This window comes from Rattus norvegicus, chromosome 8 (assembly GCF_021556685.1).
Source record: "Rattus norvegicus strain SHRSP/BbbUtx chromosome 8, alternate assembly SHRSP_T2T, whole genome shotgun sequence".
NCBI classification, from domain to species: domain Eukaryota; kingdom Metazoa; phylum Chordata; class Mammalia; order Rodentia; family Muridae; genus Rattus; species Rattus norvegicus.
In genome coordinates this window covers 110,929,881-111,073,663 of record NC_141541.1, presented here as the reverse complement: position 1 = coordinate 111,073,663, position 143,783 = coordinate 110,929,881, and the positions used below count along the sequence as shown (strand labels likewise).

At 44.9% G+C, this 143,783-nt stretch overlaps 2 protein-coding genes, 2 long non-coding RNA genes and 1 pseudogene across 57 annotated transcripts; 2 read left to right on the top strand and 3 right to left on the bottom strand.

Annotated features, from left to right (window-relative positions):
* Positions 1-53,737: 53,737 nt before the first annotated feature.
* On the bottom strand, positions 53,738-56,497 carry LOC148004321 (uncharacterized). Its single transcript, XR_015628009.1, has 2 exons — positions 55,353-56,497; positions 53,738-54,594 (listed from the first exon to the last, which is right to left on the bottom strand). It is a non-coding gene; the product is annotated as an uncharacterized LOC148004321 (long non-coding RNA).
* Positions 56,498-57,352: 855 nt separating this feature from the next.
* LOC134480096 (uncharacterized) lies at positions 57,353-57,950 on the top strand. Its single transcript, XR_015628008.1, has 2 exons — positions 57,353-57,574; positions 57,739-57,950. It is a non-coding gene; the product is annotated as an uncharacterized LOC134480096 (long non-coding RNA).
* Positions 57,951-69,672: 11,722 nt separating this feature from the next.
* Positions 69,673-121,141, top strand: Cep63 (centrosomal protein 63). 52 transcript variants are annotated; one of them, XR_015626504.1, is made up of 18 exons: positions 78,429-78,701; positions 79,056-79,218; positions 80,565-80,602; positions 82,326-82,358; positions 84,267-84,335; positions 85,201-85,378; positions 91,037-91,132; positions 93,634-93,756; positions 100,477-100,590; positions 105,126-105,359; positions 105,642-105,772; positions 106,852-106,985; positions 109,920-110,034; positions 112,089-112,286; positions 113,767-113,853; positions 117,841-118,046; positions 118,751-119,030; positions 120,709-121,141. XR_015626504.1 is itself a non-coding variant. In XM_087561305.1 (18 exons), the coding sequence occupies exons 3-18, from the start codon at positions 80,574-80,576 to the stop codon at positions 120,865-120,867; spliced, it is 2,190 nt and encodes a 729-aa protein (XP_087417431.1). In that variant the 5' UTR covers positions 78,429-78,701; positions 79,056-79,218; positions 80,565-80,573; the 3' UTR covers positions 120,868-121,141.
* On the bottom strand, positions 69,913-78,327 carry Anapc13 (anaphase promoting complex subunit 13). Of its 3 annotated transcripts, none has more exons than NM_001173983.3 (3): positions 78,275-78,327; positions 74,548-74,673; positions 69,913-70,349 (listed from the first exon to the last, which is right to left on the bottom strand). In NM_001173983.3, exons 2-3 carry the CDS (start codon positions 74,644-74,646, stop codon positions 70,224-70,226), a joined length of 225 nt encoding a protein of 74 aa, NP_001167454.1. In that variant the 5' UTR covers positions 74,647-74,673; positions 78,275-78,327; the 3' UTR covers positions 69,913-70,223. The 3 variants fall into 3 exon arrangements, with proteins under 3 accessions (NP_001167454.1, XP_087419861.1, XP_087419862.1); XM_087563735.1 differs by having other exon boundaries at positions 69,952-70,349; positions 77,919-78,318; XM_087563736.1 differs by lacking the exon at positions 78,275-78,327 and adding an exon at positions 77,582-77,690 and having other exon boundaries at positions 69,952-70,349.
* Positions 121,142-142,718: 21,577 nt separating the features above from the next.
* Positions 142,719-143,122, bottom strand: Rpl27-ps3 (ribosomal protein L27, pseudogene 3; annotated as a pseudogene).
* Positions 143,123-143,783: the final 661 nt, after the last annotated feature.

Here is a 143,783-nt window from a genome sequence, read left to right as displayed (position 1 = left end):
AAATGCACACACACATGCACATACACACACATATGCATGCACATACACACATCTTCTGTACCAAACCTTACTAATTTCAGATGTAGTATGCTTCCAGTGTCAGCAAATTTGGTAGTGGTTCCATAAATGAATATGTGCCTAATCCAATTATTTAGCAAAAAGGATGACAGTTACTGGTGGTTTTAGTTCATCTAATTAACAATGCACCATAATTGCAAAATGCCTCTCTCTTTTCCAGTCCTCTAGTTTTGGTCAGATGGCTTTTCTTTTCAGCTTGCTTTTTCATCATTACAAGTTGGCCACTACTGCTCCAGACAACACATTTCTTTAAGGCAGGAAGATAGACTGAATGGAGCAGAAGCTTTCTTAGAATACTCTGGCATCACCAACAGAATGACTTTAGCTCACATTATCCAAAATAGGGTGACATAGCCACACCTAGCTGCAAGGGAGTCTGATTAATCAACCAAGGCTGGACACATTCTCCTTCTACAGAAGCCCAGGTCCTATGATCGAAGAAGTCATGGAGAGTGGGTGTTGCGACAGACACCGGAAAGAGAAAGAATGTTAACATTGTTGTGAAGATCAAATGTGATGAAGTGTAGATGGTGCTAAGACTGCCTGACCCAGTTAGATGCTGAAAAGATACAATAAATTGTTTTTCTTCCAATCAGTGTCTTCCTTGACAAGGTCCAAGGAAATAGCTCCATTGTCTAAAAAGCCTATGCAGTGCACAGTAAAATTAGTTCTGTCTACTTAGGCATCAACCCTTCCCCAGTCGCTCTGTTCCTCTCCTACCCCATGAGATAACCCTCAGCTTACACTCACATTACAGCACGCCTTGCGTTCTAGGCGGTATTGTTGAATTAAGAACAAGGCCACAAGTAGTAATAACCAAATAAATGGAAAGAGAGGTCATTTAAGTCAGTGACCAGTACCGTTCAGGAAGTGAACGGGTTGAAAGACTGCAGCACCTTACAGAAGCCTCCTGAGTAGGATGGCCTGGGGGGGGGGTGTCTTGATGAAGTGGCCCTCCTGGGACTGAGTTTCATAGGAGAACTAGAGCCTCTTAGGAAAACCAAGCCAGAAGCAGCAACTGCAAAGACTAGAGGGTTGGAGTGAGCAGGTGGCCAGAGGCTAGAGGGGGTCAGGCCTTGCAGAATTCAGTGAGCTGTGCAGGAAAGTATGATGAGACTCTTCTGGGAGGGACCAGATGAGGCAGCCTCCAGAGGCAGAGGCAGGCTCCAAAGGCAGACGGATGCTGGGAGCCCGGATTTTGGTTAAGAAAGATGTGGAGCCACTCATTGATGCATTAATGAAAGATAGAAAGAAAGAAAGAAAAGAAGAAAGAAAGAAAGAGGAAGGAAGGAAAGAAGGAAGAAGAAAGAAAAGATTGATTTAATTTTTATTTTATTTCTGAGACAGGGTCTCATTATACAGATCTTGGCTGACTGGTCTGGGATAGACAAGGTTGGCTTCAAACTCATAGAGATCTGCCTGCCTCTATTTAAAGTCAGGTTTATTTGAGTGCGTGTGTGTGATGGGGGATGGGAGGGAGAGAGGAAGGGGGAGGGGACAGGGAAAAAGGGAGGGAGAGAAAGAGAGACTGACAGAGAGACAGAGAGACAGAGAGAGGTGAGTTCCTTGAAGCTGGAGTTTTATTAGTTTTGGGTAGCCTTGTGTAGGCACTGAGAACCAAACTTGGGCCCTCTGGATGAGCAGCAGTTTTTGGTTTCAACTGCTGAACCATTTCTCAAGACCTCCAACGCCGATTTTACCAAAACAGTGATATTATCACATTTAAAATTTTAAATAATCACTCCAATTATTCATTCATCCATTCATTTCATTTCTATTTATTGGGGACCAGGCACTGCACTAAGTCACCAGGGGGTAGATATAGAGGGGTGTACAAATTACAGGAAAATCTACTAGCCCTATTCTCCAGGTAATCGCCTTGCTCAGACCATCCTGTAAAGATGGTTGTTATGCATGGGGCAGGCACACCTTATCCTCACTGAAGGCCAAAAACAAGCAAAACAAACTGAAAACCATTTCATATATCTGGTGGGAGAAGAGATGGGGAATGGAGGTTTGGGTTAGGTTAAGCTTTGGATGAGGCATCTCTGGAAAGTTCTTCTGAGATAGTGAGGCAAGTCTCTTGCATTGCACATGTGTGGAGACGAGCTAGTTCTCTAGGGAGTGGGTGCGGTTCATGCAAAGGCCCTGACAACAGCCCATTATCCCCAGAATTTGCAGATGTCAATATAAAGTGCGGTTCTCACCACAAAGGGAATAAGAGGGAGTTTATCCTGAGCCAAATGTGAGTGGCTGTAGCCTGGTAACACAGATACAGGTCCCCTGAAAACCATGTGCCAACAGGTAAGTAGTGATGTTTCCATTAGGGTTTCCATTACTGTGAACAGACACCACGACCAAGGCAACTTTTATAAAGGCATTTAATTGGGGCTGGCTTACAGGCCATTGACATCAAGCAGGAAGCCTGATGGCTCTCAGGCAGATAGGGCGCTAGAGGAGCTCCATCTATTCCAAAGGGAATCAGGAGAAGGCTGTCTCATGGGGCAGCTAGGAGGAGGGTCTTAAAAGCCCATCCCCACAGTGACACACTTCCTCCAACAGGCCACACATCCTAATAGTGCCATCCCCTGAGGGCCAAACATATTCAAACCACTACAAGTAACATGAAGTTATGGTCAGAGAACAGAAGGAAGCCATGAATCAAAGTATTTAACAAACTTTTGATAGGGAGCACAAATTACAAAGCAGAGAAGTCTTGGCTGTACATCTCAGATGCTCTTTAGCATAGACCGAAGACTTCACTCAGGGTTAGTACAAGCTTGTGGCTTGCTAAGTTGATATAGTCCAAAGGTTTTCCCTAATACCTGAAATAATGTTGGTTAGATACAAATGGGAAGCATTAAATGGGCCTGATGGCTTGAATGAGAAATGTCCCCCTTGGGCTCCCATAGTTGAACAGTTGGTTCCCAGTTGGAGGCGCTGTTTGGGGAGGTCGTGGAACCTTTGGGAGGACCGGTTGCACTGGGGGAAGTAGATCACTATGGGGATGGGCTTTGAGAGTCCATAGTCTTGCCCCACTTCCAGCTCACTTTCTCTGCTTCCTGCTTGCATTTAAAGATGTGATTTCTCAGCTTCCTGCCTCTGTTGCCATGCTTCCTGCCACACTCCCCTATCATGATAGATTCTGACTCCTCTGGAACCGTAAAACCAAATAATCTTCCCTCTGTTAGTTCACTTGGCCATAGGGTGGTGGTGGTGGTGGTGGTGGTGGTGGTGGTGGTGGTGGTGGTGGTGGTGTGTGTGTGTGTGTGTGTATGTGTGTGTGTGTGTGTGTTTATGTGTGTGTTTTGATCACGTAAGAGCAAAGTAACACATGCAATGGTTTATTAAGGAAGGCTAAGCCCCAAGTGGTTTTGGCTCCAGTTCTGCACATTTAGGAAGCTCAAATCAGACAATCAACCTTGTAGCTTCTTTAACACAGGTGTAGCTCTTTTCTGGGAACTTCCATTCATGGTGGGGAGGGCATTGTGGCTGGAACAGAATCTGAGGGCCAGGTAGCAGGGAATGAGAGAGGTGTGTAGCTTCTTGGAAGCTTCACTTTTCTCTGAAATAGGGCTCACACAGGGGTTACATAATCTGACCTTTAGCTCATGAGCCTCCTCTTACTATGTTGAGAAGACACAGAAGGAATGCAGTAGGGCTATAAACATACAGCGTTATCCGGGGGAGAGATCCTACCTGGAGTTTAGTCCAGGGAGATCTTCAAGGAGAGGTGTCTGAGACATTCAAGTGGAGACACTGGGAGAGGGTATGGAGTGGGAACTGTAGGATGTTGGGGTTACTTGGAGCTCAGACTGGAATGTTAAGTTAGGAAATCTTCAGTGAATACATGTGCTAGTCATCCTACCACCACTGTAACAAAACATCTGAGCCAGTGAACGTATAAAGAGAAAAGGTTTACTTTGGCTCATGGTTTTGGAGGGTCCAGTCCATGGTTAAGCAGATCCTCCACTTTCAGGCTTTAACGAGACAGGAGTGTGTGGTGAAGTTCAGTTCATCACCAGAAAGCAAAAGAGAGCCTGAGGATATGTGGGCTTAGATTTTTCAAACCCTACTTTAATAAGGTTCTCAAACACTTTGAGCCCCCTTCTAGCCCACGATCCAAAGGTAGAGGAGAAAAGATGGTTCCAATCTCCAATTGTCAGGATACAGGCAGTCCAGTTCAAAAGTGTCAGGACACCAACAGTCCAGTTCAAAAATGTCACCAAACATGAATCAGCAACATTGCACTGTCCAGCAGAAACCATCAGGTCTCCGCCAGATAGGCAGGAGTCAGTGGGAGCAACTAGGACCAGCCAGAATGCTAGGAGTTCTCTGCCATGCCTTTCTCAATGAAGTAAGGATCAGCTTAGATGTAAGCCCAACAAAGACTTGCACATCTGGCTATGCAAGCATCTGGTCACTGTCTGTTGAGTCCTGCTTATACTCTCTCCAAACATCATGTGTCCTCTCTGGGTCTTGCCTCAGCAAAACATCATGTGGATCTGTATCACATGACACAACCAGAAATTTCCACTTCACAGAGGCACTAGTGTTCCACAATCCCCTTGAAGTATATACATCCAGTGACCCAAGGACCTGGCACTAGGCTCGTCCTCCACAAGATTCCACCACCTAGGGCAAGGGCAGTAGCTTAGTTGGTAGAGAGCTCTCCTAGCACACAGGAAGTTCAGTTCCTTAGTGTTGAATAAACCAGGTGTGTTGAATCTCACTTGTAATGTCAGCATGCCAAGGCAGAAGCAGGAAGATCAGAGGTTAAAGGTCAGCCAAGTCCCCACAGTTTGAGGCCAAACTACATCATAGTATTTAGGACCCAGGGGTGGGTGTCATCATCTCAGAAGAGGATGCAGAGAAGACACAGAAATACTGGTTCTTTGCTTCCCGGGAGGGTTCACCTTACCATTGCTTCACGGCAGGTGGAGTGAACAGTACCCCGTTGACTTTGGGTTGGGCTATGTGGAGGTCACCCTTCCTCTTGTGTCAACCACAGTTAGAACAATCTAAACTTGCCTGGCTCATGGTTTCACAGGTTTTATACGGTTGGCAGGCTCTGTTGCTTTGGATAAGGGGTGAAGTGAACATTGTACCAGCTCAACCAAGAAGCAGACAAAGAGATAGGGCTAGGGACAATTCCCTCCCCCAGCTCCCACACCTGCCCATAAGAAACCCCTTGTGATCTACTTCCTTGAATTGGGCCCTGTCCCTCTAGAGTGAGGTCAAGTTCTGAACCCTCGCAGAGAATTAACCCTTTGCTTACATCCAAGTCCTATGATCCAGTCATCACTCCAGAGCCCCGTCAGTCAGGCCCTTAATACACAACTCTTTGGCAGGGAGCATTTTATATGTAAACCATGACACTGGCCATGTGACTTAACCTGAGCAGTAATGCTAACAGATTTTGTGCCTGTGTGGGTTGAGCAATCTCATGCTTCTGCTAGAGCATCCTCATGGGAGGTGGGCCTTCTTCCAGGGACCAGATACAGGCACGAGCAGTGCGCCAGCTGTCTTACAAATCCCCAGTCTGAGGCAGCTGCAATGCAGAACAAGAAAGAGGCCTTTAGTCAGGTGCTGTGCTCAAGCCTGTAATCCCTGCATTTGGGAAGCTGATGCAGGGGGATTCATAGCCAGCTGGGGCTAAGCAGTGAGTCTGTCTCAAAAACAAAACAAAACAAAAATGGCAGGAAGATAGCAGACGGAAAGAAAAGGAAAAATGCCTCTTTCTCGTTGTTGTTCATGGTGGACCACTAACCCTGCCCCTCAGTAACCCAGACAAGGTGGGGAATTGGGTCTCGCCTTCAGCAGGTCAGTGGTCCTCAGGAGTGGTTCATGCTTACCAGGCCTGGCACCTTCTCATCTGCTCCTAAATCTTTCTACAGTAAAGTATTGTCCCTGCTGCTTTCCTAAGGAGGAAGGCCAGGTTTAGAGAGATGGTGAGTGAGTCTGAGTGGGAAGTGTTGCCCTTCTTGGGGATGCCAGGCAGTGAAGGAGGGCAAACACTGCCATCTGGAAATGTGTGAGACAGAGACGTGTGTGTGTGTGTGTGTGTGTGTGTGTGTGTGTGTTCTAACCACATGGCTTGTGGTCACCACACCAGGTGTACCTGTTATCTGTGCGCATTTAAAGCGCATGCGCACATGTGGTGTGGGCACCATGCTTGTGGAGAGAACACCCATCTGTGAAAGGGACTCAGTTCTGTCCGAGAGGAAAGTCAACATGATACCAGGCATCTGCATTCCCAATATTTCCCAGTCTGATTTCCTGTTCTCCCCCAGTACCCTGTTTGTACAAGAATTATTGATGGCAACCCTAGAAGAGGATTTAGTGTCAAATAAGGCAAAAAAAAAAAAAAAAAGTTACCTTACAACAATTAGATTCCGATTGCTTGGAGCCTTGGTCCAATTAACGCCTTAAACAACTACAGCCTCTCTCAGAATGGCCTGAGGCACCTCACCCCCAAACTTGCCTCAGGTAGGACAAAGGGCGTCATAAAATAACAGGTCTCCTTCTTATCTATGCAAATACTAACCCCACACAAATGGCTCTCTGGATAAAACAGGGTGAGACTTCTCTGTTATCAAAGGGCCCCATTGGCTCTTCACTCTTTCTGCCCTGACTCCCTCTGAGAACTTGACAGCTGTGTTTCTCTCTCCCACAGTGTACACTCTTTATTAAAACCTTTATATGCATTCTGGTCTGGTAAATAATTTACCCCCAATCTTTGGGCAGGGTCTTTCCGGGGTTCCAGCCTGACAGAGCAGGCCCCATTTGCTCCAGTAGAGACAGCTGGAGTCATGCAAGTGACTGGGGACCTGGCACTCAGGAGTGCATACTCTCCTTTCTTGGTGCAGAGTAAAGAGACTCCTAGGAAGGGAGTAGTAACTCCCGTTGAGGTGTCTGCCTGGAAACACCAGCCCCAAAGGCCCCCTTGATCCCCCTCGTTCCCTATGCACGAAGTGCTGGCTACTAATAGCGATCCAAATTGAGCAGTGAACACCATGGGTCTTTTGTGCAAAGAGGTGAAAGTTCACATCTGTCCACACTATCGCCTGTCTTTGGGGCTTTGTTTTCCCATCTAGGGAAAAAGTTGATGGACTGGATGGTAGTGAAAAGTGTGTGTGTGTGTGTGTGTGTGTGTGTGTGTGTGTGTGTGTGTTCTGTAACGTCCCTATGCCGGGATGGGGAGGTGCCTAGGTGTGAGCACAGAGGTTTAGAAAGGTGAACTCAGCATGACTTTAGTGTCTGCAACTTTGGTTTGCTTGAGATTGTTTCCCTTTCAGTCGGAATACAGGGAAATGTTTGAAATTTCCTCTACGGGTAAGGCAGAATGGAAGGTGGTAAACAAATACGGGTGAATTACATCAGGCGAGCAGCAAGCAGCTAGTGGGACTAGAAAGGGCTGCACCTGTGAGGGCAGAAAAGACAGGCTCTTCTTTCAACTCCGCTTCCCCAGAGGCTGCGACAATTGGGGTAAACCCGAGGGTCAAACTCGCAGGCAGACAAAGAGAACATCTGCATTTGAAATGGGTTCCCACCCGGGGCTCAACTGCGAGGCTCACTGCGAGATCTGCCTGCTGAGTAGCTCCTCCAGGAGAGAAAAGCTTCTCCGAAAGCCCAGTTGTGTAGCCTCAATCCCCAGATCCAGGAGAGGCCCCCAATGAAACCCCTTGGAAAAACCAGCAGACGGGAGAACAAGACCCCCAACCCCCACTCCCAGCGCAGACTTGTCTATTTTGCTCAAGGTCACTTCCAAACGGGACTGGAATAAACCCTCCTTGTTTGCTTCTCTCCCGGCCTTAAGCCCCGGGTCCCCTTGGGTGTCGTCCAGGACGCCAGGCGTGGCTGCTGACAATGGCGTTCAGACGACAGATGGCGGGCGGGAGGGCGGGGGCGCAGGGCAGGTGCGCCGGGAGCGGCGGAGCGCGGGACGCCCGGCTGCCAGGGTGAAAAGATCTCCAGCCGTGGGGGGCCGCTGAGTCTGGGAACAATGAGACAATTCTCCACTGCGACCGAACGCACCCCCCCCTGGGGGGTGGTACTCGGCCACGCGCCAGCGGAGGAGAGCGGATTACTGGTGCGGTGTTGGTCCCCCGCAGCGCCCTGTGTGTCCCTGTCCCCCTCCCGGAGCTCTGGGCTCCTGGGCACATTCATGCATATGCTCAGCACACTCCGAGGGCCAAGAGGAGGGCACAGACAGGGCAGACTCCTGCAGAAGCCTGTGTCGTTTTGTTTTTATGGCGCTGAGGACTGCACCCCGCTCCCCCGCCCACGACCTCGCAACCATTTGGCTTTGGGCGAAATGTTCAGCCGGCATCTTAAGCCGTCAGAGACTGGATGTCTCGGACAGGGCAGAAACTGAGAGCCCTGAATTAGACTGAGGAGGGTTACGCTCCGCCATGGCTCTGCCATTTGAGGGAGGGGAAGAATGTATGCTAGATTGATTGGCTTCTTTATTAAGCTTACCCCTCTGCTCTGTGCTGTATCTTAAATCCCAAACGGACACGGGAGGTAGCAGAAGGTCCTCTGACCATCTCTTGAGACTGGGACTTCCACAGAGCTAGGTGTTAGCATTTCCTCTAGGCTCTGCCCAGCAGTACCAAGCGACAGCCAGGTACGAGCCTGGCTCACAGATAAATGGACTCTCCATCTCCTCTCTCTCTCTCTGTCTTCCTCCTTCCCTCCTTCCATCTTTCTCCTGACCTGATACCCGGAGGCCTCTTCCCTCTTTCTCCTCTCTCCTTTTGTCCTTCTCTGTCCCCTTTCTTTCTCTTCCTTCCCCAGAACCCTTCCCACGTCCCAAACAAACTTCCTTTTATACTACATATGATATCTGGTGTGTGTGTGTGTGAGAGAGAAAGAGAGAGAGAGAGAGAGAGAGAGAGAGAGAGACCTCAGCATGGGCCTGCTAAGGCATCCTTCCTCCTGTCACATCATACTACATTTTATAGAACATATCAATCACTAGGAAGGCCTTTTGACGAGTCAATTGTCACGAATGGAGTCCTCTGGAGACACTGAACCATGGGTCAGGTCCTTTGCAGCTGCCATAGTCAGGGCAGAGACTGCCCCTTTCACCACAGCCATTCCTTAGGGGGTGCTCCTGTGCTCAGGCCTGGGCCTCAGTGAGTTTAGAGAGTAAGAGGGTGTCTGGGGTGGGGGAATGTTAGTGACAGGAAGCTTCTAAAAGAGGCAGATGACAAATGAAACTATGGGGCGTGGTGGGGGGTGTGCCTGCAGGTATTTATATGGAGTAAGAATACTGAACTAGAAAAGCGATTTTCCAACTGTACAGCTCATCAGATGAGTTGGAAGAGAAAATAGTCATTGCTATGCTGTTCAGTAGCAAAGATAACCTGGAGCGACCATCAAGTTACCCTGAAATCACAGCACCAAACCAATGACACAGACCAAAATGATGTTCATCGTAGGAAGGTGGAGCTGGGTTACCAACATGGGAATAAGAGCTGCAGAAGAGGGCCCATGGGGGGAGCCCGCTGGGACCCGCCGCATCCTTTTGATGCCCGGATTCGCAAGGGAGTTACCAAAATAGGAAGTATGGTTGGTACCGAGTGGCTACCGCTTTCAACCAGAATCAAATCATCAAGGGCTTGGTCCATTCATTTAGTCATAACCTTAATAATCTAATCACATCTGGAAAATAGCATCACAGATGCATCCACAGGTGTGTTTCACCATCCTCCTGGGCATTTCTTAACACACTCGAGGTGCTAATCAGTATGAACGATCACAGGGGCCGAAAGTATTCAGGTCAGCTCTGGGTTGGTTGGGTTTGGTTAGATTGACTGAAGGATATGGGATGGGGGTCGTTCTATTTTACGCGTGCCATGGTTTGGATCTTGAGTGTCCTGTTTGTCTGTTTGTTTGCTTGTTCGTTTGTCGGTTTTCAAGACAGGGTTTCTTTGTATAGCTCTGGCTGTCCAGGGACCTCCTTTGTAGATCATGCTGGCCTTGAATTCAAAGAGATCTGCCTGCCTCTGTTTCCCGACCCCAACCAATGCTGGGATGAAAGGTGTAGAGATGATATCTTGTTCTGAATGGAAGTGTCACCTGTCAATAAAAGGCTGATTGGCCAGGGAGCTGAGGCAGGATTAGAAGAAGGCGGGTCATCCGGCAGAGGGGGGGGGGGCTGTTTCTGGGATTGAGTTAGGGGGAAAGATTTGCCCCCAACACAGAAGAAGATGGTCCATGAAACGGAGGACCAGGTAACCAGCCCCATGGCAGAACTTAGAATAGAATAAGAGGACAATTAAGTTATAATCCAGTCAGGGAACGATTCAAGGCTTTTGGCCTAAGCATTTATTCATATATAAGAATTCGCAGAGTCGTTATTTTGGGGAACAAAGAGACCAGGTTAGAAAACCCCACAAGATGACAGATGGCTTCAACAACAAAAGGCATGTGCCACAACTGCCTGGCAGGTTGAATGTTCTTTAAAGCCCCCCCCCCCCAACCCCCACGTTAAAGCATTGTTCCCCATCTTATTTTATAGTTGGGAGGTGACAGAACTTTCTAGAAGTGGAGCCTATTGGAAGATCAGTTAATGGATCAATCTCTAGAAGGGGATATTGAAAGCCTGAGACTTCTGTATATCTTTCATTGCTTCTTGGGTATCATGAGGGAAAAAGATATCTTCTCTCATATGCTTCTCTTGCAGTCAACTATGCCCACCAAATACCCAAAGGCTTTAGGATGCAGTGACCTCAAACTGGAACTTCTAAAACCATGAGCCAAAATAAACTTTTCCTTCTTATAATTTGTTTGTCTCAGGTATTTTGTCATAGTGACAGACTAGAACAAGTTGCCTCCAGGGATGTGGGGAACACTGGAAGAGGGTGGCAAAGAAATCACAACAAACCATTGGCAGAAGTGTTTGGTCCAAAGGAAACTCCAGTTCTCCAAGCTCCAGAAGGCAGTTCCAATACCCTGAAATGGGCTCAACCTGGACTATAGGAGGATTTCTGGTGATTAGATAAAAATCATCATTCCTCAGGAACATGAGAACCTGTTTTCCTCCTTCCAGAGGGAATCATTTCCCTTACCTGTGGCAGAAGGGACAAATGGCTACCTGTGATGCCTATTAGTAAACCAGAGTGCATGTGGCCTCCAGGCTCCCTCAGTATCACAAGCACCTATTACACATTTCAAAGTCTGTGCTAGCATCCTGGCCCTTCTCACCTCCTCCCCTATTCAAAACCCCTTTAGCTCACAGGCTTCTGTCCCCACAGCTATTCATGTGCCCTGAAGCCAGTGAGATCCGGAATGTATTCTCCATCCTCAGAAAGGCCATAGAAAAGCCAGGGGTGGGGTGTGGGAAAATGAGCAGATTATAACTGTGCACAGATATGCTCATTTGTTAACCTCTGTGACTTGAATATCAAACTTCACTATTTAATGTAAACACACACACACACACACACACACACACACACACACACACACACACAAAACCTGAAACAAAACATTAGCAAATGTGCTGGTTAGTTTTGGTAACTTGAATAACCTGGGAAGAGAGTCTCAATTAGGTTAGTCTGTGGGCTTGTCTATGAGGGCCTTGCCTTAAGTGAATTGATGTGGGATTATCTAGTCCACTGTGGGCAGCACCAATCCCTAGGCAGATGGCTCTGAACTGTATAAGGGTAGACAATCCAGCTGATCCAACATGTAAGTGAACACAGATGCCCTCACTGCTCTCTGCTCTTGACTGTGGATGTTGTATGACCAGCTGCTTTAAGTTCCTGTCATTTTTTTTTTTACCCCCACACTGATCAACTGTAACTTGAGTTGTGAGCCAAATAGAGCCTTTCACTTTTTGTCAGAGTATTTTCTCACAGCAACAGAAATAGGACTCAAACAGCAAACAGTAGAATCATCCTCCTTTTTGTTTACATGTTTCTTATGTAAATTCACTTAGAATTTGTTTTCTTTTCTTTAAGTGTTCTTAAGTAGAAAAAGCTAAAACTATATATACAATAGAGAATGAAATGGAAAGCCAGGTGTGGATGGCACAGGCATTTAATCCTAGAACTTGGGAGACAGAAGCAAGCAGATCTCTGTGAGTTCAATGACAGCCTGATCTACACAGGGATTTCCAGGAGAGTCAGAGCTATGTAATGAGGCCCTATCTCAAAAAACAACAAACAAACAAACAAACAACACCGAACAAGAAATAAATAGCTTGATGTTGAAAATCACTGAATTTAATATATATAACATGCATACACATAAATAATATATAATGTTATTAATAATATATATAAATTAATTATAAATTATATTATATTATTAATAATATATAAATAATATATAATAATATATGATATATATTATTTATGTGTATGCATGTTATATATATATTATATATATAATATATATAGTTATTTTATGTGTATGCATGTTTTGCCTGCAAGCATGTGTGTATATAATGTGTGATCCTGGTTCTCATGAAGGCCAGAAGGGTCTGCAGGAGCCACAGACTCAACATCTATAACTCACTACACACTTATAACTGACACTTATAAGAGAGTAATTAAGTTACTAAACGCAACAAGCAAATAGATCTGAGCAAAACATTTTTTTGTAAATTAACTTTTTTGAGGATTTTATACATGGGTACTCTACTTATTCCTATCTGTCCTTCTTGTCTTTCCAACTTCTCCCACCTCTCCTTAATTTCTCCAATGACCCCTTTTACCACGGTTATGTCACATACATGGTATACACAGCGCAGTAAGTCCATTTATTGTTGCTTGTAGGCTAGTGCTGACTGCTAGCAACAGGATAATCTATTTGGGGGTGGTTATCACTGAAGAAAACTGATCCTGTCTCTTTTAATATCCATTATTTTGCTGCAGCTTTTTATCTAGGAGTGGGGTTTGATGAAATGTCCCCTACCCATGGTGGGACATCAGTTGGTGCTCTCACATGGGTCTCGTTCATTCAGCCATGTTGTTGAGATTCACAGATGTAGCTTCCCGGTCTTACATGGGAAACACTGTCTCCCGTAGACGTTTCAGTCCTCTGGTTCTTGAGATATTTCTCTCCTCTCTTCCACCATGTTCCCTGAGCCTTAGGGTTAGAATTTTCAATCTAGCAAACTCTAGAATCTATCAAAAATATTTTGAATCAACTAGACCCTTTTTGGGAATCAATTTCTGGAACTTTTTAACATATTTTATTACATGACTGGTCATAGGAGATCGTGTGATCAGATTAAAAGATTTCTGTGGTTTGATGTACTCTTAAAAGGTCATGGTTAGGGATTGGGGATTTAGCTCAGTGGTAGAGCGCTTGCCTAGCAAGCGGAAGGCCCTGGGTTTGGTCCCCAGCTCCGAAAAGAAGAAGGAGGAGGAGGAGGAGGAGGAGGAGGAGGAGGAGGAGGAGGAGGAGGAGGAGGAAGAGGAAGAGGAGGAGGAGGAAGAAGAAGAAGAAGAAGAAGAAGAAGAAGAAGAAGAAGAAGAAGAAGAAGAAGAAGAAGAAGAAGAGTGGGTTAATATGGATTGATTATCAAAGCAAGTGAAGCCTTTGGTTCTCTCTCTCTCCTTTCTCTCTTCCACATATGTGCCAATGAAAAATGTCTTATTTATTAATATTGATTGATTGATTGATTGTGTGTGTGTGCATGTGTGCTAGTGTGCGGTTGCACTAGGCTGTGTAGGTGCACACTGAGGTCAGAGGTCAACATGACATGTCTTCCTCAATCTCTTACCAGCTTGTTTTATTTTTAAATAAATGAATCCCATTTTATTAAAGTATGAATGATTTTTAAAAAAATCTAGTGCCTAGAGAGATGGCTCAGGAGTTAAGAGCATTGGCTGTTTTTCTGGAGGACCTGGGCTCAATTTCCCAGCATCCACAAGGTGACTCACAACTGTCAGTAACTCCAGTTCCAGGGTGTCTGACACCCTCTCCAGCACAGCTAACTGTACTTAAAAAGTGAATCTATATCCTATGCCTCTCCCTCAGTGAGCAGATGGACCTGCTGTCTTCGAGGTTCTGAGACTTGGCTGGCTGGCAAAGTTAGGGCAACAGGACTGTCTGTCTACACCTGTCCAGAGCTGGGGTGCAGTCACGTGCTGCTGCATCTTGCTTTTATGTGGGTGCTGGGGATCTGAACTCGGGTCTTCCTGCTTGCAGAGTAAGCACAACCTACTGACCATCTCCCCAGTCTCCCATGTGCCAATGTGAAGAAGTAGCACAAGGCCCTCATGGAACCAAACGATTTCTGGTATGTGTTCTTGGATTTCCCAGCCTCTAGAACCAAAAACAAAGCTTTTTTGTGCGTGATAAATGACCAGGTTTTGGGTATTTTGTTATAGCATACCAAAACGGGCTTAAACAGATACTACAAACCTTGTTAAAATGTAATAACTACTATAAATAATAATAGAATAATAAAATAAAAATAACAAAAATAGAAGGAAAACTACTTAAAAACTTGAAAAGACTATTTGCCAATAGGAAAAAATTATTCTAAAATGTGAGACATTAAAATAAATTTAAGGGGAGGGAGAGCTGAACCTTCAGAGAGGCAGACACGCCTGGGAAACCAGAAGAGACTGCACTCTGTGCACATCCAGACGCCAGAGGAAAACACCGAACGTCATCTGGAACCCTGGTGCACGGAGGCTCCCGGAAAGAGCGGCGCAGATCTTCCCGGTTGCTGCCGCCGCGGAGAGGACTTAGGCAGTACCCCACGAGCAAACTTGAGCCTTGGAACCACAGGTAGGACCAACTTTTCCCCTGCAAGAAACCTGCCTGGTAAACTCAAGACACAGGCCCACAGGAACAGCTGAGGACCTGTAGAGAGGAAAAACTACACGCCCGAAAGCAGAACACTCTGTCCCCATAACTGGCTGAAAGAAAACAGGAAAACAGGTCTACAGCACTCCTGACACACAGGCTTATAGGACAGTCTAGCCACGGTCAGAAATAGCAGAACAAAGTAACACTAGAGATAATCTGATGGCGAGAGGCAAGCGCAGGAACCCAAGCAACAGAAACCAAGACTACATGGCATCATCGGAGCCCAATTCTCCCACCAAAGCAAACACGGAATATCCAAACACACCAGAAAAGCAAGATCTAGTTTCAAAATCATATTTGATCATGATGCTGGAGGACTTCAAGAAAGACATAAAGAACTCCCTTAGAGAACAAGTAGAAGCCTACAGAGAGGAATCGCAAAAATGCCTGAAAGAATTCCAGGAAAACACAATCAAACAGTTGAAGGAATTAAAAATGGAAATAGAAGCAATCAAGAAAGAACACATGGAAACAACCCTGAACATAGAAAATCAAAAGAAAAGACAAGGAGCTGTAGATACAAGCTTCACCAACAGAATACAGGAGATGGAAGAGAGAATCTCAGGAGCAGAAGATTCCATAGAAATCATCGGCTCAACTGTCAAAGATAATGTAAAGCAGTAAAAGCTAATGGTCCAAAACATACAGGAAATCCAGGACTCAATGAGAAGATCAAACCTAAGGATAATAGGGATAGAAGAGAGTGAAGACTCCCAGCTCAAAGGACCAGTAAATATCTTCAACAAAATCATAGAAGAAAACTTCCCTAACCTAAAAAAAGAGATACCCATATGCATACAAGAAGCCTACAGAACTCCAAATAGATTGGACCTGAAAAGAAACACCTCCCGTCACATAATAGTCAAAACACCAAACGCACAAAATAAAGAAAGAATATTAAAAGCAGTAAGGGAAAAAGGTCAAGTAACATATAAAGGCAGACCTATCAGAATCACACCAGACTTTTCGCCAGAAACTATGAAGGCCAGAAGATCCTGGACAGATGTCATACAGACCCTAAGAGAACACAAATGCCAGCCCAGGTTACTGTATCCTGCAAAACTCTCAATTAACATAGATGGAGAAACCAAGATATTCCATGACAAAACCAAATTTACACAATATCTTTCTACAAATCCAGCACTACAAAGGATAATAAAGGGTAAAGCCCAACATAAGGAGGCAAGCTATACCCTAGAAGAAGCAAGAAACTAATCATCTTGGCAACAAAACAAAGAGAAGAAAAGCACACAAACATAACCTCACATCCAAATATGAATATAACAGGAAGCAATAATCACTATTCCTTAATATCTCTCAACATCAATGGCCTCAACTCCCCAATAAAATGACATAGATTAACAAACTGGATACGCAATGAGGACCCTGCATTCTGCTGCCTACAGGAAACACACCTCAGAGACAAAGACAGACACTACCACAGAGTGAAAGGCTGGAAAACAACTTTCCAAGCAAATGGTCAGAAGAAGCAAGCTGGAGTAGCCATTCTAATATCAAATAAAATCAATTTTCAATTAAAAGTCATCAAAAAAGATAAGGAAGGACACTTCATATTCATCAAAGGAAAAATCCACCAAGATGAACTCTCAATCCTCATCTTCGGTTGGTTTATATACAAGTGTGCAATTTCTAGGCTTGAAAGTAAAATGATGCTATCTGGTGCTGGATAGAGGAGCCTTATTTTTTATTATGGCAGCTTGCTATTTTTGTAACATGGTGATTTGGTTGAACACAATAAAGTACAGTAGTAACTGAAAAAAAATAAATTTAAATTCAATTAAAATTAGTCAACTATTAGGATTCCTGTTGTCACCACAGCTATCTGACTTCATATTGGGGGCCCTCTTTTTTGTTTGTTTGTTTATTGCTTTGTCTTTCTTTTGTCTCAGGATGTAATGGGCTTTGAACTTGCTATGCGTTTGAGGACAACCATGAATCCTAACCTTCCTCTTTTCCCTTCTACGTGCTGAGGCCGCAGGCGTGTGCCGCCATGCTAGATTGGACGGTACAGCTAATGCAATAACACTGCTTGTGTTATAGTTCACCCAGAATAGCCAGAAGACTCTAGGGCTGCTGGCATGAAGAACATAGTTTGGAGCCAGGTGTGGTGGCAGCCAGGTGTGGTGGCAGCCAGGTGTGGTGGCAGCCAGGTGTGGTGGCGCAAGCCTTTCATCCCAGCATGTAAGAGACAGATGCAGGTAGATCTCTGTGAGTTCAAGGCCAGCCTCGTCTACAAAGTGAGTCCCAGGACAGACAGGGCTACACAGAAAAACCCTGTCTCAAAAAAAAAAAAAAAAAACCAAACCAAACCAACAAACGACAAAAAAAAACCCAAACGAAACATAGGACGCTGCTTTGATAGATAATACGGTTACCTAAATATTCCTCCTTATTTTGGCAATAAGCACCTAGAAATGAAAGCAGGGAAACATTTTCTTTATAAAGCTAGCAAACTTACACAGTGCCTAGAATAAATATAGCACAAAGAAATGTTCTCTTTGTAGAGAACTATGAAATCCTTTTTAAAGAAATAATTTTTGGGGGGGATACAATATCATAGACAACAATTTGTTTCTAAACTCATATGTACACGTGATGGATTATATGTAGGAATATTTAATAAATTAAAACAGTGGCAATGATTCTAAGGAATAATAAATAACCCCCAAATTTAGACTACATCTAAAATAAAAATAGGTTAGGTGTGGGGGTGCACACCTTTAATCCTAGCATTAGGGAGACAGAAGCAAATAGATCTCCAGGACTTCAAGAACAGCCTGGTGTATGCAGACTGTAGAGAGTTCTAGAACATTTATGTCTATTAAGTACCTGTCTAAAAAGAAAAGAGAAGCCTAGGTGAAGAATAACAGGAGTCTGTCTTCAACAGATACCAAAGCAATACCAGTTCACCCAAATCAAGTCGCTATGATACTGACAGAGGCAGAAACAGAAAATTGTAAACAGATTAGATAATCTGTAAATAGATTTCAGATCCTGTGAGCGCTCATTATGATTAAATAGGCTTATCATTAATCCAGTGGCATATGGGATACGTTATTGATAGCACAGGCCATGTTCCAGGAAATCTGATACAGGGCCTATACTATCAGGTGGTTGTGAGCTAGATGGGGATTGGACCTGGGTCCTTCGGAAGATCACCCAGTGCTCTTAATTTCTGAGCTATCTCTTAACCCCGAAGATAGACATATTTACTATAAAAAAGCACGAAGAGTTTGAATGGCTAAATACACTTCAAATAACAGATTATACCAGTATATGCGTAAAAATCTAAAATATTATCATGTGTTTACCAAAGAGTTAATGTTACAATATACAAATATGCTAAATTAATAATGATTGCTCAATAGTGGGCACGGTGATCCAGGCCTGTAGTCCTAGCACTTGGGAGGGACAGGAGGAACATTAAGGGGTCAAGGTCTGGGTCTAGAGCACTGGCTATTTTCCCAAAGGACCTGGATTCCCAGTACCTACCAGGTGGCTCACAACAGTCTGTAATCCAGTTTCAGGGGATTCAACATCCTCTTCTGGCCTCTCCGAGAAACAGGTGTGCAAGTGATATGCAGGCGTATATGCATGACAGAATACATATAAACATATAATAAAAATTTTTAAATTTAAATTAAAAAAAATGACTTCAAGGACATTCTCAACTACATAGCAAATTGGACGTCAGCCTGAGCACGGGACTGTGCCCTCAATGAGTGAATAAATGAATGAATGAATGAATGAATGAATATATAAATATACAAATAAATAAGGAGGGGGAGGAGGAGGAAGAGAAGAAGGAGAAAGAGCCAGAGGAGGAGAAAGAAAAGGAGGAGAAAGAGGAAGAAGAGGAGGAAGAAGAAGGGGAGGAGGAGGAAGAGGAGGAGCCCTAAGCCAAAAGCCTGACAAACTGAGTTTGATTCCCAGAACCAAGAAAGACCTGGCTCTGATTTCCTCTGCCCTCCACACTGGTGGCTCAGCCCACGCCCTCACCCACTGGTCATGAACAGGCACATGCGCAAAAGCAAATGACCGCTAAACAACAAGGGATAGTAGCGGACTTAGAAGGGCTTCTCAGAAGTATTTTGGAATGAATATAGCAAAAATCGGGATAGCAGGTTCAGAAACCGATACCATTTTTGTGGGGGAAACAGTACTAGAGCCTATATATGTATGTATGCATGTATGTATGTATATATGTATGTATGCAATGATTTAAAAAGGGAGTAAGTCCGTCGCCGTTTCTCAAGTAATCAGGAGCAGAAATGATCCTATGCGTGTGGTCTGTTCCAACCTGTATCCAGATGGATAACAAAGCAGCTTATTGCAGCCATTTATCAACACACGCTCAACTCCACTTCTACCCAGCAGCCTTTGCAGGTATCTGAGGGTTCCTTGCCCCGGTCTTTCTACATTCCTGGAAATGTTAGTCAGATGGGCTCCTCCTCCTCCTCCTCCTCCTCCTCCTCCTCCTCCTCCTCCTCCTCCTCCTCCTGACTCCAATGTAAGAAAGAAAACATAGAAACTAGCAGAACGATAAACAGATAAACAAACCCCCCATTTTCACCATAAATAGAAAAGGAATTATACATGAAATAAGTAGAAAGGGGAGAAAATTTAACGGGCTGGTGAGATGGCTCAGTTGATTAAGGGGCTTTCTGTCAAGCCGGACAGCCTGCCTTTGATGTCTGGGACCTACAAGGAAGAAGGAGAGATTCAACTACTGCACGTTGTCATCTGACTTCCACAAGTAGATGTACACATCCATCCACCCACAATAAGTAAATATAATTTAAAAAATGTTTTCAATTCTCCTTGGTCTGATATGAAAGCTCCTTCACCCTTTGTGATTCTAAGGACCAAGAGATGTTTGCAAAGGGAGTAGCTGTTTCGCCGTCTTCTTCAAGGTTGTTTGATGCTCTGTAAGGTGCCACCTGACAACAGCAGCACCAAATCAAATACCAATTTAGTCTAAACCTTATTTCTCCATCTGGTCTACCAGCTCCAGGGAAGGTGTGGTCCCTCCTGCCAGTCGATGATGCTGTGTTCCTTAAACTACTACTCCAGGCTGGCTCCTCTGGACTGGAAAATGACTCTGCTCCCTTCCTTTCCTCACTTAGAAGAATGATCTCATGTGTGGAGGAGCTAAAGTAGATGTTGAAAAGACAGCTCTGGGTAGGCAAAGGTCCTTGGAAGGGAAAAGGGCTCATCAGGAGGCCATTTAAAGCATCCTGTCTCATTTCTCAAGGTTGGGAAGGATGGTAAGAATAGAACTGGAGGAAGCCTAGCTTCCAAGAGGAAGAGTGGTGGCAGGTAATTATAAAGTGATGTTTATCTGTGATTCCCTCAGGAAGTGTGCAAATTACATAGTATAGGTCCCATCCCGAGTTCCTCCTGAGAAAAACAATAGAAGCATTTGACACCTGGACACACCTGGACTCCCCCTTCGTAGGCTTTGTCTGGGGGTCTCCTTCAGTAGACCTCAGCTGTCTACTGAGAGGTTGAAGTTAGTCACCTATCCCTCCTTCCCTGACCCTCTCTGGCGAAGGCTGCTGTTCATCGGTCCCACTCTGCCTTCTCTGCGGCTCCAGAGCAATGAAATGGCAAGAAAGTCAACCCAGATGAGGTCATGGAAAGCAGATGCTGGGCCCATGCTCGTGCTCGCTGTTCACACAAGGCAGCTTTTCATTTCTTTGGAAAATCCCACCTCAGGGCCGCCATGGAGAAATGGTCGCCCCCAGGACTCCTGTTTACTTAGCGCCGGCCTGGGAGGCCTGGGCTGGCTGACACAAGCACCACCCTTTTTAAAGCCACACTGACCTCAAGTTGGCAGAGTACAGAAATAAGAGTTTGTGCGAGGGGCTCCTACAAGGGAAGCCTGTGGAATTTTCCTGCAGCCATTTTGACTGCACTGGGAGCAGCTGTTTGGCTTACAGATGTTTTGATGTGGAGACATTGTGACTCAACCCAAACCCAACTGTAAACTTCAACCTTTACCAAAAAAAAATGTAAGAGCATAGATAACTTTATCCCCCTTTTGAGCCTCACCCTTAATGATCTTTAGGTTTAAATAATATCCCGTAATAATATGCCACAATTTCTTCGTTCATCCATTGACAGGCACCCAGGCTATCACGAGTAGTGTCACAATAAATGTAAATATTCAGAAACCTCTAAAGTAAGGATCTGACTTGGACCATCCCAGTTATGGCATAGTTGGATTATGTAGTCTGTCTGTCTGTCTGTCTGTCTGTCTGTCTGTCTGTCTCCCTTTCCATCCCTCCCTCCCCCCCTCCCTCCCTATTCCTCTCTTCTTTCTTCCTTTCTTTCTTTCTTTCTTTCTTTCTTTCTTTCTTTCTTTCTTTCTTTCTTTCTTTCTTTCTGAGGAACCCTATACTGATCCCCATAGTGAATGGATTAATTCACTTTTCTTTGTTTTTGTTTTTGTTTTGTTTTGTTTTTTTTTTGGTTCTTTTTTTCTGAGCTGGGGACCGAACCCAGGGCCTTGCGCTTCCTAGGCAAGCGCTCTACCAACCCCAACCCCGTTAATTCACTTTTCAACCAGCAGCTTCTTCTTTAAGTGTTCTTTTTAAAAAATTATTTATTTTATGTATGTGAGTCCACTGTCACTGTCTTCAGACACACCAGAAGAGGGCATCCGATCCTACTCCAGATGGTCGTGAACCACCATGTGGTTGCTGGGAATTGAACTCCTGATCCTTGGAAGAGCAGTCAGTGCTCCTAACCGCTGAGCCATCTCTCCAGCCCATATACAAGCTTCTTAGTCTCATCAGCACCCCACACCTTTGATAGCAGCCATTCTGACATTGGCAGTCTTGGTTTGCTTTTCCCCGATAATTAAATACACAGGTTTTCCCATGTGTTTATTGGCTATTTTTGTTTCCTTTGGTAAGTGTTCAGTTCATTCTTACACATGTCGCTTGGGTTACTTGTTCTTTTGCTGTTCAAGTTTAGTTCTTTTATTTTACCTACTTATTAATATTCCAAATAGTAAGCCCCTGGAGGATGGGTAGCTGGCGAAGATTATGTAGCTCAAACTGTCCTTGAGCTTTTGACCTAGTTTACCGGGGCTTTGGGTCCTCAGTCTTCAGGCCTCGGCTTCCTGAAGTGCCAGCGTTACAGACACGCATCACCACACCTAGCTCTGTTTTTTTTTTTTTTTTTAATCTAAGCAGCTCGTGGCTAAAGCTTCCTTAAGAATGGCTTTTGCTTAACCCACCGCTTCTGATAGGCTGTAATTCTGTTTTCATTCAATCTACAGATCTTCACGTTTTTCCTCTCTTCCACAAGGTACATCGCCCATTGTTCGGTCCCCACACGCGTGGCTGGTTTCTGTTGCTCGGATTTCTAGTGACTTACAATGATCTAATAAGACGTAGTGTGTGAGTTCATCCTCCGTCCTGTTTAAGTCTTGCCTTAAAATAGCAGCGGCTTTGGAGAGAATTCCATGGGCTGCTGAGGAGAATGTGCAGTTGTTGAAGAGAAGACCGACATGTTCTGTAGAGTTCATTGAGTACATTTGGTCTGTAGGATGATGGCTTACTGTCACTCTGAAGTGTCTCTGTTGATTCTGGGGGGGAGGGTTCCGGTGCTCTATGGATTGATGTCAGTGCGGTACTGAAGTCACTCGTTATTATCCAGTATTGGGACATAGTTGTCCCTATATATCCCATAGTGTTTGTTTTGTACACTCGGTGTGCAGCTTATAGGCTGTTGTTATATTTATTAGTATGTGGTGACCTTCTTGTCTCTTCTGACTGGTTTTGGCTTACTTTCTTCAGCTTTGTCATATCTGAGCACAGCTGTCCCTTCCTGCTTCTTGGCTACACTTTCTCGGAATAGTAATGCCCATCCTTTGACTTTCAGTCTGTGTGTATCTTTGCCAGAGAATGAGGTGGACATTTTGCAGAGAACAAACACCTTAGTATCTTTTTAATTTAAGCACCAAGTCTCTGTCTGTTACATAGAGAAGTAAGACCATTGCATTCAGGGATATAATTGAAAGGTAGGACACATTTTGGTCGGTTAGTTCCTTTGTTCCTTTGCTTTGTGTTTTGTTTTGCTTTGCTTTGCTTTGTTTTGTTTGAGACAAGGTTTCTCTGTGTAGCCCTGGCTGTCCCTGAACTCATTCTGTAGACCAGGCTAGCCTCAAACTCAGAGATCTTCCTGCCTCCCCCTCCCGAGTGCTGATTAAAGGTGTGTGTGTGTGTGTGTGTGTGTGTGTGTGTGTGTGTGTGTGTGTGTGCGTGCTGTCATTTAGTTTAATGTTTAATGCTTTCCTAATTTTCATTGGCTTGGCTACTCTTTCAGTGAAATTGATTACTTCCTTTGCTCTTGTGCTTCTGTTTATCTTCCTCTTCTGGGAGTAGGATTCCTTTAAGTGTCTTCCTCAGGGCTGGCTTAATGATCAAGACACCTTTACTGCAGGCTTGTCTTAGAAGGCCTTTATTTCTAACTTGATCTGGAAGGATAGTGTTGATAAAGCTAGTAAACGAGACCGACAGTTATGCTCTTTCAGAGCTTGAGAGACAATCTGTAATTTCTCGGCCGTCAGGTTTTCTGCTGAGAAACCTGATGCTGTTCTGCTGGGTCTGTCTTTGCATGCGAGTTGGCACTTCTCCCTTGAATCTTTGTGTATTCTCTCTGTTTTCACCACAGTGTGGCATAGGGAGGTGCTTTTCTGATCATGTCACTTTGGGGTTCTACATACTTTCTGTACCTAATGCCAATGATCTATATTGGATATTAATATATGTCATGTTAATACGTCAGTGTTCACATATTAACTGCAAGTTTTTGCTTTGACATAACAAAGTGCAGTTGTACTTCGTGAGAACAAACTTGGTCTCGGCAGCCGATCAAAATGTGAAATCCTTTCTCACTATTGTAACCGACATAAAAATGAATTCCTGGCCATAGACAGGCCTACCCATAGGTGCGATTATGATAATAATAATTTCTCATAGTCTCATATAATTACCTCATAACCTTAAAATAATCCAAATTTCATAGGTAACTATCAACATAATTTACATTAAATGGGAAGAAGAGCACACACACACACACACACACACACACACACACACACACAGAGATACACATGCACATACATACTGTGATGGTTTGTATATGCTCAGCCCAGAGAGTGGCACTATTAGAAGGTGTGTCCTTGTTGGAGTAGTGTGTCACTGTGGGTGTGGGCTTTAAGACCCTCCTAACTCCCTGGAAGTCAGTATTCTGCTAGCAGCCTTCATATGAAGATGTAGAACTCTCAGCTCCTCCCATACCACGCCTGCCTAGATGATACCATGCTCCCACCCTGATGATAATGGACAGAACCTCTGAAACTGTAAGCCAGCCCTAATGAAATGTTGTCCTTATAAGAGTTGCCTTGGTCATAGTGTCTTTTCACAGCAGTAAAAGCCTAAGACACATACATACAGATATACACATACACACACACATACATGCACACACACACACAAATGTACACACACAAACAGATATAGACACACATGTGCATACACATGTAAACACACATGTGTGCACACATGCATGCACACACACAATACACACATATGTACACAGACAGTTACAGAAACATGCATATACACACATGTACACACATATGTACACACATAGACAGTTACAGAAACATGCATATACACACATGTACACACACACACACACACACACACACACACACACACAGAGGGTGCTATTGTTCTGTTCTTCACGGGCAGCCACAACTGGACATGAGGTTCTGAAAGAGTTCTGTAAGCAGAAGGTATCTTTTGCTTCTTCCTCCTCCTTCTCATGCAGTGTTCTCAAACAGCAGTAGTTCCTGACCTGGAGAGCTGACTCAACCTTTGTCCTGGGTCAACTAATGTCAGTAACTCTTACTTTTTTCTGTTTGTTCTTTCACTGTGCACAAAACATAGTGCTCCTTGCAACCGCTGGGTAGCAAGGCCCCAACTTCCCCTTGGTTGTTAAATCCAGCCATCCTGCCTACAGAGCAAGCCTTATCCATATTGTGCTTGCTATCCCAGTGGCACAAAGATTCACAAATGGCCAGATGGCAGTCTGATGCCTCATTCTGATGAAATTGGGATAGTCCCTTTTCTGGGGACAAAGGCCTCCAAACCAACACAAGTTAAATTGGTGTGGAAAACAGAAGCTCTGTGTAGGTTATTCAGAGTGAGACTAAGAGAAACCAGTCCTCCATTCCCAGACCCAGGCTGAGGGTTATGGGATTCCTGGCTACAGATACATTATATCACATCACATCACATCACATCACATCATATCATATCATATCATTTGCTGAGTCAAAGCCTGTGCTACATCTTGTAGTGCACAGCCTGCATTCTGGGTATTGGCTCCCTTTTGGAACCATAGCAGAGTCCCCAGCAGGCCTTTCCATAGCTCATCAGCTGGATGCTTCAGATTGACAGAATGTGTGGTAGACCAGTGAATCCTATTCTCAGTGTCACTGCCGAATTTCCTTAGCTGCAGAAGGAGTTCCCCAGAAGATGGAACAGAAAGGCCGGAGGGAGGGGTGGTTGCCAAGAGGCTGTACTCCACTTCTGACAAGAAAATGTCTACCTCCTTGGCCTCACCTAAAGATCTATTCCTTCCCCTTCCTATAGGCCAACTTTTCCAGCCCTGGCTACTTTCCCCTGTACTACTTAACATCAATACAGACAGACAGACATAAAGACAGACATACAGATGGATGGATGACACACACGCACGCGCACGTACACACACACATGCTCCCACTGCCTCCCTCTGCTGACTCATCTTCTTTTAAAGTCCCTTCCCAGCTTGCTCTGCTCCCCTCCTCTAAGCCAGCATATGCAGGGCTCTGCCTATACAGACCAGCCAATGTTTCTCCTCTCTCTTCCAAGCTTCTGCAGTCCTGACCTGTCCTTTCCTCTTGGGACCATATTGAGCTGAGATACCTCCTGGGGAGCCTACACATCTGGTCGCATCAACCCCCAGCCCACGCATGGCTCAACAGACAAAGGCATTTACACTTGCTGAATGCACCTGATGATCTGAGTTCTGTCCCTAGAACCCATGTAAAGGTGGAAGGACAGAACTGACACCACAAAGCTGTCCCTTGATCTCCACATGTGAGTCATAGCATGCTGCTGCACCTCCCTCCCACAGCATACACATAAAATGCTAACAACAACAGCAACAGCAACAACAACAGCAACAACAACAGCAGCAACAGCAACAGCAACAGCAACAACAACAGCAACAGCAACAACAACAGCAGCAACAGCAACAGCAACAGCAACAGCAACAACAACAGCAACAGCAACAGCAACAGCAACAACAACAGCCGCAACAGCAACAGCAACAGCAACAGCAACAACAACAGCAACAGCAACAACAACAGCAACAGCAACAGCAACAACAACAGCAACAACAACAGCAACAACAGCAACAACAGCAACAACAACAGCAACAGCAACAGCAACAACAGCAACAATAACAGCAACAGCAACAGCAACAACAGCAACAACAACAGCAACAGCAACAACAACAACAGCAACAACAACAGCAACAGCAACAACAACAGCAACAGCAACAGCAACAGCAGCAACAGCAACAACAACAACAACAGCAACAGCAACAGCAGCAACAGCAACAACAACAGCAACAACAACAACAGCAACAGCAACAGCAACAGCAGCAACAATAACAGCAACAGCAACAGCAACAACAACAACAGCAACAACAACAGCAACAACAACAACAGCAACAACAACAGCAACAGCAACAACAACAACAGCAACAGCAACAACAACAACAGCAACAGCAACAGCAACAATAGATGAAAATCCCTTTTGATCTGTGACACAGTTGGCTATGTGCTAACTCTGTGTGTGTGTGTGTGTGTGTGTGTGTGTGTGTGTGTGTGTTGCCACATCTGTCTCTGTTGGATATGAAATCTGCTTGTAGGTCTGGGAGTTTGCCTCCATAAAGGTTGCCATGTGTCCACTAATTTAAAAGTAAGGGCTATCGGGGTTGGGGATTTAGCTCAGTGATAGAGCGCTTACCTAGGAAGCGCAAGGCCCTGGGTTCGGTCCCCAGCTCCGAAAAAAAGAACCAAAAAAAAAAAAAGTAAGGGCTATCAACACATCAGGTCTAGAGAAATATCTGGTCCTTAGTAGGGTGATGAATGACAGATTGTAGCCACGATGAGGCCATCAGTTCAGCACCCGTGGACCTTTAGAGCACAAGCCAGGCAACTGGGCTTGTAGGGAAGACCAAAGTTCATCAAAGTGGTGTAGATGAGGTGAGCTGGGGCTCCATGGGATGAGTACATCCTGATGTGAGGCGAGTGAAGATGTTGCCTTACCCTCATGGGCGCTGTCTTAGGCTTTTAGTGTTATGAAGAGACAACATAACCATGCAACGTTTGTAAAGGAGTTAGTATTGTGAATTTTAACTGGGGCTGGCTTACAGTTTTGGAGGTTTAGTCCATTATCATCATGGCAGCGAGAAGCATAGCATCATGCAGGCAGATCCGATGCTGGAGGAGCTGAGAATTCTACATCTTAATCCGAAGGCAGCAGGAGATTGTGTTCTACACTGGGCGTAGCTTGAACATATGAGAACTCAAAGCCCACTCCCATGGTGACACACTTCCTAAACAAGGCCATGCATACTCCAACAAGGCCACACCTCCTAATAGTGCCATCCACTATGGGCCAAGCATCCATGTACATGAGTCTATAGGGGTGAAACCTATTCAAACCACCACAGACAGTCTTCCATACCCTTCATTGAACTGGATACTGGCCTTGGCTACCAGGCTCTTGCTGAAGAAACACACTTACCCCAAGGACTGCCCAAAGGGAAGAGTATCAGCAGGGACCATTAACAGAGAAGGAAACCACATGACAAAGAGGGGGGGACTTGAAAGAAACTATGGCAATTTTAAAAGTAAGAAAAACAAAGGAGTGTTCTCAGTTCCAGTTTCAGTCCACTGAAGCTGCGTGACTGGAAGGGAGGGATAGAGGGAAGAAGAGGGGCAGAGCCACCTGGAGGGACTTTAACGCAAACCATCAACAGAGGATGGACAGATGGTGGATGGCTAGGTAGGCGGTAAGTAGGCACGTGGGTGATATACAGATGCTTATTAGACAAGTGATAGGTTTATAGAGAGCATTTAAGAAGATGCTTTGTCTAGCCCGAGTTGTTTGCCTCATCTGTTGAGGGCTGAAGGCTGGGAATGTGCCGATCAGCTCCCGCATGGAGTTTTGGGGAACATCTCTTGTCTACACAGCCATCCCGCCACGGCAAAACCTCCTCCACTCTCTCCTCCTTTCCCTCCCAAATCCCATCTTAGCCCACTCTGGTGCAGGTACTGGTGTATGCAGCTGCTTCCTGCCAGTGGAAACATCCCCTCTTGGGACAAAGATCAAGGCTCACAAGAACCAGGACATAAAGAAACTTAGGAGAACCACAGGTTCTAATCCCAAGGTTACATGAGCAGAAGAAGCTGCTGGAGAGGGAAGATCCTTCACGAGGCAGGGCTGCCTTGAAAGCTGTGTGGAAAGCTCTGGGCATGCAGCCTTCATCGTCATGCTGCGGTGAGCTTTTCGCCAATGCATATGAATCATCCATATTCCCATAAGAAACCCCTCACCCACACTTCTCCAAGCAACCCCAATACACTCTTAATGGTTCAGTAAGTTAGACTAAGGGTGAAATGGTTTCTTTGATCTGTCATGGTGCAAATAGATGTTTGTTCATATTTCCCCAGGACAAGTCAAATAACACGTGTCATAACTGGTCGCAGAGTGAAGTTGAATGGCGTCACCCAAGGTCACTCAGGCAGCTCATAGGGAGAGCTCCCATCTTGGGCTTACAAATCCTGCTTTAAGGTTTAGCTTGCTCTTCTACCGCCTATAGAGACCAGGTCTTAGTTTTCCCCGTTGTAAATGAGAGGCTGGCCTGCATCCCCCCGGTTATTTTCCAGAGACCTGGTCAGCTCTGTGTGATGCTCTGAGGCACTTTGATAAATGAGACTGGGAGCTGAAGATGGACATAGGACATGTAGAGAAGCCCAGAGGCTATGCATGCTAACCTGAAGCTGGCTGCTCACCCCGATGGGTCCCATGACCTTGTCCTGTAGGCATTTCTTAGGAGAGGAAGCTGTGGGTTTCTAGAAGCAAATTGGAGCAATATAGGATAGGATAAGAAGAATGCCATCCAGGAATAGGAAAGATAGTGAATTCTCTCTGACTTGAGAGCTATGATCACATCCCTGCCTACACTGGGCATCATCAGCCACTTCAGCTGGACCACAAAGGCTGGCATTAACCAAACAAAGCCTTCTGGACACAGTCACACCAAGCCATCTTCAGTGCTGAGCAAGCAGCTATCTCTTCATCCCGGTCTCTCTGAGCCCTTCCAAACTTTTCTCAAGAGCTCCTGGCCATTGACATTCAGGATGTTTCATAGTGACAGGTTGGCCTGCCTGGCTCTCAGAATCAGAAAAAACGGAGGCAGTTAGAGTGCACAGGATAAGCCCTGCTGGGTCTCCTCTCTCTGGGCAAGAGCGCTTGTCTAGCATTCATGAAGGCTGGGGTTTGATACCCGGCACTAGATAAACCCAATGTGGTAATAGAGGTTTATGACCCAGGCACTTGGAATGCAGAGGCAAGAAGATCAGAAATTCAAGGTTCCCTTTGGGTACATAGCAACTTGGAGGCCATCCTGGGATACACTAGATGCTCTCAGAAAGAGGCGGGAGGGGCCAGGTACAGCACCACACACCTACTTCCAACTACCTGGGAGACTGAGGCCGGAGAATTGACTGAGGACTGTGATGCAAGCCTGGGCAGCATTTCCAGACCTTTTTCTCAAAACAAACAAAACGAGGCAGTTAAAAACAAGTGGCAAATTATCCATCTTTGGTGAAGGAGGAAACAGTCCCCCAGTGACTGAGAGCGGAGTCAGGACTTAGACACTCACGGAGACAGTAAGCCCAGCCCTTGCCGGTTGCCGAATTGGGGCTTTGGGGCCCAGCTGGCACAGCCACAGGCCACTGCAGGAGGTCTGGATAGAGTGTGCCCTGAGTCATCCCAGGCATCCAAGGCCAGGGGAGTCATGCCTGGGAATGATGAACACCTTGGTTAAGAGCAATGTCAGTCCTCTGTCTGGAAGGTGAGTCAGGGCCCCCAGAAAGAGGCCTTCGAATTCCTGGAGTTGGCTTTGTCTTACTGTGTTTGCTTCCCAAGGTAACCTCGGTGCAACAACAGCTTTCCAGTTCACAGTTCTACAGTGAAAACGTCTGGCCTGTGCCTTAGTCCCCAGGCACTGCACAGCTTGAAAGCCAAACTCCCGTGGGATTTAAAGGGTCCTAAGCCTTCTAAGTCTCTCTTCTGTCCAGACCACAGGCATCTCTCCAGCATTTATGGAGTCACTACTATGTATCAGGCCCTGTGTCCTAGCCCACAGCAATTCCAAAGACACATCATCCCCGCCCCACCTCCCTGCCTCCCACTCTTCTGCTTTCTATAGTCTAGGGCTGGAAGACTTTAAACAGCAAGGCAAGCCAGACTTTGTTTTCTGTGGCAGGGTCTCACTAGGCAGCTCTAGCTGACCTGGGTCTTATTAAGTAGACCAGTATAATAGCGAACTTACAGAGAGGAACCTGCCTCTGTCTCCCAAGAGCTGGGATCAAAGACATGGGCCACTCTTGCAATTTGCTACAAACTATGAGTTAGTTGAGGGTTGGGAGAGCAACAACAGAGGGGAATAGAAGGAAACAAGGACAGAGGATGCCCTTGTGTGCCCGACTTTGCTTTGAGACTAAGTCTTAGGCAAGGGGGTTGCAGCCTTCCTGGCAGGAGTAAAGAGATTCTAAAAATAGCCACTGGTGCCCCTCCTTTCAGCTGTCAGACTATTGAAGCAAGACACCTCAAAGAAGGAAAATGTCTCCAGGAATCCCATGTTGTGGGAAGGAAAAGGCTGATGCCTGGCACCATCCCAGGAAAGAACCCACCTCACAGAAAGAAACTTCTTCACTCAGTTCAGACAACTTCCCAGACTACTTTTCTGGATAGACCAGAGTCAGGACAATGATGGGTCAGGGATGGGTGTGACCCCTTGTTGTCTGATGAAACCCAAAGCTTGTGTCAGGACCTCCAGTGGCCAATTGGAGGATCCCTTGGCCTCTTTTGTGTTTCTCTTTCTGCTGTGGCCACATTAAAGAAGTCTCTTTTCTCTCTCTTTCATTATTACATGTTTCTTTCATTGATGTATTGGGGGCAGGTGGCCAAGCCTAGTTTGCTAGGGTTTTGGGGCCCAGGATGTGACTCTAACATCTCTGGTAACACCCTTTCAAGTGGTGGGGCTCAGTTTGTGGAGCGTTTGGGTTCCAGTGTCCCAACTATCAGCCAGACTATGTGTTGGGAGGCTGAGGACCAGGACATTCTGATCAGGATTGATGGCCAGGGGTTGCCTCACTTCATCCTGCTATCACAATGGATGTGTGCCTCTGTTTCCTAGTGTAAATGGGTCCAAAGGTGCTGAGTACCTCTACTAAGTCCTAGGTGGGAGTGTCTGTCAGTAAGTTATATGGATGGAGAGAGCTATTTGCTCTTTCAATGGACTGTCCAGGCCTAGATCAGGCCCTGATCCTGCTAAGACATCCGGCCCAGAAGCAGACTTTTCTCTATAGTCTCACATTAGGCAGGGGAGCACAAAACCCCTAAGGACATAGTCAATAGGCCACAGATGCTTAGGGCTTTGTAGAAAGATAAACTTGAACTTTCACTCTGAACCTGCCACTAACTGTGTGGTCTATGACAAATTGATTAACGACTCTGAAACTCATTCGCACATCTGTCATAACAGCACGATTGTTAGCAAGCTACACTTAGTTGTTTGAGGGATTAGACAGTGTTTGAAAAATGATTAGCACAGCAGAAGACATGTTCAAACCACCCTAGAGAGAAGGCCTTCTTCACTTCCCAATGAAGAGGGCCCATCTGCCATCAGGGTTGATCAGTCGGCCTTTGTTGCTAGGAAGTCCTATCTTGTGTATACGCTGAATGGAGCCCATTGCCCTTTCTCAGACGTAAGTGGAGCCTGGCAGGAGGGAGTGAGGGGCCAAGAGCTGAATCACCATCAGGGCTGCCCACGTGCTTCCCTGTAAGAGCCCCCAGAAGATATAGGACCGTGGTCTTTTTGAGTAACAGAAAAGCTGCTTGGATTAAAGCAATACAGAGCCCCATGCTTTACCTTCGTAGACACTGAACCTTCTCAGATCCAGAATAGGGGAGACCATGCCTGGAGGGTGCAAGGGCAGGGTTAGGAATATTGCAATAGGTGTGTGAGGGTCTCCAAAACCAGCTTCCTCAGACCCTTGCTGTGTGGGGAAACAACTTAGTTTTTCTGTCTTTCAGGTCTGCTATCTGTAAAACCATGGGAAGTCCCCCTGCCCCCACCACTGAGCACACACGCACAGGCATACACACACACACACACACACACACACACACACACACCCCAGATACTTAGAACATGACCTGGTCCATAATGTAACAGTCCTGACAGGAGTGAAGATGTTTTACTGGATCAATAGACCCCAATAATAGAATTCCCCAGAACTCTCATGTTGGGGAAAGAAGAGGGCTATTACCAGCCGAAGGGGAACTTGTTTCCTGAAAGAGATTTCACATAGCTCAGACCCTTTGCAAGGAGATGGTGAAAGGCTGGACCTTACCTTCACTGAGACTGTATTGGGTCCCTGGGAAGATGGCCTGTCAGGGAAGGGTATGGTGGTGATGGTGGTGGTGCAGCCTAACGTTTAATCACCAACTCTCATTGTTCTTCTTTCCAATGTGATCACAATGAGTATGTCTCCTCTCTCTGCTTTTCACTGGTCTTCGTTTAATTGACCTGCTGAGGACTGGTAGCTGAGCCTAGCATGTTAGTGCTGGAAGGATCCAGGCTCTGTCCCTAACACCCATGGTGACATGAAGACTGTGTTTTAGCCACTTGGTACAGGGTCTGACCGTCATGGACCCCCATGATCATGATGGCAGCTAGAGAGCCTACAGGACACAGACATACAGATACCCTTGTGCACTTCTTCAGCACATTCCTGCCCGAATCTGACAGTGGCAACCTACAGGGACATCTTGAAGACAGACCAGGTCACACAGTGCCACCTTGGCTCCCTAAGTCAGGGCAGCAGCCAAGGAAATGAATTGCTCTGCAATTTCTAATGGACAGGAATTTTAGGTGACATCTGGAGAGAGTGATGGGACTGGGTTAAAGGGCATAAATCGTGTGTGTGTGTGTGTGTGTGTGTGTGTGTGTGTGTGTGTGAGAGAGAGAGAGAGAGAGAGAGAGAGAGAGAGAGAGAGAGAGAGACTGACATGCCACAGCAAATAAGCAGAAGTCAGCGAACAACTTTTGGGAGTTGATTCTTGTCATCACCTTGTTTTAGATCGGTGTCTCTTGTTTCTGCCTCTGTAGTATATAAGTATATACTCTAGGCTAGCTGATCAATGAGTAAACTTTCAGGTAATTCCCCTGTCTTCCTCCCGTCTCACTGTAAGAACGCAAGAACTACAGCTTTGTAGGACTGTATCTGTTTTCTAATGTGGGTTTCAGTGATCTGAACTCAGGTCATCAGGTTTGAACACTTTTACGCACTGAGCCATCTCCATCCCACCTTAAGCCTCGTTCCAGGTAGCCAGCCATATTTAAATTTTCTACTGGCTGCCCCAGTGAGGGTGTGTTACCCCCAAAACCTGACCCTAGCACTGAGCATCCCAGGTATTTGAGATGTTTAAAGATGGGGCTGAGTTCTCTGCTGGTTATGCTCAGAGGCCAGAGGCAGGGGTGTGGAATGCAGTGGGAACAGGAAGAGGGACCAAGCTGGCAGGAAGGTCGGGGAAGCACCTGAGGCCTTCCAAGATAGAATCTTGGACAGGCGGCTTACCCTGGTCTGATCATTACACCTTGTAAACATGTATCAAAGTGTTGTTCTGAACTCCGTCAATACAGGCAGTTATGAGCCATTGAGAAAACAAATAAGTGGGCTGGAGAGATGGCTCAGTGGTTAAGAGCACTGACTGCTCTTCCAGAGGTCCTGAGTTCAATTCCCAGCAACCACATGGTGACTCACGACCATCTGTAATGGGGGTCTGACACACTCCTCTGGTGTGTCTGAAGACAGATACAGTGCACTCATATACATAAAATTAATAAATTTAAAAAACCCAAATATTCTGAGAGACACAGCCAGAATACAGCAAATACATAGGCGAATGCCAGCAGCAAACCACTGAACTGAGAACGGGACCCCCGTTGAAGGAATCATAGAAAGGACTGAAAGAGCTTGAAGGGGCTTGAGACCCTATATGAACAACAATGCCAACCAACCAGAGCTTCCAGGGACTAAGCCACTATCAAAGACTATACATGGACTGACCCTGGGCTCCAACCTCATAGGTAGCAATGAATAGCCTAGTAAGAGCACCAGTGGAAGGGGAAGCCCTTTGTCCTGCCAAGACTGAACCCTCAGTGAACTCGATTGTTGGGGGGAGGGCAGTAATGGGAGAAGGATGGGGAGGGGAACACCGGTAGAGAAAGGGAGGGGAAGGGGTTAGGGGGATGTTGGCCTGGAAACTGGGAAAGGGAATAAAAATCGAAATGTAAATAAGAAATACCCAAGTTAATAAAGATGAAAAAAAAAAGAAAAAAACCCAAATAAACAAAAGATGATGTCCTCTCTCCCCAAGGCTCAAGGATCATCACAGGAGGCAGAAAGATTGTAAGAACCAGAGGCTATGGATGTCTAAAACAAAATGGTGTTTTGGGCCCCAACAGGGCAGTTCCCTGTAAGAACTAAGTTTTATGTCAACCTCCAAAAGACCTGGCAAGATCAAGCCAGACAAAAGGAAGTCCTGCCCCTAGCTAGGGAGCCCTTGGCAATTGGTGGCTCTTAGAGGGAGAGCTAATTTTCTTTAAGGTTGTGACCCACCGATAGGCCAGTCACACCCAGGGGTAGCATTTGGGCAGTATAAACAGGATTCGGTGGGTTTTAAAAGAAGAGGACATGAAGTTGGGTGGGCAGGATGATGATGTTGGATCTGGGAAGAGACGGCCGAGGGGGAGTGAATATGCTTTTAAGATGGTATGAAATTCTCAAAGAACCAATAAGATCATTATTATTTGAAAAATGTTGTTCTGAAGATGGGCATAGGAGCTGCAAAAAAATGACTGGAGGGTTCAGGAACAGCCAAACTGCCCCACTTTGTGAAATAAAGACCACATCTGTCCAGCCTACACTAAAGCATTCTTGCTGAGTGTCACGAGAATGGGAGGAATCAATCCCGTGTGCTTAATCACAGAAGACTTGGTGGCAAACGGGAGTCAGGGGAAGAAGAGCCCCACTTGCCTGGTGGTTCACACGGAGGAGATGAGGTGAAAGCTTGGGCGGGGCCTCGAGGAGCTTTCTCTACAACACCTCCAGAAATCTGCTGACTACTTCGAAGAGGTAATCAGTGTTCGGCCATTATTTTTCTTTCCAGTTCTGAGCTGCCTCTAACTCTGTGCTTCAAGCGCGGGGAGGTCAGGGAAGATTAAAGGAGTGGGAGGAGGGCCTGGGGACCAGAAGCTTTGGAAGAGAAGATGAACATCTGGAGAGGCAGGTGTGAGGTGGTCCAGCCCAGATGGTGGCAGGTGGCCTGGCTCGTAGAAAGCTGACAGTTGGGCAGGTGTCGGGTTGCTGTGAAAGGGATTTGTTCAGGTAAAAGCAAGATTGGTTTCCAGTGTTTCATCTCTGTCGGTAGCTGCCGTTCAAGCTGTGCCGCACAGGCAGTAGGAATCTCTTAAAGGCAGAGCTTGGGAAACAGCTAGAGACACAGAAAGGAGAGCAGGAAGAGGCAAGGCAGACCCCCATCTCTTCTCTGCAGTGCCCTAAGGGAGAATGGCTCCGAGAGCCACTTCTGAAACCCTCCCTTCGTTCCATCTGCTGACAGGAGGTGGCCTGAAGCTCTTTGTCTCTCACATTTTCCCTTATGAGTCTAACCTTTAACAGCTGAGCCATCTCTCCAGCCCTCTCTCTCCGTATCTCTCAGCCTCTCGGTTACATGTGACATCAGAGTACTACCCAGACTCCACAGGGGTTCTGTGAATATCGTCTCTCTGACACTTACTGTCCTGGATCTGAGATTTAGTTGGCCCCTGAGGTCTGCGGCTGATGCCTTCAGAGACAGATAAAAAGGAGCTCTGGGTGAGCTGCCGGGTGGATGGTTAGTGCGGGTGGTTAGTGTGGATGGTTAGGTGCTGCAGAGAAAAAAAGACGGCGGTTCCCAAGGGCCCATGTTGGGGGCAGAGTAGCATCCTTGCTCATGTGAAATTAACAAAGAAGCCCTTAGGACAGCTACTCTCCTAGACTGCTTTGCAGCAGTGCTAACAGTGAAAATGTTTGCTGTTTTTGTTTTTGTTTTGTTTTGTTTTGAAACAAAGTCTATCTAGCTTTTTAACCCTGGCTCACCTGGCCTTAAACTTGTAGAGATCTTTTTGTCTCTGCCTCCTGAGTACCATGCCCAAGAGCCCCCCCACCCAATATACACATGCTTTTGGGGACTAGGTAACAGGTAAGTACTCTTACCAACTGAGCTATAGCCTCAGGCTTCAGTAAAACATTCTCTCTCTCTCTCTCTCTCTCTCTCTCTCTCTCTCTCTCTCTCTCTCTAAAATGAATTTTTTAAATTTACATTTTAAATATTATCCCCTTTCCGGGTTTCCCCTCCAGAAACCAGCTATCCCATTCCCCCACCCTCCCTAACCCACCCACCATCAGTAAAACATTCTTAAGTGGTAATATTTGGGAAACTAATTGTTCAGTTAAGTCCAGCCACAAGGCTCTTCCTTTTAAATGTGTTTTGGAAGTCTGTGGTGTGGTTTGCTGTCCCTGGGTGCTGATTCTCTCCTTCAAAAGGGTCTCAATCTGAAGGATCCCTGTGGGATAGTCCTCTGGGGAAGGCTGAGGTAGGAGGGAGCCAAGAGCAGTCTGTTTTTCCCATTCTGCCCGCCCAGTCACTCGACTTCACAAGCCGGGCAGCCAGGGCCAGGAGAGCATCTGAGGCACCAAGACTTCACCAGGTAAGAGACACAGCTGGAGAAATGAGGAACGTGAGAAGGGCTGAGTGGGCTCCGAGCTTCAGAGTAACCAGAGAAAGGCTAAGTAAGGAAAGAGACACCTCAAAGGAACATCTACTGAAAGAGCGGAGCTTAATCCTGCCAAAATCACGAGGGAACTCTGGGTGACTTACATTGCTAATAGTGGCTTTGCCGAGATTCACAGATGGTTTTCTATTGACTTTTTTTTTTCTCACCAAGAGTGGGAGACCTTAAATGAAACCCCAGATCACTGATCTTGAGGGAGCGATCATGACTATTCACTTACAACCATTCCCCATAATGAAAAATGTAGAAGAACGTACAAGGGTCTCCCACGCAGAGGATCTCTCACACACGGGTATCCCACACAGACAGCCCCCCACACACAGGGTTCTCCTCCTCAGACGGTCTTCCACACACAGGGTCTCCCACACAGACGCCCCCCCCCCACACACACAGGGTTCTCCTCCTCAGATGGCCTCCACCACACAGGGTTCTCCTCCTCAGACGGTCTCCCCCACACAGGGTCTCCCACACACACAGCGTCTCCCACACAGACTATCTCCCACACTGACGGTCTTCCACACAGATGGCCTCCCCAGACAGGGTCTCTCACATGGAGGAAGCCCCACACAGAGGGTCTCCTCTATAAAGAGTCCACATAGTGTTCTGTGTAGCTCTTTTACATAGAGGGTCTTCTACATAGGGCGTATGAAGAGATATTAATGGAGTGGTGCCAGCCTGGGAAACATGAGGCTCTGAATCCATAAAACAAAGAAGGGGTGTGTGGGGGGAGGGAGGGGAAAGGGAGGGAGGAGAAAGGAGAACGAGAGGACTTTCCTGTCTTCAGACCTGGTTCATGCAGTGCTGGTGTTTGAACTCAGGGCTACGCATGCCACGCACACAAGCAGTCTACCCACTGAGCTACACCCAGCTTGTTCTTTCAAGTTTTGACAAACGTACACCAAGTGCAAAACATTTCTATCACCACAAAGAATTCTCTTATGCCCAGGTTGGTTTCACAGGGTGCGTGCTTATACAGGCCTGGTGCTTGCTTTAGGGCTGGCCTGTAGCCCTCAAACTCATCATCCTCCTGTGTATATGTGTGTGTGTGTGTGTGTGTGTGTGTGTGTATGTGTGAAGTGTGTGTGTGTATGCGTGTGTGTGTGTATAGTGTGTGTGTATGAGTAGTGTGTGTGCACTTTTTTTTTCAGAGCTGGGGACTGAACTCAGGGCCTTGCGCTTGCTAGGCAAGCGCCCTACCACTGAGCTAAATCCCCAACCCTGTGTGTGCACTTTTAATTGCTAAGTTGCAGCCCATCATATTGGACATGGCACAATCAATTCATGTATTCATTTGGTGATGGGCATTCGAGTTGTTAGTGGTGTTTGTCTACTGTAAATTAAACTTTTCATTTCTTTTTGTGTAGATACTTATGCAAGGTTCCTAAATTTTAGAATAAGTGTATTTTTAACTTGTCAAAAGCTGTCAGTTGTTTTTATTGTTTAACGTTTCTATCGACAGTATTTGAGGGTTCTGGTTGTCCCCAATTTTTGCCAGCACTTTGCACCATGAGTTAGCCATTCTGACTCTGTGTTTGTGAGTGTGTGTTTTTGAGGGTGGTCGTGTATGTGGGTGTGTTTTGTGAGTGTGTGGGTGTATGAGTGAGTGTATGTGTGAGTATGAGGGGGTATGTTCATGAGTGTGAGTGAATGTGTTTGTGAGTGTGTGTTTGTGAGTATATTGTGTGTTTGAATGAGTGTGTATATGTGTGTGAGTGTGTGTGAAAGTGAGTGTGTGTATGTGTGTGTGTGTGTGTGTGTGTGTGTGTTATGGCTTTACTTTTACTTTGCATTTCCGAGCGGCTAAAGATGTTGGGCATCATTTCATGAGGTTGGTGATTATTCGCATGTCTTCTTTGGAGGTGTTTTAAAGAAGGAAGGGTTGTCCCGGGTCTTCAGTTCAGGAGGGTTACAGACCATGATGGCCAAGCAAAGGGACGGTAGCAAGCACAGGGCGGAGAGCTCATATCTTGAGCCACAAACTGCAAATAGAGAGAGCCCACTCACTAGGAGCACTTGGGAACAGTGCATGGCTTTTGAAACGTCAAGGCCTGTCCCTCAGTGACACAATCCCTCCAGCAGAGCCAAACCTCTTTTTTTTTTTTTTTTTTGGTTCTTTTTTTCGGAGCTGGGGACCGAACCCAGGGCCTTGCGCTTCCTAGGTAAGCGCTCTACCACTGAGCTAAATCCCCAGCCCCAGAGCCAAACCTCTTAAGCCTCCTGAAACATGCTACCAACTGGGACCAAGTATTCAAATACCCGAGTCTTATGGGAGAAGTCTCATCCAAACAACTACGCTGTGTTTTACTCAGTCCTTGCACACAAATGAAGCCCTTTCTAGGGTCTCATTGAGTTCAATGGTGTTGGATGGCACCTCTCCTCTCTGGCTGCATTTCCACTTCCTCATAGCCTGTGTAAGCTCTGAGGATTGTGCCACAGGCAGAGTCCCAGTTGGTCTTGTGGGGTTTCACGCTGCTCTTTCATAGTTGGTTTTTAGTTACATCCTCAAGGAGACTCCCCTAGCCCCAGGCTCTGCCTGCTTACCCCAGCAAGGTCACAATGTTGTACCTGTGCTTTTTTCCTGTACTGTGACAGTGACCCTCTGCAGAGAGTCAGGGCGAGCCTGGGTATCTGCTCATTTTCCAGTTCTCCTGCATCACAGTTCTGCACCACATGTGCAGTATCCAGAAATGGTTTTCTCATCTTAATTTAATTCCCTCGCTATTGTCTAACAGGAGAACAAACCTAGCATCACTAATAGGGGAAGAAGGGCTTGATGACCAGGTTTAAAGATTTGTTTTTATTTCCTGTGCATGAATGTTTGCCCGTGTGTGTGTGTGTGTGTGTGTGTGTGTGTGTGTGTGTGTGTGTCCCACCATGTGCATGCAGTGCCAGTGGAGGCCACCGTGTGGGTCCTGGCAACAGAACCTGCAATGTTTGAGAGCAGCAAGTTCTCTCGACCATCCAGGCATCTCTCCAGCCCCATGGATAGCAGTGGCAACTTTCAACCTTTCTTTTTAACTTTTGAACTCCACAGCATATGATATGGCAACCAGAAAGGACACGGGGGAATCTGAGGTCTGCAGATCTGACAGTGGCAGTGGGGGCTTTGGATACTGGGGAAGCAATTCTAACAAGGAGCCTGATAGCTCTGTGGTGGGACCAGGGGGTTTGTGGGGTGCAAGCATGAATAGTGGGGGGAAGAAGAATTTGATAGCCTCAAAAAAAAGTCGTTTACTTGTATCTGTTAATTAATTTTGCTACTGAGATAGCTCACAGGTAGCCCTGGGACACACCACCACCCTAAGTTAGATTCTTTTTTGTTTAGAAGTAGAAAACCTAGTATACAGCAAACAAAGGTTTCTTCGGAGACGCGAATCTCAACCTTGATTAGAATCAACAGTTTAAAATTCTGACATATAATCTGCAAATGAATTAAAAAATGTCTGTGGTGTGACTCCACATGTCTATATTTAAAGGAAAATTCTCAAAGGAACTATCGTCTTTAAAAAAAGTTTTAAACATTTTTTAAAAATTTCATTAGTATGGGCATTGTGTCTGCATGTATGTATGTGACCATGTGTGTGTAGTACCTGTGGAGGCCAGAAGAGGGCGCTGGATCGCCCTGGAACTGGAATTTCAGACAATTACAGTCACGATTACACTTGTAAGTTTCCATGTGGGTGCTGGGCATTGAACCCCAATCTCTGGAAGAGCAGGCAGTGCTCTTAACCACTGAGCCATCTCCCCAGCCCCCATGTTTGTATTTTTTCTGGGTCATGCCTGTGTGCTCCTGACGCTGGGGACACTGAGGTTGTCTAGCAGTTGTGCTGGCAGCACAGAACTTTCTCCCTGGGCATCTCTAGCAGAGGCTCCATGTCTTTCTTCCCTTCTGTGATCTCAGAAGGGAACCCAGGAGATGAGACAAGGAGGAAGGCAAGCACAGTGGGTAAGAGTGAATGCACCTGCCACCATAGCCAGGGCCCCATTGCCTCTGGCCCTTCCCTTGATCCTGAACTCCCTTCTACCACAAACACATCTGAAGCTAGAGACACTCTGTTGATGACTGTCCCAGGTCTCCTGCCCACACTTTGTCCCTCCTTCGGACTGATAAAAAGGCCCTGGAAGTTCCTTCCTATTCATCATGGATGTGTGGGCTTGTCTCCTGAGAGCCGAGCACACAGTTTCTCTGTGATGGAAAGTGCCACAGGCCTGGGCCCTGTTGTTGACTTGAGGCCTGACCTTGGGTCAGTTTGTTCCTCCACCTGTAAACCCAGAGGGTTGATTTCGTGCTTTCTACAAGGTCTCTGACGTGTGTGCAAGCAGCCTATGCCCGAGGAAGGCCTCAGTAGTTAGCTTCAAGGACTTTTTCCTGACCAGATGTATGTGACATCTGGTAGGGGTTGACTGTGTCCTTGACAGTGCCCAACTCTGACAGAAGTGGCAGCAGGGATAGTGCCTGAGAGGATGGTGGTGGGAACGTGGATGTGTACCAGCTGGTTGTGGGAAGTGGCTCTTTATGTAGCCTTTTCCTTTCTTCTTTAAATGTTATTTGTGTATGTATGTATGTGTGTGTATATGTATGTGTGTATATATATATACATATATATGTGTGTGTGTGTGTGTGTGTATGTATGTATCCTTCCCCCTTGCTTTCTCTCTCTCCCTCCTCTGTGAGCGTGTGTGCACATGCACACACGTGTCTGCCACAGCCAACATGTGGCAGTTGGAGTCCAACTTGCTGGAACCGGTTCTCTCCTTTCACCGTGCAGATCCTAGGGATCAGACTGAGGTCATCATCAGGCTTAGCAACAAGCATCTTTACTTGCTGAGATATCTTGCTGGTTTATTTGTCTTTTTTCCCCTTCTCTCTCTTCAATCCAAGGATGCTTGGATACCTTTTTATTTAAGATAGTCATACCCCATAAGAAGAACAGCAGTGTCAACCAACCAGACTCCCACCCCACCCTCAGAGCTCGCAGGGACTAAACCACCATCCCAAGAGTACACTTGGAGGAACCCATGGCTCCAGCCTCATATGTAGCAGAGATGGCCTTGTCGGGCATCAGTGGGAGGGAAGCGCTTGGTCCTGTGAAGGCTGGATGCCCCAGTGTCGGAGAATGCCAGGGTAGGGAGGGTGGAGTGAGTGAGTGATGGGTGGGTGAGGGAGCACCCTTGTAGAAGCAGGGGGAGGGGAGATGGGATAGTGGGTTTCTGGAGGGGAAACTGGGAAAGGGGATAACATAAAAAGATAACCGTGATCCAAATGTTAGTCTTCAATTTCTTTTCCTGAAAATCCTGCAGGCAGCATTCAGATAGGTTACAAAGAAAATGACATTAGGTCATCATGGCCCCTTCACTGTGCACATAATAGGTACAGCATGTGAATATCTTGTACATTGATAGAACAATTTGGGATGAGACTGGTTTTAAGGAGACATATTCAACCCATTTCTTTTCAGGGAGAGCAATTCTTTCCAAAGTCTCATGTGGGACACATGAGTGTTCGGTTTGAAAGATAGCATTCAACATATCCCTGTTGCTACAGGAGGAGACATGTTTGTCCTTTGTGGACTCCGGAGTGTGGCCGGAGGCTCCAGAAGACTGGGCGTGGTGAACACGGCCAACGAGACAAAGAGTGTGGGAGGGGAGCCTTGGGAGATGTCCAGGCTCTGGCTGGAAGCCAGTAGAATGGGTCTTTCCCAGGGGGTCTCTAGGAAAGACTTCAGGAGCATCCGTGCTACATCCAAGAAGGACACCAGGTCTCATACTGAGCCCTGGAGCAGTATTCTGAGAAAGCCTAGTCAAAGTCAGCAGCTGAGGGGTCCTCACAAGGACACTGGACAGAAAAGACACCCATGTGGTGATGTGGTTGGCCTCTAAGAACCACTAGAAACATCAACAGAGCAGACTCTGGGAAAGCTAATCCCCTGAACTGGGGGTGGGGGGGTGGGGATGAGAACAGCGAGATGCAGGTTCCTTCTCCACAGGTAGGGGCTCAGAGCTGGTGCCTGTGCTGTCGCCCTCAGAGATGCACACACACCACTGACATCGCCCAGATCTAGGCGAACCGCCCACCCAAGAGTGCAAGAGTGTAAGCCTTAGTGGCTCTGGGCTTGTTTACAGAGCAAGGCTCTGAACTTCAGAATGTTTTCATGAACTGTGGCCTGCTTCCCATTGATCCCTGTGTTGACATCTGCTTTGTAACCAAGGTGCTACTGCCCAGGTCTCTCCTGGGCATTCGTGGGGCTCGGGCCAAGAATGCGAGTAGAAGCCTATATTTGGTTTTTCTTTTCTTTTCTTTTCTCTTCTTTTCTCTTCTTTTCTTCTCTTTTCTTTTTGTTTGTAAGACAAGGTCTCAGGTAGCCCAGGCTGGCCTCTAAGTCTCCATGTAGCCTAGGCTGACTTTGAACTTCCAATCCCCCTGCCTCTCCCTCCTGAATGCTGGGTTTATAGACACACGCCACCCTTCCCAATGAGACACAGACTCTTAAAGCATGGGAGATTAAGCTTATGATAAAATTGAAGAACAACGTATAGGACTTATGACTTCAGACTTCTCCATAGCTAGTCCATCCAACTGTTGTGGATACAGCATTAATTAATTAATGAGAGCACCTCAAAGCAAAAATGGAAACAGAAAGAGAAACAAGAAGGTAGCCGCTCAGTGGGGCTGGAAAGAACTCCTCTGCTCTGTAGCGTTACGTAGCGTTTTGTTCAGGGTGTTTGCGGGGTGCAGGTAGGCACCTGGCCTTCTCTTGGTCTTGAACTAGAAACGATGAACCATTTTCATCATACCTTCGAGAACGCAAAACCCATATACCACGAGGCAGGCTTTCCTTTTCTGTGACGTTGTTAACGGAAAGAACTCATACTTCGACTTCATACGTCTTCAGCCTGTGAAGTGTTGAGAGCATGGGACCCTTCTCTCTGTCGGTTTATGGACCTTAGGTACAGAAACTCCAGTTCAGAGTTTTGTGGACGCGAGGCAGGAGTGCACATGTTCCCCGGGTGCTGTCCACTTTATTTTTTGAGGCAGGGTCTCTCACTGGCAACAAGACTCACTAAATGGGCTAGGCTGGCCAGGATCTCCAGGGAGTCTCCTGCCTCTACCTCCCAATCCTGGGATAACGAGGCCATGTCACCATTCCTGGCTTTAATTATTATTATTAATTTTTTTGTAAACATGGAGCCATCTCATATCTTTGGCTTTCTGAAGGGAAGGACTGGGTGAGCCAATGGTCTTCCCATGTGGTCTCTGTTAGCATTCTGTCTAAGCTCCACCCCCCACAGTTACCTGGCAACAGCCAGGTATGCCTGACGCTATAAAAGGGGCTGCTTGCCCCCTCCTCACTCTCTTCTCTCTCTCTCTCTCTCTCTCTCTCTCTCTCTCTCTCTCTCTCTCTCCCCCCTCTCCTTCCTCTCTTACCCCCCTTTTCTTCACCATTCCAATAAACCTCCACATGCGACCGTGTTGGCCTGGTGTGGTTTGTCGGCACCCGAGCCACGATTTCCACACTAACAGTCCCTTCTGCACATACTTCCACTACACCGTCTCCCACAAGGCTCTAACCAGAGCTGGACAAAAGCTGTCTATGCTCTTGAGCCTCCAGAGCTACCCAGCTTCCGGTGTTTTGTTATATAGCAACAGAAAACTGGCTAAGACAGGATGCTAGACTGTGTGCAGAGCTACCTGTGATCGGAGGATGGGGGCAGCTTTGGCTTAGTGGAATCTCTCACACTGGTTCATTCACCGGGGTGGTCTGTGACACTGATCCCCTTTCGGTCTCCTTGGGCAGCACTCTCTGGGTAGGGCTTGCTGTCTCTAGTTGCTGTTTTCCTGCCCTTACTGGTCCATTGAGCCACAATAACTGGGACTGCTTAACAATGTTCCTGACATCTTCCCAACTCAAGGAGCCTGCCCAAGTCCTGCTGTGTCTTATCTTTATTTTCCTTACTGTCTCTACTGGGGGACCCAGGCTGTTCTGTTGGAGGTATTCACCTTGGCTCGGGAACCATGGCAACAAGGGAAGATGTGAAGAAGAGTTTCCACAAGAGTATTGGGAGGGAAGTCGGCTGGGGAAGCGTTTACTGCTCCCCTTCAAGAGGAGCCTGGCAGTGTGACTGATTCCCTCAGTAGGTTAGAATGGATGATAGTAACAATAACAACCCCATGGATTCATTCCCTGCACGGACCAATTTTACCCTTTAATCCCAGTGTGGTGGCTTTTAATCCCAGCATTCAGGAGGCAGAGGCAGGCAGGTGCAGGCAGCCTGGTCTACAGAGTGCGTTCCAGGCCAACCATTGCTATACAGTGAGGCTCTGTCCCAAAAGCAAAAACCAAAACAGAGTCCACATTGCCCGGTACCGGAGACGGTATCTAAAACACAAGTAATCAAACCTACTGGTCGGTGAGTAACTGAGAAGTGAGGGAGGGGTGAACCACAGTCTGTTTTTTCCAGCAACTGTAAAAACAAACCAAGAAATAAATGCCATCCCCTCAGATTCAGTATTCTAGCCCGAAGCGAATGACCCACGACCCTCTTTTGAAAGGGCAGGGTCCAAGTGGCCCTGACCCTGAGATCTTCTTCCTGTAAACCAGGTGCTTTTCTTTTCTCCCCGTGGGAAGCTGGTTGCCACATCTCCTGCACACAGATTTCCCCAAGAGGCTGAGGCCAGCTGTAGCCACTTAAGCAACATATTTAGGGCGCTTGAGATTACACCTAACTCCAGGAAAGCCTGTGAGGCGGCATTCCAGAGAGTTCCTCCCTGCCTTCTTTCATTGAAATAATGTCAGGTCTCTTCCTGCTAGGTTCAGAAAGAACTAGCTCCCCCAGGGGGCAAAGTCCTCTGGAGGGTGGTTCAAACCCAGCTTTAATGACGTGCACTCATAACTTAAAAACCATCTTCTGGCAATTATCTCAGACACCAGGCAAGCTGGCCAGTCACGATTTGTCAATAGTGGGAAGAGAAACAATGGACATACCAGAGAGTCAAGTTCGACTCAAGAATTGCTAGCTTTTCACAGAGCTGGAAGAGGGAGGTTTTTCTGCGTCGGTTTTTCAGTCTTCACCCAGACAGACTGAACTGGTGAGGCACCAGGCTCCCCATGCTAGGTTATTGCCCAATAAAAATAAGGGTGGCTGGCATTTGCAGACTGTGCTAGGGGTCCTCACGAAGGGGGCTGGGCCATGAATGAAGCTTCTGTGTTCCACTTCTGTTGGTTATCCCTGGTCAATTTTAATTGACCCCGAGTCTATTAAAAGGCACGTTCTATATGAGGGATAAGTGTTTTAAACAAGAGTACCTACCTCTGAATTTCATTTGTTTACACATTTACAGGAAATAGAGTAGAGGAATGTCTCTAAGGTCAAGGCAGAAAGAGTCTATTTAGTCATTCATTGATTTAACAATCACTCATGATTATGTGCCCCACGTGCCAGTGATTCTGCTAAGTAGAAGGTGGCAGAGTAGAACAGATATATATGGTCTCTGCTTTTAGAGTGTTTTAATGGAGTCAGTGGGGGGGGGGGGTAGGGAGTGGGGGGGCGTTAAATAGACAGTACTCCTAGTCAGAAGTTCCACGAAATGAATGGATCATACTCTGACAGACTAGAGGAGGTACTCCTTGGGCTAAAACACAGCTTGCTTATATGGCTTGGCAGTCAGGTGAGACCTCATTTAGGAGATATAACCCCTTTTAATAGCTGGACAACCTCAGGAAGCCAGTTGTAAGTGGTGGTGGTGGTGGTGGTGGTGGTGGTGGTGGTGGTGGTGGTGTGTGTGTGTGTGTGTGTGTGTGTGTAGTGCATGTGTATGTGTGTGAGGTGTTTTCCTGGTACATAGGAGCACAAGAGTTACCAGGAATGAGCAAGGTGTCTTTGAGGAAAAGGTCACCGAGTGACCAAAGTATGGTAAACTGAGGTGTGGGGTGAGGTGGGGGACGGACAGACGATGAAGAAGAAAGGCGGGGGATGTGGAGAATAACCAGGCTGCTAATGAAAATGTTCTGTGGCGTCTCAGCCTTGCAGTGCCTAATCTAGTTGCTTGTCTGTGAGGAACACTCAGTACTGATGGGCTGTGAGACCTGAAAGGACCTTAGTCCCAGTCTCATAAACATGCAGGTATAGCTAGAATCCCTCACCTGCCTCCGCAGTTCACCCTCATATTAGCCAAGTGAACGGGACAGGAGCGGCTTTATAACTGGAGAATGATCGCCAAACAGCTCTGTTATGTGGAAGCTGAGTGTAGACACTTCCCTGACATGCCTTGGACTTCGATGTGAATGTTACTGAGCAGTGCAAGTGGTGACCAAGTCAGATTCCAAGAACTAACATCGCCTCTTTTCATTGGTTAAACTGAGGCCCTCTAGAGTGTCACAAGCCCGCCCCACTCATTTCCCCTTGGAATCGTCTCCTCTACTTTCTGTTGCCGGTTACAGTAAAAGGCACTGTTTGCCATCCGCATGCTCCACCCAGTTAAGGAACCTCCGTGCCAACATCCTCGTCAGGAGCTCATCCAGTCTTGCCTGCATTATCTCACTGAGGAGATATTCCTCTCCTGAAGAAGGTTGTTCGTCTGCAGGACAGCTTTAGTGTTAAGAAAGCCCATTTCTCTTCATCGAAATTACGTTTGAAGAGAATCTTACAGCTCTCTCTTAGGACAGCATCACCGGTGACATTTCCAGATTCTTAAAAGTCTCTCAGAAACTCCTGTTAAGGTCCAATCAAATTGGTTTGAGCCACTAGGGGAATTCTTGGCTCATGCTGTTGAAAAGACAGGGAATACTGCAGTCCGGTCCACAGGACGACTTCTCCCTGTCTTTGGCTCAGTCTCCCTATATAGAGTTTAATCTAGCCCTGAGGCTCCACACTTCAGAATCTAACTGTGACACTGACTGGCTGATCTGCTCGCATTCCTGCTGGTGGAATGGGGGTGGGGTGAGGTGGGGGTGGGGGACATCATTTGGATCAGCTACAGGTGTTCTGAGCATAGAGCTTTGATTGCCAAGAATGGAAATGTACCAGACACCTGGAAAGGGAAAAGAATAAGAGAATAAAAGCTTTGGGGCTAAAGAATAGCATTCTAATTCAACCACAGATTTGAAAGCAACCAGTTTAGCATTGTTCAATAGTACGGGGTCCAATTAAGGTCAAATTTCTCCATTTAGTGTCCTAACTAACGGCCTCAAGCCCCTAGACTGGACGCATCTTTCTCATCTTCCTGGTTCCACTGTGCCTGGATGAACCAAGAAGTGTTCAGATGTTAACATGTGTGGCATCTTTGGTAGAAACACCACACGATGCTTGGGGTGGGGTTAGAATTCAGACCTATTCAGGAACGTTTCCAGAGCACGTGTCACTTTTGTCCTCACAGCAGAGGGGACCCATTTGAACCCGGGCCTCTTGTGAAGGGTGTGGCCTCCGACAGAGACAGAGGTTTCCTTGGTTAGGATAGAGGTTAGTTTTCTGTCTTTTTCCTTCCTATATCTTGGTGCTATGGAGTCCAGAGACCTTGGTCACTAGAGTCCTCAAAATGTCCAGCTGCTGTTCCAAGCAAGTTTAAGCCTTTTACGACTGAGGGCTTTTGAGGATGGAGGTGGATTGCTATTCTTGTTCTCTATTTAATGATTTACTCACTAATATTCTGAATTTATCAAAGATCCGTGTTCTGCTAACTGAAAAGTTTCCTTATTTATCTGCACATTCATGTAATAGTTACACCGTTAATAACTGAAACTTACTTAAATCTTCAATTGCTTTCCCTTCGATTGAAAACTGACATCCTATAATTACAATCTGGCCAATGGAATTGTCTTCCATTCCTTAAGCAGTTCACAAAACAAAGCCTCCCAGATAGCACAGTGTCTGTAAGGCTGATTATTAAACTCATATTAAAGCCATTCGAGAAAGTGCTGGTTGGAGCTGGAATGGTGGCTCAGTGGTTAAGAACACTGGCAGCTCTTCCAGAGGACCTGGGTTAGGTTCCCAGCAATCACATGGCAGCTCACATCTCTAGGTAACTCTAGGTCCAGGGGATCTGAGCCCTCTTCTGGTCTCCACGGGTACTGCAGGCATGTGGTGCACAGACACACATGCAGGCAAACACTAATACATAGAAAATAAAATTTAAGGGTTTGAGAAAGTATTAGTACTTGAACTCATCTGTTCTCATTCTTACTTTCATTTTGCTATAGGACTTAAGTACTCTTTCTAGAATTTCAATCTCTTGGAATGGCCGAGATTGAAGTGGGAATGGGCCTTTAATCCTGGCATTCAGGAGGCACGGGCAGAGGGATTCCTGTGAGTTCAAGGCCAGGCTGGTTTACAAAGTAAGTTCAAGGACAGCCGGGGCTATATAGAGAGTCCCTGTCTTAAAAAGACAGACAGACAGACAGACAGACAGAAAGACAGAAAGACAAAATGGCCAAGATTGCAGATGTGAGCTGTGAGTTCTTCAACAGGATAAGGAATTTAACCTCCACACTCACCTAAAGAGAGTTGATTTGAATCTCTTTGACAGTTTACTTTCCCTTTTAGTTTACTAGAATTGCTGTATATTTAAAACATTAAACTAGTTAATGTTGTGTGAATGTGGAGGTCAGAGGTCAGCTCTCAGGAGTTGATTTTGTCCTTTTACCTGGTCGAGGCAGGGTCTCTCTTACGGTTTCTCCCAATCTTTGAACTCCAGGTTACCCAGGTTCCCAGCTTCCTGGAGATTCTCCCATCTCTGGCACCCATCTCCTATAGAAGGAAGTGCTGGGATCACAGATGTGAGGCCCTCTATCTGGACTTCTGCGTATTCCTGGGATCAAACTCAGCTGGTCAGGTAGGTTTGTGTGGGAAGTGCTTTCACTGCCGAGGCTCGCTGGCCATGGCATATGCTTTCAACTTCCAAAGCTGGGGAGTCTCTTTCCAGAAATGGTGCAATCTTTGCGCTTCGGCTCACCTAACCCTCTGGCTTGCCATAGTAGTTGCCTGACCTGGTTAGGGTCCTCATAGAAACATCTCTGTGGGTAGTGTAGCAGGGTGGGCACCGAGGTTTCTTCTGCCAAGGAGCGGGAGGTCGAGTCTGGGGAGCGAGCATTGTCTTGGGGACATTTCATTCCTGAGTGATGCTGGAGTCCACAACAGGCTTCTTTGTAAGTGCGCACTGGACGGCCATGCCTGGCAGATCTTCTGCTCTCCCCTCTGCTTGCTGTATGGACCTCGAGTCTTTATGAGCCTATGTCTGCATTTGACATAGCAGCTCCTTCTCGCCTGCGAGCTTACTTGACTTACGTCTCAGCTGGTACGTTTTTAAAATTCATACTTGGGGTTCATAGTCTTTACTTTATGGGCGTATATTTAATAAAGAAATGCAGTAACTTTGAGTGAGTAGGTGCGTCTATGTATAGATTCTTCTCCTCCCTCCTCTCCATACCTCTTAAATCATGATGAGGGGTTGGGGATTTAGCTCAGTGGTAGAGCGCTTGCCTAGCAAGCGCAAGGTCCTGGGTTCGGTCCTCAGCTCCGGGGGAAAAAAATCATGAATAGGGCTCACTGTATTGTTTTCCTCCTCTTCCTCCTCCTCCTCTCTCCTCCTCATTTTCTTCTCCTTCTCCTCCTTTCCTCCTCTTCTTCCACCTCCTCCTCCCTCCTCCTTCTCCTCCTCCTTTTCCTCTTCTCCCCGATTCTTTCTTCCCTCACTTCCTTTTATCCCTTCTTCCTCTTTCTCCTCCTCCTCCATGCTGGGGGATTAAACCCAGGGTCTATAATTTCTACCGTTTATGTTTGTGTGTTGTTGGAACCCTTAAATGAAGCATTAGCTTTTTTTGTAATAAGCACAATTTAAAGTTCTTCCAGTAATAAAAACTAATGCCAACTTCCCACAGTAAACACTGTTGGTACTTTCTGTGCTAACATGTTTGGCCTGTCTCCCCCACCCCCACCCCCTCAGCCTGCAAGCTTGTGTTTCCTTTTGTGTCCTTAGAGCCGTAGGCCACACTTAGTATTTGCCTCTTATTTTTCATTTAAACTCCCACCGTGTGTTCTCACATTGTCAAGTGTTCTTGGGAAACAGGGCTCATAGCAGCTGCATGATATTCTGTCAGGAGGATGCCCCATAATTTATTCAGCTCTCCTGTTTTTGGCAGAGAATTCCTTGAATCTGGAGAGTACACAGATGATCATTTTCAGATGAAGAAGCTAAGGTCCAGGGAAGCCGATCGTTGACTGGAGTATGGCCAGCTGGTTAGAGAGCCTCGGCTCCCAAGGCCTGGATCTCAGCTCCTGCTTCTGTCCCATGGTACCTCTGAGTCCCTTCAGGGCACTTCTGTAACTTAACTGTAGGGAAGTGCCTACATTCTTTCTAAATTACCTTTTACAGTTTGGGGCGCATCCCTCTTGTCTGCCAGGATCTTTTTTTAAAGCCATCTGTCACATAAGCTAATGAAGGATAGTGTGGCAAACAACAGAACTTGTGGCTTTCCCCCTCTATTGAGAGGTGTGTCCCAAGTCATCCCTACGCTCAGGAAGAGAAGTGGCGTAGCTCTGATCAGATAATTCCACTAGTCAGGGCAATTACAGGGGAGAGCACTCATTAGCCATCCCTGTTTGCGTTTCTCAGGGATCCCCTGGGTTCAGACATTCTGCGATCAGCATTCCAGGATGCCTGGACTCTGCCCAAGGGCCTGGCACTTACAGGATGGGAGAGGGGTAATTACTGGGTGGGGAAAGGAAAGGAGGGATCTCACACTTGCAGATGACACTGCTCCTGGCACAGGATCCGGAGGCATGAGTGACAGAACTTGGCAGGCAGAGACACTGAAGGATAGGAATGGATGAATCTGGGGACAGGAAGCAGATCAGGGGCTCTTTCTTTCATTCATTTGAGAGCATCGTCTCATCCTGGGTTATGAAACACCAAGCAGTCGGAGCAGGATTCTCAGACACAGGCGATGGCCCTTGATGGCGTGGATCTCATTCCTTTCCTTCACATTTTATGTGACACATGTTACCCACACTTTACAAATGAGTCTTTGACATCAGCATCTGTCATCGCTAAAGTCACTTTTTTGAATCATCTAATATAGCGTTTTTTTCCCTGAGTATGTCACGCCCCCCCCCCCCCCCACCTACGTGCTTTGGAGCACAACCCCTTTAAGATGTCCTTGTGAAATACGGTGGTTCTGGTTCATTCGGTGTCAACAATGTTCACCTACGGCCTTTCAGAAAACATTTAATTCAGAGGGATGTGACTGGCAGGCGTCAGAGAGTATTTACGATTAATGTTAATCCCCTGGCCATATGGCAGTGTGAATTTCTAGTACAAATTCCATCTGCATGAGGCTACGGCTCATTCTTGGACGCCTATAATTGTGTAATTTATCAATGTGAAAAATGGACTTTGAAATGCAATAATCCAGAGCTAATGTGGCGAGTGCCACAGGGGAATTGAGTGTGTTTAGAAAAAGCTCTGTTTCCATGGGAACAGAGTCCTGCGAGAAAGGCCTGGCATCCCCTGGGCTACATGAATCATCCACTCAGGTGTCAAGACTTGGTCCTAGGTCCAGCTCTGGCACCGATCGTCAGGTGCGATGAACAGGTCCTTGACCTCCTTGGGACTTAGTGTTAACTAAGGAGTTGAAGGAGTCTGATTGATCCACTGCTTACTAGAGATAAATGACTGATAAAGCATTAAAAAAAATTTAAAAACTTGGAATAATTTGAGATTCACAGAGAAGGTACAAAACCAGGCGTCTTTCTCTAATGTTAGCCTCTCTTCAGCTTCCTTTATGTCTTTAATATCATTGTGTGTGTGCGTGTGTGTGTGTGTGTTCACTCATGTATGTGCGTGCACATGTGTGGAAACCAGAGTTCAACCTTGGGTATCATGTCTCAGGAGCCATCCACATTGGTTTGGTTGTTTGGTTCTGGCTTTGTTCTTCTGGAGACAGGGTCTCTCACTGGCCTTGTTCTCTGATCTGACTAGAGTGGCTGGCCAGTGAGCCCCAAGGATCCTCATTTCTCTGCGATTCCAAGGTCAAGATTCCAGATCTGATATTCCAAGCATGTGCCACCACGTCCAACTTTTGTGGGTTCAAGGGATCAAACTCAGGCCCTCACGATTCCATGGAAAACACTTTCCCATCTGAGCCGGTCTGACTTTCACATCTCATATAAAGCTCGGTGTGGTTGTCAGAAGACAGAAATGAACACAGATGCAGTACTGTAAACTGGACCATGTATTTGAATTCCACTACTCCCCTCCCCAGGTTTCATTTTCTACCCTAGGAATGGCCCAGGATATCTGTTCACATGTAGTGACCCAGTTTGCTTATCTTGTGATCCATGCCTCATCTTTCTTAGGAAATCACAACCTCGATAGTTCTGAGGAGGAGTCACCACAGTGGCCAGGGAGAAGGCTCGGCAGGTAAAGATGTTTGCTGCCAAGGCTGATGACCTGAGTTCGAACCCTGGACTCCACATGGAAAAAGGAGAGAAACAGCTCCAAAAAGTTCTCAAACAATCTCTACCTGGGTATTGAAGCTTAGGATCGACGGGTTTTTATTCTGACAAATGAGGCCCAGGAGCAGAGATACGAGTGACAGGCAACCAAGCTGAAGAGGAAGCTTTTGGATCACGAAAGAAGCTTAACTTTTTTCCAAACAGTTCAGCCCTTCTTAGATAAGCCATCACAACACAGTCACGAGATGGCTGCCTGAGGTCCACAAGGCTAAGTCCTCAACAGCCCAGATCTGGCCATCTGCTTGTAGGTGAACCACAGGGAAAAGATAGGACCCTTTCTGTTCCGAGGTGACCAGAGCTTGCCCAGAGCTGTGAACAGCATCCTATAACCATGACTGGAACAAACGAAGAATTCTGGACAGTGGTGGCACACATCTTTAATCCCAGCTCTTGGGAGGCAGAGGCAGGTGAATCTCTGAGTTTGAGGCTAGCCTGATCTATAGAGCTAGTTCCTGTATAGCCAGGGCTACACAGGGAAACCCTGTCCCAAAAAACCAAATCAAACCAAACCAATTAATCAAAACAAAACAGTCCCCGAAGCCAAACCAACCAACCAAAACAAAACAGCCCCCCAAAGCAATAAAAACAACATCAAACCAAACCAAACCAAAAATCCTTAAAGTCAGACAAGGACCTCTTGAGATGTCATTTAGGTGCTGGATTAACCAGTCCTAGAGCTGGGTAGATCATATGAAATGGCAATCCCCTGTAGTGTTTAAGTCACCAACCAAAGCAAAAGGTGCAATGGCATTCCATCTCCCCATCTCCTGGACACTGGCTTCTTTGTTGATCGTCTGTCATTGATGACCCACTGCCGAGTGGAGCTCAGCTTTGGAACTTTCATCAGAGATGACAGAAACTCTGGCCTCGAGTAGGCATCTGGGTGGGAACGGAAATGAGGCTTACTAACCTCACTCAGGAAAGCTGGAGGAGAGCCATGGGTACCCGACAGTGATGGCAGGATGGAGGGGTCTGGTGTGTGATCATGACTTACAGACAGCATGTCTGCACTCAAACATTTGCTCATCCAAGAAACGGTTTGGAATTGACCGGAAAGGGCAGCTTGGCACGGAGACCTCATGACAATCATGTGGGCACACTGGGCACCACAGTTCCCTCTCAGTCAGACTGGCATGACAGGAGTGCGGCGTACAGACGTGGAGCCCACCGGCGGTGGGAACCTCTCTCCCGGTACAGGTTACCATCAGTTCACAGTTTCTCATCAGGGAACACTGCCTTGAAGCAGTGGTTCTCAATCGATGGGTCATGACCCCTTCGGGGTTCAAATGATATTTTCACGGGGGTCACCCAAGACCATTGGAAAACACAGATATTTACATTAAGAGTCACAATAGTAGCGAAGTCACACAAGTAGCACTGAAAATAATTTTCCGGTGGAGGGGGTCACCACAACGTGAAACTGTATTTAGGGGCGGCAGCGTTAGGAAGGCTGAGAGGATGAAAGGAATGGCCCTTGAAACACGGGCTTTCTTCCCCCTTTGTGCCCTGCGTTCTTGCTTCTTTGATGATGCCTATCAGTAGGTTTTGCTTACCCTCCTGGCTTTTTAAAATGAAAGCAGTTTCTACTCCAGCCTTCCCTCCCACGCACACTTTCTCACGAGCAGATACACACTTACCAGAGCACTCCTAGACGTCTTGCAGATCCACATATTTTGAGCATGTACATAAAACCATTTATAGGAGTTTAATCCGTGAATCATAGACGGAAGATTCCCATCAGGAGCGAACAGTGGCCTCCAAAGGCTTGTGAAGTCCTCGTGGCATCTGAAGGGAGAAAACTCAGCCCTCGGTGGGAGACTCGTGGGCTCACAGTCCATTCTGTATTTTAATATCAGAAACTCAGTTACAGCCTTTAGCCCAAGAAACAATAATCTGATAGCACATTAGCACCTTGTTTAGGGGTTGGCATAGTTAAAAATACTTGTTGAGCTGGTGAGATAGCTTGGCAGGTAAAGACACACTGACTCTAAGCTTGACAACTTGAGTTCACTCCTCAGATCCATGCGGAAGAAGGAGAAAACCGATTCTCCCAAGTGGCCCTCTGAGGGAATGCCCACACATATACACAGCAATAAATATGCAATATAAATTTAGAAATATGTTTGCTGAGAGGATGGGGAGATAGCTCAGTTGGTACAGTACATGTCAGGCAAGCGTGAAGACCTGGGTTTGATCTCTGGCATTCACATGAAAACCCAGGAATGGCTGCATATGTGCTCACAACTCTGGCACTGTGAGGGGCGGAGAGAGGAGGAAGGGTGTGGGAGTTTCCTGTCTCTCCCTAGCAGCCTAACTCCAGGCTCAGTGGGAGACGCAGTCTCAAGGGGAAAAAAGTAGAGGACACAGGATATATTCCTCTAGCCTCCATGCACAAACAAGGCCACATGCGCTGGTGCATTCATACATATATACTCCATTTCAATGGCTTCCTACCACACACAAGCCAGGAACTTTTAATCCCAGAACTAGGGAGATGGAGAAAGGAGAATCCCTGGAGCATGTCTGTCGACTACCCTAGACTGATCAGCAAGCCTCAAGTCCCAGTGAGAGACACCCTGTCTCTAAGAACAAGGTGGACAGATTCTGAGAGAAATGCCTGGGGCTAACATATGGCATAGGCATGTGCGTGTGTGTGGTACACACACACACACACACACACACACACACACACACACACGCACTCACGCACATATTCACACATGCACACCCTCCCCCACATAGGCAAACACACAAATAGTCAGGACTGGAGTGCCACACCCTCCAGGGGGTTTTCAGGATACAATTTTACAAAGCAGAGCCTTAGAGAAAATCAATTATTTCAGGATAAATCTCAAGCATTCCAGAATTGCCAAGCGCTAAAGCAATCTTTAAATTTTTTCACAGTTAAACTTCAACAGGGCCGTGGACAATCTCCTGCAGACTGGATGCATTTTGGTAAAGGTTTGCCTTTAATGTGTAACATCGGCTCCACACGGAGAGCCTGGAGGGCTGGCCAGCACTGCCTCGCTGAGCGTCTCACACTGGCCCTTTTGCTCTCAAGTTAGTTTTACTGAAACACTATCTTTATGTGGGTCAGGGCTTCCTTTTTCCTTCAACACTTTTTTTTATTTAAAAAAACAAAAACAAACAAAAAAAAAAAAAACAAAAAACAACCAACCAACAAAACCCCACTCTCTCATTTCCAGAAATTTCTGTACTTCTTACTTCCTGCTGGCTTACTCAGGAGCCCCTCCCCACCAGTGAAGCTGCAAGTTTCTCAAAACTGGTTAAGGTTTTGTGACTTTGCTGACTTAGGCTGATCTTTGTTAAATCCTTAGCTGGACAGTGGCTAGCTCCTTCCTGGCTCCTGATGAGGAATTTGAATGGATTTTAAACCGCACTGATGAGTCTTGAGGAATGCCTGCCCACTCTGTCCTGCTTCCTCTTTTGACCCCAGACTCGGCCCTCACTTCTGCGGAGTAGTTACCACTCCCCATTTTGACCTGGACTTCATCTGACTTCATCCAGCCCAGTCATGCCCCAAGGCACGGACTCCATTGTTTCTAGACTCATGCCTCATACTAGAAACCAACCCGGAACCTCGGAAGCCAGAAGTCTGAGTTGAAAGTTCTGATTGAGCCTTGCTCTCTCCATCTGGAAGACAAGGATCCATTTACTAACAGGTCTAAATAGACCTTGGCTATTCTGCTCCTGTTAAGACTGAGAGAGGATTGCAGAATTTATGGTCTTTTCTTTCACTTTACTGTTCAGTAACTCTAAACTTTCCCCAATTTCCACCCCATATATTTTCCCTCAGCCATCCTGAGGCCATATCCTTGAGGCGAGAGCATGTGTCACTGTAAGCTGCTTTATTCTCCTTCATAAAATTTGGCTGCCATATTATTAATTTTCTTTTCTCAGAATAAAGATTGTCAGATGACAGCATGTGGGGTTTGGGCCTAGGCAGCTGGCCTCTGATTTCCGGGTGATTTTGGCTCTGAGTTTTCTTTACCCCATCTGTAGGGCAGAGACCCTACCATCTGGTCTACAGGGCTGTGGTGAGGATGAACTGAGAAGCTACACTGAAGTCCCCAAGGAGGATGGCGGTGCTTATGATGGCCTGCCACCTGTTCGACAGTGGACGGAGACTACCTCAAGAGTGGCTTTAGTGGCCACAGAATACCTGATCAGATGCAACAGGTTAAGAATAAAAGAAAAGTAAAGTGAAAAGGTGATACTTGTGGAGAATTTTTTGCTTATGGTCCTTCTGTTAGGGTGCTGGGGCAAGGAGTGGGCTGTCTGCTTGTGCCTCTCCTCTTTCCCCGAAAGAGAGAGAGAGAGAGAGAGAGAGAGAGAGAGAGAGAGAGAGAGAGAGAGAGAGAGAGAGAGAGAGGAGGAAAGCAGAAAGGAATGGAAAGGAAAAGAGAGGAGAAAAAGAAAGGAGCAGAACTTTCCCGAACTTTCCCGTTCCTCCCTACCCTGGCTGTAAAGCCTGAAATTCCATCCGTGTTTGTTGTCATCCTCAGCCCGTTTCCATAGTTACCCAGATTCCAGGGACTGGCCCTGGGCCCACCACAACCCATCCCTCAAAGTCTCCCTGGCAGAAATGAAGCATTCCTTCTCCCTGCAGCCACATCAGAGCCAAGAGACACCGCTGATCCCCTCAAAGCCCCCACCCTACCCCACTCGGGGGTGACCTGCCTGGTCCCAGCAGCGCTGTTTGGCACCATTTTGAGGGTAAACACAATGTAATGATCTCTTCCACTTCTCCCTTCTTCCTTTGAGCCGAGGAATTACTTTCTTGTCCCAAACATTATGCTCTTGGAAACCACTCCAGATGGTTCTCATTAAAATTCCGGTCCCCTCATCCCCCCCTTTTGCAATTCCCTACCCCCACCCCACCCCCACCTCCACACACCATTCTTCTCAAACTGCTATCTCAAAAATAAACAGCAGGTTAAGGAGCAACATCCAATGAATAGGGTCTTTTCAGAGCCCTCTGGTTGGTTATGAAGGGGGCCTCCAAGTCATCCTAACAGTGCCACCTGGCTCTTCCGGGGGCTGCTAGGAGCAGTCATGTTTTCTTTTGACAATCGTTCTCCGTACTGTCACCAGCTAGAGTCCAGATACACCTGGGAGACTCGTGTCAATTAAAAGGGTCAGAAAGAGGGAATAGAAGGTCACCTTGGCCTCTGCTCCCCAGCAGGGCCTAGCCTGCAGTGGGACTGTCCACCCAGTCCTTGTACATGGTGGCCTCTGCAAGGCACCGGCCACAGTGGGAGGACATGCTTACTCTTGAGCAGCTGGGGTGGGGGAGGGAGAAGAGGAATACCAATAACTCTTGGCCATAATTACAGCTGAGCAAGCCGCAGGCTTTGCTTCCACATCTGGAAAAATCTGCTTATGCAGGAGAACGATGTGTGTCCAAGGATTTTTACTTAATGTGCACCTATTCTATGTTACGAAAAGAATTCAGGTCCTAAGAAGAGACCACTGAACATTCTGGTCCTTCAGGAAGATTCAGGAAGTGCTGTGTTCTGTCCTGCCTCCCCTTTCTCTGGGCTTCCTCTAGGAAACCACAAGTGTCTTTTCCTCAGACACTGGAAAATTCGATCTTGCTCCGTAGAGAGTTGAGCCATATACTTATGGGTCATATGAGTATAATCTCAGAAAACACCCAAACAGGAGAGTTTAAGACTCTAGAGAAAATACAAGCGAAAGCCACACGTGGGTTCTTCCGCCATTGTCACCAGCTCCCGGGCAGCTTTGCTGGTGTCCTCTCCCACCTTTCTCCATGTTTAGGCAAACGTGTTCAGAGGAAAGTGCATGTTTTCAATCACGAATAAGGTCACGCTCTGCACACCAATAAGTTACTTCATACTTGCAGGGACGTTCCCCTCGCTCACGTAGGCAGCTCTGTCTTGTTCCTTGACCCCTGGGAAAGGAATGATTATGCAGTAATTCTTCAGGCAGTCCACTGTTGATGGGGGCTTCAGCTTTCCCTTATCGTTTTTCCGTTCCTCGCAGTGACGAGATTGAGAACCCTGGGAAGTGTTTCTGGAAGGACGTGTGCCCTGTTTCTCTTTGACAATCCTTCAGGTTTGTTCCTTGATGGGATGAATTGGTTACATCTAGGGGCATGCTACCAAGCTGTGTTTGAAAATGGCTGCTCTAGGGGTTGGGGATTTAGCAAGGCCCTGGGTTTGGTCCCCAGCTCCGGAAAAAAAAAATGGCTGCTCCAAGACATAACTTCTGGGAAGGACAGTCAGTGTGGGGCTCTCTGCTAATCTCCTAAAGGGTGGACACCTGATGAAGCACCATTGATAATCTGTATTTCTTTCTTTATTAATTAAATTATTAATTAATTAATTTAATTATTAGTAAAGCTCAGCTTCAGATGATAGAAGCCACTTCAGGTAGTACATGGGGAAAGAGATTTACTATTGAAAAACCAGTCCATTAAAATTACGTCCAATCTGGTGGACTAGAAGGTTCCAGGTTGAGATTCCATGTCTGAACCTTAGCTATAGACTGACCCATAGATCTAACTTCTCCTTCTGCCATGAGCTGGAAGCTGGGGACTTGGGAACCTAGGACCTAATCACAGACCTGGCACTCTGGAAACCAGGAAGCCTCAGGGATACCTGATCTCCAGGACCATGCCCTCTAAGTAATAGAATGGATACCTACTTCCTGTCTGGGAAACCCATGGATCTGGAGACTGCATATAGAAGCAGAATAAAACACACACACACACACACACACACACACACACACACACACACACACACACACACACACACCTTGTTTGAGAGCGGAGCTGGTGGCTTTTAATGGACACACCATGCCATATGCAAAAGCTCAGCTCTAAGGAGGCTGGAAGCGGAAACCTTTGCTGTCCACATTCCAGTGTGTAGGAAGGTAAGCTTCAGGATGGGGAGCATGGGCTGAGCTAGTGTGCAATCCGTGATATAATCATGCTTTTGTGTTTTGTATCTTTTTTTTCCCCATGGATTGCTCAATTATACCCCTTGCCTACTTTGCTAACTGGGTTATGTTTTTCTACTGGATTTGCTGATGTTTTTGTGTGTTACTTGGGGGATAATTTCAGCTGTTATACATGCAACAATCATCTGTTTATTTAATTTCATATCCCTTCTCATGTAGGCATTTTATGTTCATCTGCCTTCCTAGTTTCTAGTTCTTAGGCTAGCTTAAGAAGACACCTCTACCTCAGAGTTTTTAAAGATTTATTATATGTGAGTGCACTGTAGCTGTCTTCAGACACACCAGAAGAGGGCATCAGATCCCATTACAGATGGTTGCTGGGAACTGAACTCAGGACCTCTGTAAGAGCAATCAGTGATCTTAACCACTGAGCCATCTTCCAGCCTAGAATTTTTAAAGGACACGGCTACATTTTATATTTCGTTTTACTTTAGGAATGACGATGCCAATGATCTGGTGGTGTGTATAGGTCACATGCTCTTGAGTGCTAAGGTACAATGATAACTTTCAGAAGTCAATTCTCCCCTTCCACAGTGGGTTCTGGGAAGTGTACTCACTTCATCAGGCTTAGTGGTAAGCATCTGTACCCTCTGAGCCATCTTGTCAGCCCTCAAAATGCCTTGATAGACAATTTTTGTTTAATTCTTAAAACTATCTCTACTGTGAGGTGTTATCTCATCTCAGCCTTTTGAAATGATCAAGTGTAATATGAGGAGATTCAGGAATCTAGATGAACACTGCCCCCATCCCCACCAATGGAAAACTAATTGTTCTAGCTAGCTTAACTTGGATGATTTGATGAATAATTTGTTCCCCCCCCCAAACAAAAAACCCATAGTTTAAATCTGGAAAAGGTTTTTAAAACTGGGACCACTTCTTTCCCTTTTCTCAAGCCTTTTCCCCTGTTGATAAAGCTTAACAGTAATTAATTTTGATGACTTCACACTTTTTGGTTATCCAAATGCCTTAATAGGGGCTGGAGAGATGGCTCAGTGGTTAAGAGCACTGAGTGTTCTTCCAGAGGTCCTGAGTTCAATTCCCAACAACCACATGGTGGCTCATAACCATGTGTAATAGGATCCAATGCCCTCTTCTGGTGTGTCTGAAGACAGCTACAGTGAACTTGTGGGATGATGTCACAGGTGAGGCAGGTACAAGATAGAAGGAGGCCTGTCATTGGATAAGAAGGAAGGATAGGTGGGAGAAAAGTGTGAAGGAAGAGGAGGAGATTAGAACAGAAAGGAGGAAGAGACAGGAGGGAGAGAGAGAGAACTGTGGCTGGACAATATGGCAGGTGACATTAAGATTCTGCTCTGTGTATTTACAGGTTGTTACAAATGTTTTTAATCGATGAATGTGTATTGGGCTTGGTATGTTTAGGTGGGCAATTATATCTTATCATCTGGGCCAAAGGTTATTGTGTTGTGTGTTCTTTCATGTAGCGATTTAAGTGTGAGAAAGTGTGCAGCGGCTGATCTGGGCCGCCACAGAGTTGGGATGTGTGTTTCTGGCATGGAAACCTGCCTTGGGAACTAGATAGGTAGAGATTGCTGCCAGGCTCAGAGAGAGGCCTTTGGCAGTGTGATATGGGATGGAGCAGAGCAGGTGAGAGGTTTTGCTGACTGAGATGAAGATATTCAGCAGATATCTTGGGGCACTAAGGCGCTGGACCTAGAGCGGGTAAAAGACTGCCTTTTATTTTTTATATTTTTATAACAACATGAACTCACATAAATAAAATAAGTAAATCTTTTTTTAAAAAGATTTTATTTATTTATTTTATGTATATGAATACACTGTAAGTAATTCTTTAAAAAAAAAGATTTTATTTATTTTGTTACAAGAGTACACTGTAGGTGTCTTCAGATACACCAGAAGAGGGCGTCAGATCCCATTACAGATGGTTGTGAGCCACCATGTGGTTGCTGGGAATTGAACTCAGGACCTCTGGAAGAGCAGTCAGTGCTCTTAACCACTGAACTATCTCTCCAGCACCCAATAATTCTTAAAAAAAAAAAAAAAAAAGGTGGGTTTGGCATCCCCAAATAGATGGGTTTGGCATCCTCAAAGAATAGATGTGATAGATCACCCTCCTATTCAGAAGGCTTGATTGGGCCCCTCTTCCTTAACATTAAAGGTTTAATCTGTTGACCAGTCCTGCATTTGCCTATCAGGTCCCCATTCCCTACCAGTCATCTTTGCAATTGTATTCCCCTACTCAACTCCCCTGCTCATGTGTGTAGGAGAGAGGACATGTCACATGAGTAGGCTGACCAAAGTAAAAAACTGGTGCCAATATTCATGTCTCGGTAGTTCGGGTTTTATTGCTGTAAAGAGACACCATGACCAAGGCAACTCTAGGGACATTTAGTTGGGCCTGGCTTACAGTTTCAGAGGTTCAGTCCCTTATTATCTTTGTGGGAAGCATGGCTGTGGGCAGGCAGACGTGCTACTTGTTGGTCCAGAGATAGTCAGGAGAGGACTCTCTTCCTCCCTGGACGTAGCTTAAGCATAGATCTTAAAGCTGCCCCCACAGTGATGCCCTTCCAACGAGGCCACACCTCCTAACAGTGCCACTTCCCACGGGCCAAGCATTTTCACACCACCATGCCACACCAGCAACTTCTTTACATCATTGGGCATCTGTTAGGATGCTCCCCTCACCTACTGCTGTTTCTGCCTGTGGTCACCATTAGAAGTGGGATAGTAGAACTGGAGAGATGGCCCAAGAGGTAAGACCACCGGCTGCTTTTCCGGAGGTCCCGAGTTTCATTCCCAATACTCACTCGGTTGCACACAACCATCTATAACAGTAGTCCCATGGGATCCAGTGCTCTCTTCTGGTATGCAGATGTACATGCCTACAAAATACTCTCACACATAAAATACATAAAGAAAAAAAAAGAGTTAGAAGCATGAGAAGGATCACACGCTTGAAGTCAGCCTGGTGGATACAGTGAGTTCCCGTCAGGGCTATAACGTTAAACCCTATCTCAGTGGGGGAGGTAGGGAATAAGGAGAAGGAGGAGAAGGAGGAGGAAGAGGAGAAGGAGGAGGAGGAAGAAGGGAAAAGGGGGAGGAGGAAGGGGAAGAAGAGAAAGAAAAAGAAGTTGGCTAGAACAGTTCTTTGTTGCAATGTACTTAACAGTACTTAACACCTCACTAAATGTATTAGTACTCCCTATACCTTTATACTCCCTATGCAAGGATGATAGGACAATCTAAAAAAAAAAAAGTCTCACATGCCTCCAAACACACCTAGATAAAAAGGAGGAGAGAGGGAGGGAAAGAGACTTCATCAGAAATAATCAGAATGCCATTACTGTAAGGCATCTTCTCAACCCCTTCCAAAGTCCAGGTGTCTACAGCCAGCCTCTCAAAGGTCAGCTCTTACACCCGCTTTCCTAAGTGCCTTCAACAGCCAGAGGCCTTCGTCTCTCCATCTTTCCTCTTGCATGCTTTCCATGTGTGTACCCGTCCTCCTATATATCCATCCACAGGTCTACCCAGGAATCCATGCATCTGATGTGTCCGCGCATACAGATCCAGCAGTCCATTGGTCCAGTAGATATGTGTTGAGCATTAACTGTGCACTGGGTATGTTTCACATTGTGCTCTTGTACATGAGTGTCTTATGTGGCCTTACACACTATCAGACAGGAACCCAACTTCAGATCTATACTTGCATTTCCCAGAGTGCTTTGAGTAGATCTGTGGCTTTCTTGGAAGTTACTCAGTACAGATAAGAGTTTTGACCCATGTCCCAGATCCTCTTTCAAAAGCAGTGAGAAGAGGTTTTTGGTTTTGTTTTCATGAACATAAACAATACTTTTCTAAGTTTTGCAGCCTTCATATGATTATCTGAAAAAAATTATCCAAAGAGCCACCACTTTTTCAGAATGCTAGCTGTGGAATTTCCTTTCTCAGCCTGTCAACTCTTATCCCTGGATGTGACCCTTGCCCATAGGCTTGTTGTCTTTCCTTCCAGACTGCTTAAAACACATTTATGTAAATTCATAGTCAGCCACGCACACACAAACATATCAACAGCACCCACACCAAGAGCTGTTGAAACATCAATTTGAGAAAAAATGTATGCAGGAAATGAAGTCTGGATGCTTAACTTAAATGATTATCATTCTTTAAGCTACCGTGGAGTGTTGAATGCATTTTTACTCTTTGATTCCAGAAGGCCGAGAAAAGTTGACAGACTCCTCCTGGTCCCAAGATCAGCAAGGGGTCAACTAGATCTTAAAACCAGAGTCAGGCAGGGGCTGGAGCTCAGGGGTAGAGTGCTTCCTGAGCAAAATGGAAGGTCCTGGGTTCAAACCCCAGTGTAGTTCCCTTAAGAGAGAACTCCCACCCAGGTCTTCTGCCTTCTGAGTTATTGCTGCTTAACCTTGACATCTCTAAAGGCCACGAGATATATTTGGACTCCACAGTTTAATATAGGATGCCTTTGAAATGCCTATCGCATTATATTGATAACAAGCGACAGGTCAGGTTTCAGGTGTTTGTCCTGGGTCCCAATCTGCTCAAATACATCACCTGCACTGCCTCATTTAACCTGAGAAGTGCGTGATGTAGGTGTACTGTCAATCTTGGTTTCAAGGAGACCTGGGTTTAGTGAGGTAATAACCTGTGAGGGGTTGTACAGCTGGAGTGTTGCCTGGCTTTGGTTTTTGAGCCGAAGTCGTCTTGTTTCAAGGTCTGTGCTCTTAATTACTGTACACACATTTTATGCATACAGAATGTTAGATAAGTAACTATTTTTTAAAAAAGATTTATTTTTTTTTATATAAGAGTACACTGTAGTTGTCTTCAGACACACCAGAAGAGGGCTCGGATCCCATCACAGATGGTTGTGAGCCACCATGTGGTTGCTGGGAATTGAACTCGGGACCTCTGGAAGAGCAGTCAGTGCTCTTAACCACTGAGCCATCGCTCCAGCCCTAGATAAGCAACTATTAAAGGGAAACAAATGAGCTGTGGATCTGACATGAAAGGTATTTCAGAGACTTTGCAAAATGAAAGCAGGGAGGGAAAGAAGTTAAATGCTTTTAGATAAGAAGATAAATGCTAGAGTTACAGTAACATAATAAAAAAAGCAAGTGACAGAAAAAAAAAAAAAACCCAAACAAATATTATGGGAAGATGGCTGACGGACTGAGAGAAAGATACAGGGTGAGAAAAGCCCGTGGGGAAACAAGGACCAGCTTCTGCCATGAGTGTCCTGAGCCCAGTGTAGGGCTCTGATGCCTGGAGCCTGTATTCCCAAGACTCCCAAGAGTCCCTTTACCTCCCCAGATCCGGGACAGCTTGGGTGAGAGCAGGGTGTGTGGAGAGGTAGGTACATCTCCTAAAATCACCACGGCTGTGGGAATAGAGCCTGGAAGGAGAGAGGCTGGGAATGCAAGAGCCTTGAAAGAAGACGGATCAGACCACAAGGGGTCTCAGTCAAGGGCAGGCCTTACGGCAAACTCACTGGTGGTTTGGCAGAAAGTCCGCCAGTTACCAGCATGGCTGCCACTTAGTGAGTAGCATTTAGAAGGCAGGTGGCATGGAATCTGGGGGCAGAACGTCCGGAAGAGCGAAGGCAAGACCAGAGTATGGGTGGAGGAAAGTCTTTTTTGCCCTTGGGTGATGGCATCTCCATAAAGGGGGTCTGAGTCACCAGGGAAGACGTGGATGACAGGGACGGGCTTTTCACATCACCCTCTCTCATTTCCTCTCCAGTCATTTGGTATTTTTGAGCTCTCTACCCTTTGTCCCCTTTTCCTGCCCCCAGCAAACCCAGCTAATGAGTGTGTGTGCGAGCATGTTTTTCTGCCCAGGCACAATCACCTCTCAGAGCGGTATTAGCCGAAAACAAAGGAAACGGCTATGATTAGTCCAAATTTGAGCCACAGAAATAGTTCTTGCATATATTTAACCAACTGAGTAAAACAATCTAAAGAAAAACAGGCATAAAGTCTTCATACTACTGAGCAGCAGTAATGGACGGAGGAGTTGAGCACTGTCCCCAGCTGTCATTGTACTTTTCATACCTTATTTGGGTCAAAGGGTCTACTCTGAGACAGGGCTAGAGAAGGTTACATAGTCATTGGCTAAGAGCCAAGGGAAACTGCAGTTAGGACATGCCCCGGAGTCACATGATTACCTTGCCTCAAGTGCTCTTAGCTGTCCGAGCACCTGTCCTGCTCAGCTTACAGAATCTTACCTGCCCCTTATCCCATGGTCACTCAGGCAAGCCTTCCAGAATTCAATCTGCAACCGCCTTGGGAGACCTTGAGAGGGCCCTGAAGTCCCTTGTATGCGGCCCCGGGCGGTCGCTAAGGAGCTCGCCCTAGTTCTCTGCTCTGCTTCTCTGGGATCTGCCTGCTTTTCTAGTGCTTTAAAGTCTGCTGATACGGAACCTTGAATGCTCGCCCTCCCAATGTAGTGACGTTTGGGTTACTCCTCTCTAGTCAACATGGAACCCTGACTGATGGCTGCTGTGGATTAGCTAGCTACATAACGTTCGGAATCCATTGCAAGATGAAAACGCTTTAACAAGCGCTTGAAAGGTTCAGGATAAGAAAGGTGAAGCGTTAGTCTAAATGCATGCTTCTGAGAGTGCAGAGCTGGCTGGCTCAGGGGCAGAGGCAGACTAGAAGTGTCCATCATCTGAGTCCCAGCTGCCCTTCTGGGCCAGCCCCCTCAGGACTTGCTGCTTCCACTGGGTTCACTGAGGGACTTTGGTACAGGAAGGCATTAGGAACCAGACACAAAATTTTAAAAAGGAGTCGAGCGGCCCCTGCTGGGTACAAAGGGGCACTGACGACAAACTCAAAAAAAAAAAAAAAAAAAAAGACAAACCAAAAAAATAAAGGGGGGGGGGCAACCAACCCCCTCCCCCCCAACCGAATGAGACCATCTTTTTTTTTTTTGGTTGCAATTATATTTTGGTAATTTAACAGGACTATTTACTGTTTCATATATCTAAGGTCCCCTAATAAGACTTTTCAGTTCTGTCTCTGTTCACAGGAAAATTCTGAGAATTTTGATGGGATTTTCTAGGGCACTGATGTGGCTTTTGGCAAGGACATAGGGTTTGAGATGTGACAGTCTAGGTTGTAAGGCACTTACTATTTGGTGGCTTTTATAAGTCTTTTAACCTGCAACAAGCTAACTTTAACTTGGAATGACATTAAATTTTAAGCCGTCATCTCCTTTTCAAAGGACAGTGACATCTAGCTAAAAAGAAAAGGCAGGGCTCAAACCATTGAAGTGTTCCCTCCATCCCAGCTGCCCTTGTTACGATACCATGCAGGGGTGGGTCTAGGACGGGCTTCAGATGGCGGGCAGCTCCGGGCCTCTGGCTGTTTCTCAGGACAGAGGCTGTGTCTGCAGGCCCGAGTCCGGCTCAGAGAATTCAGTTCTGGGTTATAAGATAAGGCTCACACTGCTTGTGAGTCTCTTTAGAAGCGTACAGCCACAGTCCAGGGTTCTCACTGCCAGGAATACTGTGCAGTGGGCAAGCCTGGACCAGTCCACCCGGAAGAGCTATCCACAACTCCTCTACTTCCACCTCCACAGTCCAAGCCACCACCATCTTATTCAGTTCAGAGCTCTTTTGTCTTTGCACTTCCTGTCTTAACTGAAATCCATCTACTGGGGTGACTTGCATTAAACAAACAAACAACAACAACAATAACAACAACAACTCAAAGCCCAGTGGTGGTGTCTCACACCTTTAATCCCAGCACTTGGGAGGCAAACGCAGGAGCTCTGAGTTCCAGGCCAGCCAGGGTTTAGACAAAGAAAGTCTGTCTTGAAACCAAACCAAGCAAAATGAAACAAAAAGACAAAACCAAAAGGATCAGGCAGTCCCCAGCTCGGATTAAACCTTTCAATGACTCAGGAAATGTGGAGAAGCCTGTAGCCCACCCGGGTCCCTCGCTGGCAACACTGGTTCCACTTTGAGGCTTTGTGTTGTCTCTTGCTCTATGGTCAGCATTCACCCCTCATGGTTTTCCTGGGCCACTCACACGTCAGGTGTTGGTTCAGAAAGTCAGGGCAGGTACATTTTCTTTAAAGTGAATGAAATCTACTGGGATCTACTACGCTGTGCTTCATGAATATTCCTTTTCCTGTTTTTTTTTTTCCACCCATTCTCTAGCCACTGTGTCTCTGTATATTGGCTGCCAAAGGTACCCAGCTTGTGTCCTCTGGAGCGCTGTGTTTATACTGTCTCCAGGAGACGGCTGGAAGGGAGAGCCAATAACTGACATTTCACAGCAGTACATCTATCCCCAAGGCTTGATGCCATGGGTTCTTCTTATAGAAAAAGATTTATTCTTATGAGCGCCTTGCCTATTATGTGTACATACTCATCTCATGTGTGCAGTCCCCTCAGAGGCCAGAAGAAGGTAAGGAACCTCCCCGAAATGGGGTCACAGACAGGTATGAGCTGGCATGTGGGTGCCAGGAACAGAACCCAAGTCCTCTGCAAGAGCAGTAAGTGCTCTTAACCTCTTGAGTAATTTCTCCACCCCTGACAAATTTTTGTATAAATGTAGTACTAACTACTGGCTCGACAGTGTTTTATATTTGAAGGGGTTCTGAGGTATGAGATGCCATTATTACTCTGAATAGGAGTACTCCATTCAGGCAGAGAACCTCTCCGGTGGTACAAGGCCATGGCCATAGATAGAGAACAGAGGTAGCTGGCAGCTAACTGGGATTACAATACAAGCACATACCACCATGCCACAAAGTCCAGTTTTTACCGGAGTTGGGATCAAACTTAGGTACTGACTAAGCCATCCCCTAATTCTTCAGAGGTAACTTTTTAATCCGTACATTTATGCAGTGACTTAAAAACAGCCTGGGAATCTTAAGAATGCCAGTTATCAGTGAGTGGGGTATCTGCTCAGGGCACACCCACCTACAGGCTAAGTTCACTCAGAACACCTCCCAGGCATGGGAGTACGAGTCTGTGGTTCTCTTCATGTCTGGTTTCTTCTGTCTTTCCTGCTTGTATTTTCAACAACCTGTGCTGAAGGACACACGTAAGTAGTTGGGAAGTATTAAAATTTGACAGGAGCAAAACTGGAGCTGAGGGGTTGGGGATTTAGCTCAGTGGTAGAACGCTTGCCTAGCAAGCGCAAGGCCCTGGGTTCGGTCCCCAGCTCCGAAAAAAAAACCAAAAAAAAAAAAAAAAAAAAACCAAAAAAACAAAAAAACTGGAGCTGAAGGCAAACGTTTAATCAACTATGTTCAAACACAAGTGCCTGAATGACTGGCTAGTCATAGGCCTCAAGAGCCACATAGTCTGCATTCCTGAGAAGTCTCAGTTTCTCATTCAGAATATTTTCACGCTGTTGTTGGTAAAAAACCAAGTGGGTGGTATGTTTTTTTGAGTGTTGATTTATTACTAAAGATCTGAGTTTGGAGACAGAGAAAACATTTTTATCCGTGTATTTTTGAAAACCCCATCTGTGGGAAGGAGCCCAGCATCAGTTTCCAGTGGGTGGGACGTTCTCGTGGAGGCCCTGCAAGGCCAGGTCTGTCCACTTCATCTCCTGTTCTTTCACAGACTCTGTGGTGCCGCCGTTGTCTTGCTCAGGCTCAGGAAGCTCACTCTGGAAGGGAAGCATCCCCATAACAGCCATCAGGAAGTGTCCTTTCTATATACTTTTGAGATGGGTCTCATGTAGCCTAGGCTGGCCCCAAACTCACTATGTCATCCTGAACTGTGTTTCTGCACTGCTGGGGACTGAGCTCGGGGCCTGTCAAGTCACGCTACACTCTATCCCTGAGCCACACTCTCAGCCGATCACTCCCAAGTCTCTTTCCTATCCCCCTTAGAGGTGTGGACCTGGCCTTGCAGTTACTTCTGAAAACAGGAGTGCATTAGGAATTCAAGCCTGTGAGGGCCTAAGAACAGTCAGCATAGCTGATATGCATGTTCTAAAGAAAGAGTCAAAACAACAGATGTATGGAAGATATCAGAGGTTCTGTTCAGTGTGGCTTGCTTCCCCTTGCGGCATGGAATGCTAGGCCCTATGACTCTGGTTTTCGTACAAAAGGCAGTGGGGCAGGAGGGCTTAGGGCTGGCTTATTTGGGTGATGAGGTAACTCAAACCCTTGGTGGGGGATGCTTTGTTTCCACTCTCAAAAATTGGAGAAAGAAATGAGCTCTTTTTCATGTCTCTGCCTTGGGGGAAGATAGAGAGAAGACATTTATGTCTAGTGCATACTGTGTACGATGCTCAGTACTCCAGGGCACGCTGAGAACACTGACCAGAGTCAATGCTACTCTAGGGCACACTGAGAACACAGACCAGAGTCAATGCTACTCTAGGGCACACTGACCAGAGTCAATGCTACTCTAGGGCACGCTGAGAACACAGACCAGAGTCAATGCTACTCTAGGGCACGCTGAGAACACTGACCAGAGTCAATGCAGAGCCTACTGAAAATGCTTTAAGGGCCAATCTCACTTGCTGATATGTTTTCAAATACAGAAATTATATCAAGAAAAAAATGCTGCACCCAAAACACTTTAGTGACAATATAGGCTGGATAAGGGACAGTGACAATGTATCAGATGTGAGCTCCCCCTAGTGGGAAATCGCAGTAAAGACTAACTCCAAGCCCAAGAGCCATTTTCTTACCTAGATAAGCCGTGTGGCCACACTAGACCCACGCATGGCTCCAGAGTTCACGGATACCATGTATTTCTGTGCAATTCCCTCAACTTACACTCTGTGTTAGCAAACTACTGCTTAATATTCAGAATTAGGGTTTCCCACTTATATGATATGGAGGTAGTTTTCTTTTTAAAATTATGTTCAACAAACAGAACATGATATTTAGCTACAAGATGTATTTGAACCAGGTCCAGTAAAATGGTTCAGTGGGTAATGGCACTTGCTGCCAAGGCTGAGTTCTACACGCGTGTCATGGCACACAGGCACACACATACAAGAAAAACCCAAATGTGTTTGCGTCACATGCACCTGCTTTAAAAACGTAAAATGAGAGTCAACATTCTGTAAACGGATCCAGAGGTTTGTCATTCTCTAGTCCATTTAGAAACCTGACCTTAGTAATTATCTACAGGTCACAAAAAAGAAACAGGCCTTCGATTAAGAACTACTTTATCCAAAGGTACTGGTTTAATTTCATGCCCTCTAAGGGCACGCCAGGCTTCCTCAATTGATGTATCCTTTGGTTGGTGACTATTAATTCTTGTGATGAATACTACCATGTCAAACTAGTTGAAACATGCCCACCTAACACAAGTACCGTGAGCACAACATTCACGGGGGACTTCACCAACAGCTGCAGTTGTCTCAGCTGCTCCTGCCAAGCCAGAGTCTGTCCCTGAGGGTGCCTGTGGATTGGCCACAGACTTGCTCTCCTCAGAAGAAGGCAGATATGGGGAGTTCTAGGCCTGAACTCTCAGGCTCTGCACTTCCCTTCGGTATCGCTGTTGAACCTGAAGCCCAGGTCCTGAAGCCCTGCTTGGTGATGTGTACCGAGACCCAGCCATCCTGTTCCTGGAGACATCCTGTTACCTGCCAGACATGTGAGCCGTCCTGCACCGCCCAGCTCCAGCTAGTCTGCTGGCTGACAGGGCAGTGCCAGCAAGCCTGGCCTTAGATGGCTGAACTGGTGTGGACCAGAGTTCCCCACTGAGTTATAACACCATGACCAAGCAGTTGTTATTGTAAGCCACTAAGTTTCAGGATGGTTTGTTAATGCAGCAAAAGTTTAACAGTTAGACGCATTCCTTTAGAATCACAAAATTGTATGGATGAGCAACAGGACCAGGCTGCCACCAGGAAGTCAGCAGAGGGATGTCCCTCTTCATTCCCAACCACATTCCTTAAACCTTGCTGTGCGGAGCAGTAAGTCACTGCCCTTTTCTTGGTGCTGTTCTGGCTTTCCTCCCATGCCTAGGCTGCTGCATTGCAGAAGCATCCTACTTGGTGCCCCCTGGCCCTTTCTTCTGTCAGGCTGTCTCTGCAACGCTACAAATCCTTTCTGAAAGACACATGTGAGATGGCACCTTCGCTCCACGGACCTTTCATCCCTAGATCCCAGAGAAGGAGGCCTAAGTGGGGCACAAACACCTTCTCAAAAACTATGCCCAACTTTTTGCCTCCTAACTACAAAGGTAATTACAGCCCACTGCTTCACCATCTCCCATCGTGCTTTAAAATCTCCGCCTGCTACACTCTCCGCTACAGTACCCTGTGTAGCACACTACACTCCTGGTTCTTCCGTGAGCCTTACGACTTCTCTGAAGCATTTCTACTGCATACCAGGCCTCTAGCCATTCCCCACTTGGCTACTCATTCCCTCTGCTTGGTAGTGTCATTAGGTAGCAACCTGCCTCTCTCTCTCGATCCCTGGCCCCCAACAGGAACTTTATCTTATAACCTTATATAACCTTAGGGCACACAGTAGATGTTGGAGAAGATGGATGGACGGACGGACGGACGGACAGAAGCTTACAGACTTTGAGCTTTGCAGACTGAGACATGAAATCTGACCTACTAGTCACTAGTCTTGAGGTAAATGCGCCTCTCTTTTCCTACTTTTTTCTTGCCAAATGGAGATACCCCTGCCTCCCCTGTAACTGTCTTCAGGATTACAGATAATGCCAGCCTTGAAACTGGTAATACATGGTGGCTACAATTCTTACTATTTTATTGTCCTGAACTGTGACTAAGCCGTGATTGACTGGCCACTGAACGCATTCCCACCTCATTCCCACCTCCTACTCTAGAAAGAGAGTGCAGGTGAGCTGAGTATTTTCTTTGTAAAGTAGCAGCAGCAGGCAGTGTTCCTGGAAGTTATGCACTGTTCAGAGAAAGTCCCCAGACTCTGTTTTCCTTGTCTTTTGTTAGGCCTTTGTAACATCAATAAGAGTTTAAAAAAAAAAAATCTACATAAGCAAAAGCTCAACCTTTTAAGGGAGTTTCCCAGAGATCAGCAAAGAAAAGGTGTCATGAGAGCTTGTATGTCAGAAGGCCGAAGGGGAGAGGCAAGGCAGACTCTAGGCAGCTAGTTGCCAGTGTTTCAGAAACGCCAAGGGAGGGGCTGAGAGGCGGCTCAGAGGTTAAGGGCTCCACTGCTTTTGCAGAGGACACTGTTTGGTTTTTGGCACTCACTTTGGGTGGTTCACACCTGCCTTTAACTCTAGCTCCAAGGGATCCAACACCCTCTTCCCGCCTCTGAGGGCACCTGCACTTACACACTCCCTCACTGTACCCCAGACACTCACATCACACACACTCACACAGACACAAATGGAAATAAACCCTAAGGGCTGGGGGGTGGCTCAGTGGTAAGATCACCTACTGCTCTTCTAGAGGCTCCAAGCTTTGTTCTCAGCACCTATGCCAAGTGACCTCTAACTACCTGTACGTCCAGCTCCAGGGATTTGACGCCTTCTTCTGTCCCTCTCCCCACCTGCACATGGTGGCAGACATTCTCACATACATATATACATATAAATAAAAACAAATAAACCTTAAAACAAGAACAAAAAAGACTGATAAGCCAGCATGCTCCTTGCTCCTGGGTGTGATGTGCTAAACTCACACTTGGCCTCCCTCGGGCTTTGGCCTTCCTGGGCTTTGGCCTCCCTCTGGGCTTTTGTGGCTCCAAGTATCTGGGCTCCAGTCCTGATGTGATCTCTAATGAAGTTGGTTACACCAGCCAGTTGGGTTCCTGGGCCCTAAGCTTTCACTTCCCACCAACCCCCACTGAGTCTCCCCACATTCTCTCTCAGACTCCTTTTCCTGAGCCCCAATTACAACCCACCAGTGGAATCGCTACATCCTCATATGGCAGCTTGTCCTCCCGCCAAGCGTCGTCAATAAGATCCAAGATCCTTCCATCTCGCTGTACCTCACTGTCCATCCTCCTGCAGCTTTGATCTTGTCAGGTCTGTAAGCCAAAGAGGTAATTTTTTTTAACACTATGAAGGTACAGTATAATCCAGTACCAGGATTGCTTTTAGCTTGAAACTGGTTTTGTTACTGTATTTAACATCACCCCAGGAGAGTCCCATCTTGTGTCAGATGACATCAAGGCCACAGTTCTCACCTCTGCTGACAGGTGCTTGATGGATTAGGCTGCCGTGTAACCAGAGGGCAAACTTGTCTTCTGAATAAGGTCCTTTCTTTTATCTTTATGATCTTACAGAATCACCCTTCCCTGCTTGTGATGTCTTCGATGAGTCTCTGACTTGACTCAGACTGGCTTGGTCTGAGTGTCATCTCCTGCTCCTTAAGCCCTCCCCCACTATTTGGCACAAGTCTCCACCTGTCTTATTCAAACACTGGCATTTTTAAGGCACAGGAGCTAAGGGAACATGCTGGGTGACACTGAACTGGGAATCATAAGGTGACCAACCATAGGCCAGCTGCTAATCCTTAGCGCAGGAACAATGTGGGCAGTTAGGCTTACCCAGGGAACCACTTCCTTTCTTAAAGAGCATCCAGACTGAACTCAACAGTAAAAGTTTAAGATCAACGGTGGCAGTTCCAGGTTCTTTGTCCCCTTGGGCTTCCTCCTTTTTGTTTTTTGAGAGTCTCAAATTCTCTGTAACCGAAAGCAGCCTTAAGCTCCTAATCCTCCTGCCTCTACCAATGGGATTACAGGCCTGTGCCACCGTCTCTGCTTTGTGAGGTATTGGGAACAGACCCAGGGCTTTGTGTATACAGGTTAAGCACGCTGACAACTGACTTACATCCCCAGCTGAGGGGGATCCTGCAGGAGTCCAGGGAGGTGAGGATGAAGTGAAATTTCACCAGTCTGGCTTAGACTTGGGGAGTTTGATGCCAGGAGGTTTATTTCTAACGGACTTAAACTGGTATGATTTGAAAAAGAGTTTCCTGGTATAACAATTTCTGGTGCACAAGAAAGTGTAATTACATTAAAACTGCACTTAGGGTCCACGACATTCCTTCCAAGAAGGCGGGTTCTAGAGATAGGTACTGGGGTCCAAGGAAGGTCTCAGTCATACAGCAAGAGAGTTCACCTGGGCTATCAGCGACCTTCGCCCTGGCTGTAGGAGCCTGATGTGGTCTGGCCCAACAGATCACTCAGATTACAGGACTGTTAATCACTTCCAATTCCCAGCTCTTTGGATAGAAGAACAGGTTTTACATCTTACCATTGGAAAAACAATCCTGCACGTTTAACATTTTCCCTGGATATTTGTGGGTGCAGGGATCTTTGTGCTGCGATCCCAACATCCAGCCTTCATCCTTCTTGAAAAAAAAAAAAAAAAACCCTGTTTATTTGTGTATGTACATGTGGAAGTCAAAGGACAACGTGGCGATTTTGGTTCTCTTCTTCCATCAAGTGGGTCCCAGAGATTGAACTCAGGTTGCCTGTAAGCCACTAGGCCGTCTTGTTGGCTTTCCTCAGTGTCTGTTCCAAAGGCTCAGGATGCTTGCTTAGGCCCCTGACCACAGACTGCTTCACATGTTTCTCCTCAAACTGTTGCAGTCTAACTCAAAAGACTGGTCGTCAAGCAGTGCTTTTTGGGTTTCTGGCTTCCAAGTTTGTTCCTTATCACAGACACAGCCTATTGTGCTTCTTGCCACAAAGTGGCAACCCAAGGAAAGGTCCTAAGGGTTAGCACCAGTAGCTCTCTCAGGAACTGCTGTTTCTGAGAGAAGGGAGACTCAAGCAAGAAACAAACTTTGCCATACGGCTATGTGCTTGTCTCCAATGGTGTAAAGGCAAAGCTAGCACTATCTACCGAGTCTGCAGGAGGGAAAGGGCTTTCACTTTAAAAAATTAAACAAGATGGGGCCCAGAAGGAGGTTCAGTGGACTGAAGTGCTTGCTGTGCAAACAAGGGACCTGACTTCAGATTGCTGGCACCCACGTAAAAAGCCTGGCACGATGGCACACACTTGTGTCCTCCGGGAGGCTGCCAGGCAGTCTAGTTGAATCAGAAAGTTCCAGGTTTAGTTTAAGATTCAAAGTAATAAAGGAAGACACAGACGTTGACCTCTGACCTCTACACTCATCTACGACTCCACCTGTAGGCAGAAACCACACCTTTTTTGTCTGCTCATGCACACAGACACACCACACACCCGCATACAAACACTGAAGCCAAAGGTGGTCAGCTCCTCCTGCTGAGTGAAAACCAGGTGATGGCTTAGCAGTTTTCCTCAGACTTAACCAGACCCTAGCTAGTGGATAATGCAAAGCTAGCTGAAGAGCCACTTCTAGTCACTCCTCTAGGGCTTGACAAGTTTCCTCCCCTTTCCTGTCAATCTTTTGTTTTTATAGCTGTGTCTTGGGCTACATTTCATTCTTTCCTGTACTGATTTTCCCAGTCCTATACAGACTGCATCCTTTTCTAAAGTGTTCTGACTTCCTTCCAGTTTTTTAGCAGGCTCTTTGTCCTTGAATGCTTTGTTGCTCACATTAAATGATCTATGAAACAAGTTAGGTCAGCTTTGTGATTGACTGGCAGAGTCCTACTGTCTCCAGTGGTAATGCGGTGATTCCCAATCTTTCAACAAGCTGGCCTCAATGTTTGTTTGTTTGTTTTTTAATTATTTATTATGTATATATCATACAGCTCTCTGCCTGCATGTATGCCTGCAGACCAGAAGAGGGCACCAGATCTCATTACAGATGGTTGTGAGCCACCATGTGGTTGCTGGGAATTGAACTCAGGACCTCTAGAAGAGTAGACAGTGTTTTTAACCCCTGAGCCATCTCTCTGAGCCTGGCCTCATGATTTTTTAACTCCCTGAGCCCGGCCTCAATGTTTTTTAACACGACCCTCTCCCACATGCCTACAAACCGGCTTGCTTTTTACCCACCCACTGTACTTCATCAGTTATGCTTGCTCGTCCTTCTAAACAACAGGAACCGCGGCAGGGCTTTGGAGTCTACATCTATTTTCCTGGGTCAGGTGATCGGGTGCTCCCCCTGGGAAAAGCAAGCACAGGCAATGCCCCAAACCCTTACGACACAGCATAACCTCTCTAGGTTTCTTAAACTTTTTGTACTCTTCTCTTACTATGCCCGGTCCTCCAGATAAATTCTCAGCTCTCAGATTGTCTTGATCTCTGAGCACAATATGTGACAACAGGAGTTTTTTTGTCCAGACATCTCTTTCTAGATATTAGATGCGTACGTCCTATGAGACATACTCACGTTTTATGTATTTTCACAATCACAGCTTTGTAAATGTATTTCTAAGCTAAAAGCACGGGGGCCGATACTAAAATTGGCCTTCGCAGGCCACCATCTTGGGTCACTAGACGCAGAACCACCCGCTGCAGCCGTTTCCGGTTCGAGTGCTGGAGCTACTACGTGCGGAAGTGCAAGGGGGAGGTCGAGCGTCGCCATGGGTGCTCCGTTCCACTCCGCACAGCGTGCAGTAAAGAAGTGGCTCTGAAGGTCGGTTGAGAGTACCGGCCTGCGCTTCTGGAAGCGCTGAACGACTGAAGTCGAGGGCGAACGCTTGGCTACTCTCAGAAACCCGGGCGGCGGGCGCGAAAAACCCTTACCCACAGAGCGCGCGTCGGCTTCCTCCGGGCCCCGCCCTTCTTCCGGGTCACGTGACGCACGGCGCTCTCATACCCCGTATGTAGGTGAGTCCATTCGCTGCTGTAGGGGGCGGGACGAACGTCGATTTATTGTGACGTGCGCGCGTTCCCGGTCAGAGGAACGGCGGGCAGGCCCCGGGGCGCGCTCTGCCGGGGGCGCGCTCCGTAACCGACCGCATGCCCCTAAGACGGGCGAGCTGCGGCTTGTTGTGCGTTTGCGGCCCTGGCCACCGTGGTGCCGCTAACCTTCTGGCCGCATGGCCCGGGGCCGCAGTTCGTTGCGGCCCACCTACCGCGGGGGCCTCCACTGCACGCCCACTGCTGTCCGGCCGCTGCGTCCCTGGGTTCCTCCGTCTCCTCCCTATGGGGCTCTGAGCTGACCGGCCAGGTGCTACGGCCAGCGGGAGGGCGGGTTGCTTCGCTCCCGGGGAGGAACCCTGCTGCTACGGGTGTAGGACCAGGCCTTAGCATTAGCCACTCAGCGTGAAGTCCGCAGGGTTCCCTCGTAATGTTCGTAGGAAAGGTGCGGGAACCCCTGATGCAGGCGAATTGCGGAACGCTTTCAAGTCGAGTGAAAGTTTTGAAAGAGCAGTTCGATAACAACGCTTTACGCGGAGACACTTGACCGTGAATGGATTGATTGGAAAGGGCTTTTGTACTTCACAGAATCGTGGGGTTACAGAGTTTTCATTTATAAACTGTACACTTATTGCTCAAAGCGATCCCCTTTCTCTCCAACTAGCACCGGCTCTCCTTTGTTGCTCTGGTCGACCAGGCTGGCCTCATTGTAGATGGACCTACCTCTGCCTGCTAGTTAAGGATCTGCACCACCTCGCCTGGCTTTTTGAGTTCTCTTTCTTGAGGCCAATTTAGAGTTTTAAAATGTATTACTTTATTAAAGCAGGGTAGGTGCTCTTTGTACAATTCTTCGAACATTTGCATTTATTTTGTATTTATATTTTGTAAGTCAAAGATCAATGGCTTTAATTATCTAACTATTTACACCTACTCTTAAAGGCTGTAGCTTAGTGATACGATGAAACGAATTATCTTCGTTTCATTCATGAATTATATTCATTCATTGGAATGCAGCGCCATTTTTAGGTAATTTTTGTCCCTGCTTCTTGTCTTTCACTGTGCCGTCCTCAGCGATCAGTTAAGGAGGTTGTCAAACTAAAATGGGTTAGAGATTTATAAACAGATGCATGTCCCTTTAGAATGTGTATCTGCTGATGCTGTTTCCTCCTGTGGGGAGGTAGGGGACAGTTCCTTAGGCCTTCCTGTCCTGTGTAGTGGCTGATGGTGACAGCATTAGTCCACACTATCATAGCTAACATAGTTAAGGTACTCTCCATGCCAAAGGCTAGATTTGCTTTTTTAAGTTTTACAAAATCACGGTGCTATCTTTATATCAGTACAAATTTATAACAAATACACAATATCAATATCCAATGGGTTCAGGGTTTTTCAGCTACTCCATATGTGCTTGAAATTGAAATACTGTGCTTGGACCAGATTTCCTGCAGAGAACTGTCTGTTGCCTTCGATTGCTAGGCCTTTAAAGCCCTCTAATCTATAGCATTTTCTTACCTCCATTTATCATTCAGATTTAACTGATTGTATATATTTTTGACTATGTTCCTCTACTCTTCTATGACCTCTCCTCCACTGGCTAAATCTTGAATTACACTGTCCAGTGTGGCAGTCATCAGCCAGTCCTGATATTTTAAATGAAATAAAAGTTTGGTTCCTCAATTGCGTTAGCCACATTTGATATACCCAGCGTTCACAGGTTGCCTAGTGGCTACTGTTTGATCAATACAGATAAAATGTTTCCATAATTACAGAAAGTTCTGTTGAAATACAATGATCTTTTGAAATAGTGTTAGATTCAACCTTGATTTTTGATTGGAGGTATAAGAAAAACGTAATAGTTATAGGCTTTATATTATGAAAATTATCGGTTGCATTCATTATCAGGGAGACTTGTAATGTCTGAGTCATCCCACTTGGGATGTTGAGATTAAGCTGTGTATGTAGTGGTTCCTATGCTGTCTGCTCAGTTGATCCACCATGAAATTGCCCAGGAGCCCTTTGGTCAATAGAGAGATTTAACATGGCTAATAGTGCCCAGGTCTGTTACTGCAGGACAGCCACGGTCATGCGCCCAGTGCACTCTTATCTGACTATCCTGAATACAGCTTATCCAGGAATAGCAAGAAAATGCTTAACTCTGTTCCTTTCCTTTCAGACTACAGCAATGAATTGGTGGCCTAGCAACCTCCAAAGGTAACCCAAGGGCTCTACCTTAAAACAGATAAACTTGAATGTGTTTAAATCTGTAGTTTAGCAACCTCCAAAAGTAACCCAAGGGCGTTACCTTAAAAACAAACCAACAAACCAACAAACCAATAGACTTTAATGTGTTTAAATTGTTTGAACATATAACAATTTTTTTTTAAAAAGGATTATTTATTTTAGGTGAGTATATCGTAGTTGTCTTCAGACACACCAGAAGAGGGCAGATGGTTGTGAGCCACCATGTGGTTGCTGGGAATTGAACTCAGGACATCTGCAAGAGCAGTCAGTGCTCTTTACCACTGAGCCATCTCTCCAGCCCAACAATTTCCGGTATTTTTTTGATACTGGAAATTGTTTTGTTTCTAGCTAATAGGTACCCTTCAAGACCAACAGTTGTGATAATTTCCTCCGAGGTTTGCTTTGGCGGGGTTTTGGAGTCAGGCTGTCCTTGATCTTACTATGTAGCCAAGGATGATCTTGAATGTGATCTTCCTGCTTCCACTTCCCATGTGCTAGGGTTCCAGGTGTGGGCATCATGCCCAGGCTGGTGCTGCTGCTGCTGCTTTCCCTTTCTGAGCAGTAGGTATAAAATGCTGTCATAGCCCCTACGAAACCCCAAGCCCAGGCTGTGCTGTAGATGCCTCCACCTGATTACTTCCCTGCATAGGCTCAGTTTGTTCCTCAGCAAATACACACCCAAAGGCAAACACGCTTCTTTTTATTGCTATGTAGCTTGCTGTTTTCACCTTATCTCAGGCCCTCCATAGAAGTGTGTGGTGATTGTTACCTCTTTTTACAGCGTCACAGAGCTCTATGTTAGTATTTGACGCTGGTGGTCAGGGGTGGCAGATCGTCAACGAGTTTTTGCTTAAGTCTGTATTGAATATTAGGAACACAGAATACTCAGCCACAGTCACGTGGCACCACCAAAGAGGAAACAGGTGACTTGTTGAGTAAATGCAGGCCATGTTGGCTAGGGACAGAGTCAGTGATTGGCTGTGAGAAACCAAATATCTGCAGGAAATCTCAGTCCTCCCTGTGTATCTGATCCTAGAGAAGGGTAGGGTGTTGTTAAAGAAACACACTTCACATTAGCAGACGTTGTTCAGGGCACGTTGCTGGTCATCTCTGCCTGTTTTAGACTAGAATTCCTCTGTCTCAATCCTAGGATTTAAGTTTTGACCTGGTGGCTTTTCCTGTATTTGAGCAGTTTTATCACAGTGCTGCTGCCACCTAGTGGCCATTAGGCAATATGCTTCAGTTTTATTTTGTTGCCCACTGAGAAGGCAGTGATGTAAAAGATGGCCCACTGCTTGGGACTGGGGGGGGGGGGGGGGTCACATCACCTGGATTTGAACTTAAGGAATATAACCTATAGCTTTACATAGTTAAACCGTTCTCCCTGTTTCATCAAAGTGGTAGCACCTGCCTTTTACAAGGAAGATAGAAAGTATAAGAGGCAGGTAAAGGGAACACTCGCTAAAGTTTAGCATATATTACACACATTGTTAATACTCATAGCATATATTACACACATTGTTAATATTCATACACGAATGCCAAAATTATATATTATTAAATAGATTATTGTTTAAGAATGGCATGACCAAAAGAGGTATATTTTTAGTAGGAGTAATTTTGAGAGATAATTATAAAAAAAAGGATGAAATGAAGACCTTGGCAGTCACTGTTCATACCCTTCATTTTACAGATGGAAAAACCGAAGTTCGACGACACAAAGCTGGTTAGTTGCAGAGCAGAATTGCTTTCTGGGCCTCTGTCTAGTGTTGACTCTACAGCCTCCCAGTGGTGGAGCAGAGCAAAGGCTGGGTCTGGGCGGCTCTGCACTTTGACTCTTACTGTGGTTTAGAAGAAAGTGGAATAAAGTGTGGAGGCCTCTCCTGTAGGGCTGTACTTTGGGTCTTGGTGGACTATATCAAGAACACTGGTTGGAGGGAAGAGCCCACAGTCCTCGTGAGGACATGTAGAGATGGGTGCAGATACGCACACTAGTTGTACATCTGGTCTCCTCCTCCATGTCTGTGTCTCTAGAATCATCTGCGTGTCTTCTGTCTGTGCATTCATCACCCGGGGATGCTGACATTTTGTTTCTTTTTTCATCCCACATTGGGATATTTCTTGGGAAGGGGCATGTCTTTTATTTTTACGTAGAGAGGTATTTGTACAACCCGAACTGTTTGTTCTCTGAGAAGCAGATTATATCTGGAAAGGCTTCTGGAAAAGCATTAGGACAGAGGGACCAAATATCTACACCCTAACCTCTTGCCTTGTCTGTAATTCAGGGTTGACTCGAAACTTTGAAAACTGAGGGAAAGGGACTTTCTTTTTTCTTTTTAAGTTTTATTTTATGTACATGAGAGTTTTGCCTGCTTGCTTATCTCAACACTATGCACATACTTGGTAATGCCTTGAAACTAAGTTTGTGGAGAGTTATGAGCTGCCATGTGGGTGCTGGAAATCAAACCTGGGTCCTCTGCGAGAATAACGTGCTTTCTTTCTAGCCCTTTGTTCAGAATGAAAGATGGTCTGCTAAAGACCCTCTGAGGATTTCTGAAGAAGAGAAACTTACCACACAACTCATGATACTTCTGAGTTTAGGGTTATTCTTTCTTCATGGTGTGAATTTCTCTTTTCAGACCATCTTTTCTGTCTGCTCTCGTTTTCCTTTGAGGTCCTTCTTGGCAGTCCTGCAGCTGTGAGCAGTTTGCTTAAGGGGAGATGCAGGTTCCTAAGGCAAGCAGCAATGCCATGTTAAAATACAGGTCTCAACTCTGGGCCTCAGAGATGAGTAACATTGGTTTTCTGTCACCGAGAAACCAGTAGTTTAGAAAGAAGGAGGGATGTGCTAAACCTTTATTTTCAAATTCTATGTAATTTGGCATGAAGAGTGGGGGACATATGTCAGAAACAGTAATTGTTATGTTAGTGAAAACCACTGCTTTCCTTTCATCAGTGGTCCTGGTTTATTCCTCTCATTTTGTGGAGGGGTTTGTATTAATGCGCCTTGAGAGAAAATAACTTTACCCTAACATTCTTTAAGAATGAGGCATAGATGGGTTAGAAGGAGGGCTCAGCAGTTAAGAGGACCAGAATTTGGTTCACAGATGTAGATCTGGAGCTCCAATGCCTCTGGCTTCCAAGGACACATGTCCATACACCCATGCATAAGCACATAGTTAAAAATAAGTCTTGACTACAACAATAGAAAGTCAGGCCTGGTGGCTAACACCTTAAATTCTATCACTCAGAAGGCAGCTGGATCTCTCGGAGTTCAAAGCCAGCTTGGTTGGTCTACATGCATAGCTGGTTCTAGGCCAGCCAGGGCTACATAGACCTGAGACGGTATCTCAAAAATTAAGGTTAAACAGTAAAAAAAAGGCTTAGAGTAATGTGGTGTTTCATTGACTTTGTAGGCTAGTTTCAGCAGCAGTTAGGATTTTATTTGCTTTTAGGATGTATTTGGTGCTAGCATTTCTAAATGATACTCCTTGCTTCTGTAGCCATCCTAGGCTGCTTCGTATTTTCTCACTATGATTGCTTTTGCTTACCTAACTTAAGTTTCCCAACTTGTTGGAATTCAGAACAGAGATTGATTTTTCTCACTCTTCTTTTCCTTTTCTTTTTTTCCTAGTTGCCAAAACAAAGGGGATTTGGCGATGGAGGCCTTGTTGGAAGGAATACAAACTCGGGGGCATAGTGGGTAAGTTTGCCTTTGACTGTGAGCTCATTGCAGTTTACAAACTTGTCTGGCTTCTGTTAGACCAAAGGTAAGCTGAGCTGTGGCACGTTTGTGGACAGCATCCCACCTGTATCATTGCCTTCTCTCAGCAGTACTAGGGAGCACTGGCTTCTATCCTCGCTTGAGTTCCCCTGCAGCTCAGAAGGGCATCCGTGGCTTGAGCAGTGAGGTAGGCTGCTGTGTGTTCCAAGCAACAGTTGGAATTAACAGCAGTAGATCTTGCTCATTTTTTAAAAGAGGTTTATTTATTTTATGTATAAACTGTCGCTGTCTTCAGAGACCCCAAAGAGGGCATCACATCCCATTACAGATGGTTGTGAGCCACCATGTGGTTGCTGGGAATTGAACTCAGGACCTCTGGAAGTACAGTTGGTGCTCTTAACCACTGAGCCATCTCTCCAGCCCAAGGATGAGTGTCTCGAAACAGCTCTTTTTCTGCATTTTAGCCTGTTTGCTACCAGTGCTGTTCATTTTGGCTGAAAGAGATTCGACATAGGCTTGCCTAGATCTTCCCAAAAGAATCCCCTAAATATCCCAGAAGACCTGGTTAGTAGCTCTGCAGGGCTCACTTTGCAGATGTAAATCATCCATCTGTGTTTCACCAAGTGAGCTCGGTTTTAGGTTACTCATTAGAGGAGGGCAAAATACTGTGTGGAGTTAAGCAGCACAGCATATGACAGCATGAGAAGCGAGGGCCCAGGCACCCTGGGCTTTGCTTCTGTAATGTTTTAGCTCTTCAGACAGGTTTCGTCTGTGATATTTTTTATCTGTGAAATATGAGAAACCACTTGGGCATGAATTGTGTCTGGTCTGTTGGTGTTTGTAGGGGATTTTTGACATCCTGTGAAGCAGAATTGCAAGAGCTCATGAAACAGATCGATATAATGGTGGCTCATAAGAAATCTGAGTGGGAGGGGCAGACACATGCTCTGGAGACTTGTTTGGACATGCGCGATCGGGAGCTGAAGGCTCTGAGGAGTCAGCTGGACATGAAGCACAAAGAGGTAGAGTGGCTCCTTCCCTTCCCTTGTTATCTTGACTCTGGCTTCTAAATTATACATGGTCCAGTAAACCCATGTGCATGCATGTATGTAATACACCCATGTGCATGCATGTATGTAATACACCCATGTGCATGCATGTATGTAATACACCCATGTGCATGCATGTATGTAATACACCCATGTGCATGCATGTATGTAATACACCCATGTGCATGCATGTATGTAATACACCCATGTGCATGCATGTATGTAATACACCCATGTGCATGCATGTATGTAATACACCCATGTGCATGCATGTATGTAATACACCCATGTGCATGCATGTATGTAATACACCCATGTGCATGCATGTATGTAATACACCCATGTGCATGCATGTATGTAATACACCCATGTGCATGCATGTATGTAATACACCCATGTGCATGCATGTATGTAATACACCCATGTGCATGCATGTATGTAATACACTGGAGCAACCCACGCCCAGACCCTGGATTCATCTTTGTGGTAGTTTAACCTTTTATGCCAAACATGTTTCTTTTTTTTTTTTTTTTTTTTTTCAAACTCTAGATCTTTTATTTTGTTGTTCTATATGAAGATTAGGAAGAAAAGAACCAAAGAAGTTGATGTAGATGAGCCTGGGGTAGCAGCCTGCTCTGAGCAAATCAAAGGTGTTATCAGCTTCCTTGTTGAGTTTTACCGTATTGGTGTCTCTGTGGGTGGCCAGTAGCACTCCTTAAGTGACAGTTTGCTGTTTGCTCGCTTGCTTGCTTCTTTGGCCAAACATGTTTCTTAAGTGCTTTTTATTTTATTAAACAAAAAAAGCATTTGTTTACCAAGTTAGATTTGTTTGTTTGGTGTTTTTTTTGTTGTTGTTGTTGTTGCTGTTGTTGTTGTTTTTGTTTTTTCAAGACAGGGTTTCTCTGTGTAGCTCTGGCTGTTCTGGTTCTAGCTCTGTAGACTAGGCTAGTGTGGAACTCAGAGATCTGCCTGCCTCTGCCTCCTGAGTGCTCAGATTAAAGGTGTGTGCACCACCACCCAACCTTATTCTAATTCTTATGTTTTCTTTTTTTGTTTGTTTGTTTTTTTAAGATTTATTTTACGTGTATGAGTATTTTGCCTGCATGCACATATATGTGTACCATATGTATGCCTGATGCCACAGATTCTCTAGAACTGGAGTTACAGACGTTGTGAGCTGCCATGTGGGATACTGGGAATTCAACCTGGGTCCCTTAGAGGAGCAGCCAGTGCTTCTAACCACTGAGCCATTTCTCTAGTCCCCTTACAGTGTTTTAGAAGGCAATTCATTATGAAAGTGTAAAAATATTAGTATTTGTTTCAAGGACCATTATACTTTTGGAAACATAGAATGCATACTTTATTTAAGAAAATGTCAGTGGAGACTAGGCTCTTGCTTTGTTGGTCAAGTGCTTACTGTACAACTCTAAGACCCTAGGTTTGCATCCCCAGAGGTCTTGTAATATAGCCAAGCATGGTGGTGTACATCTGCAACCCTAGCACACAAGAGTAATGGGAGAAGGCTTACATACTCTTTGTATAGCTTTCGTCATCTTTCATGTCCGCGTTAGCATCATAGGGGTTGGTTCTGGCTTCCCTTGTGAAGTCAGGTGAAAGCAAAGTTGATGACATAGGGGTATGGGTCAGCACTAGAGTGCTTGCCTAGCATGCCGGAAGTCTTAGGTCCAGTTCCAGCACTACTCTACCACCCCCCCAACCCCTCCCCACACAAATGTAAGGTAGTCCTTGTTTTATTGTTTGCCTCTTTTGCCAGAGTTAAACCAATGAGAGCTGGAGAGGCAGCTCAGTGATGGGGTGTGCTTAGCATGCGCAGTCCTGGCCAGCATCCTCAGCATTGTAAGCTAAGTTAGGGAGACCCACTGCAGATGGACCTTTCTTAAACTAAGGGAGAAGGAAGAAAAAAAGTCATTTCCAGTCCCACCATCCACTAATGTTGGAAGTGTTGTGGGAGGTTTAAGAAATTTCCTGGCTTACTCCTTAACTTAGCTGTACAGTAGGAGAACACTGGATACTGGAAGGGAAGCAGGAAGCAGTGAGGAGGAAGCATTGTCTCTGAGTTTCCATATAGATTAGTCTGGACAGGATAAGAGCTGTGTGGGTAAATGCTAACCCCAAGGCTCACACTCGTCCGCCAGACTGGCCTGCATGGCGTTTGCCCTCCTGAAGGCTGGTATTCTACCAGGGCAGACAACACAAAATTGTGATTTGGTTGATGATACTGTATACATGTGTGAAATTTTCAAAGAATTAAAAAGTTATCACCCAGTGGTTGGCCATTTGTACTCAGAGTCAAATAACACTTTAGTAATATGGGCTGTATTAATTTAGATTTCTGCACATGGTATTTGCTAGAGTTTATTTTAAAGTTTAGGCAATTATTTATTTTATTTTTTTAAATTTATCTATTTTATGTATGTGAGTATACTCTTGCTGTTTTTAGACATACGAGAAGAAGGCATTAGATCTCAATTCAGATGGTTGTGAGCTACCATGTGGTTATTGGGAATTGAACTCAGGACCTTGGGAAGAATAGTCAGTGCTCCTAACCACTGAGCCATCCCTTCAGCCCCTAGGCAAATCTTTGAAGGTTACACATAGACAGGAAGGTGATGAGAAAGCACAGCAAATGGCAGTCTCACTGGATTGCAGAGACAAAGCAATTTGGTGGGCGAGAGAAATAGGTCAGTGGTTAAAAGTACTGGCTGCTTTTTCAGAGGATCCAGGTTCGATTCCTCAGAGCATCCATGTTTGATTCCTAACACCAATACACCAGTGTGATGGCTAACAGTTGTCTGTAGTTCAGTCCCATAAGATCAGACACCTTCCTCTGACCTCCATGGCACCAGGCATGTGATGTGGTACACAGATAGATACATGCAGGCAAAACACCCATATGGCTCTCTCTGTCCTCCCATTCCACTGCACTTGCTTCTCTCAGGACCCTGTGAACTGCTCACACCACGTCTGGACATGTTGCTAGTTAACTTTCCCAGGGCAAACCTCAGCAGGGTGAGGATGGCTAAAGTAGTAGCTTCCTGTTGCTCACAGAGACAGAAACACATCTGTCTGCTTCCTTAGTAGGTCCCCAGTGACACAGCTCTGGCTACTGACTGCCATACTGCCCAGGAGTAGGCCATTGTGTCTCTTCTTTCCTGTCTCGTCACTGTGCTTTCCACAGTCACTCTAGTTATCCACCCAGAAGTCTACTTCTCAGATCGCACTTGAGAAAAACTCAAAATAAGACCAAACAATAGAGTAAGCTAGTTTAACCTTCCTTATATGTATGTAAACAGTACCAGGACTGTCAGTAGGAAGTGATGAAGCCCCAGTCCTGCTTGAGAGTTTTAACACATTTTTCTTAGTAACTAATGGAGAACATTCATAAAGATAGAGATTTGAACAGCATGATCAGCAAACTTGACCCAGTTTATAACTGTAGAACACAACCCAAGAGAACTGCAGAGAACTGCATTTCTTTTGCAGCACAAACTGAATGATTACCAAAATTGACTCTATCCTGGGCCATGAACAGAGTCTTGAAATCATAGATAAACTTTTTTTTTTTTTTGGTTGAACTCTCTTAACATAGCAGAAACAAGTTAAAAAAATAACCTTGAAAAATTAAAGTTATGAATGACCTAGAGAAGTCATAATAGAAATGAAAAATAGTTTGTATAGTCCCAGACTTCAGCTCTGGAAGTCTAATAATCCAACTGTAAGTAGTTAATAACAGCCTTAATGTGTACATAGCAGCACAGGCAAGAGGTAGGGAGAAATTATGTCCATGGAATCTACAGAAGAAGCAACACAGCTCTCCCGTTATTGATAGAAGAAGCACATGGAAAGGCCAGTCAGGGTGGAGAGTTGATCAGAATCAACCTGACCTAGTTAATCTTAAGCGTGTTCTTCTTAAGTGACTGAAACATTTTGCTTTAGTCAGGTAGCTCTCACCATAATCAGCAGATTAAGTTGTATATTTTTATAACAAAGTAGATTTAAGCTTAAACAACACAATGAAAGACAACTTTTCAAGTACTTGGAAATTAAGCAACATACTTCTTGATGACCTTCCAAGTACTTGGAAAATCAATGCACTTCTAAATGGTCTTTAGTTTTAGATTTGTTTATTTTATTTTTGGATATAAATGCTATACCTATGCGTATTTATGTTCACCACATGCGTGTCTGGTACCCATGGAGATCAAAGGAGGGTATTGGATTCCCTGGGACTGGAATTATAGAGGATTGTGAACTGCCATGTGGATTCTGGGAATTGAACTCAGGTCCTCTGGAAGAGTGGTCAGTGCTCTTAACAGCTGAGCCAGTTCTTCAGCCTCCCAAGTGTCTTACGTCATGAAGAAGTCACAGTGCAAGTAGAATATGCTTTGATAGTGAGTAACGATGAACTTGCCGTGGACCACCATTTGTGGGGTTGTATGAATGGCTAGTGGCAGGGCATGTGCTTACACACGCAAAGGCCTGGGTTCAGTCTCCTGTGGATCACCATTTGTGGGGCAGGATGAGTGGCAGAATGTCCACTTCTATATACAGAGGCCCTGAGGTTAATCCCAGCACAGAATCGAACCAAACAGAAAACAACACAGGATGCACCTCATGTGCTTCCTAATGGGAATTTTACCTATTTGTATCTCCAGCTATGTTTCAATAGGAAGACTGAAAATCAGTCATTTAAATATCATGTTTTAAGAAATTAGAAAAAGCTTGAAAGATGGCTTAGTATGTAAATTGCTTGTCACACAAGCATGAGGATCTGAGTTTAATCCTCAGCACCATGTCAACTACAAATACTGCATACGTCTGTAATCAGCGCCAGGGGAATAGAGACAGGAGGATCCCTAGAGCTTGCTGGCCAGCCAGTCTAGCTGAACAGATGAACTCTTGAGCTCAATAAGAGATCTTATTGAAGAAGACACCCAACATCTATGTCTGGTGTCTACAAGCATGTTATACACATGTATGCGCACCTATATACACATAGGAACACACATACACACACCAACACACCCCAACAGAGATGAATGTCTAGGTTCCTGTGTTTCCTGTGTGTACTGGTTAAATTCTAACTAGTTGTCAGGAGAATACTGCTAGATACTTAAGGATTGAGGACTAGTATGAGAGATTGCTGACACTGGGACCGAATCACTGAAGACTGGATTAGGATCACTTCGGAATCTGTCTCTGGTGTCATTGACCCATGCTTTACTTGCAGAAATTACTGTTTAAGTTTTACAGGTCTCTAAAAATGAAATATATTTGGTTATCAAAAATTTTCAATTTTTTATCTATTTTTATGAGCATTTATTATTTTAAGAAAGAGGATTGGGGAGAATAAATCAGACGGGAGTGTGAGTCTTGAACTAACTTTAAATTTGTAAAAGAGTTGTTCCAGTTTTTAGCTGCTGTGTAGACTGCTGACTCAGCATTTACTAGCCTGGCTGGGAAGAAGGCTAACCGAGTATTTACACCTGAGAGCGTTAGTTTGTGAGTGAGTGAAAGGGTTATTCTTGTGAAAGGGTTATTCTTGTTGCTGTGCTGCAGGGATATCATTTCAATGCTAATACTGAACGGTACATCCCTTCCTGCTTTTAGGTTGGAATATTGCATCAGCAGATAGAAGAACAAGAAAAAACCAAGCAAGAAATGGCCCTGGAGTACAAGGAGGAGTTAATGAAGCTGCAGGAGGAAGTGAGCATTTTGTTCTGTGCAGCTATGTGTAGTCGTTCTTTCTCTGTAACCCTTGACTGTTGTGTTGAGAACTTGTCTCTAATTTCAGTGGTAAGAGATGCATATCCTGTGTGATAGTCTGTGGGAAGTATGTAGTAGAAATACGTTTTTCTGATCTTGGATCTAGGTAAAGTATCTTGCCTAGCATGTTTGATATTACCTAGGCCAGCAGTTGGCCAAGCACGGGAAGGAAAAACAGAGTTATGTTTATATGATACTGAAATCTTGATGCCAGAACATTTAATACTTTAATCTCTAAGTTTGTATTAGAAGATACAGTGCACTTAGAAATATTTTAGGCGCTGTGAGGCGCTGGTGCACACCTTTAATCCCAGGACTTGGGAGGCAGAGGCAGGTGGATCTCTGTGAGTTAGAAGCCAGCCTGCTTTACAAAGCAAGTTCTAGAACACCCAGGACTATACAGAGAAACCGTGTCTCTGAAAACCAAGAAGGAAGGAAGGAAGGAAGGAAGGAAGGAAGGAAGGAAGGAAGGAAGGAAGGAAGGAAAAAAGAAAAAACTGTGATTAAGAAAAGCAGAGTTGGGGGTTGGGGATTTAGCTCAGTGGTAGAGCGCTTGCCTAGCAAGTGCAAGGCCCTGGGTTCGGTCCCCAGCTCCGAAAAAAAGAAAAAAGAAAAAAGAAAAAAGAAATAAATTTAAAAAAAAAAAAAAAAAGCAGAGTTGTGGAGCTGGAGGGATGGCTCAGTGGTTAAGAGCACTGACTGCTCTTCCAGAGGTCCTGAGTTCAATTCCCAGCAACCACATGGTGGCTCACCACCATCTGTAATGGGATCTGATGCCCTCTTCTGGTGTCTGAAGACAGCTACAGTGCACTTACATATATAAAATAAGTAAATCTTAAAAAATAAAAAAGAAAAAAAAAAAAGAAAAAGAAAAGCAGGGTTCTAAGATGGCTCATTGGGTAGAGGCACCTGCCACCAAGCTTCATGACATGAATTTGATCCCAGGAATTTGATCTCAGGAACCCATATGGTGGAAGGAGAGAACCAGCTCCTACAAACTCCTCTTGACTTCCTCTTGGCGGGCTGAGGTGTATACATATCTCCCCTCCTCTCCCCCTACCTCCAATAAAAAAATTAAAAAAATGTTTTCAAAACTTTATTTTTTATTTATTTTTTTTTAAAAGATTTTATTTACTTTATATAAGTGAGTATCCTGTCACTCTCCTTAGACACACCAGGAGAGGGCATCAGATTCCATTACAGATGGTTGCAAGCCACCATGTGGTTGCTGGGATTTGAACTCAGGACCTCAGGAAGTGCAGTCAGTGCTCTTAACCACTGAGCCATCTCTCCAGCCCTCAAAACTTTTTTTAAAGCAAGAAAATTGGGAAGCAAAAGATAGGTCAGCAGTTGAGAGTGTACTGTTCTCGGTGAGGAGCCCAGGTCATTCCCAGCACCATGTTAGGAGCTCATAACACCCATCATTCCAGCTGGAGGGATTTGCCACCCTCTCTGGCCTTCATAGGCGTCTGTCTGTACCTGCATGCACATTCCCACACAGAGATAAATGCACCTAATTAGAAATTAAAAATAAAATCTTTAGGGGCTGGGGATTTAGCTCAGTGGTAGAGCGCTTACCTAGGAGGCGCAAGGCCCTGGGTTCGGTCCCCAGCTCCGAAAAAAAGAACCAAAAAAAAAAATAAATAAATAAAATCTTTAAAAAGAAGACAATTCTATTTTATATTCGATTTTATCTTTTTTTTTTTTTTTTTTTCTGTAGCTGAGGACCGAACCCAGGGCCTTGCGCTTGCTAGGCAAGCGCTCTACCACTGAGCTAAATCCCCAACCCCTGATTTGAATTTTAATATTAGGGAAAATTACTTTTGTTTTGGTTTAAGTCAAAGTCTCCTATTACTGTGTATCATCAGTGCCCTCGGGAGTGTGTGTGGAGAACCACTGGCCCAGAGGGGAACAGTCACTGCTTCCTTTCTTCTGTGGAGTGGGTCGTGGGGGTGTGTCTATGAATGCATGGCAATTGTAATAAAACTAAATTTTCTTTTTTCTTTTTTTGAACTGGAAATCTCATTACTTTTATAAGTCTCATGTATTTCTCTCTCACACACACATGTAAGCAGGCACATACACTTTGGGATAAGGTAGCCCAGGCTGGCCTCAGGGTCTGTATGTGGTTGAAGATGACCTTGCCCTTCTGTTTCTCCTACCTTCTCTTAATGCTTTGATTCCAGCATCTGCTCCCACAGCCAGTTTATGTGGTGCTGGGATCCAGCCCAGGGCCAGTGCTTTCTAGGGCAGCACTGTACCAGCTGAGCTGTATCCCAGCCCTGTCATTTCTAGGCCTTCTTTTATTTTGCTTTGCAGCTCTAGCATGCTGCCAATTTGTTTTCAATATAGCATTGCTCTTGTTTTATAATCCCAATTTGTCTGACCACCACAATTTGCTAACTCTTAAATTTTAAGTAAATAAATAACTGTTTTGACAGTTAAGCAGACTGAAGAGAAGCTATGAAAAACTGCAGAAAAAGCAACTAAGAGAATTTAGAGGAAATACCAAAAGTCTGCGAGAGGATCGGTCTGAGATTGAGAGGCTGACTGGAAAAATAGAGGTATGTCCACAGCTACAGTCCCAGCTAATATGGCAGTCTCCATGTAGGGAAACACCATTTCTAATGAATGTTCCCTGGAGCCAGTTCATGCTATCTCGGGGGCTGACCCTGAACAATTCAGTGTGGGCGGGTGGTCCACATTGCATGCTCCCCTGTGGCTGATAGGGTTCCGAGCCATCAATCTCAAGAGTGTAGATCTTCCATACAGGGCACTTGGAAATATATGGAGACTTTGTTTTGTTTGTTTTTTGTTATTATTGTTAAAATGATGGAGCATGAAATTGGCATTTATAGTACAGGGAGCAGGGACAGCCAACATGTCTGGGAAAGTATCCTGGTGAAGATCCTAATACGAGTGCCTCCCATTCTGAGACACACTGACCATCGGTTGGTGGCAGTGTCCTACCTATCACTCTGCTCCACAGCTGACCCTGTAGTCTTAGTGAACATGGGGAGTGCTGGGCTTGGAGCGTGTTCTGCTCACAGGTGGCTTACTTTCAGTTTCCGTTTAGGTAGAGCCTGAGTTTCAAAGGATGTGCCTCCCTGTCTGTTTAGTTTTTGTTCCATAACTCCGTGATGACTGATAGGAGGCAGTGAGTCCCCTCTTTTCTCCAGTGCATTGTAACAGTCACCTGGGGTATTTTCAGACTTCAGAGTCTGATCCAGTAGGAGGCATGGGACCTAGGAATCTGTACTTTACCCAATTGAGAAACACTGTTCAACATCATTGTGTGACTGCTTAAAAATGTTCCCTGAGTGATCTGTCAAATAGAAATGCTAGTTTATATACTTGCTTTACTTAGGGTTTTACTGCTGTGACGAGATACCATGACCAAAGCAACTCTTATAAAGGGTAACATTGGGGCTGGGGATTTAGCTCAGTGGTAGAGCGCTTACCTAGGAAGCGCAAGGCCCTGGGTTCGGTCCCCAGCTCCGAAAAAAAGAACCAAAAAAAAAAAAAAAAAAAAGGGTAACATTTGTGGGGGCTGACTTATGGGTTTAGAGATTTTAGTCCCTTATCATCATGGTAGAAAGCATGGCGGCATGCAGGCAGACATGGTGCTGGAGGAGCTGAGAGTTCTACATCTTGATCTGCAGGAAGCAGGATACTGGATGGAGCCTGAGCATAGGACTTCAAAGCCTACTCCCACAGTGACACACTTCTTCCGACAAAGCCACACCTACCCCAACAAGGCTGCATCTCCTAATAGTGCTACTCTGCCTAGGCCAATCATTCAAACATGAATCTTTGGGGTCCAAACCTAGTCAAACAATTACAATACTTTACTGTCTGGAATTGTAATTTGTATGTTTTGCTTTTTATATTTCAATATTTTTATAGATTTAGAACTTAGAATTAGACGACCATATGAATACTGCTTCCCCTCCAGCCTTCTCTACTGCTACCATTTCTTCCAGCTTCGCACATTCTTATCACTGTCTGTACTGCCAACCATGAGCACAGAACCTCGCTAGCCACCCTCTGGTCCAGGTTACTTCACTGCCTCTGGATTCAGCTTCAGATCCTCATTATCTTTAAAATTGTTGTCATTATAACCTTTGAGGGCTTCGTCAACAGACCTAGTGCTGACCACACTCTGGCCTTGGAGTTTCCTAGAGTCCTTTCCTCATAGCTATTTTGATCCCCTTGTCTCATCTACCTACTCTTATTGGCATTCCTCATTCTTTATGGAATTGTTTCAGTAAGATAGTCATAGTCATGTTTACACCATTTCTGCCGATCCATGAGCGTGACAGACCTTTCCGTCCACGGTGTCGTCTTACATTTCTTCTTTGGTGTTTTACATTTTTCTTTGAAGAGATCGTTTACTTCACTGGTTATGTTATTCCCCGTGTGTGTGTGTGTGTGTGTGTGTGTGTGTGTGTGTGTGTGTGTGTGTGTGTGTATGTATGTATTTAATTCTCTGGTATTTTAAAGTTGTTGTGAATGAGATTGCTCTCCTGAGTTCTTTCTCAGAGTGTCTGTTATTGGTTATGGAGAAGCTATGTGGACTTTATATCTTGCTCCTTTTCTGAAGGTGCGTATCAGTTCTGGAAGCTGTTGGCTGATGGTATTAGGAGTCTCATGTACAGGAGCATTTTGTGTAAAGAAAGGATCATTTGGCTTCTTTCTTCACTTGTATCCCTTTTCTTTCCTTTGCCTTTTGGCTCTAAAACTCGGAAGCCTTGAATAACAGTGGAAGAAGTGTGTGCCTTCCTGTTATTTCCTTTAGTGGCGGTGCTTGGGCTCTCCCCACTGGGTGTGTTGGTCATAGGTTTGCACATGTGTCCTTCATTATGTTGAGCTACAGTTCTTTGTTTTGTTTGTTATTTTTTCCTTTTCTTTTTCTTTTTTTTTGTAGCTCCTACCTGTCCTGGAACTTACTCTGTAGACCAGGTTGGCCTTGAACTTAGAGATCTACCTGCCTCTGCCTCCTAAGTGCTGGGATTAAAGATGATCACTACTGCCACATGATTGAGCTACAGCCTTTTTAAAATTGATTCTTCGTTAACTTCACATCATGTATCCCAATTGCAATCATCTCCCCATCCTTGCCTTCTGCCCTTGCAACCTTTCTTCGACCTCCACAAGGGGAAACAAAAAAAAAATAAAACCAACAAAACAACCCTCGACCTCTCCCCATAGAAGTGGCAGTGTATCATATAGTATCCCCCTTTCTCCACACTTGCACACAGCTACACTTGCAAATGTTCACTGGAGTAATTTCTATGTTTAATATTCTTTTTTTTATATTTTAATATTTTTATAGATTTAGAACTTAGAATTAGAGGACCACACAAATACTGCTTCCCCTCCAGCCTTCTGTACTGCTTCTCGACTGGTCTGGTTTACACTATCAATACTGGATTGTTAATTGGACTTGTCTCAGATATCCTGTTGTTACCCTGGGTCAGATCCTCCAGCTTTGAATCTGTAGAACTCGGCCTGTTCATGGGTTCCAACAGTGCACAGATGGGATAGATGTTGGGGTTGGCCAACTCAGAGCCTTGGATCTGGGCCTGGTAGATGGTCAGCCTGCCAGCTCTTCTGTGCTCATACCCCCAGGGCTAGCTCTCCTGCTCTGCTCAGGTGAGGGGTGGGGCCAGCTCTCTTGCCTATGGCAGCTGGCAAGGGGTGGGATTGGCTCTCCCACTCATGCCATTGGAATCCACACCCATGCCACCAGGGTTGGCAGCTCTCCAGCATTGTCCTGTAAGGGCAGAGCCATGAGCTATAGATCTTTATTGTTAGTTTTTTCAAGGCTGTTGGATTATGTCAGAAGTTTCCTGCATTAAGAGGACCATGTGATTTCTGTTCTCAAATCTATTAATTTGATAACTGATATTTGCTAATATATATAGTATATATCATGATTTGCTAACATATTAATATGTATGTTGAATCATCCTTGTGTCATTGTAATGATAGGTTCTTGGTCATAGTGAATGATCTATTCTTTTCCTCTAAGGTAATATTTGTCTTTGCCAGTAGGGTATGTTTCTTGCAGATAACAAATAGATCAATCCTATTTGGTTTTTTGTTTTTGGTTAAGAATTATTTATTAATTTTATATATGTGAGTACACTGTAGCTGTCTTCAGACACACCAGAAGTGGGCATCAGATCCCATTACAGACAGTTGTGAACCACCACGTGGTTGTTGAGAATTGAACTCAGGAAGAGCAGTCAGTGCTCTTAACCACTGAACCATCTCATCAGCCCCTGATCCTGTTTTTAATCCAGTCAAACTAGTCTATGGAGAGAGAGACAGACAGAGACAGAGACAGATAGAGAGACAGAGACAGAGACAGAGAGACAGAGACAGAGAGACAAAGAGACAGAGACAGAGAAGAGAGACAGAGACAGAGAGACAGAGACAGAGAGACAGACAGAGACAGAGAGAGGAGGTGTGGAGTTGTAGGTGCACATGTCTACATATGCCCATATGAGTATATGTGGAGGCTAGAGGAAGAAGTTGTATGGCTTCTATAAGTCTCCAGTTTACATTTTGAGACAAGGTCTTCAGTAAATCTGGAGCTTGCTGGCTAGCAAAGTTCTTGGATCCTTCTGTCTCCTTCCCAAAACACTGGAGTTACAGGAACACATGGCCATCCTCAACTTTTTATATGGGACTCCTGCTTTCTCAACACGCTCTCTTACCCACCGAGCCACTTCCCTAGCTATAGTTTGTGTGTTTTGGTTGGAGAGTTGGGACCATGACTACTGTTCAGAGGTATTAGTGGATGGTATACGTTCATTTCTGTCGTTTGGTATCTCTGCAGTCCTTACTTGTTTATTTACTGTGGTAGCGAGGTGTATTCTTTCCTGTTGCACCCTGGATGTTTGTCTTTCTCTTCAGTATGTAGAGTACATCAGTATTACTGCAATGAGGTCAAGAATTTCTTTAGTTTATGTTATCAAGGAAATTTTTCTCTCTCTTTCTGTTCTGAAGAAGTGTATTTGTAGTATTCTGTTGCTGTGGTAAAACACTATGTATGACCAAAACCATTGTGGGGAGAAAAGGGTTTATTTCAGTTTCCAGCTTATAGTCTGTCAATAAGGAGGCCAGGACAGGCGCTCAAGGCGGAATCTGCAGAGAGACACTGGAGGAGTGCTGCCTTTTCTGGTTTGCTTGCCTCACTGGCTCAAGTGCCTCTCTCACACAGTCCAGGCCCATCTGCCCAGGGATGGCAGCTCCCATAACAGTCACTGATGAAGGAAGTCAGTACCCCACAGACATGCCCAGAGGCCAGTCTGGTGGAGACCATTCTTCAGTTGAGATTCCCTCTTCTCATGTATGTCTGTGTTGTGACAAAGTCATAAAAACTGACCAGCACAGATAGTTCTGGCTATAATAATTTGGGTTGGCAGTATTGTCTTTCAGAGCTGGAGTTCCATTGTTTCATGCCTTCTTGGCTTTTAGTTTTGTTCAGAAATCTACACAAAGGTAAATTTTGATGGGCAGCTTTAGTATTGTTTGTTTTGTATGTTTAGTGTTTTAACTATAATATGATATGGAAATATTCTTTTCTGGTCTTGATATTCTAAATGATTTTTGTGTCTTGATAGCTCTGTCCCTTTATTTGGGGGATTCTCAGCAGTGACTGAAAATGTATTTTCTTCCTCTATATCTTGAACTTCTCACTCTTCTATGCTAATGAATCAGATTTATTTGATCTTTGTGTATATGTGTGTACACACGTGTATGAGCATGCATGCATATATGTGCATGCTTGTGTGGAGACTTGAGGTCAGTGTAGTTACTCTCTACCTTACTTTTAAGACAGAGTCTCTCACTGCATCTGGTACTCACTGACTGAGCGAGCCTGGCTGCCGTAGGCCTAGGGATTCTCTGTCAACACCTCTCAGCACTGGAATTTGAGATGTGCACTGCCATGCCCAGTGTTGTCTGGTGAGTGCTAGCCTACATCTTCACATGACAAGCGTGTTCACATGCATTGTCTAGTGAGTGCTGCCTGTACACTCACATGACAAGCGTGTTCACATACCGAGACATCTTAACAGCTCTTATATTGGGTCTTTTAACGATGTCCTGTGGATTTTGTACATTTCCCTTCATATTTTCTTATTATTTTTGCCATTGTCTTAATGTTCTAATTTGTATATATACCTAGTCTTCAGGCCCTGAAACTCTGTTGTCTACTTAGAGAGGCTTTCCATTGAGCTTTTATTTGACTCAATGAAATTTTTATTTACAAAATTTCTGTTTGACTTTTTTCAGTATTTCTGTCTCTGTTGAGTTCCTCATTCATGTCCTGCATTGACTTTATTTCATTCAGATGGTTGGTTGCTTCCTTTTTGAATTCCTTCAAAAGTTTGCTTATGCTGTCCTACTTCATTGAACATTCTTACTTATTCATTCATTTGGTGTGCATGTCATGTCTGTCACCCTCCAGTTGAATGGGGCTGGGTTTTGGTTTATTTTTATTAAATGCTATTCCTAACTCAGTGCTGGCACATGTGGTAGAATGTCATATAGACAGATTGTGAATGAACAGAACATCAGAAAGCTGACGTATAACACTTACTCTAAGGAACAATCCAAAGCTGGAGCTCCACCGAGGACAAGGATGGGAAGATGGAGGATCTTTCCCTTGGATTTGCCTTATTTTCAGAAATGTTGGGCCCATTTTCATGACATAGAATTTGAAATTACTGTTGATCAACCATTACTTTTGAACTATTTGGCTCTGGGTTAAAAATACCTATTAAAATATGATGCCTATTTTCCATGTTATTCAAGCTTTTGCAATTCTTCTATGAAATAAAAAATTTGACTATAAAATACTGCTATTGGCAGAATATGAAGTGAGAATCGGGCTACTGAGTTACTGATTTAGAAATCTGTTCATATCTATTCAGTTTCTGGGACTGAATGTTAGAAATTTAGATGGCAAAAGGAATATTATTATTTTAGCATCTCTTTTCTGAAAAATTTAAAATGGTAACAGCCCTTAGGTGGCAGCAGATCTGTGACAATGCTCATGAGCCACTGTCATGGCCTGTTTCTTCCTCTTCACCATTAAGGTGTTAAATTTAGAAAGACAGACATCCAGAGGCACAGTGTGAGCAGAATTCAGTACTGCTTCTAAGTGAGTAATGGGGCTCCTGCTGAGGAGAGGGTGGCACTGTAAGCCAAGGGCAAAGCCCTCCCGCCTGGACGCACTCAGATGTTAAGTACCTTACTTGCCTCCCCAGGAATTCCGACAGAAGTCTTTGGACTGGGAGAAGCAGCGTCTGATTTATCAGCAACAGGTATCTTCTCTGGAAGCACAGAGGAAGGCTCTAGCTGAGCAGTCAGAGATAATCCAGGTAGGCTTGAGCCATCGAATGCATGGGTCTTGACTGAATCTGACTTAACACCATGCTCCTTCTGATGGACGCTATTGTCTTACTTAGCTTCTCTCTGCTAGTCTTTGTGTGCTCAGCCTCTACTTGTGGCTTAGCCTCTTCAGCATCTAAAACACTCAAATTCCTCATCTCCTCCTGTCACCCTTCTAGTCCATCTTCACTCTCCCAGTCTTGGTCCCCACCCTACTCTCCCCTCATCTTTGTCCTCTGTCTCCCTTTTTTCCCATTTCTTTCTGCCTCTGTCATTTGTTTTTCTGACTCTGCTTCTGTCTGAGCTTTGCTCATCGCCATGGCAGCTTGAGTGCTTTGGCTAAGGAGCCTCAGCCAGGGAGCACAGCTAGTTTGCCTGGAAAGACTCTCACTGCATTGGTAAGTGTCATAACGGAAAGTAGTGTCTTGGTGGCTACAGAAGGGCTTTTTTTTTAGTTAGTGGTAAGAATTTATAAAAACTAATGATTCCAGCAAAAACTAAATGGACACTGAATTTAGGATATGTGTTCTTGGGAGATAGCCAGCTCCTTCACCTCTTCGTTAAAATCAAGAATATAAGGAGGAATGGACAGAGGGTGGTGAGTATATATAGCCACCCTCTTTTGTCTGCTGCTGGATGCTTATCGGGTGTGTATGTTATTTGTCGTATAACAATCCATCCGCACTGGTACTTATCTCATTTCTAGGATGCCAGAACAGTCGGGGTAAGTTCAGAGAGCTAGAGGATGATGTTTGGCTTTTAATTTATTTTATGTATATGAGTACACTGTCACTTCCTTCAGACACACCGGAAGAGGGCACCAGATCCCATTTCAGATGGTTGTGAGCCACCATGTGGTTGCTGGGAATTGAACTTAGGTCCTCTGGAAGAGCAGTCAGTGCTCTTAACCGCTGAGCCATCTCTCCAGACTGAGCCTTCATTTTTAAACCTTCATTTTATTTTCTTTTTAAAGCATTGGCATCTTCTTTGTCCCTAAAATGCCAGATGTCTGGTACACTATTGTGTATAAAACAACTCAGCTACACCCCACAGAGTGAAGATCTGTTTCGTTATCTGCAAGAAGCTACTGACCAAAGTAGGACACTGGAGCCTTCTGGGGGCTTGGGGTAGGACTGGAATCAGGGTCTAACGTGATTGAGAAAGTTCTGTGTTCTTAAGAGGCTATGATACACTGCTGTAACCTAATTACACCGTTAGACTAGGAAAGAACAAATTGGGTTTTTGTTCTTTCAATCCTCATTTTACTCATGTTTATTGATTATATAATCTTTAAGTCACTGATAACAAATTGCTATTGTGATTAATTCCATATAATGCAAACTTCACTGTTAGTAAAAGTGGAGTTTTTATTTAGCAGTCACTCAGCTAGAGCTAGAATAAGATAGCTTTAAAGAGCTGACATCTATGTGCCCACTAAGGATATTTGAATTCTTCTCATAGTTTTATTTTACATAAAGTTATCTGATTAGTTAAAAGTATTACTTATGAATGTATTTCTCTTTCTCCTTGGTAAACTCAACAAGAATTAAAGCTTCCTGTGACTCAGTTTGTGTCAATCAATGCTGTATGCTTATCTTTAATAAATATTTAATTAAATCTCTGTTACTTAGTGTTAATAATTGTTATCATCTTGCCAATCTTGTATGTAAATGAGCATTAGAAGTTTATAACAGAGATTGTACCTAATTTTCTTTTCAGTGTGATATTGAATGCAGGGCTTCACTCAGCCTTGGCAAGCAGTGTACCAGTGAGCTAAATCCCAGGCCATCCTGACTGGCTTTCTGAGTGCATTAGTGTTAACAACATGCTTTCTTTTTTTTGTGCAGCTGTTCTTTGAGACTTCCTCCTTTTTTGTTTTAAAGAGGGACATGGCATTAAAAAAAGATTGATTTTCTTTTATATACATGTATTGGTATTTTGCCTGGATGCATATATGTGACCATTGTTGTACAGTGCCACAGTGCCAGAGCAGGGCATTGGATTCCTGGACTGGAGGCATAGATCATTGTGAACTACAGTGTGAATGCTGGGAACTGAACCCAGGTCCTCTGGAAGAGCATCCCATGGCGCTCTTATCCAAGGAGCCACCTCTCCAGCCCAGTTCTTTCACCTTAGAAAGCTGAAACTGGGTACACTTTTACTCTTATTAAACTGTTACAAAGCAAATCATGGCATCAACTCATTTTCGAACAGGTAAGGACTTAAAATCCCTATAATATGACAGGATAACATCAATGGGATAAAGTGACATAACGTAGTACTCAGTCTGTGCAGTTTTATCCAGCTGTCTAAAAACTGCTCTTTCACATGTGGCTGTTTGAGACAGAATCCAGTTGAGCTTGACTCATTGTATTTAATTGATATACAGGACAGCAGAAACTCTGAGAATCTGAGTAAATGTTATGAGAAAGAAGTGAAAAAAATTCCTATTTTTAACATTGAAGAAGATTCAAAACCAGCTTCACACACTTTGAGTCATATATTTGTTTGGGTTCATCTATGCAGCTCTTAAAGTTTTATACTCCATGCTTGTTTTAGAAAAAAAAAAAAAAGATGAGTGTTCTCTGTCTTGGCCCTTTTTTTTTTTTTTTTTTTTTTTTTTTTAAAGTAGTTTTGGAGCTTCAAAGAAGCCATTGTTACAAACACATTGCTTAAGAACAGTGGGGTTTGAGGCAGCAAAGGGCTTTGATTTTTCCATTGCAGCACCAGGTCCTTAATTGTCTATCAGGGTCGCACTCAGATGTGTCCACACAGGCCATAGAATACCTGTAGGCAGCAGCCTGAAGAGCCTACAGGACTCTGAGTTCAATGCGCACCATGCCCCTGTTGTATCTACTGCCTGGCATACTTTGGCAGAAGTGCTTTCTGTCTCCCTAACGCAAATTGCCTTAATGATTTCCTTACTTTCACTGACATTTTGTGTAGATGAGATAACCCCACCCTTCATTCAGTAAAACAGTGCTGAATGCTTAGCCAATAAGGGAGATTTCTGCTCTCTTGAAAGAGAATACATTTGTGCATGAAAATATATATTTCAAATATGTCTACCTGTAAATATATCTAAAGCTAGCCAGTTAAGAGGAAGAATTTTAGGAGTTGTTTCTGTGATTTTCTGACTTGGCTTAAGGTTAAAAGAGGTATTTCTGGGATTAGTGCCCCTGTAGGAATGAGTGAGTTACACAATTTACTATCTTGTGTAGTTAGATTAAAAAGGTAAAAAGAAATGTAAGATTAATTTTAATATATTTTATTTAACCCAGTATGTCAAAATATTATCAGTTCAAAATTTACATTCTTTTTAATAAGTCGTAGACACTCCACTGTGTGTTTCATAGTTAGAACATTCTTCAAGTCAGACTAGCCAAAGCTCAGTGCTTAGTCCCCTTATGGGCGTAGTAGACAGTAGAACTGGGGTATCCTTTCTAGTCCATGAAAATACTGTCTTTTTGCACGAGTGAAATAGTAGATCAATAAAAGAAGACTGTTGATTTTCTAAACTGAGGCTAATTCTAAGTAACCAATGGAGACTGACTGGTTACACTGTTAACACGGCTAAAGCTCAGTGCTGAATTCAGATGACAGTGCCGTACAGTGTCAGTGTTGAGGTCTCAGCTTATGTGTTGTCTGTCCTCCTGAACAGCTCCAGGACTGGTGGACAGGTTAGGGGTGGGGTGAGCTGAGGTGCAGCAAAGGACCACAGCCATTTTCTCCTTCCTGCCTTCAACCAATATTTACATTTACTTATTCCGCAGAGGGTTCTGTGTAAGGCTTCCTCTTGGGAAGAAGAAGGTCGGATTGATTTTGAGTCTTTTGCCAATTGCTTGCATAGTGGCTCATATTGAACCTGTTCTGAGTCTTCTTTCCCATGTCATTCTAGGGATCTGGTGGAAAACAAACTGCTTCCACCCTGAGGCCTTGAGCTTGAATTTACATAAAATTATTTGTCTGTGTCTTTGCCTCTCCCTTTTCAGGTATTTTTTTTTTTTTTTTTTGCATCTACTTTGTGTCACCGTATTGTAAGGCACAAGAGTTTAATCCTCAGTTATGTACAATAGGATCTTTAAATCTGTAGCAGATGGATTTTACAGAGATATTTCTGTTTGAATTTCTAAAATAAAAGTGGGTGCCTTTCTTTTAGGAGATGTTTAAAATAAGAGAAGTTTAACTTTATAAATGATTTATGTCCATTTCTGATGTATAGATGAAAAACCAGTCTAGATACTGAATTAAAACTTGAAAAAAACAGAATGTGAGAAGCCAAAAATACTTCGGCTGCCATGCAGAGCCAAAAGGTTAGGCACCGTACACCACAGGTTGTGAGACGGCTGCTGAAGAGGTCTTATTTGAGCAGAGTTCAGTAGGATAGGCCACTAAAAGGAAACGTCGAAACCTGCTGATAGCCAAGCCTGCCTAGGAGTGACTCTTTTCTTTCCTCAGTGATTATAATTATTGATTATTCTTCTGTTATCTCTCTTTTCCCTATTAATAATCTGTATGTTTTTAGGCTCAGCTTGCCAACCGGAAACAGAAATTAGAGTCTGTGGAACTGTCTAGCCAGTCAGAAATTCAGCACCTGAGCAGTAAGCTTGAGCGGGCTAAGGACACCATCTGTGCCAATGAGCTGGAAATAGAGCGCCTTAATATAAGGGTCAAGGACCTGATGGGAACCAACGTGACTATCCTGCAGGAGCAGCGGCAAAAGGAGGAGAAACTGAGGGAGTCTGAAAAGTTACTAGAGGTGTGTGTTAGATTGAGTAGGTTAGGGGTATGTCCTAAAGCGAGGCCCCAGAATGCTCAGCTTCCTCCTTGGGCTGAGGCTGATGGCTCAGCTCTCGATAGCTGTATTAATACTGTCCTTGTCATACAACTTATAGTCAGCCTCCCTAGTTGATTTTCTCATGAAGTAGAAACATTGCAATATTATCTGACTTTTTTTCTGGAGTGTTTTGCAGGCTCTGCAGGAAAAAGAGCTAAAGGAAAGTTGTAATAGTATCTTTCTTTTTTCTTGAGTGTTTTGCAGGCTCTGCAGGAAGAACAGAAAGAGTTGAAGGCAAGTCTTCAAGCTCAAGAAAGCTTCATTCTTGATGCAAAAATGCAGGAGAAACTGCAAACGAAACTAAAGGCAGTTGACACTAAGCACTCAGTAGAAAGGTCTGTCTGACCCTTAAATGTTATTCTGCTGGTCCATTTGATGGTTTGACATTGAATGCTGATTTTAATATAGAATATTTTCCTTTTTGTGTTTGATCATCTTGCCTTATTTGATTTTAATTTTTGAGTTAGATTTTTATTGTCATAAACTTTGCATAGATGATTTTGTCTCCTTTTCATTTAAGTCTCTAAGATTCTGAGGATCATAAGATTGGAAAATCCTTATTCTCTCCTTGTTGAGTCTTGGAGGGCCTCCCTGCCTTAGGAGACTAAGGGATGGTGAAAAGTAACTGCTTGTCACCAGCCTGAGCTAGCTAACCTTTGAAAAGTGACTTTAGGACTGGAGAGATGGCTCAGCCGTTAAAGGCTAAGCTCACAACTAAAAATATAAGAGAAGTGACTTTATTATTATTATTATTATTATTATTATTATTATTATTATTGCATTACTACTACTACTACAACATTTTGAAATAGGATCTCATGTATTATCCCAAGGTATCTTCAAAATTATTATGCAGTTGAAGATGACCTTGAATTCCTGATCCTCCTGCCTTTACCTCCTAAGTGCTGGGATTACCAGTGTTGTTACCCCACCCAGTCTCAGGGCTTCAGTAATGCCCTGGGAGTTCTCTACCAACTAAGCTATAGCTCCAGCCTGGGGTTTATTTTTATATATTCATCATAGCTAGGGCAGGTTTATAATAAAAAATAATAGAGAAAATGAGCTTCCTTTTGTATAAGTCAGATATGCTTCTGTTCTTGCCAGACTGTATTGTAAAGTTTCTTTGATAAGGAATTAAGTGAAAAAAAAAAAAAAGGAATCAAGTGTCAACAAAATGGCTTTGCTATTTTATGCAGCTTTTCCCCTTGAAACACATGCTAAATCCTAGTAAAGATTAAATTGCTGATGACCGTGATTGTTCTCCTGGTATTTTCCCCCCTACAAAACAGACTACATACCAAAGAATTCTAAGGAGATTAATTATAAGAATAGTTGGGGCAACAGGCTGGCTTTGCATTGTTCGTTTGCCAGGATGAGAGAGCGACCTCTTTCCTCCTCCTCCTTCTGTTCTCAGGTCTCTGGAGGACTGTCAGGTGGAGAGGAAGTACAGCTCTTCAGGGCAGGGAGTCTTGGATAATGTGCTCTCCCAGTTGGACATAAGCCACAGCAGTGAAGAACTCCTACAGGCAGAGGTGACTCGTCTTGAAGGCAGGTAGATAATTAGCTACACATTTAAAACTTGAAGTTGGGGTTGGGGATTTAGCTCAGTGGTCCTCAGCTCTGGAAAAAAAAATAAAACTTGAAGTTGTTAGGGTAAACTTTGATCTTTACATTGACTTAGTAAAACAGTGCAGTAGTGAAAATGAAGTTGTTTTCTCTCTAGCATTCACAAATGGCCTGACTCTCTAGTTCACTGAGAATACAGAAGAGACTGTCCTATCCTTCTGCCAGCTGCCTGCATCTGGGCCTGTGCTCTGTGGAAGTATTTGAGACTGACTTGCTCCTGCCGTGACTTTCTCTCTAGGGCTTTCTTCAGTGGTTTATATGGACAGAAAGTATTCTGTAAGCTTTTTCCATTTTGAAAACAATCCCCTTTACGTCTCTAACTCCATCAGAATGTTTCCTCTTTCTCTGTTCTTCAGAACCACATTCTTGAAGACTTGTGTATTCTGACTGTTCCCACTTCACCCTTTACCTCTTAGGTCCCATTCAGTTTAGCTTTCCTTTCCACTCCCTCACTGAAACTGTTCTTGGAGGAGACACAGTGGGCATGTCTTTCTTCCTTCTTTCTCGTTTGTGGTGTGATTTAGATTTGCTTGGCTATGAATTGAATGCTAACTAATGGCATAGTGTATTGTAGCATAGCGTGGCATAGCATGACATAGCATGGCATAGTGTGACAGGTAATGTTTTTTATTTTAATTTTTTTTTTTTGCCGTAGTTACAAACTTTATTTTGTTTGTCGTATTGTAAAGGTTCTATTGGAAAGAGTTTGACATTTTGTTTTAAACTCATAATTGCTTATATACTATTTTTTTTGATATGGAAAGAAAGATAAAATATTTACATAAGCTACTAGCTTTCAGACAAACATAACAAGAAAACATACCACTATACACTTTCTAGGCTGACTTGATACATTGTATCCTTTTGTTTTCATTTTGCTGCTTCTAGAAAGCACTACTATTCAGTGTGCTTTGTTTGTGCAGCCCTCCGCTTTGCACCTTTCAGAGTGGGTGAGACACTTGTGATCACTATTGAGGTGTATGTGTATGCTTTAGACTGAGTCAGAGAAAACTTACTGTTATTATTACTATTACTAGTATTGTTATCACTTTTTTTAGACAGTTTTTTGTTTTTCCTGTGCAGCTTCGGCTGTCCTAGAACTCTTTTCTGTAGACTATGGTGGTCTCAAACTTAGAGATTGGCCTGCTTTTACCTCCCAAGTGCTTGGATTAAAGGTGTACTCCACCTACCATGTGTGCTAAATAAAGCTTATTATTAGTCTTTTGATATTGGAACAAAATTTATGTTTTAAATTATAGTTGTTGTATCTTCCCCCACCCTCCATTGGCTTTCTGATGATCTTCGTGGTCTTCTTATCAGGTTCAGAAGTTGTGCCTCTGGGTTTGACCTCCAGCACTACACTGAACACCTTAGCCCCTCAGGTCCTGCTTTTTCCATGAGTGGCTAGGACACTGATTTTACTCTTCTGTTAGCCTCAGTGTTTAGCATATTATAATCATAGTGCTAAATAGATAAATATACATTCTACAATTTCTGGAAATAAAATTAGAATGAATAAAGACAGTGTTCAGTAAGAATGGCTTAAATTTTTTTCTTTGAAGAAACTAGTGAACAAGAAGCTGCTGTAAACAGTGTGGTCTTTAGTTTGAATAGCACCTAAAACAGGAAAGGTGGCGCTTATTCTTGGTTTTTGTGTTATTGTACTACAAAGAAAATATCTTTCTTTTATTTTATTTTATTTTATTTTTGTTTCATGTGCATTAGTGTTTTGCCTGCATGTATGTCTGTGTGAGGGTATCAGAATTCCTGGAACTGGATGGAGTTGCAGACGGTTGTGAGCTGCCATGTGGATGCTGGGAACTGAAGCTGGGTCCTCTGGAGGAGAAACCAGTGCTCTTAACTGCCTAGCCGTCTCTTCAGCTCCCAAAGATGATCTTTTTGAATGATAACATACCTGGCAAATTTGCTGTGTTTGTGAAACAATGCAGTACTAAGCATCCGTAGAACAATTTAGAAGTGTGTGCTGTAGGGGATAAGGGCTAATGGCCAAGTTTGGCAGGCATAAGAAGTAAAATGTTTTAACCATAGAGTTTTCAGTTTCAGAGACAAAATATTCATGTTAAAGAGTTGAGGAATTTAAATTAGCATATTTAAAGTAGAACATTTCTAGAAAAATTTATCTTCAAGTTATAAAAATTGAATTATATAAGGCAAATGGGGGGCAGGGGTTAGGTCGGAGCCAATTTAGTTTCTGAGAAGGTATGGTCATCAAGGGTCAGGGGAAGGAAGTGCTTTGTGGTGAGGGATGATTACACTGATACAAGAGGCAGGCACGGAGTGAACGGCCTGATGGCAGAAGTAAAGCTTAGCAGTTTGGGTGAAAAAGATCCTGTCAGAAAAGAGCACTGGACTGCGAGGTGTGCTGCCTTCGTGGTCTTAAGTCTCAGAAAGATCAGCTCTTGAGTAAGAATAATGAGCTGGGGACTCTTTTAAGAGTTCTTGTGGTTCTGCAGAGTATGCAGGGTGTGTGTGTCTGTGTGTTGCTAAGGGTGATGAAGTGTGAGTCTGTTGTGACAGTCCCTGGTGGCTTTCCCTCTCTCACAGAGCCAGAGAAGACCCGTACAACTAGAACAGAACTGTTAGTAAAGCTGCAGTGTCTTTATACTTCCGTAAAGTTTAAATGAGGGGAAGGAGTGGAGGAAAACACAGAGGACAAAACTACCTCAGTGCTGACATGGTTTGCTGCATCAGTGATAGGGGAATTGCAAGTGACTTAACTATAAAGTTTAAGGTGCTAGTAGGAGGTATCTTGGGCATCGAGAGGGTACACTTAGATAATCCATCTCATGAGTTTCAGGAATTTTATTTATATGTGGTTGTATTTCTGCCATACAGTTTGGAATCTGTGAGTACAACATGTAAACAGCTGAGCCAAGAACTGATGGAGAAGTACGAAGAGCTGAAGAGGATGGAAGGGCATAACAATGAGTACCGGACAGAGATAAAGAAGGTGAGAGCCTGCGTCTGTGCCGGGCTCAGGGCTGGGCGGGCGGCGCTTAGTGAGGGATGAGCTCAGGACACTGTCCGATGGTCAGTGGAAGAGCGTGGCAGAAGTTGTGAGGAGAAGCTGCTCAGGGGACAAGGAGGGTAAGAGAGGATGATATAGGTGATCAAAGTACATCGTGCATGTGGGGGAGTGTGAAAGCCTGTACATTAAAAACGTGATCGAATATGTTCATGATGATTTCTAAACAAGTGTATTTATTATTCTTCAAAAAAGATATTATATGACGTATCATTTGGTATTTTCTTATTGGCTAAAGATGAATATATATTTCCTTTGTGCTGTGGAGTAGTTAATGTCCTCATTGACTCTTGAGTTATTCCGAGCCTTTTTATTAAGGGGTCCTGTCCCCTGTGTGCTGACGCACTCTAATCCTGGCCTTGGGAGGTGCAGACACAGGATAGCAGGGCTGGCCTGGGCTACACAAGATTGTCTCAAAATACCAAAAATAAATAAAAATTTTAGGAGGATTTATTTGGAGGATTAGTCTTGTTATGTAGCCCAGGCTGGCCTCAAACTCATGATCCTCTCGCCTTTTGAATTCTAAATACTGAGATTAGAGGTGTCTGTTACTCTACTTGGCTTAATTTGTGTTTTTCATTACTTCTTGAGATTATTGTTAGTTCGTGTGTGTGTGTGTGTGTGTGTGTGTGTGTGTATGCATGTGTGTATGCATGTGTATGTGGGTGTATATGTGTGTGTATGCGTGTGTGTGTGTATATGTGTGTGTGCATACGCATGTGCGTGTGTAATCCAGAAGTAGATATTAAATGTCTGCCTATTGCTCTCTCCCCACACCCTTACCTGCCTCAGGGACTCTAACTGAACTCAGTATTCATTGGCTGACAAGCTTAGCTGGCCATTGAACTCCAGAATCAACCTGTGTCTGCTGTCTTTCTCCCCCGTGCTGGGATTATAGATGTACACAACCTTCCAAGGTGAATTTTATGGGCGGTGCAGGAATCTAGACTGAGGTCTCTCTGCTCCTGCTTGCAGGCCTGTGATAGACTAAGCCATCTTCCTTAAAGGTTCTCGCCCCTTTCTGTCTCTTATTTTTCTGTTATTTCTCTTCTGAGAAACAGAAAACTAGATAAAGAAACAAACAAAAACCTAAAACAAACACGCTTTAATTTGTTGCTGTGAAAAGAATGAAAGTCTTTTCATAGAGACTACATAAATTAGACATAGACTTTGTCATCGACCCCTGTGATTGAGTAACACATGTTCTTCTAAGACCTAATGCATGATTTTGAATTTAACCACCAAATTTTCAGAATAGTTATACAAGTTGGTAAATTGATGATTTTATGTATATTTAATCTAGGAAAAATTTTATGTCTTAAGGTAAGATAAACATTACCTTATTTTATTAATTTTTTTTATATTTTTCTTTGTTAAATTCTATATATTTTAAACATTTACTTGTCAATTTCACACATACACACACACACACACACACACACACACACACACACACACATACACACATGTACGTACGTACTATGTATTGTATCATATTTATCTCCGGTACCCTCTTTTATTCCCTTCTGTGATCTCCTTCCCTATGTTGTCTCCTTCTTTCTCTTTGTGTTTCTACTGAGTTTAAGTAGGGTTGCTTACATGATCATTGATAGGGAGTTATCTACTAGAGCAATTTACCAGTGACTACACTATTGAAAAAAGTGACAACCCTCTCCTGGCAGCCATTAACCAGGTGTTTTTCTCTCCAAATACTTTGTTCTTCTGGGGCCTTGTGTATGCTAGGCAAGTGCTATAACCTTGAGCTACATCTCTAAACCTTGGTTGTTGAGATGGTGTCTTCCTGCAAAGTTCAGTCTGGCCTTGCGACCATTGGCCAGAGCAGGCTGTTCTCAATCTTAGGGTCTTCCTGTGTCTGGCTCTGCCTCCTAAGTGTTAGAATTATGGCTGTGCAGATTCATATGCCTGAATCCTAAATACTTTCTCTGAACTTTTAATGTTTCTTTTGTGCCTCTCTACAGCTGAAGGAACAGATTCTGCAGGCTGATCAGACTTACAGCTCTGCCCTGGAAGGAATGAAGACGGAAATCTCCCAGCTAACCCGGGAGTTGCACCAGCGAGATATCACTATTGCTTCTGCCAAGTGTTCCTCCTCAGACATGGAAAGGCAGCTGAAGGCAGAGATGCAGAAGGCGGAAGAAAAGGCCGTAGAGCATAAGGTAAAGTCCACCCAGAGCTCTCCACTTAATGTTTGCTTGTTTGTCTTAAATGAATGAATTTATTCAGGAATAACTTCCTTACTTACTTCAGTGAATTTTTAGTAGATACCTGCTTTGGGCTGGTTAGCAAGCAGGACAGTGAGGGTTGGTGGGGAGGTCAGATGAGTACAGACAAGTGGTACACGGGCAAGGTGTTGGTGGCACAGCTGAGGAGTTAGTTATCTAAAGATCTCGATTCCTGCAGGAGAATGAGAAAGCTGGAAGGGACCATGCGGAGCTAGTCTGATGCAAGACGTGGCCTGAGCAGTGGGCCAGGGCCCACCAGTCAAGGGGCATGGGAGTGGATGTGCTGTGGAGATGCTGGCTGCACAGTTGGCTCGGCTTTGGGTTGGATTAGACTAGGGTAACAGAGGAGACAGGAAGAAGCTGTTACTGAGGGATGGAGCTCAACTAGCTGAGTAATGCCCTGTAAGGAGGCAGAAAATGGTTGTGGTGTTGTGGTGGATGATGCATTCTGTAAGAGATGCCGTGATGGGGAAGCTAGTGGAGCGGACATTGGTTTGGCACATTTGATTTAGATAAAGCCTGAACTTTCATATGGAAAAATTGATTAGTTGGCTCCACTAAAAGCCTGAGATTCAAGGGTTGGCCATTTAGTTCTGGAAGTCCTTGCATGAAGGTGGCATTTAAATCCCCCTCCCCAGCAGCTGTAGTGAAAAGAGTGTGCAGAAGAGTGACTTGGATCAAATTTAGGAGATTTCTCAGTTGGGGTCAAAGAGTGAGATGGAATTTTAAAAGAAGTAGCAGTGAAGGAGCTCCCTAATCTGCTGAGGAAGAAGGCTGTGAACGGAGGCAGGAATCTTATAGAGATAGTCTAGCAGAAAAGCTCAGCAGAGTGAGTAAATGAATGTTTTATGAAAGGGCAGTCCCACGTGGTATTGGCAGTAGGAAGTCAATGAGAGGCGGACGCAAGGCGTGGCTTAGGGTCTTCCCATGACTGAAACTTTGCTGCCTTAGCTCTGCCCATCACTGAGTGACATTTGATCACATGCATGCTGGTTTACCTGCTGACACACCTTTGACACACTCTTAAAAAGTATATGTGGGGCCTGGGAGACACCTGAGGGAGTGAAAGCCCTTTCTCTGCAAGCATGAGGACCTGAGTTGGGATCCCCAGAACCTATATAAAAAGCCAGGCATGGCTGCGTGTTCTCTTTGTTAGCCTAGTATAGCAGCGGGTGGGGACAGCAGACAGTCCTGAGAACTTGCTGGCTCTGGTCTCTGCAAACACACATGGAAGGCACACCTGTGCGCTCATGGGCCTGCAACACACACAACACCCCATATGTACGTACACACAGTTTAAAAGTTTATCTATATGGATAGAGAACGTACACTAGAGAAAATTATATGGAAAAGCTTTGTAAGTATCTTTGATTTACGTGCCCCCCCACCCCCACCCCCGATTTTCCTTTCGCAGGAGATTCTGAGTCAGCTGGAATCTCTCAGATTAGAAAATCGCCGTCTCTCTGAAACAGTGATGAAGCTGGAACTGGGCTTGCACGAGGTATTCACAGTGACACATAGCTTTTGTAATGTGAAGCCTTTGAACGAAACTGTTAATGTTGATGTTAGAAGGAGGTAGAATTAAACTAGTTTGAGCAGTCCTTTAGTAGGTAGAGTCTCCAATGAGATCCACGTATCCTGCTGCCAGAGGACGTTTTTGCTGTAGCAGTAGGATATTGTTCCTGTTGTGTGTTAAGATGCATACATAGTCTGTGTTCTCAGCAAGTAACGTGTCTGTAAAGGGTTCAGCATGGTGCTCACAGTAGTTCTGAAGCGGACTTTGGGTGCTGCTCTCAGTGCTATGTTACTGTGCTCAGTGTCCTTATTATAAAGCATGCCGTTCCTGAAATAATTTAGTCTTTGTTGTATTTCTATGAACCATATTTCACTTATTCAAATATTCTAGAATACTTAGTGCTAGATTGAACACAGGGTAAATGATCAAATTCTTGACTCTCAAGACATTATATTAATTTAGTAGAGAATATGAGAAATACATATAAGCTACTGTGAAATCAGATCAGGATTGGCTAACGGACAGTATGATGTTCATATTGTAAAAGTCTTACAGCTTATAAAATGGTGCATCTATTCTGACCCATCTTTTCTTGGTATAGGTCAAATGTCTGAAGATTGAATTCTTTTTTTCTGAACTTCCAGGGAGTATTCTGCCTCCAAAAGGATACACAATCACAAAAGGCTCCCTATCTGCTCCCAAGTAATTCCAATTTTACAGTCATGGAGGCCTAGAGCGAAGAAAGTACAAAAGGCTAGGAGAACACTTTATTTCAACTAGGAAAATGGGGGCTATTTTCATAATCTTTCAGATGGGCAAGATTCTCTAAGCATCATGAAGCCATAAAGGATTGTATAACATAAAATGTAAAATTTCTGGATGGTGAGGGCTCTGTTAAAAAACTGACAGTAGAAGCCAAGTGTGGCGGCCCATGCTTATAATTGCAGCCTCTTGAGAGGCGGAGGCAGGAGGACCAAGAGTTCAAGGTCACACTGGACCAGACCCTGCCTCAGAATAAACATAACAACAGAGGGGCTGGGAGTGAAGCTTAGAGGGAGAGCCTGGATTGACAGCTCTAGCCCTGGGAAAGAAACAGCAGTTGAGGATCAGTAGGCCATATGTAGACTGGCTACCAAAGTGACAAGTGAGAATGTCCTACAGGGCGATAGGAAAGAGGCCCGGTAGGAAAAGGACAAAGAACTAAGTAGATATTTCATAGAAATGTAAATTCAAGTGAGCGAGTAACCAACATTTTTAAAAATAAAATTTTCTTGCTAATAGGCTTGATAGTGATTTAGAAAGTTAATATTTGGCCTCTCGGCAAGTATTTTAAGAGCAGGCTCTCCCATGCACATAGAGGTGGTCTTCAGTCCAGTTGAGCCATGGACGTGAAGCTTGTAAATACATGCAGCCCCAGGTCCACCTCAGTGTTTCCACCTGTGGTATTAATAGCCACGTTCTTCAGTGTCCTCAGCAGTTTGTATCCCCAGAGAACCCCTTACAGGAGTAAAAGTTCAGAAATGGGCACAGCAGGTGTTGTGAAATAAACTGTTCACTTAAATGGTTGATTTGTGATTGTACTCTGAAATATGCTGTCATTTAAGATAGAAATATTCATTTATGTTTCTACCACTCCACATCCCTTGATTCTATAATGAAAACAAATTCTTTAAAGCAAAAACCCACATGGATGGGAAAAAATAGAGGAAACAGTAACCAAACATTTAACATATTTAATATAATTTTATTTTTGTGTGTACGGTGTGTGATTGTGTCTGCTTGTGCATGTGTGTGTATGTGTGTGTTGTGTGTGTACATGCACGTATATGTGTGAGTGTATGGAAGCTAGGGGTTGATATTGGGTGTCTTCCTCTATCATTCTCTACCATTTGTATTGAGGAAGAGGCTCTCACTTGGACTCTGAGCTTGCCAATTGGGCTGGTCTGACTAGCCAGCTTGCTCCAGAGATCCTGTCTCCTTTTACCAAGTACTAGGATTACCAGCAGTCTACCATGTCCGCTCGGCCAGCATTTACATGAGTATTATAGATCTGAGCTCTGGTCCTCTTGCATGGCAAGTACTTTACCAACTGAACCATTTTCTCAATCCCATAGCTAAATATTTTATAAAGTCTTATCTAGGAGATGGAAGATGGATGGAGGCAGGGGTGGGGCAGGTGGCTAACCAGCTGGCTGGCTTAATGACTAGATGGATGGATAATAAATGGATGAATTAGTAAGCGAGTGGGTAAGTGGATAAGCCAGTAGGTGAGTGAGTGAGAGTGTAGCCAACAAATGACTTTGTATGCCCTGATAAAGCCAGTACTGAGTGCGTAGTAATTTGTGGACTAATATGGTTTACATTATAGTGTTCTTTAAAAAATGTGTCATTTGTCAGTATTAGAGTGGCTCCCGGTTCACATTAAAGAACTGAAAGATCCCAGGAATGTTAAAGGCAGACTGCACAGGGTTCTGTGGTGCTGAACCTGTCCTGAACCCTTAATGGGAGACTGACCCTCTTTCCCTACTGAGTAACTGAGTACATGCCTTACGCCCCAGTTGTCCTGCCACCTTTCCCAGTCATGTGCCTGGACTAATTGTTAGTGAGGTAATAGCCCTTAGAGATTTCAGAAAGATGCACAGAGAAGTTTATCTTCTTTTTAGGTATGGGCAGTGGTTCTCAACCTTCCTACAGCTCTGACCCTTCAATACAGTTTCTCATGTTGTAGTGACCCCAACAGTACAATTATTTTTGTTGCTATTCATAACCATAATTTTGTTATGATATGAATTTTAATGTAAATATTTTTGGAGAAGACGTTTGCTAAAGGGGTTATGACCTATATGTTAAGAAATGCTGGTTTAATGATTTCAGATATCAAAATGGTGAAAATCATGTCACCTTTAGTTTCTCTGCTTTCAGAGTTCTTCATACGTTACAAATATCTGTACAGATTATCAAAACAGAATTACTAGGAAATGCCTTTTTGCATGTTACCACCTAGGAAGGTGAATTTAATTTTCCAAATTACTCTAACTATCTTAACGAAGGCAGCAGCTGTGGTGACTAATATTGGCCACTTTAAAGTTGAGTAGTGGTTCATAATGCAGCCCTGCACTCTACAGATACAGCGCTGGGTGGGCAGTTGGCAGTGCAGCCGTGTCCTGGGAATACACTTCTCTGAGGTCTCGTAAAGCATGGACAGCTACTAAGAGGTCTTGTCATTCCTAGTCTACAGCTATATTACACACTAGTGAGTTGACAGGTAAATTACATTTACCAGAGCTCTATTGACTAGCTTACTTTCACAAGTTTTCTTTGCAGAAAATGAAATATGTTAAACTGTAAAGATCATTCATTATAATTTTGTAGAATGTTAATTAATGAAAAAAAATTAGAAAGTAGATGTATATTTTCAAGAAATATGATGTATGATCATAGAACTAAGACCAGTTCGTGGTAGAATTCCTGCCATATAATCGAGTCTTGGCTTTTATGTTGCTAACTTCATGTAAAAGTACATGCCAAGAAGTGTTTTAAATGAAAGGGTGTTTACTTTAAAGCTACCCCTTTGGCCACAATTCTCTTTAGACCCTCGTGTTTAAATTACTTTCTTTGAATTAGTTCCTTAATTTCCTCCCACAGGTGTGTGTGAGGGTGGGAAGAAGACTCCTCATTCTTCTTGATTTCCTGTCTTCTGACTCTTGAAGCTTTCCTCTGCCCTGTTTCCATCCCTTGGATGCTCGTGTACAGAGGGAAGCCACCTTGCCTTTAACCTTGTTCCTTCCTTCACTCTAGGCAGACTGGTGCTTTTCCTGTGCTCATCTTAAGAGGGCTAAAGACAAATCTTTACTTTCTCTAAGTAAAGCCATAGTTAAAACTAAAACAGAAAATATTTTAGCCAGCACTGTTGTAGATTGATCATAATTACCCTTAAACATACTAGTGATTCTAGTGTTCTTTTTTTATTAGGCAAAAGAGATTTCACTAGCAGACCTTCAGGAGAATTATATTGAGGCATTAAATAAATTAGTGTCTGAAAATCAACAACTACAGAAAGATCTGATGAGCACCAAATCTCAGCTGGAGCATGCTACTCACATGTGCAAAAAAAAAGATGGCAGGATCTTTAACCCAGCACACAGCAGAACAGTCGGGTTCAAGAATGCAGAACTTAAGTAAAGTTTCTTAAAAGTCTCTTTGAAGTGTGTGTGCTACAGTGTCATTTCCTGCTTTGAGAAGACTTTCTGGCTTAGAGATGTGCAGTCATCACAGGCCCTGGTTTAACTGACTGCAGGGTGCACAAGCCACTCAGGTGCTTCAGCCCTTGTTTCATTGCAGCTTTTGCTCTGTGCACCCTGACTGTAGATGGAACCCCATCTTGTTCCCCAGAGTCTTTTCATGCTGCCCCCCCCCTCATCACACCTGTTCCACAAGAAGTAAAATGTGGCTTTCTTTAAAAAGTGCCCATTGTATTTTCGATCAATTAATTTTAGTTGTTACCATAAGAAAGGTTATTTCAGTGAGAAGCCACCTAGCTTTAGTTTGTTCTGTGTAGCTTGGGTGTTTTCATACCAGAAGCCTTTGTTGGCACCTTCACCCCCACTCTCACCCACAGTGACATTATGTGTTTTCTCTGTGCACGGGGTGCCCTGGCCCTGTTCCCTCTGAACCATAGTGGCAGCTCGTTTGGACTCTGCTGGGATGGAAGCATGGGAGCAGAGCCTGAGTGAGTGAGGAGCACTTGTCTCCAAGTGGGCTGTTCATTTCTAAGCAAGAGTCTGGCTGCTTAGCCCCTTATGAACATGCTTCTTTCAGCGTTTATTGGAAAGACACGTTGCTACAGTTTTTCATTGATTTTGTTTTCCAATCTGCTATCCAGGCCAACCCATGGCCAGCACAGACATGATGGAATAAAGACTGAGCAGTACAAAACAGGTCACCACTCGCCTCGAGGACAAACGTTGGATAGCATAGACCCCGTGGCCAGGGGCCCCAGCCCCCTGAGTTGTCACATCAGCCCCGGCAGCTCCACCATCTCTCTGCCTTCCAACTCTGTATGTCAGGCTCGCTCTTTGCCTTCAATGCTAGATATAAATGATGCCAACTTTTCTGACAATCTGTCTGACTGTGCGAATGACCAAGAAGAGTTTGTATCTTCGGTATGAAAACTTTCTCATCTTAATATTTATTTTTACTTTTAATTTTAAGATAAAGAGGGTGACTTTTTTCTTACTGGGTCCCAGACAGTACCCCAATATTGCTTTCGTATTTGTAGTTTTACTTGTGAAGGCACATTGAACCTAGATGACTTGAGATTCAAGTTCTAAAATTCTTATGAGTGTAGGTATTCGTTGACTTTAGTCCGCACCTTCCTGCCTGCCTTTCCCTGAGAGGGCTGACCATACCACAGGGATTGGATCAAGGACTCTGTCTTAAGCATGGATAGTGAGGAAGGAAAAGAGGGGCTGTTGGGAAGGAGCGGTGGCCCGGGGCTGAGGGTATCGCATCTGAGGTGCGCAGACCATGATCTGGGTACCTGTTAGCCAGAGGCTGTCTTTGACCCCATGCTGGTTCCTCCTCCCCACCACTAGGCTCCAGTGTTCTTTACCCTCTGTGGGGAAGCCCGGTGTTGGGTTATTCATTGCCTGTTGTCAGCTGTGCTGTCTTTGTGAAAGTTTAGTAACCTTTGGTTTTGTTATTTGTTTTTTAAATGTGTCAGCAATTCTATGGAAAGATTTTCCTGTAGTTTTCAAAATAAATGTCATTTTACTTACATATAGTTAAAAAAAAAAAATCAATGCCCTGAAAAGAACCTTTCTTTAAAGTTTGGCACCCGACCTTCCCTGCCCTGTGATGATGTGGATGTGATTTCACAAATGTCACCTTTTCCAGTTAGTGGGAGCATCATGTGCTTCCTTCAGAAGTCAGGTACTTGATGGTCACACTCTACAGGGCCAACATAGCACTTGCCTGTTTGACTGCCCACAGAGCTGTACTGTGGCCCTGCTGTGTCCACGGGTGAACACACAGAAAGCAGGAGAGCTGACTCCCACTCTCCTAATGGAGAGAGCAAAGGTGGCCTCATGTTTTCATTCCTGTCTCAGTGTTCACGTGATGATGGCAGGTAACACCCTGTTGTGTGAGAGCTTTAATTCCAGCACCAGTTACTGTGGTAGCCTTGGGAAAGTCATTTCTCACGTCTGAAACCCATTTCTGTTTTGTCAAATGGAGACAACAGGGTGTATATATGTTTATACTGTGTGTGTTTATTTCCCCTGGAGGCAATGATTTGTGCTAACTCAGCGTTTAAGGTGACTTCCAAAGTATGACATTAAACGAGAGCAAAGTGCATGTGCTAGATTTCCTGTGTTACCTTCAAAAATCTGAGATCTGAAATATCACCAGAACCAAGAGTTGCAGATCAAAGACCTTGGAGTGGAATTTTAAGAAAGGGAAAAAATATTGATTTTTAACTGGCATTTAATTTGTTTTCTGTAGATTTTCAGTGCTTTAAAGTGAGGGTAACGTTCAGAGTTTTGAAATAGCAGGCATTGGCTGTATTCTGTCAGTGGCAGGCAGCCATTCTGGTCTAAGCTGATACTCTCAGACTACTGACCACATTTTCTATACACTTTACGTGGACACTCTTTGGGTCAGAAAGAAAGAACTCTCCGGTGGGATGTTTTCAGAACTTGTCTTTTTTTCTTTCTTGGCATTAAGATGAAAATATCTCCTCAGGAAAAATTCCCCCTTTAACAGGGCTAGGCAGAAAATATCAAAATGTCAGGGCATTCACCCCTGTCTCCTAACACGTGTCCTGATTTGTCCCTCTCCCAGTGCTCGATGCCCGTCTCTCCACTGGGATTGATAGCTACCAGGTTTCTAGAAGAGGAGGAGCTGAGGTCTCACCACATTCTAGAGCGCCTGGACGCCCACATTGAAGAACTGAAAAGAGAGAGTGAGAAGACGGTGAGGCAGTTCACAGCCCTCGTGTAGTGCTGAGCAGCCACACACAGAAGACTGGTTCTAAAGATCTAAGAGCAATGGCTGCAAGAGCAGCACTGAGGAATCTGCAGATCGGGCACTTAGGTATTTTCACTGGCTCATTTGAAGGACTGCTTCCAGTAGTAACCTGTGAGAATAAACTACCTTGCAGACTTTCTCACATGAATATTTATTACCACAGAGCAATACCTTTTCTTCCTGACTTACATGTGAATAGCTGTGTACTAATTAAAATAAAGATTTTGCTATACTGTTTGAAAATAAAGTAACTACAGAGCTTCCCTTAAAGGAAGTATGTAGCGGAAGCATGCCTGTGAAGTTACTCAGCTTGCTTCTTGCACTGTCTCACCTTGTTAGGTGCAAAGTTTGGCTACAAGTGTGTCAAGGGGCAAGGAGGCTTTTGCACACCCTGAAGGAGAAGAAAGGATTGCACAGGTCAGAGCTGGATTTAGTGTATGGACCTCTGGGACATCTAGTCTGAATGCTCAGCATTTGCATGCTGAGGAGAGGGTCAGATGGGAGACAGGATTTGAAGCCACATTGTTGATAACCAAGGAGGGCATGGAGAGAGGAGAGCAGGTTCTAGGCAGCTAAGGATCACAGGAGCCAGAGCGACATAGAAGTGGACCATGGAGTCAGGGCAAGGAGAAGACTCATGCTGGACTTGCCAGCTCAAGGGCCTCCGCTCCCTCCATTCTCCCTGCTAGAGGGTCTTTCCCATCAGCACATGACATTCCTGGTATTCTTCCTTTCAATGGGACAGAAAAGCTACCCACCGGCTGTTGTGGTTTGCCCTGGAGTTATCTGTATTTTGATGCTAGCTCCACTGCCCCAAGGAAGGCTGCCTAGTCAGGACTCAGGTGACTTCACCAGAACCTTCTCCCCATTGAATTTGTAAAATACAGGTGAGGGCAGGTACAGGATAGAAGGAGGCCTGTCATTGGAGGAGAAGAAAGGATGGGCAGGAGAGAAGTTTGAAGGAAGAGGAGGAATGGAAAGAAGAGACAGGAGGGACAGAGAGAGTAGTCACGGTGAGAAAATGGAAGCTGATGTTAAGATTCCACTCTACAGGGTTGGGGATTTAGCTCAGTGGTAGAGCGCTTGCCTAGTAAGCACAAGGCCCTGGGTTCGGTCCCCAGCTCCGAAAAAAAGAAAAAAGAAAAAGAAAAAAAAGAAAAAAAAAGATTCTACTCTACATATTTACAGGTTGTTATTAATGTTCTTAAAGGATGGATGGTACTGGGCTTTGTATGTTAGGTGGGCAATTATGTGTTATCAATTGGGTCAAAGGTTATTGTGTTGTGTGTTCTTTTATGTGATGGTTTGAGTGTAGGAAAGTGTGCGGCGACTGGAGACACTGGGCTGCCACGGAGTTGGGATGTGTGTTTCTGGCATGAAAACCTGCCTTGGGAACTAGATAGGTAGAGAGGTTGCTGACGGCTCAGAGAGAGGCCTTCGGCACTGTGATATGGGATGGAGCAGAGCAGGTGAGAGGCTTTGCTTACTGAGAATTAAGATATCCAGCAGATATCTTGGGGCACTGCGGTGCCGGACCTAGTGGGGGTAAAGACAGCATTTATATTTTTTGTATTTTTACAACAACAACCTACTCCATATATTTGCTCCTCGTTGTCAAACATTTCTAGAAATAGGAGGCTATAGTGATGGTTTCCAGTTTGTCTCCTCCCTTCTCTTCTGAGTCCTCTTTACTCTGAAGTTGCTGTCCTGTCTTGGAGGTTACTAATGACCTAATCTCTGAACGTCGTTCCACACAGCAGCCTCTTCCTATCCTCCTTTGGCCCCTGTGACCTGGCCCTGCTGACTCCCTTCTGTCTGCCTGGTCTGTACCTCACCCACCATCACTAGCTCTTCCTCTTCTGACTTGTGTGTCAGGGGCCATGGATACACTTAGTGTACTCTGCTCTAGAACTTTCCATCTGTTCCCAAGCTCTTATGACTGCGTGTACGTGTAGCCCAGTGTCGTCTACAGTCAAGCAATCAGATATGCCTCTGTTTATGCCAGATGCCTTTATTTGGTGGTCCGAGAAGGGCCTAGCATTTTGTATTTTCAGCAGAGAACTCCTGATTTTCCCTCTGGTTAAGATTTCCACCTCGGGATGGAACTTGCAATGCTAGCTCCTCCATGCTGCTCTTGACTCCGACAGTGTCCTCTGTCCAGTTCACTGGGAGGCCTGTGGCTTCTGCTTCTCTCAGATCTACCCACTGCACTCCTTCACTGCCACACGCCACTCTTACCTAGAATCTGGACGTGACCTCCCTCCACCAATAATTCATCTTCACAGAGTGTCCAGAGCTATGCTTTTAGCACATGAATGAAATGTTACTGCTTTCTGCTTTGAAACCCACAGAGGCTTCTTACTGTACTCAGAATAAAACCGGAATGATGTATCATACCCACAGGGCCTCCATGGTCTGGACCTGTGCCCGGCACTCACGGTGCTGCCCTCAGTGAGCTACTCACATTGGGTTTCCTGAAGGGCATCCTCTGGGCTCTTCACCCTCTAAGAAGGTTTTGTTACTTGGACTATGGCTCTTGGAGACTTGGCTTCTCACATCCTGCACAAACCCATCGTCCTTAAGATGCCCGCATGCTGCCCTCCTGCTGCTATACATGCCTCCTCCTGTCCTCCTCTTCCCACAGTCTGTCGCTGCTGTTTGGCCCCATAGCACCTACTTGCTTGGCTGCTCTATCCTGTGTGGCCAGGGGCAGGGAGCTGCTCTTCCTCTCACATCGTCTCAAGTACCTGTCAAGGCACTGGCCTCAACCTGCTGCCTTCCTTGGCCTCTGTTCCCGAGGGCTGAACAGCGCGCTGCCCTTATGGAGGCACTCAGTAACCATGGTGGAGGTCCTGACCTTCGTTAGCTCTCTCTAGAATGAGGACAGTGTTACTGGGGTTAGAAGGATTTACCAAAGACAGATTTCTAAAGCTTGACCGAGATACTGCACCTGCGTAGTTGAGTCTGAAGGAGCTTTTGAGTTTCAGAAACTCCCAAGCTTCAGACTAAAGATCCCCAGCCCCTGGGAGCACTTAAGGAGCCATAAGGTGCTGTGCATTTCCTTAGAGTTACGTTGTGTTCTTACAGAAGCTGAAATGGTCATCGTCTAAATTTGTCAGAGCATTAGATTATAGTTTAACACTCAACTTGGTTTTTTCAAAAGATTTCCTACTACCTAAATTCGTCCAAAGGTGGTAAGTTTGTTTCTTAGTGGGTATTATAAACTGTCACTGATTGGAGCTCCTGAATAAGATGAAGAGGATAGGAAGTTTCTTTTTTGTTGTTGCTGTTGATTTAAGATGAGGTCTTGTGTTGCCCAGTCTGTCCTGGAGCATCCTGTGTAGCCCAGGGCAGCTTCCTGCCTTCACCTAGGAAATGTTGAGAGCTCAGCATTGCCATGTCTGGGGAGCAAGTCTCCCTTTGGTGTTGACAGATCCGGCTTTGTCAGATGAGTTATTTCATTCCTCTTGCCCTGGATTCCTGAGGAATTTGTGTCTAGGTTCTAAGACCTGTGTATTCTAGGAGCTGTAATTTCCCCCATTTTATAAAGAAGTTAAACTGGTCTGTGCAGGATCCTAGAATCCTCCCTCTAGCAGAGCCAAGAGATAGTGGCAAAGACTCGGCACCAAAGGACCTAATGACCTAATCGTAGCACCTCTTTTAGCTGGGTGAACCTGAGCCATTGTACTGAGCCCCACACTTCAGTTTATTGTCTGTAAGACAGAGCAGTGCAAACAGTGCCTATCTCAGAGGTTTCGTGAAAACGAACTAAGTGTATTTGTAAAGCACTTACAATCCTGCTTGGGACAGCATACTGTAGAAGTATCTTGGCTGGGAAAGAACCTGTAGCATTCTGTTCTGTGATGTCTCCTTGACTCCAAGTCCTACCTCCCCTTTCCTAGAGACAAGGAAGCCCTGGAAGAACTGCGCCTGGCGTTTTTCTGTTTGCAGTATACCCTTGTGTCCAGAACCTAAAAGTTATAGACGAAAAAAAACATTAAGTTATATATAAGGACACGGTGACATAAAACAATTATCATAAAGTCTCGAAGCATAAGACAGAGAGGAGAGAAGGGAGTTGTCAGCTTGTGCCTGAAAGATAGAACTAATAGACCAAACACTATGTCATAGCCAGGCATGGTGGCACATGCCTGGAGGGCCATTGCCCAGAAGGCTGAGGCAGGAGGATAATAACAGCCAGACAGTGGAACTTGTGGAGCTCACAGTCGATCTGCATCAAAGGGAAAGTAGGGGCTGGAGACGGTGATGGATGTACCAACACAGTTGCTTGAGGCAGGCAGCCCATTTGCTTCTAAGGCAGAGGAGAAAACACTTTGACTTAATAGGTTTCGGGGGCCTCCAAGCCTGGAGCAGATGCCTACCTTAAGAGAAGGTTGTTCTCTTGTTCAGGCCTCGTGAGGATTGTTTAGGTGACAGGCGTCGGGGACATTACAGTATCCTCCTGACTGATAAAGAGTTTGCTTTGCTCCCGTACAGTTGCAGGTTGAAGGCATAGGGTTGAAGTGCAATCAGAGGAACTGGTTCTGAGAAGGTTCTGGACATGAAGGCATGAAGCTGGGCATGGATCTGGGTTGGGATTAGGGGAGGGGTGATGGCCTTGCAGGCTTTAGAGCAGCCCTCTCAGGTTTGATCTAAGAAAGGTTGATAGTCTCAGCATACTGTTCGTACTTTCCTCTGTGGGAACCTAGAATCTATGTTTTATGTTGCCTCCCTGACAGTCAAGAGTGAGTTTATAATCCTCTTGGGAAAAGAGAGCACCTAGTCAAGGTACCTGAATGGTGGAAGGCCCAGAAGCTTCCTTGTATCAAATGAGAGGGGAGATGCATACACATGTGGATTTTTTTGGGTAGTGAATTTGGTTTTTGTTAGATTCTTGTTAGGTATCTGTGAACCAAAAAGAGATTTAAGAGCCACAGTTTTCAGGACTGAAGTGTCCCTGGGACACTTGTTTCCTGGCAAGAGACCTGAAGTTGAAGTCAAATCCTCTTTACCTGGGGTTCACTTTTAAAGTGTAATAGAGAGTGAAAACTACTCAATAATAAAAAGACACCCAAGTCATTAAAAACAGGCAAAGATACAAGGGACAGTGGTGCACACAATCTCAGGTCTCAGCTGGGACAAGAAGCTCATGACTCAGAGATCTGGCTCAGAACAAACACACACACACACACACACACACACACACACACACACACACACACACACACACACACAGTTACACCAGCAAAGGATCTTTTAGGAAGATATGCAGATGTGTACTAAAGCATATGAAAAGATACTCGGTATCCCTGGATACCAGGAAACAAGATTAAAACCCACAGTGAGGTACCACCGTACAGCCACTGTAAAAGGAGGGTGCCGATTAGTGCCGAGGGTGTGAGAAAAGGGGGATGTTTGTATTGATGATGGGAATGAAGGATGGTGCACACACGGTGAAACATGACACTGGTTCTTCAGAGAGCAAACGTCGAGCTGCCCATCACACAGCTGCATCAGTCCCAGGATGCTCAAGGGAATGAAAACGTCATGCAAAAAGCTGGTCACACGTTCACAGTGGCATTTTCACTACAGCCCCACAGGTGGAAGCCGTCCATATGTCTACGACTGAAGAGCGGGTGAGCGAGTGCCATGTGGCTCGCCATGCAGTGTGGATGCAAGGAAAGGACGTATGTGAGAACTACCGTGCTGAGTCAGCTACAGAACATTACAGAAAGTGTGGTTCTTTATATGATGTGCTCAGGTCAGACAAATTCATACAGGCAGGAAGTAGGTCAGTAGTTCTTGGTGGAAGTTGAGGAAAGAGAACTAAAGAGAACAGTCTTTATCATGGGAATTATAAGTATTCTAACACTCAATGGCACTGACCATTGCCCTACTCTGCAGTCACAGCTAACATTGAATTTGCATGCTTCAGATTGGTAAGGTTTTTAAAAAATTCCAGTGGCTACATCACTGACAAATATGACTCTTTCTTTCCCCCAGCAGCCTATAACTGGTCATATCTCTTCACAGAGGGTTGAATTCCTGTGACCCTTCCCAAATGAGTGAATTTTATGATATATGAATTTTATTTTCTCTTTTTTATTTTTGTAGATGTTCTCATTCTGTAGCCCAGGCTGGCCTGGAACTCACTGTGTTGTCCAAGCTGGCCTTGAATTCATGGTGATTAATCCTCCTTCACTCAAGTACTGGGGTAATAGTTATGGACCACTAGGGTTCTGGATTTTATCTTGATCTGCATACGCCTGATTCAAGGCAACACTGAAAAAGATGAGATGACTTTGATATTTGGAAACATGGTATTTCCTACTCTGGCTCATATTCTGGAGAGTGACACTCCTGTCAGAGTGTGGATGACAGAACTTCAGGAGTAGTTGCTTGTGTGGAACGCTTCAGCTGGTGAGGTAAGTGGCTCAAAGGGATTTGCCAAGCACCTATGATCTGGGCAGTTCTAGATCACTGCAGTGGGTGGTCTTGGTGCTGCTCCCCTGGAGGAGCAGTTTCCAGGGTTACAGAAGGGGGTGCTTCACGATCCACCAAGTGGCTTCTGGGCTACAGAGAACTTGTTGTTAGCCTCATGGCTAGATCAGTCAAAGGATTGCAGACCACTTCCTGAAAACGGGAGGTTTGTGCCCTCAGACTACTTGGCAAGCCTGTCTGATATTTCTCTGAGCTTGACTGGGCAAGGTAGAGGAAGTTAAGTGCTTGCCTGACATATGTCTTTAGCACATGTGCACATACAAACACACTCACTTGTATACACACACACATCTGTGTATACAGTCCCCCACATGAACACACCCATGTGTATACACAAAAGGTGTGCCAAATCAGGATGTGAGACATTACAAGACAGCCCAGGTCCAGGGCAGCGCCTCCCAGTGAACTTCTCTCCAGGATCCTTCTCTCCTGCCTTCCTCATTGCTTCCCAAGTGGATGAAGAGCTGGTAGCCTCACTGTTGAGGATTCCTCCTGCACTGTGGTAGAGCCCTGGGACTTCTCTGAAGAAGACTAAATGCAAGAAATAAAATGCACAGCATTAAAGAGATCAGCAATTATGTTGACACTGAGCTATCAAAACACAAGAAAAGCAAATCTGTGATACAGTCATCCGTGTGCTTCTCTATTAACTCATTAAATAACAAGGCCTCATTGCTGGCCTATCCCTCATTGCCTTGAAGCAGCAGTGTGTGCAGTGGCTGTTCTGGGATGCTTGCAGCCATTCTAATGAGCTGTGGGAACATCTGTGATTTCTGTTGGAACTAAAGCCACCGGTACCACAACTCCACTGTGGGTTACTGCCTCTACTCACAATGGAAGAAATGTCACATTTTGGTTAGAGAACCCAAGTTTGTGGAGCCCTAGACTCATGTTCTGGCTCTAGGCTCTTGGGGCTCCAGTCTGTGGTCGCCAGGTTAAGGTTTCAGAAACTTGCCCATACTGCTCCTCACTCTGGTTCCCTGGAGACATTTCACTTGTTTAGAGAGGCAGCATTTATACTTAATGTAAAGAATTTATCTTTGTGTGTTTTGCCTGAATGTATATGTGTACCATGTGTGTGCCTGGTGCCCTTGAAAGTCAGAAGAAGGTGTTAGTTCCCCTGGAACTGGAGTTACAGGTGACCATGCATGCTAGAAATTGGACCTGGGTCCCCCAGAAGAGCAGCTAGTGATCTTAATCTCTGAGCCATCTCTCCAGACCCTTAGCATAAACTTTCAAGAACAACTTCTCAAATGGGTTGAGATGATAAATTAACTTATCAAAACAAGGTACTTTAAAAAAATTCTCCGTAGCAGATTTGCGCTTATGAGGGAACTACTGTCTGCATCTGACAGGTCCGGGCGTCCTGCCTGGGTTGTAGGTGGATTCTAGGGCTCACAAGGCCTCAAGGTTTCAGCAGCAAGGTCAAACACCAGGGAGCTGAAACTCCTCTCCACAGTCTTTTTGGAAGAAAGTTAGGTATGATGATTTAAATATGCCTGGCACATGGAAAGTGCTATTCTTAGAGGAGGTGTGGCCTTGTTGAAGGAAGTGGGTGGGCACTCTGTGGGTGGGCTTTGAAGCTCTGCTCGGTGCAGAAGAGACCCTCCTCCTAGCCGCCTGTGAGAGTTTCTTGTGGCTTCCATTGGATCAAGATGTAGAACTCTCAGCTCCTTCTATAGCACCATGTCTGTCTGCATACTTCCATGCTTCCTGCTGTGATGATAGTGGGTTGAACCTCTAAAGCTGTAAGAGAGCCACAATTAAATGTTTGCCTTTACAAGAGTTGCCTTGGTCATATGTCACTTTGTAGCAATGGAAACCCTAAGACATGTGGTCAAACAGCTCAAGTCCCTTTTGGCCACAAGCCCAGCAGCGAGTGATATCTTTTGTAGGCTACCAGTAATCAAAGAGACTCAGGAACCCTTGACCATCTCTTTTGACAGAATGCCAGAGAGTTGTTCTTCCTACTGTGGACAAGGGGCACATAGAATGGCTGTTATTCCTCTATGGACCCCAGGAAAACCGTGCAGTTCTCAAAAGCATTCTTCTGGGCACTGAGTCAGGGAAGGCAAGAACGGTTGGTGTGGAGAGGCAAGGCAGAGCCTGGGTGGGGGTAGGCAGTGGCCCAAATCTATCTTTTCACACACATTTCCGCATCTTTATGCGGTCTCTACAAACAAGGCTAGGAGTATTATTAGCAACACATCAAATAACAGCTCCATCAGACAGAAGTCTGCCGCTGGTATCCTCAGCTACCTCAAGCTAGGGTGTCTGTTTCTTCACAAGGAACAAGTTCTTCAAATTAGTGTTTCTCACTAATGTTTATGATTAGCTTATAAGGTAATGTGGTTTATCATGGCGTCTCATTTTTTAAAATAATATCAGGTCTAAAAAAATTCAGATCAAAATTCAGTGCATAATAAAAACTTCAGAAATAAACTTGGTAAAGAAAAGAGGAAGAATCTCAATTAGTGCACTTTTGTGTTCAGTCTCTACCGCTAAGATTTCTGAATGAATATTGCAAAAAAATTAACTATTGTGTCTTACCAATGTGGGCTGTGAAGAATTTAAAAATGCTGTCACTAAAAATATCTAGACAGGCATTGTGTTTGGTCCCAAGCATAAATCCTAGTATGATTAAGGCCATACTAGAAAGCTCAGGATTTTTATTAAAATTTTTTTTAAAAGATTCCATTGAAAGTTTCATATAAACTCTTATCTTTGCTAATGTGTGGCTTTTATCTTTTTCATTGTAATTACATATTTCAGAGAAAAAGTAAAGGAATTTGTCTCATACTGCCTTAGTTCATTTTCTGACAATGCATAAGAATTCCTGAAGCAAGATACATTAGTCACCCTTTGGTTGCTGTGATAAAATACCATGGTGAAAAGCAATTTAAGAAGGGGAGAGTCCCTCACAGCAGGAAAGTCGTGGCTTTGTGGTAGCAGGATCAGGAAGCTGGCCGGCTGTGCTTTTATCCATACACAGAGCAAGAGGAAATGGGTGAGGCTATGAAGCCTCAAAGGCCTGCAGTAACAGACTTCCTCCACAGATTGTCACCTCATGTCTTAGGGTTTCTTTTGCTGGGACAAAACACCACAAGTTCACAAGTAACTTACAAAAGCAAGTTTAAGCCAGAGGGTTAGAGTCCATGACCATCATGGTAGGAGCACAGCAGCAGGTAGACAGGCCTAGTGGTAGAGCAGTAGCTGAGAGCTCTCCCGTCTTGGTCCACAAGTACAAGGCAGAGGAGGGTGTGGGGAGGGAGATGGGGGGAAAGACTGGGAATGGTGTGGCCCACCCCCAGTGACATATATCTTACTTCTTAATCCTGCTCAAATACTTCTACTAACTAGGGACCAAGCATTCGAATACTGAAATGACCTATGGGGGCCATTCTTTTTTTTTTTTTTCCTGTATATGCTTTCTCTTCCTTTCTTTCTTTCTTTCTTTCTTTCTTTCTTTCTTTCTTTCTTTCTTTCTTTATTTTATTAACTTGAGTATTTTTTATTTACATTTCGAATGTTATTCCCTTTCCTGGTTTCCGGGCCAACATCCTCCTAACCCCTCCCCTTCCCCTTCTATATGGGTGTTCCCCTCCCCATCCTCCCCCCATTACCACCCTCCCCCAACAATCACGTTCACTGGGGGTTCAGTCTTGGCAGGACCAAGGGCTTCCCCTTCCACTGGTGCTCTTACTAGGATATTCATTGCTACCTATGAGGTCAGAGTCCAGGGTCAGTCCATGTATAGTCTTTGGTTAGTGGCTTAGTCCCTGGAAGCTCTGGTTGCTTGGCATTGTTGTTCATATGGGGTCTTGAGCCCCTTCAAGCTCTTCCAGTCCTTTCTCTGATTCCTTCAATGGGGGGTCTATGGGGGCCATTCTTACTCAAACCACCACAGGGTCTATTTCATCTTAAAACTCTCAGGTAACGCTTCTGTCACTGAGAGAAGTCAGGAAGTCAGGGCAGCAACTCAAGGTAGGAACCTGGAGGCAGGAACTGAAGTGGAAGCCGTGGAGTAAGCCATGTTGCTTGCTTGCTTGCTCTTCGTGGCCTGCTCTGCCTGCTTTCCTATACAGCCCAGAACCTTGCCCAGAGATAGCATGCCCTACTATGGAACATCAATAATTAAGAAAATGCCCTATAGACTCACCTATAGACAATCTGAGGAAAGCATTTTCTCAATTGAGGTTCCTCTTCTCAGATAACTCTAGTTTGTGCCAAGTCATCAAAACTCAAACAACTAGCATACCTCCTAAAAGTTCTATACTCTCCTCAAATGCTACTGCCAACTGAGGACTAAGTGTGCAAATACATGAACCTATGAGGAGCATCTCTCACTTAAACTACCACCAACATAAACTATAAAGGAGCAGGCTTCATTTGGCTCATGGTTCTGGAGGCTGAATATCCAAGATTGGATAAGCACATCCCATAAGGCCCTCTTGTTACTGTCTGAGCACAGCAGGGAAACAGAAGTGAGTGTATGTGAAGGAGACAAACACAGGGCAGCCTTCTTTCAGAGTTACTGCACTGAAGTAGTACAGCCTCATGAGAACTTAGAGTTTGCTCAGTCTCCCCCAACTTAGGGATTGATCCAATCTGAGAGCAGCGTAAACTATCAGTGTCGTAAGACTGTTAAAGGTTCTGCCTCCCAACACCACTGTCTTAGGGTTTTGCTGCTGTGAACAGAAACCATGATCAAGGCAACTCTTAAGGACAACATTTAATTGGGGCTGACTTATAGGTTCCGAGGTTCAGTCTATTATCAGAAAGGTTGAACATGGTAGCACCTTAGGCAGACATGGCACAGGAGGAGCTGAGAGTTCTTGTTCTGAAGGCAAACTGGAGAAGAGGGGCTTCTAGACAGCAAGGATGAGGGTCTTAAAGCCCACGACCACAGTGACATATTTTCTCCAGCAAAGCCACACCTTTTCCAACAAGGCCATACCTCCATAGTGCCATTCCCTGGGTCAAGCATATTCAAACCACCACAGCCACTAATGATAAAATACAACATGACTTTGGTGTGTGTGTGTGTGTGTGTGTGTGTGTGTGTGTGTGTGTGTGTGTCTATGTACATTGCAAGTTAGTACGTGTGGATGTGTGAAGGCTAGAGGTCGGCACTGGGTGCCTTCATCATTTTCCACCTTATTTTTTGAGACAGGGACTCTCAACCAAGAGACTTCTATTTCCGCTAGACTGGCTGGCCAGTAAGCACCATCGTCCTGTCTCAGTCTATCCAGTGTTGGCGTTACAGATATGTGGTGCAGCACCCACCTTCTTGTAGGAAAGCTGGGGATCTGAGCCCAGGTACCCTTGCTTGAGTGGGAAGCACTTTGTACATTGAGCTATCCCTGTGACCCTCAGTTGAATTTCAAGGACACAAACCATGTTTAGACAGTAACACATAAGGATTTTGGGCTAGGTGCTTTTCATTTCTGTGATAAAATACCATGATCAAAAGTGACTTATAGGTTAGTGTATTTTTACTTACAGTTTCAGAGGAGAGCCCATACTGGTGGCAGAGGCATGACAGTAGTAGAGTCACGCCTCTAACCGCATGTGGGTGGCAGAGATAGTGGCCTGTAAGTTGGGCGAGGATATAAACCCTCAAAGCCTGCCCCCAGTGACATACTTCCCCCAGCAAGTCTGTCCTGAAGGTTCCATAACCTCCACACACAGTGCCACTGTCCTCACTTGCTTCCCTGTTGCCATAATGAAACACTGACTGAACACCACTTGTAGGGGAGAAGGCTTTACTTCTGGATGCAGGTCCACCACTGAGAAGAACCAAGGCAGGAACTCAGGTCAGGAGCCTGGAAGAAGGAAACGAAGCAGAGACCACGGGGGAGTGCTGCTCACTGGCTCACGTCATGTCCTGCTCAGCCACCCTTTTTATATAACTCTGGACAACCTGCCCGAGGGTAGCGCTCCCCACCGTGGGCTAGGCTCTCCCCATATTAGTCATCAATCAAGAAAATGTCCCCACGGGCCTTTCTGATAGAGGCGATTTCTTAGTTGAGGGGCTGTCTTCTCAGTTGACTTGAGCTTGTGGCAAGTGATAAGAACTTCCCAGCACTGCAATCAGCTGGGGACCAAGCATTCAAATATGTAAGCCCGTGGGGGGACATTTCTCATTCAAAGCACCGCAGGTATCCTTCAGTTATTTTTCTGGAACATTCACCTCACAAGGCTGTTTAAATATTATTATTTAGGCTTTTTACAGCGAGTGGCTATTTGAAGACAGAACTGTGATGATAAGACTGTGTTCAGCCGGGGTTCTGGCTTGGTTGGCCAATCTTCCTTGATGCCTCAGCTAAAACATTTCTGCGATTGAATCTATTTTGATTAATGACTGTCTGTGTGAGAGCTGCCCAGATAACAGTCCATCCATTTATTAATTGGTCCTCCAAACATTAACGAAACAGAGCCCTCATCTTGGAAGAGGAGTAGTTCTGAAGACGCCAACACAGGTGATGTGGATGCCGGATCCTCTCCAACTCCTAGAACCTCTGACAAGTAAGTGTGCGTGGCAGGACTAATGATACACCTGCGTCCCTAGCCGTTTATGTCACCAACGCTTGAGGACAGCCCCCAGGCTCAGGGCTCAGGCCCAGAGAGATGGATCTGTGAGCAGAGGCTGAGGGCAGGGGCTCAAAGCCAACGCAGCACTTAGCAGCTGTATGCCCTTGGGCGGAATCTTCGCATTCAGAATGCAGACTGTGATCTAACTCATCAAGCCTGAGCCAGGCCGGGTGAGAGGCTGAGTAGGAGACCTGGAGAGCTGAGAATAAAACCCTGCAGGTCACATCAGTTGCAGAGACAGCAGCTGTAGGAATCATCAGATCAGACAGCTGACCAGCTGCATGGTTTGGGAGACCTTCAAAGGGACTGGTATGGGGTGCCCCACAGAGCCAGATCAACCAAATGGTGACAAGCACAGTTGGCTTCCTCACGGAGATATTCACAAGCTTCTCAGTAAGAGACGGCCGGTCAGATTTTTAAGCCAAACTTCCTTATTTTTAAATGTTGGTACCAGCTAAACACTGAGTAGTAAGGTCTTCACTCTCTGCTTGTACAGTCTGAATACAGCAATAAGGCTGCACCACGGGCAAGAGCCCCAGGAAATGAAGAACAAAGACAGCAGGGGAGGCCATTTCTTTTGTTTACAGTGCTTTGGGGTGACACAGAAGCCACAGGACCTAGGCATTTGCCACATGCTCACTCAATTCTCCAGGGAGAATAGGGTTTATTTCAAACGATACAGTGACCTCCTTTAAGAGCAAAGGCAACCAGCCATGGCGCATATTTGAAATCCTACTGCTTGGGAGGCTGAGGCAGGAGTCAAAGGTCAACCTGAGCTATACAGTATGGCCCCATCTCAAAAACAAAACAGACTCAAGATGCTAGGGGTTAAGGAGACGGCTCAGTTGGTCAAGTGCTTACTGTACAAGCAAGAGGACCTGAGTGGGGTCCCCAGCAGCCACACAAAAAGGCGGGTGTTACAGTGCATGCCTGTAACCCTAGCACTGGGGAGCTGGATGCAGGAGGATTCCTGGAGCCTGTTGACCATCTAATTTAGCCAAATCAGTGGGCTCCAGGCACAGTGTTACCGTCTTGAAAGTAAACGGAGGAAAACACTCATTGCCTTCCGGTGTCCACATGGATTCAAACATGCACACAAACCCACACACATGAGCCCTTCCCCACAATCTACAGTTATAAAACTCCCTCGGGATGCTGGGGACTTTGTTCCTTTGAGTTAAACAAAGATTCTCTCTTTAAGACAGAGGCACAGACATAACCTTCTTCCCCTGGACTTAAGAAATGTCACCATTCAATCATATATGCTTAAACCCACAAAGAATAAAAGATTAACATAAATTTGCTTGTGGCCTTTCTAAGTTCTCTTCTGTCCTCAGAAGCATGTGCTGTGGCAATGAAGGCGGTCACGTGTCAGAGTCACAAGCTGGGAAGCTCTGTGTGTCATCAGAGGTAACAACAGCTATACCACACGTGAAACCTGTAGTCAGCAAATGAACTCCTGCCAAGGCTACTCCTGGGCACTGGGGTTGGGTTTGGTTCAAACAGATTTCGCTCCTGTCCTTTCCCTAGAGCAACATGTTGAATTGCCAGATTTGTGTTGGGCTTTTTCAAATACCAAGCTGTTTAAAAAAAAAAAAAAAAAAAAAACCCAAAAAACCTGGCTAAGCCATTTTACTTGCCCACATTTGAGGGTTCCAGTTTAACCCCGTCCTCACCAAACCTTGACAGTCAGCCTGATGTGTAACTCACTGCCAATCTTTGGATCGGAAATGTTTACAGGGGCCCAGGTGTTGGAAGCTTGGTTCCCAGTATGCGGTGCTGTTAGGGGGTAGTGGAACCTTCAGGAGGTGTGACAAGTCACAGGGAGTTGTGTCATGGCTTTGAGCTCTTGAGGGGGTATATGGAGACCCTAGCCCCTTATTCTTTTTGCTTCCTTTTTGTTTCTTTGCTACCATAAAGTGAGAAGAAACTTTGACCTACCTCATGTTCCTCGCCAAATCGGTCTCAGCCTAGTCTCAAAGTGACATAGCGGAAACTCTGATTCCACGCACACGAACTCTTCCCCTAATGAGTGTTCATCTTGGGTATTTTGTTACAGTCATGGAAAACTAACACGCATTATGGTATTAATTTGCATTTTGCTAATGACTAAAGATGTTGAGCACAGTTTTGTTAGCTGTTTTCATGCTCTATTTTCTTTGATGTAATACATATTTAAAACTTCTGTGCAGTTTTTAATTGGGTTGCTTGCTTTCTTATTAAGAAGGTGCAAGGGCTCTTTATGTATTCAACACAGCAATTTCACTCCTAGGGACCTGAAAATTAAAATAGAAACATGTATTTCTTTCTCTTTCCCTCCGTGTGTGTGTGTGTGTGTGTGTGTGTGTGTGTGTGTGTGTGTGTGTGTGTGTGTATACATATTGGTATAAAGCCTTTGAATGTCTATAACTGTATTCATAATAGCCCAAACCCAGAGACAATCTGAGTAAGTATCTATCAACTGGTGAATTAAATTATAATATTATAATAGTATTATATCCAGCAATATTATAATGCAATGCAGAATAGCAAACTATAGTTTCATTTTATAGCATGGATAATCCTAAAAAAAAAAAAAAACCCCAAAAACAAACCCATCCTAAGCAGCAGAAGCTGTGAGCTGTGGATAACGTGAGTCTATGGCTGATTCAATCTGGCTTGTCTCTCAGCTTCTCACTGGATTGCTCTGCTTGGCCTCAAACCAACCCTGGCAATTTGTTCTAAACTTCTGACTCTTTCTTATTTTTTAGCTTCAAGTGCATCTGCTGACCTGGTCTGAACTGCATGAACTCATGAATGATCTCAACCCCACTTCTGTCTCTCCATCCACTGCTCTTGAACAGCTTTCCTTTCTTGTCTGTTCTCATGAGAGCCGGCTGTATCCTATCTCTGACTCATTCTGTCAAATATTTCTCTAATTTGTCACTTGGTCTGCCCCTCGATTGGACATCATTGTTTGAGATTAAAGGTGTGTACTAAGGGTGTGTCTGTACTCCAGCCAGATCACATTAGTCCAAGGAGTGTCTGCCTTCTGGCCAGATCATCACATAGACCTAGAAGGTCTTTGGATGTGATCTCTTGCCAGAACAGCCATGTTGCTGGATTAAAATTCCTCTATACTAAACAGCTAGAAGAACAACAAAATTACAAGAATTAGTTCATATCTTTCAATAACTATAAATGTAAGCAGTCTTAATTCTTCAACTGAAAGAGCTAGACTAATTGACTAAATTTAAAAAAAAATCTAAGTAGTTGCTGTCTGTAAGAAACTTATTTTATAGTGCCAACCTAGACACAGCCGGAAAGTAGAGGAAGGAATCTGACATTCTAAGCAAAAGGACCTGAAAGCAAGCAGGGATGGCAGCAGTCATATCTGACAAAGTGTAATTCAAGCCAGAATTGATAAGGAGAGACAAAGACCATCAGGACACTGTAACAATAGCTATTTATAATTATCATACACACACACACACGCACACACACACACACACACACACATATATACATATATATATATGCATTGAATGTTGGTGCACTCAATTTCATAAGCTCTACTGGGCATGATGTAGAATAATGGTGGATAACTTCAATACCCCGCAAGTCAACAAGTCAGGGTTAAAGTACACTGTAGGTCAAGTGGGCAGACAGCTATAAGTCATTCCATACAACAGCAGATGGAGACACAGTCTATTCAGCTACTCACATAAATTACTCCTAATTAGGAGTAATTTATACTACATGTTATAAAGTAAAATTTAGCAAAGATAAAAACAACCCTAACCACTTGAAATAATTTTTGAAAACCTCACTCTTTCACACACATATTTTGTAGTTTGATTGAAATCCCCACCTAATCCTCTTATCTCCGCTGGCTCCCCGAAGCCCCCAGCAAGTCTGTCTTCTATTTCCATGCCTTCTTGCAATGCATTCAGCTAGAGTTGCCTGCATCGACATGGCTGGGGGTGTCCATTTACCCGAGTTAGGACAGCTTACTAGTGGACATACCAATGAAGACCATGTCTCCTCCTCCAGTAACCGCTAGTTGCCTATAGTCCCTCCCTCATGTATGATGCAGTGTTGCTGAGCCCAGTGTCATGGAGGGTGTAGATAAAGCCTGCTGTGGTGGGCTCATGACATGACAGCAGCACTATGTCCAGGAGACAGCTTTTCACAGTGCTCCTTCTCAGTCCCAAGCTCTTACAGCCTTCCTGAGCCGTCTTTCTGTTCTGTTCCCTGGGCTTTGGAGGCGGTGATAGGATAAAGTGTGGAAGGGTGGGGAGTATCTTTGGCAGGCCCATGCCAAGGTCTGCGGCTAAGAAATCACACAATTCAATAGATCTAGTGTCCGTTTATTAGGGGAGGGAGTAGAGCAAAAGACTATCTCAGAGTAGGGACACGAGGGAGAGATAGGGAAAGACAGGCAGACAGACAGAATGAACAGGAGGGGGAGAGAGACAGAGAGAGGGAGGGGGAGAGGGAGAGGGAGAGAACACACATAATTGAGACAGAGTGGGAAGGGAGCAGGAAAGAGGTCTGGGGTGGCTGGGGTCTTTTATGTGCCGCGCCTGGCAGTGGCAGGTGATGCTGTAGTGCCACTAAGTCCCCTGAGGGCAGGCTGAAGGAAACCCCTGATCGCTAACAGGCAATGCTAGAGATGTTCCATTTAAAGCCGAACACTCAATGGCCCTTACTGGCAGCATTTTGGTCAGCTATGCATTAACTACTGCCCACTGCAAACAGACGTTCTGAGAGTTGGACTGATCTGAATGTTGGTCCTCATCTGAACTTGCTCGCTCGCTCTCCTCCCCTTCCACTGATGCTCCTCCACTGATAGAGCTTGGGATTGAGAAGAAGGAGTTGAAAAGAGAGCTGATAGGCTGGGCTTAGTGGCTCATACTTTTAATCCTATTACAGAGGCAGGAGGATCTTTTTGTGTTCAAGGCCAACCTGGACTACATAGCGAGTTCCAAGTCAGCCAGAAAGACGCTGTGTCAGAAGAAGAGAAGAAAGAGGAGGAGGAGGAGACATAAAGCAATCAATCATCAATCAATCAATCAATCAATCAATCTGAGGTCCATCTCTGTCTTACATGTGCATGCCCACCACATATATACACCCTTCATACAAATATGAAAGCAGAGTCAATCAATTAATCAGTAACATCTCTAGAAATCAATAATGAACCATTGGAGAAAAAAATCAAGAAGATAATTCTGTTAGGAATAGTCTAAAATGAACCAAGAAACAAGCAAGAAAAGAGTCAGGAATAAGCCTAAGCACTACCTAAGGGAACAGCCTTTGTAACACAACTCAGAAATACTGAGGGAGGACCTGAAGAGGACACTGGAGCCATTGATCATGTATGCAAATGGACCCAGCAGAATTAACAGTGTTAAGATGGTCACGTTCCTAAAAGCCATCTCCAACATCAATATAATCCCTGTTCAAAGTACCAACGCCATTCTTCACAGGATAGAAAGTATTCTTCGGAGTCTCAGGGGAGCACAGAAGACCACGAACAGCCAAGGCAGTTCTAAGCGAACGGAGCAAGGCATAGGTATAACAATACCGTAGACTCTACAGTGCAGAGACACAGAAACAAAACCAGCGTGGCACCGGCACAAAAAGCCAGCACGCAGACCACTGAAATAGAACGGAGGATCCAGAAATAAACCCATATAGCTACAGCCATCTGATCTGGGACAAAGGTTCTAAAAGTCCACGTTGGGCAGGGAAGATGGCCTGTCAACAAAGGGTGCTATAAAACGGGATGTGCACGTTCAGATGACTGAAATCACACCCTTACCTCTTACCCTGCCCAGAACCCTGGAAGCAGATCCAAGTGGAAGACTGAAACAGAAACAGTTTACCTTGAAAGTTAGTGGAAGACCAAAACCGGAAAACTATACCTTTGCAGATTAAGGGTCGTGTTTGCAGTTAAGACATTTAAGAATAAGTCCCTGATTGTTCTGTGTTAAGTCCCTGTAAGTTAAGGCTTCTTTTTGTAATTAAGGCCACGTTTCTGTTTCTTCGATCTGAGGTAAACTCAAAACATGTTCTTCAACCTCCACTAACTTGCAACCTCATTCACGTGAAGCTTATCCTTATCTCTGTTCCCTCCCTTTGATCGTACCTTCCTAACACTGTATGATCGGCACCTCCCTTGCCCCTGTGAACACCTTATTGCTCTTATAAAGGCTCCTAGAAAGGTCTCTCAAGGGGCTGGGGATTTAGCTCAGTGGTAGAGCGCTTGCCTAGGAAGCGCAAGGCCCTGGGTTCGGTCCCCAGCTCCGAAAAAAAGAACCAAAAAAAAAAAAAAAAGAAAGGTCTCTCAAATCCTGACTTAGGGTGAGACATCCAGCAGACCAGGCCTGGGTGCACCCCAACATACATTGTGCTTTAATTGGACAATTATGGATTTGGTCTTTTCTCCTTGTGATTCTCAGGTTTAACCCAAGACCTAAACGTAAGATGGAAAATGTTAAAACTACTAGAAGAAAACTCAGGGGAAACTTATCGGTATAATCACAGGCACCAACTTGACTGAATGGGACCTCAAGAGCTTAAGAAGCAGTGTTAAGGGAGAGCTCACCAGAGTCAAAAGCTCGGCTCAGCAGAGGGAACAGCAGGGCAGAGAGGGTGTGGAGAATGGAGCAAAATCCCCATTGGATATTCGTCCGACAGAAGATTAACATCCAGAATTTACCAAGAACTCAAAAACTGTCACAAGAACAGAATGATCCATCATGCACAAGAAAAGACCTGAACAGATAACTTCCTAAAAGATGCACAAAAGCCCAGTATATAATGTACATATATGCATTTATTATTTATGCACATAAGTGTACTCATAGGTATGGGCAAACGTTTAATATCTGCAGTCATTAGGGAAGTGCTAAGCTACGTTGACATTCGAGCTGACCCCAGCTAGAGGCTGTCATCAAGAACACAACAATAAATCCCGGTGAGGATTCAGGAGGAACAGCAACCCTATGCTGCTGGGAAAACAGTAGAATAGCGACTGTGGAAATAATTCAGCGTTCATCAGAAAGCTAAATTAAAGCTGGTTTGTGGCACACTGTGGGTCAGTGGTTAAATTCCCATCATCACTTGGGAAGCTGGAGGACGGTGAGTTTGACACCAATCTAACCAGATCCTGTCTCAAGACCAACCCTAAACCTAATAGGGTCCGAGAATTGCCAAGGGAAGACCCCAGACTCAAACAGTATGAAAAGACAAAGGACGTTTATTCAGCTGAATTTCCCCCATGCAGGGGCCTCCCCGTTCAGGAATGGAGACCTCGGTGTGTGATCTTCAGGGTCAATTTAAAGCCTGTTAGGGTAGGAGTGGGTGACTTTTACCTTTCTTCCCCTAGATTGCTTGGCTGTATCTCCAGGGGTTTGGGTACCTTTGTGACTGGTTGGGGCTCTGGGGACTTTCCGTGGTAGCAAGGCATCCTTGGATTGGCTGCCCACATCTATGGTTGGCTGACTACAGGTTCTTAGATCCTGGTTCTCATTTCTGGGAAACAGAAACTTAGGCCTAGCCTCCCAAACTGCCTGTTTGCAGCCTGTCATGGAGTCAGCCTGGCTCTGGCTAACTTAGTCCATAGAGGGGGCAGAGGGGATAGCCCAGTGGGTAAAGGGCTGACCTCATAGCATGAGAACCTAAGTTTGAATCCCTAGAGCCCATGTAAAGTCAGACATGAAAGGGTGTGTCTGTCATCCCAGTGTTCCTACAGGGCAGGGTGGGGCAGAGACAGAGACTCCTCAGAAACTCGTAGCCACCCGGGCCTGTGGAGGAACAAGCATCAGAAAGACCTTGTCTCAAAAAACGGTGCAACCAAGGACTGACACTTAAGGTTGTCCTCCGATCTTACCACGTGCTGTGTGGTACCCACCCATCGCTGCTCCCATACGCACACACATAACACACACAAGGCCAAAAGAAAAACCCCAGCCAAAAGTCTAAATAAAAACAAAGACAATCCTAAAACACTAAAATGAAACTGCCCTCTGGTCCGCCTAGAGCTCGCTTGGGCTTATCCCAGAAGGAAGGCAAGCCAGTGTTCGGTAGCGATAATCTGCACCCAGGGTTTAGTTGTAGGGCTATTGATCACTGAAGAGCAGATGGTGGGGGGAAAGGCACAATAGCTTAGAAGAAAAACAAAAACGCAAAATCAGATTGGGACTGATCCTATGAGCACTAGCAAACTCAATGCCAGTGAGTGGAACAGTTAAGTCCAAGGGATGAGTCTTCAAAACCACAGCACATCAAAACAGACATGGAGAAACAGAACGTGAAATTTAAAGACATCGATTTCTAATTGAAAATCTCCCCACCAAGAAAACCACAGCTTCCAGTGGCTTCACCAACAAATGCTTTCAAACATGTAAGGAGGAAAGAAGCCACGCCAGCTCTCTAGCAACTCTCTAGTTGCTTTTAAGGTTACCATAACCCCACGGAGTCTAACAAGGGCATTGCAGGTGGAAAAGGGCAAGCCAATCTTTTTTGTGAGTGTAGACTAAAAATCCTGTGAGAATCATTAACAAATCAGATCCTTTGCTATAAGGCAGGCATGGTGGCCCATGACTATACTCCTAGTACTTGAGAGGCAGAGGCAGGAGGATTGCTTCAAGCTCAAGGTCAGCCTGGTCTACATAGTGATTTTCTTTTTTTTTTAAATTTTTCTTTTAAAACATTTTTTAATGATGAAAACAAAAATATATCTAAAATTGAAGCTTCTGGAAAAACCATTTGTTCTTCCCTGTCTTGTACCACTCCTTGAACTTGACCTGACCTCCCGCCTGGCCTTGTGTTTCAATGCTGGGTCTCTGAACACAATCTTGTTGACAACGGTTTTGTCCAAGGGGATGTTCACAGATTACCTTGTGGGCATGAGGTGGTTGTGGTTATAAACTTTCACAAAGGACTTGGCTCTCTTGACGATTTTCTTCTTGCCCGTGGCAGCTGTCACTTTTCGGGGACAGTGGTCAGTTCCAGCCACCAGGGCATGGCTGTAAGGGCGGTCTGAGGTGCCATCATCAATGATTTTCATGGTGACAGCTTTGCGTCTGGAGTAGTGTCCAGTCAGGACCAGCACCACTTTCCCGGGTTTCATGAACTTGCCCATTCCAACAGCAAGCAGCCGGCACCCAACAGAAAAGAACTACATAGTGATTTTCAAACCAGCCAGAACTATAGCGCGAGACCCTGTAAACCAAACCAAACCATGTGACATACGGGAGGGGTAATATATTGAGACTAGGCTGTGTTTTCTAGACATACAAGTTTTGCCTTACCTCACCCTAACCAGGACAAGTATTGAGCACCTGCTGAGAGAAAAAAACATGGAGCAGACACCTACTGCCTTCATCACATCTACCCAGAACAATCAGACAAGGGGAAGAAACAAAGAACAACAAGAGAGGGGGGAAAAAGTTATCCACAGGCAGCGTGATGCTGTGCACAAAAAGCCCAACAGGGCCTCCTTATTGAACTGTGAACGTTGATAAGGCAATTTAGGAATGCCTCACTGGATAGGAAATCCATGCATAACAAATGCATTTTCCAGACTAGAAACAAAAAACGAGAAAAGGAGCCTGAAGGTGAGACCATTTACCAGAGCATCTGAACTATAGCAACATACATTCAGAAATGCCACAGACCAGACTCTTCTGTGACCTAAAGTGTCTCCAAGGGAAGTAGAGATGTGTGCCTCCAGAGATGAGATGGGCGGGGGTGGGGTGGGGTGGTGAAGGCAAGAATGGGCTGGGAGGAATCCAAATGTGCGA

Bases quoted from the DNA above. Each gene is read 5' to 3' on its own strand.
- Cep63 (XM_087561304.1), top strand. From the start codon at position 80,574: ATGAATTGGTGGCCTAGCAACCTCCAAAG. The intron at 93,757-100,476 runs GTATGTCCACAG...TTGCCTCCCCAG, and splicing joins GGCTGACTGGAAAAATAGAG to GAATTCCGACAGAAGTCTTT. The intron at 105,360-105,641 runs GTGTGTGTTAGA...AGTGTTTTGCAG, and splicing joins AGTCTGAAAAGTTACTAGAG to GCTCTGCAGGAAGAACAGAA.
- Anapc13 (NM_001173983.3), bottom strand. From the start codon at position 74,646: ATGGACAGTGAGGTACAGCGAGATGGAAGGATCTTGGATCTTATTGAC. The intron at 70,350-74,547 runs GTGGGTTGTAAT...CTTCCCTTCCAG, and splicing joins AGGATGTAGCGATTCCACTG to AGTGAGCTTCCTGAGCCTGA.